This window comes from Prionailurus bengalensis, chromosome X (assembly GCF_016509475.1).
Source record: "Prionailurus bengalensis isolate Pbe53 chromosome X, Fcat_Pben_1.1_paternal_pri, whole genome shotgun sequence".
NCBI classification, from domain to species: Eukaryota; Metazoa; Chordata; class Mammalia; order Carnivora; family Felidae; genus Prionailurus; species Prionailurus bengalensis.
The window spans coordinates 97,556,816-97,672,581 of NC_057361.1; the positions used below are offsets into that span (position 1 = coordinate 97,556,816).

The 115,766-nt window shown below is 40.3% G+C and overlaps 1 protein-coding gene across 2 annotated transcripts; it reads left to right on the forward strand.

The window, feature by feature from the left end:
• Positions 1-17,165: 17,165 nt before the first annotated feature.
• Positions 17,166-97,062, forward strand: WDR44 (WD repeat domain 44). Of its 2 annotated transcripts, none has more exons than XM_043571124.1 (20): positions 17,166-17,679; positions 45,637-45,670; positions 52,286-52,360; positions 57,021-57,657; positions 58,150-58,280; positions 59,614-59,709; positions 61,820-61,956; positions 62,992-63,075; positions 66,224-66,330; positions 67,306-67,457; positions 69,695-69,833; positions 71,176-71,240; positions 81,477-81,590; positions 85,423-85,545; positions 89,824-90,015; positions 90,198-90,299; positions 90,520-90,635; positions 91,492-91,619; positions 92,860-92,994; positions 95,930-97,062. In XM_043571124.1, the coding sequence occupies exons 1-20, from the start codon at positions 17,603-17,605 to the stop codon at positions 96,022-96,024; spliced, it is 2,739 nt and encodes a 912-aa protein (XP_043427059.1). In that variant the 5' UTR covers positions 17,166-17,602; the 3' UTR covers positions 96,025-97,062. The 2 variants fall into 2 exon arrangements, with proteins under 2 accessions (XP_043427059.1, XP_043427060.1); XM_043571125.1 differs by having other exon boundaries at positions 17,190-17,679; positions 92,860-92,958.
• Positions 97,063-115,766: the final 18,704 nt, after the last annotated feature.

Consider the following 115,766-nt stretch of genomic DNA (forward strand, 5'->3'; position numbering starts at 1 on the left):
ATCCCCAGAGCAGCTTCCCTAGATGCCTTCACTACGCCATCACATTCTTATCAACAGCTGCTGAGCTAAAAAGTCCCGAGGACAGCTCAGCCAACCCAGCCCAAAGAACCTGAAGATATTTCTGGGATTAGAAGATAGTTGAGAGACCATGGAAATAGAAGACATCTGTTGATGTCATTCCACAACAAAGAAGATACCAGAAAACTTGGACCTTTACCCCAGGTAGGGGTGCCTACTCATGATTTGGAGGTCTCTGGCCATGGGGAAATGTGAAGGTCTGACCTGAGCTGGGTCTTAATCTGCACCCTGCATTGACAGGGGTGTCCTATTAAAGGGCCCTCTCAACTCCTTTCACCTTACCTGACATACATAGGGTATTTGTGGACCAGGACCATCATCCCTTTCCGAGCCAACAGGGACCTGAATATTTGATAAGGCCATCATATACGCAGAAGCATAATCTAAAGCAACCGACGGCCTGGAGGCTCATTGTTGCTTCAGCTCTAGTCTCAGGAGGACTGCTTGGAGACAAAAATGGCAAACATTCTTCCTCTTCTCAGGACTTAAAGGGTGAGCATCTTTTTCTTCAACCGAAAGGTCTACTGGGGTTGCTGATGGGATGAAATGCACCCGGATGCCCTCTAGCTGGGGTCCTCCTTTCTCTACTGACCAGCTCCCTTGGTCTATTCCAGACACAAGTAAACTTAAAGCACTAAGAGGAAGATCGGGGGAAAGCGATTTACATTTGTAGTGATGGAAAAGTATTGCTCAACTTTGCAACAGCTTGAGCTACTGACTAGGTCCTTCCAGTAGTCATGGTAACATTCCCTAGAGTCCAGAGGATTCACAATAGTCAGTAGACCCTGACCTTGCAGTCTAGTTTTTCTAATTAATTTTCCCTACTTTCACTTCCCAATCTCAGATTACAATATAAGCTCTTTGGTCTTTTGAGAAGCAAAGTCCTTTGTTATCTGGCCTTCAACAGACATGGTTTTGGGCTTTGGGAGTGAAACAGCACTAACTTCCTAACCACCTTTCAACACCCACAGGGCTTAGTTTCCTTCTGGCTGCTCCCAGGATGTCCTGTTTCTATCTCCTCCTCCCTGCTTGTGACAGAGGCCCTGATCCCACATTGTTCCAATCCCTGAGCTCAGGATTATAGCATCCTAAATGGTCTGCAGTTTCTGTCTGTTTTCTCTCTCCAGACTGACTCCCTGGCTGCTGTGCCATCCAGTTTCCATCATATATTCTGTACTCAGCTTTTTTTTTATTTTTTTAAAAGTTTTATTTATATTTGAGAGGCAGAGAGAGAGAGAGAGCATGACAAGGGAAGGGGCGGAGAGAGAAGGAGACACAGAATCCGAAGCAGGCTCCAGGCTCCGAGCTGTCAGCACAGAGCCCGACGCGGGGCTCGAACTCACAGGCCGCAAGATCATGACCTGAGCCTAAGTTGGATGCTCAACCAACTGAGCCACCAAGGGGCCCCTGAAATTTTTATTTTTAAAATCAGTTTCAATCAGATCGAACCTCCATACTTGCTAGGCAGGGAGAATGGATGCTCACTTTCCACCCAAACAGTGATTGATCCCCTTTCTGCAATTCTCCAGTCCAGAAAGCGTCCTCTTCAGGACCTGTCGCTGGTAGTAGTTACAACACACTACCCGATTCAGGACCTCAAACATCCTTATTTTTTTCAAAGACACTCTAAATCTGGGGGGGGGGGGGCCTGGGTAGCTCAGTCAGTGAAGCATCTCACTCTTGATTTTTGCTCAGGTCCTGATCTCACGGTTTGTGGGATCGAGCCTGGCGTCAGGTCCTGCACTGACAGTGCGAAGCCTGGTTGGGATTCTCTCTCTCCCTCTCCCTTTCTGCCCCTCCCCTGCTGACACACTCTCTCTCTTAAAATAAATAAATAAACTTAAAAAAAAATACACTATAAGTCTGGTAACAACACATTCACCGCAACAACTATATAATAGCCTAATCAATATAAACCCAAAGGCAAAGCTCCTGTACAGTTTCACTTTTTGCCTGAAAGACTGCCTCCATGACAATTCTACCAGAACTTAATCCACCTAGCCAAATCCCTATCTTTCTTTTTTTTAATTTTTTTAATTTATTTTTTTAAAGTAATCTCTTCACCCAAGTGGGGCTCGAACTCACAACCCCGAGATCCAGAGTCACGTGCTCCACTGACAAAGCCAGCCGGGCGCCTCATCAAATCGCTGTCTTTCTGTGCAGCAGAATTGAACTGAGGTATCATAGCAGCAGAGATGACCGAAGAAATACTGCCAGTATAGCACATCTTAAAATGATAGATGAGAGAAAGACAGAGAGAAAGAGAGAGGGGACAGATAGACAATTTCCTTTTAAATGCAGGGCTGATGGTTGAGATGGTGGGAAAACAAGAGCCAGTAGGAATATGTCAGTGCTAATCCAGAGGAAAAAAAAGGAAGTTCTAAAGCTGGCATTTACCTTGGGATAGCTACTGGTTCTTAGCAACACTAGGGAATAGTTTTAACGGGCCAATCAAGGGCAAGGGACAAAAGAAACAAATCCAGGGGTCGAGGCTAGGTTATAAGTTGAATCAGGTACACAGCATCTCCCTCCTTCTCTGCTCAAAGTCACATCCCTAAAGATGACACCTTTAATGGATGAACAGGGCCAAAAAAAAACAAAAAACAAACAGAAAAAAACACTACCCAGAGGCAGATGATAGAGATATGTGCTTGTCTTGGTTTGTGCTCTGGGTAGAGAAGAAGAAGGAGAAGGAGAAGGAGGAGGGGGAGGGGGAGAGGGAGGGGGACGGGGAGGAGGAGGTGGAGGAGGTGGAGGAGGAGGAGGAGGAGACGAAGAAGAAAAAGGAGACGAAGAAAAAGAGAGAGAGAGAGAGAAATTCCCTTTAGACATCATAACCTCAAACCTGTACTCAGGCATGCTTGGGTCCAGAATTCACATTACCTATATGGCCAAAACACCTCATACCAGAAATTTAGCTTAAAATAGGTCTGTATTGGCAGTATGGTTGACCCTTGAACAACACAGGTTTTAATTCCATGGGTCCTTGGGGCACCTGGGTGGCTCAGTTAAATGACCGACTTCAGCTCAGGTCATGATCTCATGGTCTGTGAGTTCAAGCCCCGCGTTGGGCTCTGTACTGACAGGTGAGAGTCTGGAGCCTGCTTCAGGTTCTGTGTCTCCTTCTCTCTCTCTGGCCCTCCCCTGCTCATACTCTGTCTCCCTCTCTCCCCAAAATAAATAAACGTTAATTGCATGGGTCCACTTACATGCAGATTTCTTCAATAAATACAGTACAGTACTATAAATGTACTTTTCTTCCTTATGATTTTCTTTTTCTTTTTTTTTTTCCTTTTTGCAAGCTCTATGCCCAATGTGAGACTTGAATTCACAACCCCAAGATCAAGAGTCATATGCTCGACCTACTGAGCCAGGCAGGTGCTTCTCTTCTGATTTCCTTAACATTTTCCTTTCTCTAACTTACTTGACTGTAAAATACAGTATATGAGACATGTAACATACGAGATATGTGTTAATCAGCTGTTTATGGTATCAGTAAGACTTCTGTTTGACAGCAAATTATTAGTTCACTTTTTGGGGAGTCAAAAGCCATACAGAGTTTTGACCGCAGAGGGGGTTGGCATCCCTAACCCCCACGTTGTTCAAGGGCCAAATGGATTTCCAAGTTACTAGTAGGAGTAAGTGCACCTCTTTTCTGGAAGAATTCACTTCAAACCCAGATCTCAAAGAATCTCCAAAGAGAAAGTTACAATAAAGGTGTGCTCACAAATAAATATCACATACACACAAGGACAAAAATGAAGGACACGTTAAAACATATAAAGGATATAATGAGAGGGGCACCTCGGTGACTCAGTCGGTTAAGTGTCCGACTCTTGATTTCAACTCAGGTCATGATCTCACGGTTCCCGAGTTCAAGCCCCATGTCAGGCTCTGCACTAACAGTGTGGAGCCCCCTTAGGATTTTCTCTCTCTCTCTCTCTCTTCCCCTCCCTTCCTTATGCTGTCTCTGTCTCTCTCAAAATAAATAAATAAATGACTTAAAAAAATAAAGGATATAATGAGAAGGGCCAAAATGCATCTAATGGGAGTTCTAGAAGGAAATATTAGAAAATAAGAGAGAGGGGGTGCCTGGATTGCTCAGTGGGTAGAACATGTGACTCTTGACCTTGGGGTTGTGAGTTCAGGCCCCCGTTGGGTATAGAGATTTTTTTTTAGATTATTTTTTAAAGATTAAAAAAAAAGCAGAAGAGGGGCGCCTGGGTGGCGCAGTCGGTTAAGCGTCCGACTTCAGCCAGGTCACGATCTCGCGGTCTGTGAGTTCGCGCCCCGCGTCGGGCTCTGGGCTGATGGCTCAGAGCCTGGAGCCTGTTTCCGATTCTGTGACTCCCTCTCTCTCTGCCCCTCCCCCGTTCATGCTCTGTCTCTCTCTGTCCCAAAAATAAATAAACGTTGAAAAAAAAAATTTTTTTTTTAAATAAAAAAAAAAAAGCAGAAGAGAGACAATATATAATAGATAATGGCTGAGCACATTCCACAATTAGTGAAATAAACAAACCCTCAGATTTAGGCCACATTTACGTAGCATCCTTCCTCTGTCTACTAAACTGAACAGGATAAGGCCAACCCTTCATTTACCTATGTGAGGTACCCAGTCATGTCTCATCCCCAAAAGGAGCAAAGGACAATTAGTGGAGTTGCTTGAATAAGCCTCATGTGTTTTTGTTTGTTTGTTTGTGTTTGTGTTTTTTTCTTTTTTTCAGAATGCTAGAACTGAGATTATGTATAGTCAACGTGACTGTTCCTTCAGAGTCCGAAGTGATATCTGGTAGGTGAGCTCTGTTAATTCTAACTCTGCAATTTCCAAAAGGAAAAGCAGAAATAAAAGTATGTATTTTGGTGAGATATTCTAGCGAAAGCATACATTGAAAAGCCAGGTTCAGGGGCACCTGGGTGGCTCAGTCGGTTAGGTGTTCGACTCTTGATTTAGGCTCAAGTCATGATCTCACAGTTCTTAGGTTCCAGCCCCGCATCGGGACTCCAAAGTGACAGCATGGAGCCTGCTTGGGATTCTCTCTCTCCCTCTCTCTGCTCCTCCTGTGCTCTCTCTCTCTCTCTCTCTCTCTCTCTCTCTCTCTCTCTCTCTCAAAAATAAATAAACTTAAAAAAAAAAAAAAAGCCAGCTTCACCTAAGTTCAAATTCTGACCCTGCTACTGTGCTTCAGGTCTCCACCTATAAAATAAAAATAAAAGCACAGTGGGTGGGGAGGTTGGAAAATTGAATGATTGAGATAAAATGTTAATTGCTAGCCAGAACATTGGTACAGAACAAATGACTATTCTCTTTTCATCCCCCATTTCTCTTCTTAGGTCATGACTTTCAAACTTTTTACCCAAGACCGAGGCCAGATCAAAGATTAGTTTTTGTGGGTCTTTTTTTTTTTTTCCTTTTTACTTTTTTTCTTTCTTTTTTTTTTTTTTAATTTTTTTTTTTCAACGTTTATTTATTTTTGGGACAGAGAGAGACAGAGCATGAACGGGGGAGGGGCAGAGAGAGAGGGAGACACAGAATCGGAAACAGGCTCCAGGCTCTGAGCCATCAGCCCAGAGCCCGACGCGGGGCTTGAACTCACGGACCGCGAGATCGTGACCTGGCTGAAGTCGGACGCTTAACTGACTGCGCCACCCAGGCGCCCCTCTTTTTTTTTTTTTAAATGTAAGCTCTACCCCCAACATAGAGCTTCCACTCACAACCCTGAGATCAAGAGTTGCATGCTCCACAGATAACCTGTTTAAAATTATCTACTCTTGACAAAATGATCATTTGGGGTATAAAACTTTGTTAGAAAATTTGAAAAGCTAAAATTATATCTACTGTTTCTCAACCTAAACATCTATGTGGGCAAACTGGGTCTAAGGATTGAAGAGATAATGACAAACCAGAACAGCCAGCCAATGAGACTCAGGTGGACAGGAGAACTGAAGTAGGCGAAAGGATGTGGCAGGGCAAGCTAGACTTGAAGTGCATAACTTAGCACTAGTCAGGGAACATAGGAAGACTGTGGTCAAGGCTTCTCCAAAACTAGAAAAGACTGATGTCCAGAAGTTTAGGCTTCAAAGATAAGGAACATAAGCAAAAGCCGTAAATGAAAAGCTAGAGATTTAGTTATTCAGAGGCTGAGCAATGACCAGGGGAAGCCCCATTCCCAGATGATCTAGGTCACATATGCCAGATTCCAGGAGCAGGGTACTGAAGCTATAAGTCAGAGCTCAGATCAAGAGCGTAGATGACAGGATGAATAGCCCAAGCCAGAAGGACGAGGCCATACCATTGTTAACCCACTACATGGCACAATGCCTGGTGCACAGTAAGCCCTTAATAAATACTTGTTGAGTGAATGAATGGATGATCAAGCAACCACAGTGAAGTCTGATAACAATACTGGGAGGTCAGTAGTAAGAGTAACATTGAAACTAAGCCCAAATTCTGAATGCAAGCAGGTTCGTGCGATGGTAAAAGACCAGAGAAGCAGGGGATCAGACAGTCCCTAACGCCACATGGGTAGCAGGATTACTAGGCTCTGGATACTTTGCAAATGGAGTTGAATCTGGGGTGTGGTCTGTCTGTGAGTGTATGTGAAGCAAGATATTTCTTTCATATTTTAAATGCATGTTAAGTTACTTTTTCTAAATTCACTGTTTTTCTCTTCTGTTAAATTATATCTTAATGTTCATTCCAGTGTTACATTTATTCCCAAGTACACTCAAGCCTTTCAGAAAGCAAACAAGCATCTGTTGATGAATTACACTTGTTTTACCATGACCTACTTAGATCTGTCCTTTTTTTTTTTTTTTTTTTTAAGATATTATTTTCGGGCGCCTGGGGGGCTCAGTCGGTTGAGCGTCCGGCTTCGGCTCAGGTCATGATCTCACAGTTTGTGAGTTCGAGCCCCGCGTCGGGCTCTGTGCTGACAGCTCAGAGCCTGGAGCCTGCTTCGAATTCTGTGTCTCCCTCTCTCTCTGCTCCTCCCCTGCTCATTCTCTGTCTCTCTCTCCTTCAAAAATAAATAAAAACACTAAAAAAAAAAAAGATATTCCTTTCAAGTGATCTCTACACCCAATCGTGGGGCTCAAACTTACAACCAAAATCGAGTCACATGCCCCACCGACTGAGCCAGCCAGGCGCCCCTTCCCTGTGATAGTTTTTATTACTTCATAACAAATTACCCACAAATTAGTGGCTTTAAAAACTACAAATTCCGGTTGTTGGCAGAGTTCAGTTCCCTGGACCACAAGACCGAGGTCTCTGATTCCTCACGGACTATCAGCAGGGGACCATTCTCAGTTCCTAGAGGCCACATTCCACACCTCATACGCGGTTCACAGCCTGTTTGCCTTCCTCCAGGCCAGCCCGAGTGCCTTTCTCTGACTTCCTCTTCCCCACCAGCCAGAGAAAACTCTGCCTTTACAGGGCTCATGTGATGAGGTCAAATCCACCTGTATAATCTCCCCTATCTTAGGGTCAACTGATTTTGGACTTGAATGACATCTGCCAAATCCCTTCCCAGCGGCACGTAGATTAGTGTTGAATTGAGTAACTGGGAGGGACGGTGAGTACACTAGAAGCTAGGAAATCTTGGGGTCTATCTGAAACTTCTGCCTACTACAACTCCCAATGTTGCGACGTACTCATTTTGATTAAGAATAGCATTACAGGGGCGCCTGGGTGGCGCAGTCGGTTAAGCCTCCGACTTCAGCCAGGTCACGATCTCGCGGTCCGGGAGTTCGAGCCCCGCGTCGGGCTCTGGGCTGATGGCTCAGAGCCTGGAGCCTGTTTCCCATTCTGTGTCTCCCTCTCTCTCTGCTCCTCCCCCGTTCATGCTCTGTCTCTCTCTGTCCCAAAAATAAATAAACGTTGAAAAAAAAAATTAAAAAAAAAAAAAAAAGAATAGCATTACAAAATGAAAAAAAAGAAAAGAAATGTCAACCAATTGCTTTAATTTTTTTGTTGCCATATTATGGTTTCAGACACTTCACTCTTTAACATGGCTCAGTTGCTACAGGGTAGTAAAACTACAGCAAACTCTGGGGAGATAATGAATAAAATAAAAGTGCGACCTTAGACTCAAATCTTGACCACTAAATGTGAGCTGTGAAACGTTGGGCAAGTTGCTCAATTCGTCTAAACCTGTTTCCATGCTTAGAAAATAGTATATTCCTCATATATTATAATGATTAAGTGAAATAATATATTCGAAGCCCTTAAGAAGGTACCTAGCAGTAACTTAATGAGAGCAATTAGTGTTATTTTATTATCATTGAATGATATAAGAGATGTGAAGCTGTCTCAGAAAGTATAAAGAGCTATTCTAATGTAATATGTTATTACTAGGTACACACACAAAGAGCATACCGTTAGACAAGTGTTCCATATATAGGTGGACATGTTTAGTATGTATACCTATTATCCCATATTTAATTAACATACATTTGTGCATTTGAAATTCCCATTTGTTTTTGTCTCTGAACACATGTAAATACATCAGTGTCTATTCTCAAAATAAAAAATATAAAGAGGACTGATAACCATCTGTAAATAGATTAAAAGGTTGTATATGGATTTAGTAGCCAGAATTATAATCAGTGGATGTAAATTACAAACGCAGATTTGGGGTGGGGGTGGGGGGCGCCTGGCTGGCTGAGTCAGAAGAGCATGCGACTCTTGATCTCAGGGTTGTGAGTTCGAGCCCCACGCTGAGTATAAAGATTACTTAAATAAATAAAACTTAAAAAAAAAAAAAAAAAGAAATGCAGATGCAGATTTGGGCTAAATGCAATGAAGAAATTTGTTAACATTCATCAAAAAGCAGATGAGGTAGGGGTGCCTGGCCAGCTCAGTCAGTAGAACATACAACTCTTGATCTTGGGGTCATGAGTTTGAGCCTCATGTTCGGCAGAGATTAGTTAACAAATAAAATAAAGTAAAAACAATAGTTAAAAGAAAAAAAAGCGTATCGGGTAAATAGTAAGCGCCAGGTCCCTGAATGACCATTTATCAGGGAAACTTCTAAAAGGAATTCATATATCAGAAGTGCAGTTTGGACTCATGACCTTTAAAGTCCCTTCTAATTGTAAGAGTCCATGAAATTTTAGTTGTTGCTGTTGAGTGTGTGTGTGTACATGCACACGTGTGTATTAGCCTGATGACTGATATTGTTATACAAATGTTTGCCATTCAATTCAGTGTTAGCAATTAAAAATATGTGTAAAAGGAGCACCTGGGTGGCTCAGTCGGTTAAGCGTCTGACTTCGGCTCAGTTCATGATCTCGTGGTTCATGAGTTCGAGCCCTGAGTCAGGCTCTGTGCTGACAGCTCAGAGCCTGGAGCCTGCTTTGGATTCTGTGTGTGTGTGTCTCTCTCTCTGCCCCTCCCTCCTCATGCTCTGTCTCTCTCAAAAATAAACATTAAAAAATTTTTTTTAAATATATGTAATGTCACAGGAGAAAAACAAAAATATCTGTAGTTTTTGAGCTGAAATAATTTTTTGAAGCATAAAGTTCATATGTCTTTATTTATCCCTGTTTAGATCAGGCCATATATATTGCTTATTGTTTTGCAAAACAAAATCACGGTTAGTTCATAAGTGAACCTCTAATATTATCCTTTACCTCTAGAAGCTTCACATCAGTCCATCATTTCATAGTTACTTTGGAAATTCCCATTACCATTCTCTATGTGTCAGGCCTGCAGTGCAAAAAAATAGTACTTTTTATTGGTAGATTAACTACATTTCAAGATTTCCTTTGTGGGTATTTTGTCCAAGTTCAGCTTCTTAGTGGTACTTACTGAAATGTTCCAGAAGCTAACAATAGGCCCGGGACTCATACTCATGTACCATATAGGGAATGAATCTCAGGTCTTTATTTTGTATTTAAGTCTACCTTGTATATGATTGGTTATATATTTTCTTTTACTATTCTCTCTCATTTAAAAAGTAATATGGGATGCCTGGCTGGCTCAGCTTGTGGAGCATGTGACTCTGGATCTCAGGATTGTGAGTTCAAGCCCCCCTTTGGGTATAGAGATTAGTTAAAAATAAAATCTAGGGGCACCTGGGTGGCTCAGTTGGTTAAGCATCTAACTTCAGTTTAGGTCATGATCTCACTGTCTGTGAGTTCGAGCCCTGAGTCTGGCTCTGTGCTGACAGCTCAGAGCCTGGAGCCTACTTCTGATTCTGTGTCTCCCTCTCTCTCTGCCCCTCTCCTGCTCACACTCTGTCTCTCTCTCAAAAATAAACATTAAATTTTTTTAAATAAAATCTAAAAAAATAAAAAAATTACAGAAAAAGTAGTACATATTCGTTGTAGAAAACTCAATCATCATATGAAGATACAAATAAGGCACACATCTCATTATTTTAATCAGCAGCCAAACACAATCACCATCAATCATTTGTGAACATTCTTCCAGAATTCTCTGTGCTTATATACACATATACACAGATAAATGATTTTACATAAATGGGATTATTCCACATGCAGTATTTCATAACATCTGTTTTCATTTAACACATCGTGAGCTTTTGTCATGTTGAAGAGTACAGAGACTGAACCATTAACAACGGGGGTTAGCACATTGTTCCTGTCTGCTGGTAACTCTCTTTCGGACAAAAACAACCATGGCATATTCTATGCGGTCCTGGAATACTCACAGTAGTCTCTCCCCACTTGGTGTGTAGCAGGGAATTGGCTGACCCAGGCCTCACAAAGAAGAGTTCTCTTTGTCCTTAGCTAGAGGAATCTCCTGAGGCCAATCAACATCATCTCTCAGATTTAATATAGGACCGCAGGGGAAAAGAAAGTCTCGCTTCCTTTGGGATTGACAATTATTAAGACATTATAAACCAAAGCTGCCTGCAGCCCTCTTCACTGACTTCAAGGAGGAAGCTGTCTACGACAGGAAAGTTGAAGCCAGTGCACAAAAAGCAGCAGAGATCAGCAAAGATGAGAGATGGACGTAAGAGAGAAGTGATATATTGGACCCTGGATCCAGCCACGCCGAAAGCTACTTCATCTGGACTACAGTTAGTGCTGCTAGGCGGTGACATATGCTTTCCTCACAATCACTTACTGCCCAAAGTTGTTCAATAAAAACCCCAGGGCTTACGTGGAAAATGAGGCTAGGAGTACAACATTCAAAAACTTTAGATATAGAGATGTTAAATTACTATATCGTACACCTGAAACTAACATAGCACTGTATGTCAACTGTATTCAAATAAAAAAGTTTTTTAAAAACCATACCAAGAAAATACTATGTGTTTATGAAAACAGAATAATACCTAACTGTTCTTTAAACCACCCCCCAAAAGCCAAAAAAATAAAAACAAAAACTGTTGTCAGTGACATGCACGCAAAAAGATACAAGCCTAATAAAAATGGTAGCACAGTTTTACACCTATTAAATGGTTACAAAAGAAATACTGAAATAAATATGGCACTTTATTTTATTTTTTTTTTAAGTTTATTTATTTGAGAGACACAGAGCAGGGTGGGGGTGGGGTAGAGAAAGAAGGAGACAGAGAATCCCAAGCAGGCTCCTCAGTGCCAGCCCAGAGCCTGATGCGGGGCTGGAACCCACGAAACCGCGAGATCACAACCTGAGCCAAACCCAGGAGTCAGATGCTGAACCGACTGAGCCACCCAGGTGCCCCTATGGCACTCTATTTTAAAAAAGGCCTGAGGTTTGCTTCGTGCGGAAATGGGTTGGGGCTTGTGAGTTCTTGTGAAGTGATAGGAGAGCGATCTGAAATCAGACTCTGACAGAAAGTCGTAACACTTCGATATGGATGGGTGGGACTCAAACACATCCGACGAGCTGAAGCAGATGGCAGTTGTCTGAGGTACGTGCGTGTGTATTTTGCGCATTCCTGTGTGACTTGATTCAGCTGGGTGTAGTTTTCTGCTTTCACCTAGTGCTTCTGGCTGGCAGAATCACACGTAAGGAAATGCAAAATGCACCTTATGCTCAAATTGCTCTCTAATATATTAATCACAAAGGAACAGACAAGTGGTAGAGCAGTCTGTATTTGATTGTGCAAATGAATAAATTCCCTTTTTGTGTTTCAGATAATCCCAGTTAGTTTTATTCCAGCGTCCCGAACAGTAATACGTGCATGGCTACTTAGTATTCTATTACATAATAATAACACAATTTAAATCCCGAACGGGCTTTTCTGCATCTCTTAACAAATTTCAGACCAGCTTTCTCTACTTTCAGCTCTTGTGTGCTCAGAGGTCAAAAATTCATTTTAATATTAAGACAAACAAAACATTATTAAGAAGGTGGTATGGACCTAAAAAATATATAAAGACTCCAAAGCCAAATAGAATTTTTTTTTTAATATTTACCATCATAATCTGGAACACAGCTGACCTTTCAAACATAATTGAAGGTTGATGATTACAGAATTTCATCTCGCCCCTGAGAAATTTTGGCCAGTTTCAGAATGATTTTCTTTTATGGATTCTGACACTTCAAAATCCATAAAAACTCTCATGGAGATTATAATATTAAATCAGTTCACATCAATATTGTTTCTCAAATCATCTAACCCTGTATATAAAAGGTTTTTCCCTGGGGCTCCCGGGTGGCTCAGTCGGTTGAGCATCTGACTTCAGCTCAGGTTATGAGCTAACGGGTTGTGGGTTTGAGTCTTGCGTTGGGCTCTGTGGTGACAGCTCAGAGCCTGGAGCCTGCTTCAGAGTCTGTCTCTCTCTCTCTCTCTCTCTCTGCCCCTCCCCCACTCCATCTCCCCCCAACCTCAAAAATAAATAAACATTACAATATTTTTTTAATTAAAAAATAATAAAGAAATGTTAAAAAAAAATTAAAGGAAAAAAGTTTTTCCCTGAGTTATCACTTTAGCTCTTGTTTGTAACAAAAGTCTACGCCCATGACAGTCTGGTCACTGACGTTCCCAGTGATTACCCTTGAGGTTGCAGAAAAATTGGCCCCAAGTACACTGCCAGTTTGTATTATTCTTGCCAAGAGAAGAGAGTAAGCATCCCACAAAGTGTTCCATACACTGGTTTGGGAACTCTCACCTCTGGAACTCCTAAGTAGAGTTTATGCTGTACAGAAAAGGAGGCATGAGGGGCGCCTGGGTGGCGCAGTCGGTTAAGCGTCCGACTTCAGCCAGGTCACGATCTCGCGCTCCGTGAGTTCGAGCCCCGCGTCAGGCTCTGGGCTGATGGCTCAGAGCCTGGAGCCTGTTTCCGATTCTGTGTCTCCCTCTCTCTCTGCCCCTCCCCCGTTCATGCTCTGTCTCTCTCTGTCCCAAAAATAAATAAACGTTGAAAAAAAAAATTTTTAAAGAAAAGGAGGCATAAAAAGTTTCCACTAGGCCTGTGTAGTTTTTAAAGTCACTAGGAACGAGCCAGGTGGGAAAAGGTTTTATCCTCATTCTTATCTGTATATACGATTTTGTGGCATTATACAATTCCGTCGTGAAACGAATTCAAATAACCATTTAATATGCGTGTGTTTTCAGTTCTGAGGTACCTTAGAAAATAGTATCCCATGGACCAAAGGTAGGCACAATTTTCTGCAAAGAGCCTAATCGGAAATATTTTAGGCTTTGTAGGCCACACAGTCTCTGTCCCAACTACTCTACTCCACCCTAAAAGCAGACAGACAGTACAGAGACAAATAAGCCTGGCTGTGTTCCAATAAAACTTTACAGTAGCCCCCCTTTATCCATGGGGGCTATGTTCTAGCCCTGGACCCTGCCATGCCTGAAGCTACACATAGTCCCAAGCCCTATATATACTATGTTTTTCCCTATCCATACATACCTATGAAAAGTACAATTTATAGGGGCACCTGAGTGGCTCAAGCATCTGGCTCTTGATTTCAGCTCAGGTCACAATCTTACGGATCATGAGTTCGAGCCCCATGTCAGGCTCTGTGCTGACAGCATGGAGCCTACTTGGGATTCTCTCTCTCTCTCTCTCTCTCTCTCTCTCTCTCTCTGCTTCCCCTCTGCCTGCTCTCTCTCTCTCTCTCTCAAAATAAGTAAAAATAAACTTTAAAAAAGTATAAATTAGGCACAGTAAAATATTAACAATAACTAATAATAAAATAGGATAATTGTAACAACATACTGTAATAAAACTTATGTGAATACGGTCTATCTCAAAATATGCTGTTGTACTGTACTCACCCCTTTTTGTGGTGACATGAAATGACAAAATGCCTGTGTGATGAAACAGAGTGAGGTAAATGATGTAGGTATTCTGATGTACCGTTAGAAGATACGTCAGGAGGACCATCTGCTTCTGAACCACAGTTGATCTCGGGCAACTGAAGCTGCAGAAAGCGAAATAATGGTAAAGGGGAATTGCTGTGTTTGCAAAAACAGACGGTGGGACAGATTTGTCCAGTGCACCATAATTTGCCAACTCCTGCTTTGGACCAACAGCCTTCAATTTTTTTTTAACGGCTCCTTGGGGCAGTCTCTGGCACCTCAGGGAAGGCCATGCAGGCAGGGACCTGGACTACTCCTGCTTCAACTGGAGCAGTTATTATTTTTATGAGAAGTACACTTTTGCATGGAATTAAGTTTGATGAAAAAGTTTCATTTCTAGGAGTGCCTGGGTGGCCCAGTCAGTTGAGAGCCCAACTCTTGATTTCGACTCAGGTCATAAGCTCATGGTTTGTGACATGGAGTCCCACGTTGGGCTTCGTGCAGACAGCAGAGCCTGCTTGGGATTCTCTCCCTCGCTCTCTCTCTCTCTGCCCCTCCACCCCTATCAAAATGGATAAATAAACTTAAAAAAAAAGTTTCAGTTCTAATAAGGAGAAAAGCCTTAAAACTACTGCCTTGTACTAGACCTAAAATCTGCTGCTTTAAAACTTTACATGATTCAGCCAAAACATCTCTTAAAATTATGACACGCGGGGCTGGGGGGGGGGAGGGGAGGGGCTTGGCTGGCTCAGTTGGTGGAGGGTGTGACTCTTGATCTCAAGGTGGTGAGTTGGAGCCCCCAGCTGGGTGTAGAAATTGCTTCAAATCTTATAAAAATATTGTGACATGCAGTACACATGTGTTTTCGTGTTACCAGAAATTCACTTTCTCACATAACTGATAAAAAGCATTTAAACCGACAACTTTAATACCTCTAAGAATGTTATCACCTGATCATTTTTCCACTCTTGACTTTTTCTAAGTATAATGTTAAGGTACCTTAAAAGGTCCAAGAGAGAGAGAAAGAAAAAGAAGGTCCAAGAGAGGCGATATGGTAATATGGTGTGGTGAAAACAGATACCAAATTAGGAATCCATATTTGGATCCAATGCTAGATTGTGAGCTCCTGGAAGACAGGAACTAAATTGTCTTCATCCTTTTTTCTTTTTTTTAAAGTAATCTCTGCACCCAAGGTGGGGCTGAAAGTCATGACCCTGAGATCAAGAGCCACATGCTCTACCGACAGAGCCAACCAGGCACCCCAACGCCAAACTTAATTTTTAAGGCAAACATAAATTCACTATTAGATGACTAGGAAGAGAATAAATTCAGGTAGTTTATTTACTTTTATCTTTCCAAACTCCATAAGGAAAAAAGCGTATCTTTCCTAGTGAGCAACGAAAGAAAAAGTATTCGGAGATACAGTTTTCTATCCGGGAAATTAACATGTTTAAAACACATAAAAGCTAATAATTACTAGATCGTGACAAAAGTCACATCCTCACAAGGACCCAGAAATCCCTTGTCTGCAATTCTGAAATCCAAAAAGCTCTGGAAACTAAAAATTTTGTTTTGTAGTTTTAGTAACTTATTTGATAGTCTAATTGATCTAACCTAAACTTATTTGGCCGTAGTATCTGACCTGAACTGAATGAGGCTATTTACTGGTATTCCTTTACCCCGTATCAATAATCATGTGGCTTGCGGCAAAAAATATTACTGTATTTGAATATGCAGTGTTTCCCCCGAACTCCCTGGGACGCTACAGAAGTGACAGTGTATGGCATTCGGTTTTACTCAAGTAAGGCAGGCAACGCCAGGTCTTTTCCTGGTTGCATTACAAACAGAAATTTAGAACCCCATTCTAGCCTCTAAGGGCATGCACCCAGACCCAAGCCGGTCTTTCCCGGGTGCCATCTTGAGCAGTGAGCTGAGCCTGTGCTAACAGGTCTGAGAGCCTTCCTGTCGTGACATCAATGGGAAACAAATGTGTTTCAGCGCTCTTAGAGAAGAAAGTCAGTGTTTTCACTTTGGTGGTCAATGACCCGTTAAGAAAGACCACCTTGGTCTGTGAAAAAATACTTTTCTATTTTCATCGCTGGACATTGGGCAATCGAGGGTCAGAATGGAGCTACTAGCTCTTAGCTTTGCAACGGTCTCTGTTCAATATATATTTACCACTTGACTGATGCACACCTTGGCCAGTCTGTAAGGATTTCTCTCACGTTAAGTGTGGGTGGCAAGAAATATTCGGAGAGAAAGAGTAACTGGAGGCCTTACGTCGGCGCAGCTCCAGCAACAAATCCATCATTACTCCACGAAACTGGCACACTCCCCAAGTAGCTCTCATGGACCCCACCGTCTGGCCGGCAGGGTCGTATCTAGGGATCTCAATTAGAAATCTTGTAGTACCTAGGGCAGGTTATTTCCGAAACGCTAGAGGTGATGGACTTGCCTATGTCCTAGAGGTGGTGGGATATCCTGGGCTTGGATACCTTAAGACGACGTAAATGCTGATGACACAATGCCAGCGTCTCCCGACAGCATTTCCTCACAAGGGAAAAAAAGGACTCAACACCACCCCTCTGAAGATGCCCGTCTTTGCATCTGCCGAGTTAGGGGACGAGTCGATCTGTACGACCCCACCCAGGTCGGGCGCTCTCCCTCAGAACTGAGGCACCACGCCGCCCCTGCGCAGGTTCTCGGCTCCTCCCTTCAGGAGGCTCTTCTCCGCCCCCCTCCGCTACTTCCGGCCCTCGCCGAACGCGCTCAACGCGCTTGCGCCGTTTTGATAGGCCTCTCGGGTGGAAGAAATCTGAGCGCCGCCGCTCTAGAACCGCCCCCGCCTTCTCTTCGCCCCGCCCACGCTTTCACCGGCCCCTCCCGAAATCTCGCGAGGTTAGGTGCGCGTCCGTATTTTGCGGGCAACTGGCCCTCCCAGCTGCTGTAATTGCTGCTGCGGGAGAAATTGGAGCTGCTGTCGTCGGCGAGCCCGCCCTCCCCCACAGAGAGCCACCGCCTCTTCTCTCGCTCTCCTTGTACACCTATCGCCGGGAGCGGCGGCAGCAACAGTCCCTGGACCCACCGCCGCCTACTCAGGCTGCCGCTCGGCCGGTCATCCTCGCAGCCCGGCAGCTGACGGCGGCCCCTTGCCCCTCACCGGCTCCTCACTCTAGATAGTCCGCTCCGTCCCTGTCCTCGCCCGGGACCCACCTCCCCACGGTCTCGCCGGGGTGGAGGACGACGAGGAGGAGACGAAAGTCACCCTCCCTCCAGGCGGCGTCGGCCCCCTCACCCGCGGGTGTGTCCTATAAATGGCGTCGGAAAGCGACACCGAGGAATTCTTTGATGCCCCCGAAGATGTGCACCTAGGGGGCGGCGACCCTGTGGGGTAAGTCACTGGAGCTACGGCCCAGAAGCCGGGCGCTACAGTCCCCCGGCTTCCCCCGTGCCTCCCCACCGCACCCCTCCCGGGTCCCGCTGTGTCCGCCACCGCTGCTCCTCGGTGTCTCGCTCGGGCACTTCAGAGGGACTCGGGGGAGGGGGAATCGCCCACCTCGGCCAAACCCCCTCCATTCCCTGGGCGAGCGGTCCCTGGGGCTACGGAGCCCCTTTCTCGTCTCGTCCGGCTTTCTTCGAGGTGGGACAGTTTACGTGCCCGAGAGCCGGCGATCTGTATTGGTGGGGTTCCGCGCTTTACCTTTGAAACATCCGTTTTGGCCTTGGGGACCACAGATTAAAGGAGAAATTGCATTTCTCGTTTGTTTTTTTCTGGTGCCGCTAACTTGCCTGTTCGTTTCAGAGGTGGCCGTAACTGTTCGCCGTCCTCTTTTCGTTGCCCAGAAAGAGAAGGAGCGGGGGGGAAGGTTGGGTATTTACTTCGGGGAGTCCTCTAGCTGATGTACTCTAGATCAACAGTGTTTTATTAAAATAGCACCTTACGGCGAGGCAAAGGAAATCGAAGACGAGGTCCTTCCCATTCGGGAGAACGCTGTCTTAAAAGGGGAGCCGGACGCAATTGTGCACAACCGGCTACAGAGATACAAACAAGTGCTGAGTAATCTGGTGGTTGGAAGGAGAGCCACAGCTTTGTGTTATTTATCTAATTCTGCAAGATGTTTTAGTGATGATTAGTATGGGAGATTCTGAGTAAGGAAGTGCAGGAGTTGGAATGCTCCGCTTGCCTGGGACTTGTTCTTACCCACTCCTCCTCTTCTCAAAGTTGAAACGGGATTTAAAGCTATTTCGCCGAACTCTTCTGCGGGCTTGTGTGGAAGTAGAGGCAGGGAAATATATTTTCGTGCTGTAAGAACTTGAGAATTGGTGAACTTCGTATGTTAGTGTAAGTAGACGCTGTATGGTTACAGGCGTTGATCTGCCTTCAATTCTCAAGCTTACCCCCATGGAAGAAATACCATGTTTGCTGCAAATCAAGTTATTTGTACTTTCTAGAAGACATTCGAAAGCCCAATATATATTATATAGGATATATACCCAAAGAGTTACAGCACGAAACCTTCCTATCACTATTAAAAGATTTTTGGGTGGCAGTGGCCAATCTTGAGATGGCACGGAGTCTCCTTCAAGTTCAGTATCTGAAACAAGCTCATCGCTAGACAGTGGAGGATTGAAAATGCTTTTGGATTTCCAAATACATTGGATACCCTCAAAATTCTGTTTTTGTGCTTTTCCCCTCAAAGTAAGGAACTGTTGATTTAGGTTAAATGACAGACCTTTTGAATGTGTGTGGAGTGGGGGGAGGAAATAACAATCTATGTATATGATTGTAATCAATTTAGAAATATGTGAGTATTGTTTCTTTTCAATGAGCGAAACATTTAATTTTGAAGGACAGTTATATCAGGAGTGTATATTATCTAGCTTAGTACCTGGCACAGAGGAAGAACTCAAATGTCCATTCCCTTCTCCTTCCTTTCTTGGAGTTAACAAATTTAACTTCACACGGTGCTTACTTTGGGAGGAAGTATGCAGAACTTGGAGCTGTTTAACTTATTTGAACCCAGTGAGTCATCTTGATAGAATTAATAGAATCACTTCTTGCCTCTTGGGATAATAGAGCTTCTCAAGCACTTTGATCCTTCTGTAGTAGGTGAAAAGTAAAAACGTCTTTTGGGATCCGCCCTTCTAATTTTGACTCTATAACCTGTCCAAATATTCAACGTGTTGAGCTGTATGGATAAAACTATGGTGTCAGTCTGTGAATTTCACGGTTTCATTCTGTATTCGTGGGGGAAATTTGGAAGAGAATTAGACTCATCTGGAGAATTGAATCTGAAAAGAACTAGCAGTACTGGGAGGACTGAAAAAGGTTGGCATCATTAACATTTCCTCTATCCTTTGTGACAGGTTTTGTCTTTTGCATAACGTACTGTGAAGAGATTTGGCCGGGTAACTAACAACCTAGAAATGCAGTGAGAAATCTTGATTTGTGGAAACAGATGGTGTCACTGGATATCTGGTTATCAGAAATGCCTTCTGTCCCTTGATGGGAATTGGAGTGGCACACCATGCAAACTCTAAGAGGTTAACAGACTGAGTTTGCAAACTAAGAAATGTTCCTTGCTGTTGGGTGTGCCACAGTACACAGACCATTTCGTGAAATTTAGTGAACTGATTAGGCAGTCGAGAGTTATCTCATATGTTTTGTTAATCAGAATCCAAATACACAGTCCGTTTCCTAAAATTGATTTATTTCTTCTGTTCCCCTCCAGTGGTATCTTCAACTTTGTTGGTCTAGTCTTGGAAAGCAAATTTAGTAAGTTAAAAATCAGCCCTGCTTTTTAATAGACAGACTTCATTCTAGTCCAGCCTACTTTTCCACAGTGGCAGATCATCTCCACTTGCCCAGCTTTGCAATATGCACCACATTTGTAAAGCTTTCTTTTGAGTGATATTTTAGCTCAGATTTCCTTGTTCTCTCTGTTTTTATATATGAGGAATCTTAGGCTTCAGAGAGGTTAATGAATTGGCCTATGAGACACACAGCTTTGTAAGTGACAGCTAGGATTTGAAGCCAGTTCTTCAGACTCCTAGTCCAGTTTTTTTTTGTTTTTTGTTTTTTGGTTTTTTTTTGCAGTATATCATAGCTGCCTCACTGTGTGTGTGTGTGTGTGTGTCTGTCTGTCTAGAGGCGGGGGTGGGGCGGGGATATCTTCTTCTAAGAGATTCTGGAGTAAATTGCTTTAGGACCAGCTTGCTGAATTGAACTGATGCATCTGTTTAAAAGCAGCAGCCTGCTTTTTGGTTCTCTTGCCTAGAAATTTCCACTTTCTCTTTCAGGAATGTGTATTTTGTTGTATCAGATAAGAATTTAATAAGATCCTAGCATGTTACAGGTAGAAGGGGCATACACTTAACTTTCTTCATATAAAATATTGTGAAAACCAAAGCCTAAAGAGGGGAAATGACTTGTCCAAGGTGCCACAGCAAATTAATGTCAATGAGGACTGGAATCCAGGTCAGTCTCACAGTCTAGCGTTCTTTTTGCTACTACGCTGTCTTTTGATAAAGCAGGAAAGGGAGGAGGAAGTGAGGTATAGTAGAAAAAAAGCCCTGGACTCTGAGTCATTTCATTTCCTCATCTTTAAATTGAGATTACACTCTGAGAACTCCTCCAACTCTAAAAGTCTGTCATCGTGTTGAGGTTTAATAGTGTGCTTTTGTTGATAAGCTTTTGTTCTTGGGAAATCTTTCCATGATTTTTTAAAAAAGTTTTTAGTTTAGCAGACGTGATGATATTTGGTACATGATTCAAGACCCATTGATTTTAAGTTAAATGTTTACTGGATAAATTATATATAAGATGAATGCTCCTGCTAGTTTGTGTGGATTATACATACATACACATACTAAAAGGCTGGCAGTGAGAACATGTTATGAAAATAAATGTGACATTTTGAGCATTCTTTCTTTATTTTTTTTTAATGGCAACCAAAATATTTTTGAGGCCTTGGAAGGAAGGATAGAATGGTTGACATTTTTAGGATAGGAAAGGATCAGAGATCATTCAGTCCAGCCCTCCCATTTAACTGTGAAAGAGAAAACGAGGCTCAGTGAGGGAAGGCAACACATTGCTAGTTAGTAGCAGACTTGAAACTAGAACCCAAGTCTCCTGATTCCTCATTTATACCATGTTGCCTTGTCTGTGGAAAGAGGGAAAATACTGCTAGCTATCCCTGCTCTAGGTTACTGGCCCTTACCCTGTTAGTGGGATCTTAAGATGGTCTGTCTCCCTTGATTCTGTTTTTTCATGCCCTGCTGTCAGAGGACATTGACTGTTCTGTCTAGGATTCTAACTTTTGCCCACTAATTTTCTCCAAATCAGGATGAAAACAGGTGGCAGAAAGGTTGATCTAAGAACAGTGGTTGTTATTTAGTTCAGTTTCAGGAGTCTAGTTAGGAAGAAAGAAAAAAAAAAGTCTAGTTAGTATTAACCCCAGTCTATCTTCTTCTTCTTTTTTTTTTTTAGAGAGAGAGAGAGTGAAGGGAAGAGGGGTAGAGCGAGAGAGCGAGAGCAAGAGAGAGAGAGAGAGAGAGAGAGAGAGAGAGAGAGAGAGAGAATCTTAAGCAGGCTCCACACTCAGCTCGGAGTCCAATGCGGAGCTCTATCCCAGGACCCTGGGATCATGACCTGTGTCAAAATCAAGAGTTGGGGAGCGCCTGGGTGGCTCAGTCAGTTAAGCGTCCGACTTCGGCTCAGGTCACGATCTCACGGTCCGTGAGTTCGAGCCCCGCGTCGGGCTCTGGGCTGATGGCTCAGAGCCTGGAACCTGCTTCCGATTCTGTGTCTCCCTCTCTCTCTGCCCCTCCCCCGTTCATGCTCTGTCTCTCTCTGTCTCAAAAATAAATAAAAAAACGTTAAAAAAATTCAAAATCAAGAGTTGGACACTCAACCAATTGAGCCACCCAGGTGACCCTCTTTTTTTTTTTTTTTTTTAAAGTAGGCTCCTTGCCCAATGTGGGGCTTGAACTCACGACCCTGGGATCAAGAGTTGCATGCTCTACCAGCTGAACCAGGCAGGAGCCCCACCAGTCTATCATTTTAGATTGAAGTAATGGTGAAATCTTGATTTTTAAATGATGAGAACTGAGATCAAACTGTCCTGAAGAATAGTTCAGTCTAAAAGCAACAAGTTGCATAGCTGCCTTTGTTGAAACGCAGCTTCTCACTTTACTTAAGCATCAGAAACATTTCTTTCTGAGAGAAAATTGATACAAGTTTCAATAAAAAAATTTGTGCAGTATGGGTTACTTTAGGAAAGATTCCTTAAAAATGGCTGTTCATGGGTTGGCATTTAATCAGATTATATTTATAAATCATGTATTATATTTGATTGCTTTTGACGTTGTGGATTGATAGAAATATATTTGCAAATGCTGTTTATCACACCCACGTAACATTATATTGAGGTGGGGAGGGGGACCTACATATAAGGTAAATTCAGGCTCTAAATTTAGTGGCCTCCAACTATCAATTGGTGACTCATGGAGGTAGAACAGTCTGTATTAGTATGGCAATTTGGGGACTCAATTTGAATCTGTACAAACTCCTATTAACTGAAAACTTTACTCCGTTCTTGTGATAACTGCATAAAATAGGGTAGATAAAATTTGATTTTTAAAATCTTGAAAGCCTACATACTTGTAGGATGGTGACAATTCAGTTGTAGCCCTACAGAACAGAAAATGATTTCTAATTACTGGTATTTGAGACCTAAGTGTGTAACCTATACACTCCACAACCATCCATGTGTTCTCTTCATTGTTTTAACTTTAGATAAAGTCGAGTGAATTTGCTAGGAAAGCCCCTTGAAGACACTGTTTGTTTCCTCCTCATACTCTGCCCACAATTCTGGTAATTACTTCCGGGGTAGTGTAGGTGGAGGAAGGGTTTGGTTGATGGGGGTAGTGGTGATTGAGGTAGAGGTGGTGAATAGAGACCCAAGTTAAAAGGCTGCTTCCTGGAGTATAGACAACTGAGATAAGACAAAGCACACCAGTTACTATGGTTTTACATTCACACCTACATAGTGGGAATTAATCCTTTTTGTAAGAGATTAATATCCCATAAGAAATAACCTCAAACAAAATTTAAAGTAACAAAAATTGTAGGTACTTTATGATATCCTCCTGACGTCTAAATTGACTTGATAAATAACCTACATTTCTGTTTTCTACCCAGAGTTAAACTGATTTCTACAAACGTTCACAAAGTCTGTTCCCCTCTAGCTGTCTGTCAAATTATGCAGCTAAACAGCTCAACCTTTAATTGGGTGCTTTCCTTACTCTTCAGAGCAGAACCCTATTCTTCAAACTGAGCGGTCTTTGTGTTAGTTTGTCATCTCGTGATTCAAAATTGAAGAAAAAGCACGTGAGACATAGTGTGGGCCTCATACCTGATGGCAATCCCAATGTTTTCCCCAGTCAGTATACAAATTTATCTTGGTTACCATAGCAACCAGCCTATCAGTTATTCTTCTAGCTCTTTTGCCTTCTCTCAGCTACTAGGATTACCATATAATCAGGTTCTGCTAAAGCTCTTCAGGTCTTAGCATTTTATTACCAGCTGCAGCTGTCTGGCAGTTTACAGTTTGGCATTCCATCAGGGTCAATTAGTTTTAAGTCCACAAAACCTTTTTGTCTCCAAACATTTTAAGCATACAGAATTTAACAAGAATGCATTTAGGGAACGGTTCCTCATACTCCTGTTCTCAGTTCCATTGTTAGTCATTGTCTTGAAGATTGAGTACATTGCACAACTGACATCCGATGGCCATCCTTTTGTGATACAAGCTAGAATAAATTTCAAGATCAAGAGTGACCATTTAAGAAATGTATCTGTAAATGTGATTTTAGACTTGGTATCATCACACACTAAATGAAGTGACCCAAAAGTACCTTGATTTATCAGCAGCTACCAAATAAGTAATCTGGTTTCTAACAAAAATGATTACTGTACGTTGTAGAAAGAATGTTTAGCTCTTAGATTAATTCATTCTAATTTGAGAAAAATTGTTTAGAAATTTAATAGGAAGGGTTATCTTTCCTTTGCAGCCTTGGAATAAACAGGAAAATTCTGAAAGGTAAAGACTGAATTGTTATATGGGTCTTTATAATAGAAGTCTTCATATTTACTTGACAAGTACATTTTTTATCTCTTAAAAACCTCAGAATTCATGAAAATAAAATAGTTTTGAACCATAAGACTTTACTTGTCTTGCTAAAAATAAGGATATTGAAGGGGCGCCTGGTTGGCTCAGTCAATAGAGCATGCAACTCTTAATCTTGGGGTCGTGAGTTGCAGCCCCACATTTGGCATAGAGTTTACTTTGAAAAAGAAGAAGAAGCAGCGGGGAGGGGTGTGCCTGGATGACTCAGTCAGGTGAGCGACCGACTCTTGATCTCAGCTCAGGTTTTGATCTCAGGGTTGTGAGTTCAAGCCCCGGGCTCAATGCTGGGTATGGACCCTACTTAAAACAAAAATAAACAAACAAAAAAATATATTGAAGAAATATTTAGGATATATAAACTGCTGGTATTTGTGTTAGTGTTTGTCTTTGGTACTCATGCTTGTTAATATTGTAGGGTGTAGTAGTGACTTCTAAATATGCACAATTAATCTCTGACATTAAGTGACATAATCACTATGATTTAGTAAATAGTATCCATTTCCATACATAACGATAAATAATCTTTTAAAAATCAAAGTAGAATTTTAGTCTTAAGATTTTTTTTTTTTTTTTTGCGTGGGTGGCTCAGTCAGTTGAGTGTACGACTTTGGCTCAGGTCATGGTCTCACAGATAGTGAGTTCGAGCCCTGCGTCAGGCTCTGTCAGAGCCTGGAGCCTGCTTCGGATTCTTTTTCTCCCTCTCTCTCTGCCCCTTCCCCACTCATGCGTTCTCTCTCTCTCTCTCTCCCTCTGTCTCAAAAATAAACATTAAAAAAAATTTTTTTTAATTTAAAAAAAGATTTTTTTTTTTTTTACTTTTCAAAGTGTGTTTATCTTTTTATTTTTTTTTTTAGAGAGAGTGCGCGTGCGTGTGTGTGTGCACGGAGGAGGAGAGAGAAAATCTTAAGCAGGCAACACTGGGCTCAATCCCATGATCCTGGGATCATGACCTGAGCCAAAATCAAGAGTTGGACGCTCAACCTACTGAGCCACCCAGACGTCCCAAGTGTTTATCTTGTTAAATAAAAGATTATTTTGTAAGACTGTAAGTTTATGAAATGATTAAATCTTCCTGGTTTGAATTTTTATTGAAATTGTGATTAGAATGGTTTCATTTTAAGACTTGTGTATCCTAATCAAAACTGTGGTTAAATTCTGCTAATGCTCCAAGGAGAACTTTATTTTAGTTGCACAAATACATTTAGGGGCAGTGAAAGGTTTACTTTCTCCACGGGGCCCCAATCCTTAACATTTTTAGAAAGAAGGAGGTGGGCAGGGGGGAGAGAAAATGTGTTTTTTTTTGTTTTTTTTTTTTAAAGGCCAAGCGTGAAGCATAAAATTTTTGGAAGCTTCTGACAGAAAATTTTAACAATATTTTCCAGTAGGCAGCCTGTACAGAGCAAGCCATACCTGTATAAAACCTACTTGACCACTACTAATTGTCACAGACTATTCCAGTACAAATTCATTGAACTGTGGGCATTCTTACAGGTCAGACTTTCTAGAGAACCAGTAAATAGAATGTAGAGCTGTATTCAAACCCACTGGTTACTAAATAGGCTCAAAAGAAGAGGTGGGAGTGTTTTTTCTGGCATTGCTCTTGAACTGGAAAAACTAGCCATGGATGAACTTAATATCCATAGTTCTCTTTTAAATTTGTTCCTGAAAGTCTGTTTAAATTGACTGAGGAGAATCCTCAGGGAGACTGAGGGAATCCTCTTTCTGGTTATTAGCAGTACTATTAACAATTTGTGTGTTTTTTAAAAAATCTCCTTTAAAATACACTTATCTACTCATGTCAAACTGAAATGGCAGGTTGTTTGAACATTTCTGCAGGCTCAGTTCTACTCCACTTACTCCCAGCTGTCTCCTTCCTCGATTACCCAATGTCATCAGTACAGAGATTCAATAACTTATTGTCTGTCCCTTAAAACTGAGAAGGGACCATGATGGCTGAAATATAATGGGTGGATCTTTGAGAACAAGCAAGGGAAAGATTGGTTAAATTGGATATTGTAAATACATTGGTAAGTGGGATTGGTTAGCATCGCAGGTGAGGGTAGTTCATTGGGTTAGTGGAAGGTAGGTGAGGAGAATGAATAAATAGGTAGCTTGATAAAACTAGTACCTTTGTGGGGTGCCCGGTTGGCTCAGTCGGAGGAGCATACGACTCTTGATCTTGAGGTTCTGAGTTTGAGCCCCACATTGGGTGTAGAGATTACTAAAAAATAATAATAATAATAAACAAAAACAAAACCCACTAACACCTTTGTGAGTGAAAGTGAGTAGGTTTGTCAATATTTTGCAGTTGGTATTTTGACTTTCTTGGATTGGCTTTAGAGATTATGGCTAATGACTGAGATCAGTTGTTTTTCCTTTAAGTGAACTTTACTATCCCTCTTTTGTTCCACGTCATAGCTCTTAGCTATTGACTTCTAACCTTTGCCTTATTTCCCAGCATAGAGAGATGTCCACAGCTGATGTGTAGTAGTGAAAGAAAGGTCTAGATGGTGATAGGGATGGTGAGTAGGCATGCTCTGTGGTGTTCCACTTCTCTTCACATTTTCTTCTACTTTTGAACTTCCTGGTTCTCTCAAATCTGTACTCCCACCCCCACACCAGTTCCTATTAAGAGCAAAGAGGGAGGAAATGGAGGGGGCTGAGGCAAGGACAGTGGTTTGGATTTATGGAACCCTTGTAACTTGAGGACGCCCTGTACTCAGCAAATATTAAATGTTAACAGTGAAGCCTTAGGAGGTGTTTCCAGTTATCCCATAGCCATATCGATTCCTTGTTACCAACTGTTTCTTCCAGAGATGAATGTGTTCACAGCAAGAAAGAAGTATTATGTTGTTACTTGTAAAGAATGGTAATGCCATACTCTCTACCAATGTCGGGCATTAGTTTTCAAAGTACTTTTGGTTACATTATTTCTTCTGATTATCCTGCAGTTCTGTGAAACAGAAGGACAATTTTTGTGAGACAGGTAGGACAATTACTACCCTAATTTTGCAAATAAAACTCATCTCAGGGTAGATAAGGGCCAGCCAGCAAAAGTGGAGCTTTACCACTTTGTGGTAATTAAGATGATGGTTTTGAATGAAGACATAAAACATTAGGTTTTGCCCTACTTTTCTTTTCTAAACTATAAACATTTGTGATGTTAAGTTGTTTTTTTTTTTAATTTTTTTTTCAACGTTTTTATTTATTTTTGGAACAGAGAGAGACAGAGCATGAACGGGGGAGGGGCAGAGAGAGAGGGAGACACAGAATCGGAAACAGGCTCCAGGCTCCGAGCCATCAGCCCAGAGCCTGATGCGGGGCTCAAACTCACGGACCGTGAGATTGTGACCTGGCTGAAGTCGGACGCTTAACCGACTGTGCCACCCAGGCGCCCCATGATGTTAAGTTTTAAATGTGAATTATTAGAATGATGAGACTAACTCTTCTGCTGTTTGGGTATGTATAATTCATTTAAAACAATGAAAAGTATATATGTAATTTTTTTAAATGTTTATTTACTTTTGAGAGAGATAGAGTGCGAGTGGAGGAGGGGCAGAAAGGGAGGGAGACACAGAATCAGAAGCAGGCTCCAGGCTCCGAGCCCTAGGCATAGAGCCCGATGGGGCCTCGAACTCACAAACCACGACCTGAGCCAAAGTCAGATGCTTAACCGACTGAGCCACCCCGGCGCCACTACAAAGTATATTTTTAATGTTTATTTATTTTGAGAGAGACAGAGCCAGTGTGAGTAGGGGAGGGGCAGAGAGAGAGATTCTGAAGCAGGCTCCATGCTCAGAAGGTAGGCTGCTGCGGAGCTTGATCCCACCACCTGGGAAATCATGACCTGAGCCGAAATCAAGAGTTAGAGGCTTAACTGACTGAGCCACCTAGGCGTCCCCCCAAAAGCAATATATATATTTTAAGTTTATTTGTTTATTTTGAAAGAGAGAAAGAGCCAGTATGGGAGGGGCAGGGAGAGAGAGAATCCCAAACAGGCTCCATGCTCAGCCCAGAGCCTGACTCGGGGCTCAATCTCACGAATTGGGAGATCATGACCTGAACCGAAATCAAGATTCGAACGCTTAAGCAACTGAGCCACCCAGGCGCCCCAAAAAGCAGTATTTTTAATGTTCTTTTTAAGCGCTGATGGAATTGATTATGGTACAGTAGCTAGGTCAGAAAATGACCTTGCTACTGAAAGCGCTGGAATCCCAGATACTGCTACTGCATTTCAAAGGGTATGTTCTTTGTTCCTAAGGGAAAACCCCTCAAGATGTGAGCCAGTGCTGATGGGGCTTCTGTGTTCTGTGCCTCATCAAAACGTCTTGATCCTGGATTTTTTTTTCCTGTATTTGTTTTGTAGATTGTTGTCAGTTGTTTATTTAGGCCACGGTTTTGTGGCTGGCTCTCTTTCTTTCTTTCTTTCTTTCTTTTTCTTCTTCTCCTTTTTTTTTTTTTTTTTTTTTTTTTTAGCATAAGTGATTCATATTTTTGGCTACAAGCCACTAATTGGAAACACCATGTTTTGTTTTGTTTTTCTTCCCCTTCAAAGGTGTGTTTTAGCAGTCACAATGAATGCATGTGGTAGTTATTAATATTTTCCACCTAATCAAACCTCTTCTGGCTGTCAAATTAATGGGAAAAATGCATTCATAGTAGCTAAGTAATTACAAAAACTACATTGTCAGTAATTACTATTTAGGCTATAAATAAGATTGAATAGCCTTTTTTATAATCAATCATAAACTTGCCACTCAGAATGTTTTACGTAGGTAAGCACTCTAGGTAATTTGAGATTTTTCTCGAGTGTTTATCAAGTATCTAATACATATTTCATTAAAGAATGCAGAAGTAGAAATTCAGATACATAAAGCATGGTAATCAAATTTATAAAATAAAATGCTTGGGATGCCTGGCTGGCTCAGTCGGTTAAGGGTCCAACTTCAGCTCAGGTCATGATCTCACGGTTCTTGGGTTTGAGCCCCAAGTCAGTCTCTGTGCTTGCTGACAGCTTCGGATTCTGTGTCTTTCTCTCTGCCCCTCCCCCACTCACACCCTGTCTCTCTGTCTCTCAAAAGTGAATAAATGTTAAAAAAAATTTTTAAATAAAATGCTTAATATTAAATGTACAGAAATATGTTCATTTTTCTATTATTCATGATATGGAGGGAGAACATGAATAATTAAAAGCTACCACTTATACCAAAACCTCAGTTCAGTCATTAGTTTACAACTTCCTTTCCCATCAAACCTTTTATCACAGCAGTAAATTTTTTTTTTAATTTTAAAAATAAATGGTTTGCTTTGATTTTTTTGTTTGTTTGTTTTGTTCCTCTGCCCATCTTTGGTGTTGAGCAGTAAACTCAGAAGGAGAAAAGCAAAGGATCTCAAAGTCTGAGTAATCAGTTCACTGATTATAGAATTTATTTATGTAAAGTTTTTAAAGAGGGGGTTGTGACAGATTCTTCAGAGCTCTAGTTTTTATATAGGGTGACCTTAGAAGTTATTGGCATTTACTTTTTTTTTTTTTAAGTAAGCTCTATGCCCACCATTCAACTTGAACTCATGACCCCAAGATCAAGAGTCACATGCTCTACCAAGTAAGTCAGTCAGGTGGGACTCAATGTGGGACTCAAACTCATGACCCCGAGATCAAGAGTCCCATGCTCCACCTACTGAGCCAGCCAGGCACCCGGGGCATTTACTTTTTAAGATTAGTACACTATAGGGTGTTTTAGATAATTTACAGAATCATATTAGCACATTGACTTGATAACATTTCTGATACAGCCTGTAGTCCAACCTCTTGTTTACTTTTTAAAAAATAAGTTAAAAGTGATTTAGCATGACTGCATTAGTATTGACTTCTCCAGGCAGTCATAAATTTAGTTACCTGTTTCTGTTATGATTTTACTAAAAATTACTTTTTTTTTTTTTTTAAGCAGCCTCCACGCTGGGCATTAGAGCCCATCACAGCGCATGAACTCACGACCCTGAGATCAAGACATGAGCTGAGATCAAGAGTCAGACGCTTAACAGACTAAGCCACCCAGGCGCCCCTAAAAATTACTTTTTTTTCCTAGTTGAATTTAGAGAGAGAGAGCAAGGGAGGGGGGCAGAAGCAGAGAGAGAGAGAATTTCAAGCAGGGTCCACACTCAGTGAGGGAGCCTGACACAGGGCTTGATCTCACAACTGCAAGATCATGATCTGAGCCAAAATCAAGAGTCAGATGCTTAACCGACTGAGCCACCCAGGCACCCTTTACAAATTACTTTAAGTCATTAATAGATATGATTTTTAACTAACCCCCTTTAACAAATTGGGACATTGTGAAATAGATGTCTTCTCCTGGAGTTATTGTTTCAATGTGGGTATTTATTGAATGGCTGTAAATGTGCAAAGTAGAATGTTTTTAGTTTAGAATTTTTGAGCGGGCCCAGGGAATGGATATGCTTTTCTGTTATTTTTGTCAGTAAATAGATTATCAAGATATTCCTTCAGGAATATGGCATAAAACTACATAAATTATGTAAATCAATTTTGAAAAATCAAGTTGTCATTTTAGACAGAATACACACAGTTGCTTAAGAGTCTATTTTTAAAGTTTGTAATTACTTTATATGTGACTAGATTTATATTTCTTCATGAGGTTTTATTTTATTAAAGATCATTTATAAATATTGCCACAAAACCTGCTTTCAAAAAACAGCCATTGTGCCAAATTTTTCACCATCTATTCCCATTAATGTCATTGACAAAATAGTTATAAGGTATTTTAGATACATTGTTCTTGGCTTTCATAGTATTTAAAACATAAAATGGCCTTTCAAAGAATACTACAAGTAGTAATTCACATCTTGAGGGATTCAGTTAATTCCTTATTTGATAATTATAAGTATGTTCTTGGCTTTTTATTAATCTTGTTAATAAGTCAGTATTACCATGTATCTAGGGAAATATGAATGAGTCCTATTTTCAACTGCCTAGTGAAAACATGACATGATAGGTTGTACTAGGAAAATAAGACTTGTTTGTGATTGCCTAGCACTTATGTTTTTCCTGCTATTCCCAGGCTTTTCAGGTTTAGTTGGGATTGTCACTTTTGGTAGTAGCCAACTTAAAATAGAGCTCTGAGAATGGATGTGATACTGTCATAAATGATTTGATTTTGAAAAGCTAGCAAATGATTCTCTCTTAGATCCCATTTCTTTAATTTGAGGACTGTTGTTAGTTGAAGGTGTTACTTGACTTCCACTTTCTATGGGTGACTTTATTACTTCACATATGATTAATAAAATGTCCCATAAGAATGTAATAAGATCCGTAAATACACTTCAATACCAACGAACAGTATTGCATACCAAATTTTAAAAACTATGCACTTAGAGCAAGATTTAAAAAATAAAACAGGGGGCGCCTGGGTGGCTCAGTCGGTTAAGCGACCGACTTCAGCTCAGGTCACGATCTGGTGGTCTGTGAGTTCGAGCCCCGCGTCGGGCTCTGGGCTGACGGCTCAGAGCCTGGAGCCTGCTTCCGAGTCTGTGTCTCCCTCTCTCTCTGCCCCTCCCCATTCATGCTCTGTCTCTCTCTGTCTCAAAAATAAATAAAAACGTTAAAAAAAATTTTTTTTAAATAAAACAGTATCTTATCTAAATTTGAACTGTTTTCCATTTTTGTTCAACCTGGGGTTTGGGTTTTGTTTTAGTTTTTGGCTTTGTGTTTGATGTTGTTTTTCTGCCTGGCCTTAGTGGGTAGAAAATCTTTATGTCAGGGTGTTTTAATCACCAGAACCCTTCTGATTCATAATTTAGATTTAGCACCTTCGTGTTGATCTCAGTTTCCCCTAAGCAAACTATTTCCTATTCAGTTGACTGGGCTTTAGAAAGCAAAACTCTTCTGATTACCTGCTTACTCTAATGACCGGCTAAGGCCTTATCTATGCTCATATCCTGTTCACCTCAAGGGCCTTAGATTCTCCAGCACCTTCTTTGTACAGGAAAGCTGTTCTCTGTTCTGTGGATTCAGTTTCTTGACAAACTGTTGAGGCTCATCTTTTTCGTTTTCCTGATGGCAAAAGCAAAAAAAAAAAAAGAGGAGGATAAAAACAAAATCAAGCTATAGAGTAATTCTCTGTTGGCCCCTGGTAGTCACCTTCCTAGAAGAACAGTGTTTTCCAGGCTACCAGCTTTATTCCAGCTGACTGACTCTACTCCCTCCTTCTATGTCGTTGCCTCTTTTTACCCTTTAGGAGCCTGTCAGGAATTTTGCAACCTGACAAGAGGCTTCTTCAGAGCCAACCACCTTTTTTTTCTCAGGGCCTAAAAAAAGGTGCGTCCTCTTACTGACAGAAAAATACTTCGTTCGTCTGTTTTTCTGTGTGCTGCCAAATTGTTTTGGTATATTCTTTTCACCCAGTACAGTAAGAAGTCTGGAAACACGAATGTGAAGTGTGAGATTGCTGTTAATACTTTGTGTACTTTAGGAGGTGGGTCTTTGAGCTCCTCGTTGTTCAGTTGACCGTGAAGCAGGTGGCAGATGTAGGTTTAGTTTGCACTCTTCTTCCTGCCTGCTCTCAGAAGGCTTACAGATTGTGTTTGTTTGTTTTTCAGATAACCCTCAGGTAAGAGGTAAAGAAACACCTAAGCCCAAAAGGCAGAAGGATCTGTCTGTAGCTAAAGGGTGAGACACTAGAGGTAGGATGGTTTATGGGATCTGGCTCTTTGAAACCGTACAAACGCAGTGTTCTTTTCTAAAGTAGACTTAAGCACTTGCTACGTGATTTTAAGGCCTGATTACCCTAAAGCCATAGCACATGAGTGATGAAGATTTAAGTTGAAAATTGGAAAAGGTGATCCAGTGATTGGAGAGAAACCACTTGCTGCAGCTCTGATAAACCCAGACTCCTATACAGTCAGACATTTCAATACCTGGTTCCAAAAGATGCGCTTTGTGGTTAGTAAGCCAGGCAAAAGAGTGCACGTTACTAGCTTCTGTTTGGGGAATCTAATCTATGTAGGTTCTTAATACACACCTGTATTGATTGCATCTGAAATATTTCTGGTATCCCTTTTTGTAAAGTGAAGCGTGTCCTAAAGTGGTTTTGAGTATATGGTAACTGAATCCCTTTATTTATTTAAAAGAAAGTTTTTGAATGTTTATTTTGGAGAGGGAGAGAGCGAGAATGAGGATCTGAAGCAGGCTCTGTGCTGACAGCAGGGAGCCCGATGCGGGGCTGAACTCACAAACCGTTAGATCATGACCTGAACCAAACTGGGACGCTTAACCGACTGAACTACCCAAATGCCCCTCTTTATGTATTTTGAAAGGTTTTATTTTTTAAAGTAATCTCTGCACCCAACATGGGGCTCAAACTCATGACCCCTAGATCAAGAATCACATGCTCCACCCACCGAGCTACCCAGGTGCCCCTTGAATCCCTTTTTAATGACAACATCATTTTAATTGATATTTATCTAGAAAGTTGGCTTGATGTTTATTTAACCTATATAGGTTAACCTCATTTTGAACATACTGAGGACAGCTTACAAATGATATGAATATGTTTACATAATGGTTGTAAGTCAATTTACATATCTAGAGAATTTGGTTTTTTGGAGAGGGGACAATCCAAGCCAACATAATTAAGCTATTAATATACCTTCCTATTCTTCACCGAGTGTTTTTGAAAAATGTACTTAACTGCATATATGCAGTGGTATTTGCATTTGGGCATACACACTGAACACACCGTCTGGGAAAGCTTTGAATTCACACATGTGCAAATTATTTTTTTTCTGGTCAGTGAACACTGTTGAATACTTAGATGAATGTTTATACAATGACATTGGCCATGCAGTTCTTCCGGCTTTGTCCCTTTATCACATAGCAACAGATCATAGGATTAATTGTCCACTTAATTAACTTGGGTGTGGGGTAGGGTTGCCTGATAAAATACAGGACTCCCAGTGAAATTCCAATTTTAGATAAGCATTTAATATCGAAAGTGTATTTGTTGTTTATCTGAAATTGGAATTTAACTGGGCAGCCTGTACTTCTCGTTGCTAAATCTGGCATCCCTTGGTGGGGGAGAAGCAGAAGACTGGTGGGTATGGGCACACTTAGGAGACTTAAATACAACTGGAGTGTGCAGTGATAAAAGGTAGCCTTTACTCTGACAGGAATACTAAGATTTTTGAGTGCAATGTTTATTTTAGGGTCCAACACTCTTTTCTTTGGAAGTGCATCAGTGAAAACAAAGCTCAGAAATAACAAAACTTAACAATACATTGTTCAGGGATACCTTATCTTTTTAAAATGATAAAGTAAGGGAAGAATAAATCAAATCTGGGCTACCGGTTCCCTTTAAGAGAAAGGCAGCAGATGGAATAGGGCAACACAGTAGCTGTCCTAGTCTTCATGCTATTCTCATTGTCAGGTAAGATGGTGAATCACAGTTCATTTTGTTTGTTATGCTTCATAGTTACATGTATGTGCTGCATATCAAATATAAAATATCAGTTTAAGAGTTAAAATATAGGTTGCAATGAAAACATCTGACTACCTGCAAAGTTTCACTGCCTGTACTTAACCAAAATAAATCCCAGATCCCCCAAATAAAGAGGTATTTATTTCTTCCTTGTCTTCATCAGGTTAGCATCCTTAGTTCTGTATATCATTCTACTTGGTTTCTAGAACATTCACCAAATTGGTTTTTCTCTTGCAGATATGTTCTCTTTCATCAGTGTTCCTCTTCAAATGTGTTCTTATCGGTGAGAAGTAGAGCAGAATCGAACCACTCCCCTTGCCCTGGCCATAATAGTTCCTCAGATTACACCAGCTATTTCAGCAGCCATATCACAGCCTTTGCTGTGTCTGAGCAATCAACAGAAATACCTAAATGTTTTTACGTTGTTTGCTGTTAGGTTGTATATCCCCAATCATTCATTTTATATTTATCCCCACTCCATTGCATTCTGTTAAGACTGGCTTATTGTTGTAAACTCTTAAAATATTTGTGGGTGCTGTCAGCTAGTATATTCTCTATGCTTCCCAACTTTGTGTTATCTGCCAATTAGGTAGATATGCCAGCAGTGTCCACATTCAAGACATTAATAAGAATAAGTAGGATAAGGGCACCTGACTGGCTCAGTCATAGAGGGTGTGACTCTTGATCTTGGAGTTATAAGTTCGAGCCTCACATTGGGTGTAGAGATTACTTAAAAATAAAAAATAAAAAAAATCTTAAAAAAATAAAATAAGTAGGATAGAGTACAGTAGAAATTATTTGATAGTTCCTTATGGTTTTTTATTGATGCATTAATCAGCATACTTTGAGTAATGTTCAATCAGTTACAAACCCATCTAAGTGTATTCTAGCTTAACATCTCCTTGTTAATATCCTTGTCTAAAAGGATATTATTGTGAGGGACCTGGCTGGCTCAGTCAGTGGAGCATGTGACTCTTGATCTCAAAGTTGTGAGTTCGAGGCTCACTTGGGTGTAGAGATGACTTAAAAATAAAATCTTTGGGGTGCCTGGGTGGCTCAATTGGTTAAATGTTTGACTTCGGCTCAGGTCATGATCTCGCAGTTTGTGGGTTCGAGCGCCGCGTTGGGCGCCATACCAACAGCTCAGAGCCTGGAGCCTACTTCAGATTCTGTGTCTCCCTCTCTCTCTGCCCCTCCCCTGCTCACGCTCTGCCTCTCTCTCACAAATAAAAATAAATAAATAAAAATGAAATCTTTTTTTTTTAAAGAGGATATCGGTGAGAATATTATAAAATTGAGTGCTTAAATCCAATTTTTTTTTCACGTGTGCGCAGTATTCCCTTTATATTCTAAGCCAGTTACCCTATCAAAAAAGGCAATTAGGTTAATCTTGTATGACAGGCTTTCTGTGAATGCTTACTGACTCTTTTTTTAAAACTAGGTTTTTGTTTTTGTTTCTTTTTTAGGTTTGTTTATTATTTATTTTGAGGGAGAGAGCACATGTGCAAGCAGGAGAGAGGGAGACAGAGCTTGATCTCAGAAACTGTGAGATCATGACCTGAGCTGAAATCCAGAGTCTGGACACTTAACCCACTGAGCCACCTAAGGTGTCCTGAATGCTTACTGACTCTTAATGATTATCTTACCCATGCCTAGGGCCCTTAAGCCATTTAACAGTGTGCTTAAGAATTTTGCTTGGAAATGGGGTGCCTGGTCTGTTAAGTGTGCAACTTCGGCTCAGGTCATGATCTCGCAGTTTGTGAGTTCGAGCCACACGTCGGGCTCTGTGCTGACCGCACACAACCTGGAGCCTGCTTCCAATTCTGTGTCTCCATCTCCCTCTCTCTCTCAGCCCCTACCCTGCTCACGTTCTGTCTCTCTCTCAAAAATAAACAAACATTAAAAAAAAATTTTTTTTTTTTTTGCTTGGGATTGACATCAAGCAAATCTGCTTATAGTTTTTAGCATTTACCTGCTTTCCATTATTGACTATTGAGTGTTTTTCTCATTTTCCTCTTCTATCCTACCTGATTCTTTAAAGGCTTTAGATAGGGAGGAAGCTGTGTACATTCTTAGGGTATGCTGGGATATAATTTGTCTGGGACGGGAGAACTGAACTCATTTAGATTATCTAGGTACTTTTATCTCCTTGAATGCTTTGGGATTCAGTTTCCTCATTACAATTTGTTTTTCCTTTTCTGGTTTGACTATCGGTAATCTTCACTAGAAAAAACAGAATTGGAGCAGCCTTTTATATTATACTATTTGTCTACATGTAAACAGACCCGCACCTTTTGTTGTTCTTGTTCTGAATATAAATTAAAATAAAGGAAAGCTGTGTCTGGAATTTTTTTTAATCCGAGCACATTCTAAGCACCAGTCTTTCTGATATTGTTCTTATAGGTGTTTGCGGTTTTCTTTGGGTATGTGCGCATTCCATCCCTCCAGCCTCTTGTGAAGGTTTTCCTTTAAAATACTTTTTGTGATGTGACATGGTGGAGATGCAACCAACAAAATTCAGACCATGAGAATTTCTACAGGATGGACGACCTCATTTCTTTGTTTGCTGTTGTTTGTTTGGGTGTTTTTTTAAAGACTATATTTTTAAAGCAGTTACAGGTTCGCAGCCAAATTGAAAGGAAGGTACAGAGATTCCCCATTTACCTCCTCCCATGCACACATGCAGAGCCTCCCACATTACCAGCATCCTCTGCCAGAGTGGTACACTTGTTACCCATTGAGGAGTCTACATTGACGCCCCATAATCACCCATACATAGTCCGTAGTTTGCCATAGGGTTCACACTTGGTGTTGTACATTCTGGTTTGGACAAATGTAGGACAGGTATCCCCCATTACAGTATCATACTGAATAGTTTCACTGCCCTAAAAATCCTCTTCAGGATGAATAAACTAGTTCTTCAACACATGAATAGCAAGAAATAAAAGAGATTGAAGGGGAACCTACTGATTGAGAGAGACGTAGCAACTGATTGTAACACGTGAACCTTATTTGGATATTAATTGAAATGAACCAACTGTAAAAAATACTTGAGACAATCTGGGCAGTATGAATTGTGTATCAAAGTATGAATCATGACTGTGTATAATAAGGTATTGTTAAATTGGTAATAGTGTTGTGGTTATGTCTTAAAAAATATCTTTTTTAGATACGTATGACATTTTTATGGGTAAAAATAAAACAATTTCTGGGATTTGCTTCAAAATAATATGGCAGGGGTGTGGAGGGAAGAGTATTGATATTGATCATTATTGAACATGGTTGATATGTTGTACATGTGGGTTCATAATATTATTCTCCCAATTTTGTGTATGTTTGAAATGGCCACAATTAAAAGTTGGAAAAACTCCCCCAGAATATATTTTTATGGCCACAGTCCTTGTTACTAGCAGATTCAGGACTAAAACACAGATCTCCTGATTCCAGCTCTCAGTTTTTGTTTTTGTTTTTTTTTACTATGTAGCTAAGCTTAATAGTCCTACTTCCAAATTGATGTCATGTTGCCCTTTCAGTCTCTGGGATCCCCAAATCTTCCCTGGGAAATTTGTGGTGGTATTTTAGGTACTCAAGGCTTTAATAAATGGCCAGTTTTACTTGATTGGCTACCTACCCATGTGAAACCGTGAAGGGTTTTTAGAATTATTAGGGTGAGTTCACAGGCTGCATGAGTTGTTAAAATCCGCAAAGAGACTTGAGTCCAAGTCCCAACTAAGTAGGCCTTTGATCTTAGCTTAAGCTCTAGGAGGGTGGGGATCCTGTCGGCCTTGTTCACTGTTTTACACGTAGTGCCTAGCACAATGCTGGTCCATGGTAAACAGTAGGTAAAGGTTAAATGAATGGATTCATTTAACCATTCATTTAACCTTATTTAGCTTCTTTTCCTCACATGTGAAATGAGATTGTTGGTCTAAATGGTTTGTTTTTTGTTTTTAAGATTTTATTTTTAAGTAATCTCTACACCCAATGTGGGACTTGAACTTACACAACCCCGAGATCAAGAGTCTCATGCTCTACCCACTGAGCCAGCCAGGTGCCCCGGTCTAAATGGTTCTTAAGCTTCCTTCAAACACTTTAAAAAATTATTCTTCCTTTCTGACTGATTTTTTTAAAGTCCTTTTAGAATTTTGAGAGGGATTACTGTAAATTTTTTTGATGCTAGGTAACATCAATAGATAGGATACTCACTTCCAACACCTGTGACAGAAAACCCCACAGTTATGGTGCGTCCAGATCTCTTGAAAATAGCCTAATGCTATGCATTTTCTCTGAGATTGAGTTTGTTTTTTTAAAGTAAATGAGTACTGTTCTCGACATTACCAGAGAGTCAGGTTTAGCAAGTTCCAAAGTCAAGCTAAGAGGGTTAATAAAACGTGTTGCTTGCATATTTGTTAGCGTTCACTGAAATTGTATTGAATGCAGTATTATTTTGTCAGAGTTTTGTGCTTCCTGTGGAAACTTGGTGGGCAACCTTTTAGGTAAGTTGCGGTTATTGTCATCAGATCCAAATCCAGGACCTACCTTTGGATTAGTGAACTTATTATTCTAATGAAATTTTGCTTGAGGTATGTGAAGGCTATTGCTGGATCAGGTCAGAGTGTATAAAAGAAAAACAATTCCTATACTGTCTTGCAAAATCCACAAAGCAATGTTTTGAAGCCACATAAATTTTAAAAATAATGAATGTTGTGCAGACATTAAAATGAATTGGTTCTAAACACAAATACCCTAGCTGCAAAAGGAAAACTGTAATTAAAATGCTAAATGGATAGGGACTCTGAGAAAGCATCTGTCACACATTATTTTATATTCAAACATGAGCTTTGCTAGTATAAACTCAACATAACGAGTACATGAAAATAACTGTCTTTTAGAAACTAAGGTATAATGAATTAAGATATTCTATCTGTATTGTAAGTTACTGAAGTACAAATTTGAAAATTGCTTTCATATTCAAAACCTGAGTGGAAACCACACTAAAAATAATTTTAATATTTGATCTGTAAGCCGTATAGGGTGTTTGTTTTTTTTTTTAGCAGAATACCGATACTTTTTTAAAGCAGATTGTATTTTGAAGCTGTTTTAGAAATTGCTTGTTTTTCATGTTTAAATTTAATAGTACAGTTGGCAGATATGTTTTCAGTTTCAGAAATTGCTGCAAAAATCAAAGATTTTCTGTGTTTGTAACTAGTATTCGTATGTTGGAAGTTTTTCTTACACTATTAGGTAATCAAGGAAGTATAGCCCTTTATATTTTTGCTCAACTTCATAAGAAGCACGTTTATTATTTGAATTAAGCTTTGTCAGATATTTAAATGTGTTGAAAATATTTCATTTAAAAATACCCTACAATAAAAACTTTTCAAATGAAAAAATGAACTTTTGAAGCTCTCATTTTGGTTTCTTAAGTTTTATTTAAGTGGGGTATACCACCAATACTTAAATATGTCTACCTGTTACTTCAGAGTTTCTTTTCTTTTCTTCCTCTTTTTTTTTTTTTTTTTTTAAAGTAGGCTCTATACCTTAACATGGAGCTTGAACTCATGACCCTGAGATTGAGAGTTGCATGTTTTACCGACTGAGCCAGCCAGGTGCCCCATTTCAGAGTTTCTTCAAAATTTCTCTTGTGTGGGGTGCAATAAAAGTTATTTTATGTAGGCATTTGGACTTTTTCTGGGAAAAATTACTGACCTTAACCTGTAAACAGGAGGAATCTAATTTGCTATAATTAGTATCTACAGAAATCTTGAAGGACTATTTTTCTACTTAACTAGATGTATCAAAGTATTACTGGGCATTTCAGGATGTATGTGTGTTGGATTATGTCAGTGTTTCCTACAATTTTTCTCAATTTTAAGGGATATCAGAGGATATAAAATTTAGATCATTAATCATGGTATAAATTAACACCTTCACTCTCAAACTAATGAAGGGTCTTAAAATTTTCTAAAATTATGGGAAGTCTAAAAACTCATGCTTAAAGGTCATGTAGCTAGTTGGTTGGGAAAACCTAGAATAGAACTTAATTTTCTTGACCTCTAGATGCCCATTTCTCCTGTCTCCAAACTTGAACATGAATAGTTGTTTTCTTTAGGCACATAATCACCTTGAAATAGTATAATGTTCTTATCTCTACTTTGAAGTCAGAGACTGGGAAACAGAGAAGACTTGAGTGGTTGTCCAGGGATACCAAAGATTAGTGACACCTTGCTTACCTGACAGCCACTTCTTTGGTAATAGATTCTCCAGTACAGCTGAAAATAAGAAATAATCACTTAAACAGCCCCTGACCAATCAAACAATGTGCCATGAAGTCCACAGTAAAGTCGTGTAAAAATTTTTTCACGGGAGACTTTTACTGAGAATCTCTGGATTCTTCCTTTACCGTACAATTCCATTTTTAAAAACCTGGTTTCCCAGCTCAACGCAGATTAGAAGCAAAAATTAGAAAGGGAGGGAAGCTTTTAAAGACAGGCACATGGCCAACTGGAAGAAGTGACCAATTAAAGTGACCACTTAAATTGAGGAAAGTGATGCAAAACTGTAAAACACAGACATTCCAGGCATAATAGCCTGGGGTCCTGTAGTGTGAAGGCAAATAAATTCCCTGCAAATAAATGTCTCTGGAGGGCATTACTATATTAAAACATAGTGTGGTATTTGAGCATAATTACTCCAGGTCAGTAAGAAAGGGAAAATTGTATATCCTTTGTTTAAGAAGGTATTTGCAAGGGAAAGATTACTGGAAGGGCAAGGCTTAGCCTATAATGTACTTATTTACAAGCTGCTTTTGAAATGGAAATTCAAAAATAATTAAAATACTTTCAGAAGTTTGGCACTAAAAGAGAAGCTTCATCACTCTTGAACTTTTATATATGGAGCATTTCATTATTTTATTCCCTAGCAGTGCCAAATCAATTAGGTGTTAATTGTAGTTGTTAAAGGCAGATCAGGATTCAGAGCCTTTGACTTAGTCTAGTCCAACCCAAGAAGCAGCACTAATTGCCTTTACTTTGGTGTTCATAGCGCCAATTATAGTATTTTCATAATCATCATCTTTTAAGACCTTGCCCGGAAACGAGGCAATATTGCAAAGTATTTGAGAGAGTGGGCTCTTAGAGTCAGACTGCCTGGGGTCAGATTCTGGCCCTACAATTTACTAGCAGTGCAATTTAGGTGACCTAATCTGACCCAAGCCTCAAATGTTTTGTTGTGTATAATAGGGAACGTAATAACACTACCTCATAGGAAAGTTGTGAGGACAAAAGAAGTTAAAACTAAGTCAAGTCTTAGCAAGGTTTTGGGCACATGCTTAATAAAAGATGGCCATTGTTTCGTTATTATTATAGTGCCCCATTAGGAATACTTCCTGTGGGAATACTAAATTATGATTTACTGTTTCTTAGGGTGAAACGCATTGTTCCTTTCTCATCTTGGTACATGATACAAATCATACACGTTGTTTTAGCCAACTTTACAAATTATAAATACGCTTTCACTTTTTACTAGATGCCAGTGTTCTATAAATGGATCAAAAAAATGTATCACAAAAGAATCCTGGTCATATAGGCTACCCCTATTAAAGACAATTTCAGGCTTGATTAGCCTAGAAGAAGCTGTTTTACTGCCTATCAAGATCATAACAACTCTGTAACATTTAAAATATGTCTCAAACATGACTGACTTTTGTTATTAGTTTTTTGTTTAATGCCATCACAAAATGTAAGCCGGATCCCATTTTAATCACCAGCTCAATATAATCTGGTTTTTCTCATATTCCCTGTTGGTAGGTGGACTGGAATTTGACAGCCTGTAGGGTATCTTTTCTGTGTTTAAGAAGTTGGTCTCAGTCTCCCCACTACCAAAAGACTGCCAAAGTACCTTAGAGAAACTTGCTGAAGGTCCTCATTTGTGAATTTCGATGAAGCAATTCGAAGCTGCTGAAGAAACTACCACTTACTGTGTGTGCCCCATGTGCTCTCATTTAATGCTTACAGAAAGGTCTATGAAGTAGAGTGCTTTTACCCTGTTTTACAGAGGAGATTGAGGCTTGGACAAATGAAGTGATTTCATCAAGATCACACATAGAGTAAATGGTAGGAAGAATATTTAATTTAAGCAGGGGCCATATGCTTGAAAGCTCTTGCTCTTTTCACTATGTCCCCTTAGCTCCCAAAAATAATAAATTTTATAGTTTGTACACGCATAGGTAAAGCCCTGTTAGCACCAATCTGGAATATTTCCATGTGTGTCAACAATTAGTCCATAATTTAGACCCTGTGAATCAATAGCCAAAAAGTGCCCTTTATTAAATGTCACATACAAGAGATAAATGTAGTTCCCCATTCTGTGTGTGTTTTTCTTTTTTTTGACAGCTAAAAAAAAAACTGGTCAGGGGCGCCTGAGTGGGTCAGTTGATTAAGCGTCTTTTTTCTTTTTTTTTAATTTTTAAATGTTTCTTTATTTTGACAGAGAGCGAGCAGGGGAGGGACAGAGAGAGAGGGAGACACAAAATCATGACCTGAGCCAAAATCAAGAGTCAAACACTTTTTCTTTTCTTTTCTTTTTTTAAATCAGAGTAGTTTTGGTCCTAATCACTCCTGGTTAAAGAGGATTTTGTTACATAGCAGTACTGTATAGGTATGCCAGGGAAGCCAAATAATTGGGAATATATTTTTCATTTCTGCAAATTGTCCTTTGTCAACATGAAATTATATTGTCTGGGCACTACGGTTAAATGGTCAGCACTATTTTATATAGCTACCTTTTGTTTTGTTTTGTTTTGTTTTGTTTTGTTTTGTTTTGTTTTGTTTTGTTTTAGAGAGAGAGAACATGAGCCAGGGAGAGGGGCAGAGGGTGAAAGAGTCTTAAGCAGGCTCTATGCTCTCGATGTGGGGTTCGATCCCATGACTCTGGGATTATAACTTGAGCCGAAATCAAGAGTCAGATGCTCAACGGACTGTGCAGCCCAGGTGCCCCTACTACCTTTTTGTTTTTTAAACGAGCTTTAAAAACCTCCTAAACTAGAATTATGTTTTATTCATTTTCATATCTGTAGTCCCTGGTACATAGTAGATATTCCATAAGTGTTTGTTGAATAAAGGGGTTGATGTTCTGTTAAGTGACCAAAATAATTTTTTTTATCACACTAAGTTTTGATTAGAAGTTCAAGATTGCTACAGCAAATATGGATTACTCAGTTTGCCATTTGAAGAGCACGGTAGTTGAACTTGATGCTTCTCTTGGTTTATCCCCTAAATATGTGACTTTGGGGAAACTCATTTAACCTCTGGGCACCTCTGTTTCTTTATCTGTAAAAAGAGGCGATCTGATTTGATAATGTTGAAGATGCCTTTCAAAATAAAGTATCATCTGTAATCATTACATTTTACAAAAAAGTTTTAGAAATGACGTATTAATATTCATTTAAAAGTGTTTCTTACCGGGGCACCTGGGTGGCTCAGTTGGTTAAGAGTCTGACTTTGGCCTAGGTCATGATCTTGCCCTTCCCAAGTTCACCCCGCGTCCGGCTCTGTGCTGACAGCTCAGAGCCTGGAGCCTGCTTCAGATTCTGTGTCTCCTTCTCTCTCTGCCCCTCCCCCACTCACACTCTGTCTTTCTCTCAAAAATAAACACTAAAAAATTTTTTTGAAAAAAAGGAATAGTTTTGCTCTAGTAGATAAATGAGCTACAAACAAAAATGGGTACCTCTCTTCAAAAGCAGAGTAACTGTCTAATGCGTATCAAACTTTCCATCTACACTACAAATCAAAGAACTGCAATTAAGATGATAATGAGATACTTTCCTTGTCAAGTTTGTAAAGATTTTCAAAATAACACTCATTTTTGGCGGGGGTATTAAGAAACAGGCACTCAGAGCAGTGAGAGTATAAACTGGTGCAACTGTTCTGAAGGGCGCTTTGAAAGTTTCTCAAAATGCTGAAAAATATGTATACTTTTGACCTGCAATTCCACTTTTAGAAAATTTATTTTAAGGAAATTTATCATGGGGGCACCTGGGTGGCTCAGTCGGTTAAGCATCCAGCTCTTGATTTTGACTCCAGTCATGATCTCACAGTTCTGTGGGATCGTCAGGCTCCGTGCTGATGGCATAGAGCCTGCTTGGGATTCTCTCTCTCTCAAAATAAATACACTTAAAAAAAATTATCATGGAAGAGCACACAATTTTATTTATGAAGGATGCTTATTTTAAAGTTTATTTATTTATTTTGAAAGAGAAGGAGGGAGGGAGAGAATCCCAAAAGTGGGCTCTGTGCAGAGCTGGATGTAGGGCTCGAACTCACGAACCACGAGATCATTACCTGAGCCAAAACCAAGAGACGCTTAACCGACTGAGCCACCCAGGTGCCCCAATTTTATTTACAAGGATGTTTATTATAGTATTATACATCATATGTATATGGGAAGACAAAAGGTACATACTCAAATCCCTAGATCGTAGGATTATAGGTCACTTTAATTTTCTTCTCTTTTTTATGTTTTCTACATTTTCTATGTGCACAGAAGACTTTTTTCAATCACAAAGTATATAAGTGTTTTAAAATGTGGGCTTGTCTTTAATAAGTGTGTAGATGTATTTCCCTTCTTGCCTCCACTATTCAATACCTCCTTCCTTTTATTTCTATACAGGTCTCCAGGAAAGGTTGGGATTTCAACATTAAAGGTAAGCTGTGTTTTCTGAGAATTCTATTTCTACAAATTGTGTATACTTTTCACTCATTTTTCTATTTTATGTAAATTTTCTTGCTTTTCTGTTGCTTATTATTTTTGTTAAATAGTATTGTCACTGTATCTTACAGGTGTGGTTGGGTGCTCTAGAAATAACAAATATTGTGCTATGAGGAAAAGGATTGTACGTTTTTTAGATTTCCACTAACTTCCATTTGTTTTATAATGTTTAGAATAAAAGAATACTATAAAATATGTGTGTGTTAATTGAAAAAGTAATACTTGCATGACAAAAATGTGGAATAACCAAAATACTTTTATACTTCTTATGGGCATATGCATTGGCATCATCATTATATATAAAAAGCAATCCCAGCCTTATATCCAAGCAAAGTTTGGTGTTGAGACATTATGAGATACTGTGCCAATGAGAGCCATTTTAAGGCCAAGAACATCACCCAACAGAACAATTTATGTCAAATAGAGTATATACTGTTTGTGTATGTTTGTGTATGTCTGTATATAATGTATATATAATCTCAAATGTGCCGAATTTTTTTTTTTTACTACCAGTATTCTTACCTTCTATTTATACACATTGGATACCGATCTTTTTGATAAATTGTGGCATGTTCATGTGGCATCCTCTACAGCAGTAGATATGAATGAATTCATTACGTACAATGCCATGGATGAATTCAGCACCATAGCGTTGAGTGGGGGAAAAGAACAAGTCACAAAGTCACAGTAAGATACATACAGTAATACTCCATTTATATTAAGTTCAAAACCATGTAAAATTAAAGAATATATTCTTTAAAGATACAAACATAGTAAAACTATAAAGAACAGCAAGGGAATAATAACCACAAAGTTTGAAGGTATCAGTCATCTCTCAGGGAGAAAGAATGTAATGAAGATGGAGAAGGGTATTTAAGAGATTAGAAGCTAATGGTAATGTTCTTTTTCTTAAACTGAATGCTTAAGGAGAGTTCTTCTATTTTATAAAAATTTACTTGTATTTGATAAAAACAATTTTTAAAAATAATGCGTGGACATGGTGAAAATTTGTCTAGTACAAAAAGTAGATGGTTGAAAATGTAGCTTCCCTCCCATTCCTCATCCGCCACCTCCCAATCCCCATATCCAGAGACAATTGCTGTTTATGCTTGTAGGTTTTAAGAGCCACTTAGCTCTAAGATGTTTTTAGGTTGTAACAAACAGGTTTGGGAAATTTACTTTATCTCAGTAATTATAGATTGTGTTTAACTTGAATAAAGTTAGAAAATATACATATTTAGTAAATAAACATGCAGTTGCATAGTGTTCGTTTTTACTTTTCATTTTGAAATATAGATACAAGAAGCTGCAAACATAGTACAGAGAACTCCTGTGTATCTTTCACCCATTTCACCCAGTGGTTATATCTTAATTATAGTACAATATCTCAATTATAGTACAATATCAAAACCAGAAATTTGACATTGGTACAATATGAGTATATAGTTCTGCTTCAGTTTATTACATATGTATATTTGTGTAACTACCACCACAGAATGGAGGTCTATTTCATCACCGCAAAGCTCTCCCTTGAGCTATGTACCCTTTTATAAAAGTCACACCCGCCATCTACCTCAAATCATCCCTAACCTCAGGCAGCCCGTAAGCTCTTTTCCATTTCTGTAATGTTGTCATTTGAGAATGTCCTATAACTTCAGTCATATAGTGTGTGACTTTTTGAGATTGGCTCAAAGGATTGAGATCCAAGTCGTTGCGTGTTATCAACGGTTTATTCCTTTGTATTGTTAAATGGTAGTCTGTGGTGTGAAGGTACTCCGACTATTGAATGCATATCATGTATAGCAGCATACCTATTGATATTTTAAGCAATCCAAAGAAAATTTTGATGATTTGTAGAATCAAAATAGATGATTTTTGATGATTTGTAGAATAGAATAGACTTGAAGTGCCACAACGAGTTTGGAAGTGGAAGGGAAGATAGAACAATCACGAGAGCACAGGTACCTGGTGTATCAGGGAAAAGTTTCAGGGAAGAGGTAGAACTTGTGCCTGGCTTTGAAAATTGGGAGAAATCTACATAGGCAGAGAAAAACTGGGAAAGCATTGTATGTTAGGCAGTAGCATGAGCTCATTACGATGCAAAGGTATAGAATTTGCTGGGAGCATTGAAAGACTGGCGTGACCCGTGTAAACGTTTCAGTGGTAAAATGATGGAGAAGTAAAGTGGGGCCAGATTTCGATCAACCTTGAATGTCAGGTTAAGAACTCTGGGCTTTAAAATTTTGAAGCAAGACATTTTAAAAGTCAGGTTTTATACGTCTTACAGTTGTGCTCTTCAGAGTTTTGTTTTGTTTTGTTTTGTTTTGTTTATGCAGGAATTAATGGAAAGATAAGTGGTGGAAGGGTGGGAGACAGTTTGGAGGGAAGAGACTAAGTGCAGAGAGCTGTTAAGAGGCAGTTAGAATGTCAAGACTGGAGCCTTGGACAAAGGGATCACATTGATAAGAATCGGTGGATGGACATGACCACTATTTAAGAGTTGTTTCTTGTTTTTTTTGTTTGTTTTTGTTTTTTAACTTTTCTCAGCAAAAAACAGTAGAGATCACATCTCTAAAACGTTTTTTTAAAATTTCATTTTTGGGGGGTGCCTGGGTGGCGCAGTCGGTTAAGCGTCCGACCTCAGCCAGGTCACGATCTCGCTCTCCGTGAGTTCGAGCCCCGCGTCAGGCTCTGGGCTGATGGCTCAGAGCCTGGAGCCTGTTTCCGATTCTGTGTCTCCCTCTCTCTCTTCCCCTCCCCTGTTCATGCTCTGTCTCTCTCTGTCCCAAAAATAAATAAACGTTGAAAAAAAAATTAAAATTTCATTTTTAGGGCACCTGGCTGGCTCAGTTGGAAGAGCATGGGACTCTTGATCTCAGGGTCTTGAGTTTGAGCCCCACGTTGAAGGTAGAAATTACTAAAAAAAAAAAAAAAAAGGCTATAAATAAATTTTAAAAAATACATAAAATTTCACTTTAGTCACTGTTAATACCTTCCCATTCCTCACTACTAAAAACTAGAAGTGACCTGAATTTTTTAATAACTAGCATTTTTATTTTATTTTATTTTTTAAAGAGTTTTTGTAAGTTTGTTTAAACATTCTCTACACCCAACACGGGGCTTGAACTCACAGCCCTGAGATCAAGAGCTGCATGTTCCACCAACTAAGCCAGCCAGATGCCTCAATAACTAACATTTTTAGCTTACTCTTCTTTAGTAAATAATAATGAAGATTTCCTTGAGCGTAGATTACTTTTGTACAAATGATTTGTGAAAATGATCAGTCTTTTGTTGGATGTGCTTCTTAAAATTAAAAGCTCTAGTCATAGAACTGAATACTGTGAGGAGGGTCCACGCAGCTCTCTAATATCCAACAGACGTGGAGGGAAACCGTGGTGTGAATGACTAGAAATTGAATGATCTACCATACCTTTTAAGGACGTGTGTTTCTGAGGTTGTGATCGGCAGGGGTTCAAGAAACGGCCTAATGGTGGGAAGCTGGGATTTAGTAGGCCCTGTGCTTTAGTAATGGGGCAGGCCCATCTCCAGAAGGAGGTGATAAGTGAGGAGTGTGTGAAGTCTAAGCTGGTGTTGGTTGTCTGCAGGCACATTTTTGGCTTCCACTGTTTCATCTCCCAAGCCTGATCAAGATGCTAGGGGAAGGACCTGGACCTTACACACCACTGAGAGTCATAGATGACTATATAAACCCCAAATTAGGTTTTACTGAGAAATCTTCTGATTAACTTCTCTGGAGATTAGATCCTCTGGTAGGTGCCATATCACTCCATTAAACTTGTGACTTAATCACAGTTTACCTTATAGAGGTTGATACCTTTCAAAGGTTCAAAGTCCAGGAGAGTTTTGTTAAAGCCAAGTAAGATAGAAGTGCAATCGCTGCTTAGCTTGGCAGGTTTTTTTTTTTATGTTTATTTTTGAGAGTGGGGTGGAGCAGAGAGAGAGAGGGGGACAGAGGATCCAAAGCGGGCTCTGTATTGACAGGAGAGAGCCCAATGCAGGACTCGAACTCATGACCTGAGATCATGACCTGAGCCAAAGTCGGACACGTAACCAACTGAGCCACCCAGGTGCCCCACTGCTTGGCAGTTTTGATCAGTGTGAGAATGTTAATCTGTGACCCTTGTAAATACTTAAAACAAATTAAATCGAGGTACAGGAATTATGAGTGTGTATTTTTGCTTTGGTTAACTTAGGAAACATACCCATGGGATTATGTTGTGCAGTGCTTCTGATTTTCCTATTAATGAACAATTATTGGAGGATAATTGGATAAATATACTTAATTCATACGACAGCTGAAGGTGTTTCTCTAATATTCATTAACTGTTCTTAATGACCATCAGCTTTCAAGTATTCTCTCTCCCTGGTCTTGTCAAGATTATCTTACTAATTGGTTTTGATTAGAGATCTTTTTTTTTTTTAATTTTTTTTTCAACGTTTATTTATTTTTGGGACAGAGAGAGACAGAGCATGAACGGGGGAGGGTCAGAGAGAGAGAGGGAGACACAGAATCGGAAACAGGCTCCAGGCTCCGAGCCATCAGCCCAGAGCCCGACGCGGGGCTCGAACTCACGGAGCGCGAGATCGTGACCTGGCTGAAGTCGGACGCTTAACCGACTGCGCCACCCAGGCGCCCCTAGGGTTGTTCCTTTTTAGTTTAAAACCAGGATTTGATTAAAGGATATGTAAACTTAAGATATATGTATTTACTGAAGAAAAGCCAGAGGCATGTGTTATTCAGCATTCATTTAGCAAATGGTTACTTTTGCCCAGCACTCTTTTAGGTACTGGCTGTGCAGTGGTAGACAGAAAAAGTCTCTGTTCTCATAGAGCTTACGTTTTAGTGGGGCAGGGAAGAGACAAAAAAAATAAATAAACAAACAAGTAAACAAGGTTGTTTCAGATGGTGATAACTGCAATGAAGAAACAGAAAATATGATAATGTGATAGAAAGTTAAGCAGGTAAGGCTATTTTAAGGTGGTTAGGGAAAGCGTTTTTTGTTTGTTTGTTTGTTTGTTTGTTTGTTTGTTTGTTTTAATGTAGGCTTCAGACCCAGCGCAGAGAGTCCTCTGTAAGGATTGAACTCATGACCCTGAGATCAAGACCTGAGCTGAGATCAAGAGTCAGACAGATGCTTAACCAACTGAGCCACCCAGGCACCCTTTTCTAAAAACACTTGAGCTATTGCTCTAAGGATGGTAAAGAACCATCCAGTTGGCCAAAATGTAATTGTGGGGTTGTGGTGGACAAGGGAGGTGAGAAATAAAGATGTCAAAGATATAGGCCCTCATGGGTTGTGATAGTTTGGGTTTTACCTGACACTTAAAATTCCATGAAACAGCTTTTAAGCTTGAAGATATCAGAAGTTCTACATAAATTTCTCTAGCACATTAAATCTTCAGCATTATATTAATCTGGAGTAATTTTATCACGGCACCGATCATGATCATATCCTAATACTTGTATAAGTGCTACCTTGATACTTACATACATCCTTATGTGCCTTAGGTTGCTTATCTGTCAAAAATGGTTATAGTGACCTTTTTTAACTCTATGTTGTGTATAAAAATTATGAAAAGTTTTTTTTCTTAGTGTTGTTAGTAGCACTCAAATTGCTATACTTTAGTAAATGTAGTGACAATTTAGGATGGAGATAAATACTATGCTACATTTGCAAATGTACGATTGTCTTGTTTTACCAGAATTTTTTTCCAGCAGAAAAACTGTATCCATTTCTACCGTCTCTGACCTCCCAAATATATATATATATGTACGTATGTGTATATGAATGTATACGTAGATATATATGTATTTTTGGTGGGTTTAATTTTTTTCATCTCTTACTGTTTGGGGGGACTTGATTTAACTTCTTGTCTTGATTGCTTTCATCTAAAACATGTAGAGCTTTTAAGAAAACTATTCTCTGAATGTGGTTTTCTGCATTATGTACTTTTATATTTATGCATATTTATGGAGCAATACTCTGGGAAAAAGAACAATTCTGACTCAACCCTTTGTTTAAATCCTGAATCTTTTTAAGCTACAGAGGTGCTTGGTAGTTCTTATCTTCCGGTATGGTTTTTAATGTTAAAAAGAGGGGCACTTTTAAAGGAAAATATCTGATTGCTGTACAAAAATAGAAAATTGCTGATTGGTAACCTTACACAAATCAGATTGTCCCTGTTGACATAAAATCTCTGGGCCGTCTTCAGTATACAAACATCTAAGCTCTATGGGCCTTTGCTTTATCAATGCTGTATTTTCTAATTTGTACCCATCTTAAAAAGAATTTTAATGTTTTTAAATTTATTTTTGAGGGAGAGAGAGAGAGAGGGAGACAGACGATCCGAAGTGGGCTCCACGCTAAAGAACAGAGAGCCCGATGTGGGGCTTGAACCCACGCACAGTGAGATTATGACCTGAGCTGAAGTTGGCCGCTTAACTGACTGAGCCACTCAGGCGCCCCTTAAACAGAATTTTAAAGAAAGGAAGTCATCATTTGGTCTCTGCTTTTTCTTTTTAATATAGGAAACTGAGAACACTGCATACAAAATTGGAAATGAGTCTCCTGTACAAGAATTGAAACAAGATGTGTCTAAAAAGGTTAGTAAGATATAATGTCAGTATTAGTTTAACAGATATTCTATTTATATGATATATTTAAAGTGGAAAAGTTTTCTATATTCTTTTAGTATAGTGCTGTGTACTTGCTGGATGTTCAGTAAATGTTCTTTGAATCTTGAGTTTCTGATTGAAGACACATCAGGCTTTTTAGAGGTCATTTGATAATCGAACCAATCAATAATTTTTCCTTGAAACAGTATTTAGAAACATGTAATGTGTTTTTATTTTTTATGCTTGTATTTGTATTAGAATAAGCTATTCTTAGAGGCCATTATCAGAACAACTATTTTTTTTTTAAGTTTATTTATTTTGAGAGAGAGAGAGATCGGGGGAGGGGCAAAGGGTGAGGTAGAGAGAGAACCTGTGCTGTTAGCACAGCGCCCAACGCAGGGCTCCATCTCACAAAGCATGAGATCGTGACCTGAGCTGAGATCAAGAGTTGGACGCTTAACTGACTGAGCCCCCCAGGCGCCCCAGAACAGCTCTTCTTGAGGTTACTACCAAGAGTTAAAGGTATTGAAACGCTCAGTGCAACAAATCCTGATGTCTTTATGAGTTGGAGGTTATAAGAAATCATTACTCTGATAGTGCCTTCAATACCTTTTATAGAATTGATGCTTTAAAACTTCAGAGTTTGGGGGCGCCTGGGTGGCTCAGTCGGTTGAGCATCTTACTTCAGCTCAGGTCATTATCTCACAGTCTGTGAGTTCAAGCCCCACATCAGGCTTTGTGCTGACAGCTCAGGCTGGAGCCTGCTTCCAATTCTGTGTCTCCCTCTCTCTCTACCCTTCCCTGCTTGTGCTCTGTCTCTCTCCCATAAATAAATAAACAGTAAAAAAAAAAAAAAAAGAAAAGAAAAGCTTCAGAGTTTGGTTTACTAGAAGGGACAGAACACAAGATAAAAATTTTGACCACGGGTAGTTCACAGTATCAGGATAAAACCCAAGGAGAAAGGATGCTGTGTGTTTGTTCAGTTATGTTACTTTGAGTATTTTCTGTGCCCCTGGCCCCGTTCTAGCCAGTGGGTTTCTGGAGACCAGCAAAATGACACATTCTCTATCCCAGAGTTTCTCAACAGTGACACTTTGGGCTGAATAATTTTTTTTTTTTTTTTTTTTTTTTTTTTTTTTTAGTAGGCTTCACGCCCAGCGTGGAGCCCAACACAGGGCTTGAACTCACAACCTTGAGATCAAGACCTGAGCTGAGATCAAGATGCTTAACTGCCTAAGCCACCCAGGCACCTTTAGGCTGAATAATTCTTTGTTGCAGAGGGAAGGGGAGACTATTCTATGCGTTGTAGGATATTTAGCAGCATTCCTGGCTTCTACCCACTAGATATCAATAGATTCCTCCCTACCCCCACTCCATCACAACAATTAAAAATGTCTTACAGACATCACCAAATGTCTGGGGAAGAGTGTGGGGGCAAAATCACCCCCCAATGAAGATCCATTGTTCTACCCTTATGGAATTTATAAATTTAATGGACTCCATATTTCAATAGTGATCATACTTCCCCCCTTAAAAGGAATTTTTTTGGGAGAAACGTATTGTGTATCAGCATAAGTAAGATATGAGCAATACCCTTTTTTTTCCTGTTTAAATCAGAAATTGTCCACAGTTCTACATTGTAACAAACAGCCATCTTAATTTTTCAGCATTCCTTTCTGGTTCTCACCCATTTGCATGCCTTTTTTTTTTTTACCTAATTGTAGTGTAGATAGAATTTTATATTTTACCTTTTCCTCTTGCCATTATTACTTTTCATCATATTTCATCACACAGTCTCAATACTCAGTTTTTATTTCATGTGTCAGTTTCTATCAAGCAAATATATTACAATGTATCTAGCCCATTTTTATTGTTGAAAACTTGGAACGTTTCTGTGTTTTCCAGTAGAGTTTTTCTTTTCCTTTTTAAGAATTTTTTCTTAGGATGCAAATGGGTAACTAATAGTGGCCAAAAAATGATTTTTAAGTAGTTTAGAAACTGAAAAACATAGTAAACACTGGAGAGGTTGAGTGAGGCTCAAGACTAGGTCTCACTTTTTAAGCTCTAGTTTTTTCGATCAATTTAGGTATCACATATGAATGATAAAGGCTGTGGGATATACACTGCACCAGGCACGACACAATCCCTGTCCCCAGTAGTTTACATTTTAGTAGAGGAAATTAGATAAACACAAAACTGAATGTAAAAAGTGTTCAAGTAGACTTACAAACTATTATAAGAACAGAAAGGGAGACTTTACTTCCTGCTTGAGGATAGGAATGAGGAAGACTTCATGGAGGAAGTAACATCTGAGCTGGTTCTCGATGAATGGATAAGATTTGGGCAGGCAAAGATGGGAGTTGAAAGGCATAACCAAAGGCATGGAGAAACGTGCAGCATGTTTGCAGATGAGAATAGAGACCAAAGTCCCGGCCAAATTATGGGAATGCCTCTTATGTCATACTAACACATCTGGTTTCTATTGTACAGTCACTGGAAAAGCAGTGAGTTTTTTGAAGCAGGGAGGTGATAGGAAGCCAACAGTTGCCTTAGCACGATCATCTCCATTGTTGGTCTTAATCCTCACTGTTCTCTGGGTCTTTCCTCTATTTGCTACCTCCTGAAGCAGAGCTCGGGACTGTTAGTAGGTGCTATGGGGGCATATCAGGAGGAAGACAACACGGGCTTTATTTTTCAAGAGCTATTTATCTGCCATGGAGAAAGTATTTATGTAGAGCTAACCCACATACCACCTTGTGTTTATATTATAGTTCACACTGTAGTGAACGGTAAGAAGGGTAGAGTTCAGTCAAGGGAGAAATTGTTCTCATATAAGGGATTAGAGAAGACCTGTGATTTTTAACCTTGTTTTAACCCCTCTTCTGGTGTCAGTCTTTCCATTATGCATAGTGATTATTTCAGACCTTTACAGTCATCTCACATTCACTGTGCCCACTTATATCCTTCTCACTTTCAGCAGATAAGCTGCTTCATGTACACATTAGAGACTAAGAAGCCTGGGGGCGCCTGGGTGGCTCAGTAGGTTAAGTGTCCGACTTCGGCTCAGGTCATGATCTCACAGCTCATGAGTTGGAGCCTGCTTCACATTCTGTGTCTCTCCCTCTCTCTCTGCCCCTCCCATACTTGCTCTTTTTCTCTCTCTCTCTCTCAAAAATAAACATTAAAAAAAAAAACCCACTAGATTTTTGAGAAAAACCTGGATTTCAGTTTTGACTTTGTAGTTTACTAGCTGTGGACGTTGGACAAAATTCTTAATGGCTTTACCTCAGATTCTTGTTTCCGTAGAAGGGAGATAATCCAGCTACGTCAAGGCCTATGTGATGATAAAATGGGAAATACGTGTACTGGTCTAATACACAAGAGACCCTCTTTCCCTTCTTCTCCAGAACTTTCTTATCTTACTTTCCATTGGCTCCTTCCCCTCAGCTTATAAAAGTGCTGCGTCACTTTCTTGCAGCTTCTTCCACTTACAGCCAAGCTTTGGGAAAACCTACATCGTGCTGGCTATCTCTGTGTTGTTTACCTCTTACTCTTTCTTCAACCCCGGCTTCTGTTATCACTAGGGTACTCAGCGCTTGGTAACCCCCTAATTGACAAAGTAGGTGGACTCTAGTTAATATCCCTCTGGTAAAAGTGTGGTAGGATGAGGATAAAAATGTGAAGGTTGAGACCAATTAATGTGTGGACCGTGCTGGGAAATCAGGGAGGAATATTGTTGAGCAGCAGTCCTGTCCAGTTGAAGTCAGCGTGAATTTGTGGTACGCGACATCAGGATGGTTCTGTGACACGTTCTGTTAACTTTCTGGAGCCAAGGAATTGAGAAAGCGGACGTCATCCATGGTTGGGCCCGGTGGAAAGATAAGTGGACTGGGAGTTTTTAAGTGGTAATAATGACAGCGCTGGATAGAGAACATCTTTGTTTCCAAATGTTAGAAGATATAGAAACCCTGTCTGTATTTTTCAGCTACAGGCAAGAAATAAAAGGGAAAAAAGCAAAGTGAGCTGAGTGTTTGAACCCTTTTTGTAGTCCTACTGTTTCTCTGAATATTGGAGTATTAGGTGTAGTTTGTTTAAGAATGTTAATCTCTCTGCACCTGCTGGCTTTTTCTGTCATAGGCTTAAGTTCAGAACTAAACAGTTTGAACTCTTGCACTAGGTGGTTTTGATTCTCATGGTTTTGTTAACTAGGCTCAAAGCAACAGGTTGTTACTAAAACTAACTTGGCATAAATATGTACGTGCACTAGGACGTCAGGAGTGTGAATGTAAATTTAGGTTTGAACTTTACAGGGTTGGTTGAACTGTTGTGATTATACCTACTAACGGATTCCCTTTTGTAATGGTTTAAGAGTACAGATTCCAGAACCAAACTCCCTGGAGTTTTGCCAGCTTCATCACTTACTAGCTCTGTGACCCCAGACAAGTCACTTGATCCCTCTATGCTCTGTTCCTTCATTTGTATAATGACATTAAGAGTGCTATCTCATATGGTTATTGTGAAGATTAAAATATGTAAAGTGTTAAGAACATGCCCTGGCACATACTAAGTACTATGTAAATGATTAGCTGTTATTATGTTCTTATAAATAGCTTCATTTTTTAAGAGCTGCTTTTGAACCTTTCACCAGATTATTGAAAGTATTATTGAGGAGAGTCAGAAAGTACTACAGCTTGAAGATGACTCTTCGGATTCCAAAGGAAAAGGACACTCTGATCAGGCTACTGCCAGTCCTGTTGGAGCTGGATCAGATCTTAGCAACATACCTGGACTGTTAGCCATAGATCAAGTCCTGCAGGAAGATTCCAAAAAGGCAGAGAATCAAAATGCAATAGAAGAAACTGAATTAGAATCAAATAGATGTTTTTCTTCTGATGACACCTGTGAGAAGTCAATAGCTGAAATCACGAAGTTAACTGAAATAAGTTCAGCTGAGCAGCATAACGTGCCTGAAAGCGAAGCAGAAGTATTGAACAAGGAAGCCGTGGAAGTCAAAGGAAGTGATGTTCTAGAACCTGTGTCCTCAAACTCTTTATCTACTAAAGATTTTGCTGCCATGGAAGAAGTGGCTCCTGCCAAACCCCCAAGACAACTTACTCCGGAACCTGATATAGTGGCTAGTACAAAGAAGCCTGTTCCGGCACGCCCTCCCCCTCCAACTAATTTCCCACCTCCTAGACCCCCACCTCCATCTCGACCTGCTCCGCCACCAAGAAAAAAGAAAAGCGAATTGGAGTTTGAGGCCCTTAAAACACCTGATCTAGATGGCAAGTATTAACTGAGAAATAACTTTTGGTGGGGAGATTTTGGAGTTGAAACTATTTAACTTTCCAATTTTATTTCAGTTTATACTATATACAGCCATGTTGATGACCATGACCAAGTTCTAAAAGTTATTTTAGTAATTAAAAGTGACAGTGTTTTACATTGGTAGTAAGTTACATTACTGTACTCGAACAGAACATTTCAGCAGACTTCAAACTTTGAAATCCGTTTCCATTGGGGACTTAAGATTTGCATTCAAGACTTAGATCTCTTCATGTGTAAGTTGTATAGCTTGGAAGAATTTAAATAACTTGTTTGAACCCTGGTGTCCCCATATATAAGATGAGAATTATAAAACCACTTTCCTCGTGGGATTGTCGTAAGAATCAGACAAAGGTTAAAGCACTTTTCAAGCTATATATAAGGTCCTGTATAAATACTAGTTGTTGCCATTGTCATCATCATCATTATTATTATCATCATCATCATTGCAGTTCCCAAAGAGAATATTACATCTGATACTCTCCTAAGTACGAACATGGCTTCAGAGAATACAGTCAAGGATTCTCAGCCTTCTCTTGATTTGGCGAGTGCTACCAGTGGAGATAAAATAGTTACTGCTCAGGTTGGTGAATTCATGTTGTATTTGATACAAGCGTAAACAACTTTCTGCAGCTGGCTGGTTTGTTGCTTTTTGAGCCTTCTTTCTTCAGGCAAAATTATTTCCTTGTCCCTAAACCTGGCTTTCTTCTGTCCCTTTGCCAGCTCTGCTACTGCATAGCTCAGTGATTCTAGCAAAGCTATATTAATATCTGAGTTTCAGACGGCCCATGGATAAGATGAGGGGAAAACCTTCCCTGAAGGTGTCTTAAAGGATGAAATGAGCTAATGTGTGCCAAGCACCTGGCATTCAGTAGACAATTAAAATAACGAAAGAATGCTGCATTTTGTGATACTATTGTAATACTAATAAACATCAACTACAGTCTTCATTTACCTGACCTATAGTGGTCAAAGTTATTTATAATTGTGGTCAAATTACAATTTCCTTTATATAATTATGAACAAAAACTTCATGTACTAGGCTATATATCCATATATGAGGCAATAGAAAGGACCTGATGGCATGTATATTTACCATGGCCGGTTTCTGGGACTCAAGGCTTACTTATGTGGTAGCTGTGGTTGGGGCAGGTTAGCAGACTCGAAGATACAGCACTTTGGTGCCTTAGAGCAAAGACTGGCAATCGCCTGTTTTTATAGGATCCCCAAACTGAGAATGGTCTTTACATTTTTTTTTAAGTTTATTTACTTTGAGAGAGACAGAGTGAGCAGAGGAGGGGCAGAGAGAGAGAGAGAGAGGGAGAGAGAGAATTCTAAGTAGGCTCCATACTGACAGCATGGAGCCCGACGAGGGGCTCGAACCCACAAACCATGATATCATGACGAGCCGAAACCAAGAGTCAGACGCTCAACTGACTCCAGTCTTTACATTTTTAAAGAGCTGTTTAAAAAAAAAAAAAAAAAAAAAAAAAGAATACATGACAGAAACTACATATGAAGCAAAAAGCCTAAAATATTTACTATCTGGCTCTTTACAGAAAAAGTTTGCCAGCCCCTGCCTTTGAGATATGCGCACGTATAGCCCTGATTAATGGCATTGTTAGTGCTGGCATTCTCCTAGTAGAGAACTGCTTTTGGGTCAGGTTCAAATAGAACATCTATTTGCTTTCAAGACTACTAAGACATTATTTCATAGGCAGCAATGGTTTTGATACCTAATGTTTTTCAGCATGCTGGGAATAATAAAGGACTGAAATGGAGTGTTTCATTTAAATTTTCAGTAGCCTCCATTATCTGAATTATGGAATTCTTTAGAACTGTGTGTGGTAATGAATAATTGAGTATTTATAGAAATTGACTCCATCTACTTTCTATTTATGAAATTATAATTTTAGGAAAATGGAAAAGCACCTGATGGGCAGACCATAGCAGGTGAAGTGATGGGCCCTCAGAGACCTAGATCCAACTCTGGGAGAGAGCTTACTGATGAGGTATAATTAGATTTTTTTGTTGTTCTTAAAAACATAAAATACAAAAATCATAATGAGAAGTTGAAGAAGTTCTTGAGATGAATGGTGGTGATGGTTGCACAGCATTGTGAATGTGCTTAATGCTACTGAACTATACAACGAACTATATGACTATACAACGATGGTTAAAATGGTAAATTTTATATTGTGTGTATTTTACCAGGATTAAAATTTTTTTAAGTTTATTGCCGTTAAGCAAAAACATATGTAGAAGAAAAAATGAAAATTGATGATTTTCTTAGGTTAATGTTTATTTCTTTTTGAGACAGAGAGACAGAGCATGAGGGGAGGAGGGGTAGAGGGAGAGCGAGAGACCCAGAATCGAAAGCAGGCTCCAGGCTCTGAGCTGTCATCACAGAGCCTGACGCGGGGCTCAAACTCACAAACCGTGAGATCATGACCTGAGCTGAACTCGGACGCTTAACCGACCGAGCCACCCAGGCGCCCCATGATGATATTCTTAGTTTAAAAGATTATTTATTTATGTGTTTATTTTTAAGGGAACTCTACACCCAACATAGGTCTCAAAGTCACAACCCCAAGATCAAGAGTCGCATCCTCTACTGACTGGTGCCCCATTTTTATTTCTTTAATATGCTAGAGTTTGCAACTGTAACTTAAACTTGCCTTTTTATATAATTATGATAGAATAAATGTGTTGAAAACAAGGCTCAAGTTTTATAGCAAGTGGGCTTAAAAAGAACTTGATGTTAATTATAGTTATATGTTTTTATACTTGTTAGGTAATATACAGTACAGACTCAGTGCTCCTTACCATTAAAATTTAGTATACATCTTTTGGCCAATTTATTCCGAATGAAGTTTGGAAGCAAAATCTGAGTGTCCATGTGTCTTTTCTTTTCAAGTTTATTTATGTTGAGAAAGAGAGAGAGTGCGGGGGAGGGGGCAGACAGCGAGGAAGAGAATCCCAAGCAGGCTCCTTGCTGTCAGTGCAGCGCCTGATGCGGGGCTCGAACTCACAAACCGCAAGATCATGACCTGAGCTGAAATCAGGAGTCAGATGCTTAACCAACTGAGCTACCCAGGCGCCCCTCTTTTCTTCTTTTTGAAGATTTTTTTTTTTTTTTAATTTTTAAGTTTAAGTAGTCTCTACACCCAGCGTGGGGCTCAGACTCACAAGCCTGAGATCAAGAGCCACATGCTCCACTGACTGAGCCGGCCAGGCGCTCCAGTTTTCATTTCATTTAAACACATTTTAAAAACCTATTGTACTTTGGAAAGCAGTTTGGCAGTTCGTCAAAATATTAGACATTGAGTTAACCGTGACCTAGCAATTCCACTCCTCTGTATACACCAAAGAGAAATGAAAACCTATGTCCACACACAAAATTCATAATAGCCAAAGTGTGGAAGCAACACAAACGTTCATCGCTCATGAATGGATAAATAAAATGTGGTATATCCTATCCATGTGGACTATTTTCTTTTAATTTTTTAAAAATTAACATCCAAGTCAGTTAGCATCTAGTGCGATAATGATTTCAGGAGAATCCAGTCGTTGATTCATCCCCTACATATAGCACCCAGTGCTCATCCCAACAAGGGCACATGGCACTTCTTTTTGGCAATTAAAAAGAGTGAAGTTCTGAAACATGCTGCAGTGTGGATGAACCTTAAAAATATGGTCCTAAGTGAAAGAAGCCCGTCACAGAAGACCACGTACTGTATGTTTTGATTTATATGAAGTGTCCGGAATAGGCAAACCACGGAGACAAAATCAGATTGGTGGTTTCCAGGGGCTGGGAGGAGAGGGGAATGAGGTATGCTGTCTAATGGGCGTGGGGTTTCTTTTTGAGGTAGTGGAAATGCTCTAAACTTAAATAATGGTGATCGTTGCTCAACTCCGATTTTACTCAAAATCATTTAACTGTATATACTTTAAATGAGTACGTTTTACAGTGTGTGAATTGTATCTCACTGAAAAAGTTGAAAAGTATTGTACACGGTACTGAAGGTATCCAGAAAGTCCTTAGCTTAAATGTTTGAGGATTTCGTAGACTCAAAAAGATAATTAAATTATAGGTCCTCTTGGTGTTCTTTGTTACCTCAGGAAATTTTAGCCAGTGTCATGATTAAAAACCTGGATACTGGCGAAGAAATCCCTTTGAGTCTTGCGGAAGAGAAACTGCCAACAGGTATTAATCCCCTCACTCTGCACATCATGAGAAGAACTAAGGAATATGTAAGGTATGGGCTATTGTTATTATTTATTCATAGTATTTCGGAGTGGTGAAGATTTCTCTGTTTATGAACTCTAACAGACCCTAATGTGGTTGCATTCAATCTTCTTTTTTTAAATTTGGAATTAAAATAGAGTTAGTTGATGTATGTATTCTTCAACATTGTTCTCTCTTAAGACCATACAGTTATTTAGAGACAATAGTATATATCTTACATCTCATAGTATTTGGTTTCTCTTATGTATTTTTTTTAAATGTTGATTTATTTATTTTTGAGAGAGACAGAGCGCATGCGCCAGCAGGAGAGAGGCAGAGAGAGAAGGAGACGCAGAATCCCAAGCAGGCTTTGTGCTGTCAGTGCAGAGCCAGACACGGGGCTCGAACTCACTAACTGTGAGATCGTGACCTGAGCCAAAATCAAGTTGGATGCTTAACTGACTGAGCCACTCAGGCGCTCCTTGGTTTCTCTTTTGAAATGATGTATATAATACTAGAGACATTATTGAAACATGTTAAAGGTAAAAAGCCATGCAGAATGAACACCTGGTGTTCTGAAACCTTGCTTCAAGGGCCACAGATTTTAAAAGTAATTGTATTATCTTTGTAGGTCAGAAAATGGCTTCAGAGTAAGGGGATTGACTTTACTGTGCGATATATGTAGATCGAAGGAATAATTATTTTGAAAGCAAATCTTAATAAAGTGTAATACATGATGTGCCTGAAGAGTTAGGAGAAAGTTAATTTGTCATTTCTGTGCAGCAGGTTTTGTCCAGCAAAAAGGCTCATTGGTAGTAGGTTTTCCATAAGTTCCTAAATTGCTTTCACTTGCATTTTGTACATTATACCATGCTTAAAGATTCTATTTGATCTCTCAAGTCTAACTTCTCAGGATCATCATTTAAATGAAACTTACAAAAAGTATGTTAACATAGTCTTTTTTTTTTCTTATTCCGAGTATCTGAGTATATAGTAAGTATCCATAAGACGTTTGAGGTGATGGGGAAATGTCTTCTCTTACAATGATTTCTTCCCCTTCTTGTAGTAATGACGCAGCACAGTCAGATGACGAAGAGAAGTTGCAGTCTCAAACAACAGATACTGATGGTGGAAGGTTAAAACAGAAAACGTGAGTTACAGTGCATCCTTTTTCTTTATTCCAAGCTTTTATTTAAAATTTATGAGAATCGCCATGCTTATTTATTGAGTGAGTGAGTGAGTACACGTGAGCAGGGGGAGGGACAGAGAAAGAGGGAGAGAAAGAATCCCAAGCAGACTCCTCCCTGTCAGACAGAGCAAAGCCTGACCAGGCTCGATCCCACAAACTGTGAGATCGTGACCTGAGCCGAAATCAAGGGTCGGACACTTAACCGATGGAGCCACCCGGGAGCCCCTGCCCTACTGCTTTCAGTCTATGTCCCATCTAGTGTATATGTCTGTCTACCACCACCACTTCCTACCCCCAGCGAATGGATGACGAATTACTTGGGGCTGTATTATTGGTCATTTCTATACTATCTGAGAAATACTAAATGATCAATAAATTTTGCATCATGCCTGGATTATTTTTCTGACAGTAGATATGAGAAGTGTTCGTAGAGGGACATGATTGTCCTTGAAGTTGCTCTCAAATCCTATTTGTTTTTCTAAACCCAACTAACACAATTTTTCCTAACTTCTCCAGTTCATAGTAAATTTGCTTGTCTCAATTTCAGTGGCACCTACGGTCTACATAACTTACATTTCCCCTTTATTTTATTTTAAATTGTTTTCTAATTTTAAAAAACGAGATAAATGGGGGCTAAATAACTAAATCATATGTTGCAAAAGGATTGTGATCATGCCATCCCTCTGTTTCCCTCGCAAACGTCAAGACAATGGTGGACATGTAGATTTTGCTTCATTATACACCAATCACTTATTTGACAATAATTTAGTCTATGGTCCAAAGCAAATTCTCCACTCTAGTCTGATCTTTTCCTAGTGTGGAAAGAAAGCATTGAGAATTCTTCGAAAAGATTTACCCACAGTGCAGGGATAGGATGAAAGCTCAGGTGTCTGGAACTTGGTTGTCAGCAATGGCAACTAACAGGAATAGGAAAATGAGGAATTATGAAGGAGATAGGTAAACATCCAGGAGAGCTGTCACTCCATTCATTTAAACTCATTATTTTTCTTTTTTCTTTTTTTTTTAATTTTTAAAAAATGTTTATTTATTTGAGAGAGAAGTGCCCCAGAGCTCATTAGTTTTCCAAAAGAAAAGCTCCTTAGGTTTATTCAAAGCCACTATACTTACTTTTTACATAATTTTTTAATATCTGGTCATCTGGTTCATCTGAGCTCCCAGCAAAATAGAAGTAGCAAACTGTGACAGCAGGTAAGTCGACACATAAGAATGTCAGGTCATGGGGTGCCTGGGTGGCTCAGTCGGTTAAGCGTCCAACTTCAGCTCAGGTCATGATCTCACGGTTCGTGGGTTCGAGCCCGACACAGGACTCTGCGCTGACAGCTTGGAGCCTGAAGCCTGCTTCGGATTCTGTGTCTCCCTCTCTCTCTGTTCCTCCCCTGCTCGTGCTCTGCCTCTCTCTCTCTCTCTCTCTCTCTCTCAAAAATAAACATTAATAATAAAAAAAAAAAAAGAATGTCAGGTCATATTTTGATTGCAAGGAGTACCTGGGTGGCTCAGTCTGTTAAATGCCTGATTTTGACTCAGGTCACGATCTCATAGTTAGTGAGATTGAGCCCCGCATCAGGCTCTGTGCTGGCAGTGTGGAGCCTGCTTAGGATTCTCTCTCTTCCTCTCTTTCTCTCTGCCCCTTCCCTGCTTATGCTCTCTCTCTCAAAATAAATAAACATTTCAAAAAATAAATAGAGGAAAATGGAAAATGAAAGCCTTTCATACTTTTACCCCCAGAAATAATCTGTGTTAATAATTAGGTGTATTCTCCATAGAACGTTTTCCCTCACAAAAGTGGAAATAATACTGTGCGTATGGTTTGTCGGCTTGCTTCTTTTGCCCCCCCCCCCCCGCCTTTTTTAAGTAGGCTTCATGCCCAATGTGGGGCTTAAACTCACGGCCCTGAGATGCGCTACTGACTGAGCCAGCCAAGCACCCTGTTGGCTTGCTTTTTTAAAATCTCTAATATGCAATGGACATATCTTCATATCAGTACCAATAGTAAATTTATTGTATTCTTTTTATCAGCCAGATATGGGGGTTCAGTGCTGCAGACACCATCATTAAGAAGACAATCTTAGTCTCTGCCCTCATAGAGCTTGCAGTTAAATAAGAGAAATAGATACTAAATATGATTACACAGATAAATCTAACTACATTTGTAGTAATTGCAGTAAAAGAAATGTATGCGGTACTCTGGGACTATAAAACAGGAAAACCTGCTCTAAAGAGTCAAGGAGGGCTTTTGTGAGAAATCTCTACTTTCTACACTTTGTTAATAATGCTCTAGTGAACATCTTTGTATATGTAGCTTAGCAAGTCTTTCAGATACTGTCCTTAATATCATGAGCTCCCATGAATTGGTAAAAATTTACTCCTGTAAATTTTGCTTTGGTTTTAGATATCATTTATGTACTGTGCTTTGTTTTTTATAATCTTAATGTATGAAATTTGAGACCAAGATTATTTAAAAAGCAATAAATAAGTCCTATTTATGGAAGTGTGAGATGCATACTTGCATTACATTGTGTTTGGGAATACCTCCTGGGAAAGCTCAGCCTGACTGTATTGCTTTCAAACACCCAAACTGAAAGAGAAGAGATAAAGGGCCATCAGAGGGTACCAAACATCCTATTCTGTAAATAAATACCTCTTTATAGCTTATTTTTATTGATAAAATGTGTTTTTAAGGATTACGCTTTAAAGCTGTCTTCTCAAAGCAATTCTCATTGCAGATTCATGGCCTCACCCCAGACTCTCTATATCAGATGATCTACAGATGGATCTCAAGTTCATGCGCTTTAAACACTCTCCTCCCACTCCATCCCCACCAATCCATTATTCACCATTGAAAAGCCAGTGCTCTTAGAGTATGATATTGTACGTTGGGAAGAAGTGTCTGTATTTTCTTTGTAGTCATATTGGCTTCTATATATTTATTCCATAGACAAGGGATAGAGGAACTCAAAGACCTACTATTTACGTTAAAAAGAAGTTATTTCAAAATATATACTTGTCACAGCTAATGAGATTATCTGTGAATTGTTGAATTTTTACAGTTAATAAGAAATAATTTTGTTGTTTTTGTAATTTTGGTAAGGACTCAACTAAAGAAGTTCTTAGGAAAATCAGTAAAGAGAGCAAAGCACCTTGCAGAGGAATATGGTGAACGTGCTGTAAATAAAGTTAAAAGCGTTAGAGACGAAGGTAAGTGAAATAGAACATTGCAACTGAATATTTAAATGATTTGTAATTGTCCAAATTTAGCCTGTAGTTTATAAGAAACATTCTATTTTGTTGAAAGTAATAAGCCTTTATAGCTAACACCTTAGCATTTCAGTAAGTCATGTTACTCTAGATATCTATCACTTAATTTTATGAACAGGAAGAAAAAGAAATTTGTGCATCTTAAACATGAATTTGTACATACTTTGTGGCAACCTGGAAGAGTTGTAATAATCAGTTGTAAACTAGTTATGTGAGGCTATTTAATTTTTTTTTTTAATGTTTATTTACTTTTGAGACAGAGTGAAAGAGAGACAGAGGCATGAGCGGGGGTGGGGCAGAGAGAGGGAGACACAGAATCCAAAGCAGGCTCCAGGCTCTGAGCTATCATCACAGAGCCCGATGCGGGGCTCGAACTCATGAACCGCGAGATAATTACCTGAGCTGAAGTCAGATGCTCAACTGACTGAGCTACCCAGGTGCCCCAAGGCTATTTAGTTTTTGTAAACATTTTCAAAATTAGGTAAATTTTCTGAATTGCACAGATCTTAACTTCCTGTGCCTTTGTTGTACTCATTTGCTTTATTTAATAAGCACTAACATAGTAGTTATTTTGTGCCAGTGTTCTAAGCATTTTCACCTCTATTAACTCATTTAATCTTCATAAAAGCCCTAAGAGGTAAGTACTGTTATTACCCCCTTTTATAGATGAGAAAACCGAGGCACAAAAAGGTCCAGTGCTATAGCTGTGGTCATACAGATGATAAATGACAAAGCTGGATTTGGACCTAGACAATCTGGCAACAGATTCCATGCTCTTAACTAATATGCTATTTAGTAATAGATTTTGCTTTCCCATTTAATGAATTTTCTTAGTAAACAATGGATATGAAAATATGATAGTAGCTATATATCTATGTTAGCTAGTGATGATTTCTATATTGCTTTTCTATTCAGTGTTTCATACTGATCAAGATGATCCTTCATCGAGTGATGATGAAGGAATGCCATACACGAGACCAGTCAAATTCAAAGCAGCGCATGGTTTCAAAGGACCTTATGATTTTGATCAGATCAAAGTGGTGCAAGATCTCAGTGGTGAGCATATGGTAAGAAACGTTTATATTTTTCAGGATTCTGTTTTCATTGAGAGGAGTACTTTGGCTTCTATAAAGGCAATCTCTTGTTATATATGTAACTTTTCTAAACTGATTCAAGAAGAATAAATTGATATTAATATGATTTGATGACTTCAGAGTCTCTCTCCGAATTACTGTTCAAGAAGTGAACGTTATTGAATAAGTCAACTCTAAGCTCGTATCTTTAAGAAAGCTATGTAAAGGTACCAAATTTGAAAGAGTTAAATTTACAAGGTGGTCTATCACACTTTGGAAGACATTTAAAATGTTCCCTGGGTATATTTTAAATAATTAACAAATATTTCAGTAGTTCAATGTATTTTGTAAGATGGCAGCTAAAACCAGGAGAGAGAGGTACAAGTTTTCTATCAGAGTTAAAATGTACCAATGATATTGCAGTTACCCCTTAAAAATGCTAGGAACACAGGGAAGGTGGTACTGAACTCAGAATTGGACAGATGATGCTATGGCTCCTTGATCAGGGAATCTATGTATCTATTTAGATTTTAAATCTAAAATTTGGCTTAATTGGAAGGAAGCCACCATAAACCATCAGATGGCAGCCAGATTGGAATTTAAACTTTATATAATCTACATATAATCTACATATGAAATGTTTGACTTGATTATAGTCATGTCCTTAAGGAACTGATGAATTTTTTTGTACTGTTTTAATTCACTTTCATTACTTCCAGTTTTAAGTAAAATCTCATTGTAGTAGGTTCCAAGTAACAAATTTTTTTTGTTTTACAAATTTTTTAATATACTTGAATTTTGTGGAAATCAGTGTTATTCCAGTAAATGAGCTGTTGCCTCTAACTTGGAAAATCTTTTTTTTTTTTTTAAGGGAGGAGTATCTTTTTTTTTTTTTTAAGTTTATTATTAAGTGATCTTTATACCCAACACAGGGCTCTAACTCACGATCCTGAGACCAAGAGTCGCATGCTCTCCCAACTGAGTCAGCCAGGCACCCCATAACTTAGATAATCTTTTTGCTCTGCGTAGGTATGTGTTGTAATAGTAGACATAACAGTATTTCTTGTAATAGCGTTTGGCTTTTCCAATTTAAGGGTTTGTATTCGTTAACCACCCCCCAACACACAAACACATACACACACACCCACACTCCCCTATTGTTAGCAGTATCAGGGAATTCTAGCCTTATACTCTGGAACCTTGTTTCTGGGGGGAAAAAACAGGAATGAGACCACAGCATTCCAATACTTATAAATCCCCAGTGCCATGAGAGTCCCTGCTAAGGTGGTCCTTACATTTCCCTCAGCCTTGAGCAGGAGTGCTAGTGCTAGCCTGAGGGCTCTGCCTCGTCCGATCCCACTTCCCCCTTATGTTCAGCTAGGAGACTGAGATCCCAAACTAAGACCTGTGGGTTTTTCTTAATGTTTATTTATTTATTTCGAGAGAGAAAGAATATCCCACATGGGGTCCACGCTGAGAGCCCAGAGCCCAACATGGGGCTCGATCTTATGAACCATGAGATCATGACCTGAGCCAAAATCAAGAGTCAGACGCTTAACCAACTGAGCTACCCAGGCGTCCCAGGATTTGTTTTTACAGTGATTCGTGGCCACCTCACAACTCCATTTCCATTAATATGTGGATATGGCTTGGGGCTTTGAAGTTGTTAGTTTAGGTTATGGTAAATTACTATTTTATCCCGCCTTTCTCCTAAAAGTTCCTCTTTGTGCTGTTGTAGCATCATTGGACTATTGGCCTTAAGTGGTGTTAGTAGTGTGAGCCTTACCTTAGTATGTGTAATTTAGCATAATTCCTTACTTTGGCTTAAAAATAATGTTTCAGCTCTTAGGGGCATGTGGATGGCTCAGTCAGTAGAGCATGCAACTTGATCTCAGGTTTGTAAGTTCAAGCCCTATGTTGGGTGTAGAGATTACTTAAAAATAAAACCTGAGGGGTGCCTGGGTGTCTCAGTCGGTTAAGTGTCCAACTCTTCGTTTTGGCTCAGGTCGTGATCTCACTCCATGAATGAGTGAGACCCATGATCAGGTCGTGGGATTGAGCCCCACATCTGGCTGTGTGCTGACTATGTGGAGCCTGCTTGGGATTCTCTGTCTCCCTCTTCTCTCTGCCCCCCCCAAAGTAAATAAACTTAAAAAAAATAATAAAATCTGAAAGAAAATAACGTTTCAACTTTTAAAGTAATAACTTTGAGCCTTCCTTTCTTTTCATAGGGAGCCGTTTGGACCATGAAATTTTCTCACTGTGGCCGATTACTTGCCTCAGCTGGACAAGACAATGTAGTGAGAATATGGGCCTTAAAAAATGCTTTTGACTATTTCAACAATATGCGAATGAAATACAATACTGAAGGTATTTTTCACTTATTTGTGGGCTTTAAAACTCTAGAGGCATCTGGTATTTTTACATTTTAGGTATAATGCTCTTCTATCTGGCAACCATTTGCAGCAATCACTACTTTTCATAATAGCCACAAACCCAAAAGTAGACAGAAGTCAACACCGAAAAATCATCTAAATCCCCTGAAAAACGCTACCACAAAGTTTTTGACTTGATCCCTTTTGAGGTGTAGCGCAGGGTTTATTTCATCAACCATTGGGAACAAGGTTACTTGGTGTCCCCTGGCAACCTTTAGTTCTATCCTGGATTAAAATGAAAGACCTGATAACTCTAGAAAAAGAATGAGAATAATAATATCCATCCAATAATAAAGATAAAGGAGACATAGCCATGAAAAGCAAATGTGATTTGTCGTACATCGAAGGGTATATGAAAAAAGGTTAAATGGAAAAGAAACCTCAGAGAGTGATGTATGTACACAATGATTACAACTGTGAAATCTTTCTGTATATTGGTAACTTATCAGGAACGTATGTAGAATCGATGTAAATAGAAGCTTTATGTTTATGGGATTCTTTTCTCATAATTACATAACTCCAATACATTTTCTCCACAAACCTGTCCCTTCCCCAGTCAACTAAGGCTGAAACAAGAAATTAAGGGATGGGAGAAAGGAGAATCAGTGGCCATGGGCTGGAGTATAGAGTATATTTGAAGCACCATTTGAGGAACATAGAAACCCAGGGAGATCCACTAAACTGGCAAACGAGGCCCTGTACACTTTCGTAGCCCTGTGGGTATTGCTTGCATTATGTTATGATACATAATTGAAGATGATAACGGGTTGGCAAAAAGTTGAACTATGTTTACGATACATTTCTTTTATTGCCCTGCCTGGAACAGAAAGACTAAGTGGCCCTCGAGACGTCTACTAACCTAGACCCTTTGTGCCCCTTTATTGTTCATCTTTGTATTCACTATGAATAATGAGGATTTAACAGTATTTTATTAAATTGGGACTATGGCTTATAAAGATTTTTTGATTAAAAGTGATAAAAACAATATTTTGGTGTCTAACGAGTCAATGCTTCATTTATTTTGAAAATGTATTTTCTCAGAGCACCTGGCTGGCTCAGTCAGTAGAGCCTGCAACTCTTGATCTCAGGGTCGAGAGTTCGAGCCCCACATTAGGCATGGAGCCTATTTTTAAAAAATGTGTTTTTTCAGAATGTTACATTCTACAACTATTAATTAGGTGTTACTATGTCATTATTTCTGATTGATGTTTTGTGTGTGTGTGTGTGTGTGTGTGTGTGTGTATACATATGCCTTTTTATAATTATGTTGTTTTTAGGACGTGTGTCTCCATCACCTTCTCAGGAAAGTCTGAATTCATCAAAGTCTGATACAGATACAGGGGTATGTTCTTTATTTAATAGTTACTAATATAATTTGATTTGTTTCCCATGAAGTACCTTATCATCTATTAGAAATTGTAGTTTATGAAAGCACTTAATTTAAAATTAAGATATGTTAGAAACAAAAGTTTTTTCTGTTAGAATTAGTAAATGAAAATTTGTGATATTTAAAAGTTGTCATACAGTGAATGATACTACTCAAGCTACCAAACTACCAATGTTAACTTAAATAAAACGAAATCCCCTCCCCTCAAATCCATGTTAGAATTTAAAAAAATAATGGATACTGAGTAAGGGGTGATTAAGGAAAGAAAAAAAAAAGATACTAAACTATTTAGATTTTTCTACCTTTTTGGTTTAATAAATGCTTTATCACACTTTCAGGTACTTTAAAATATCTTGATTTTCATTTGGTCTCAGAGCTGGAAGGTCAAATATAACCAATTTTAAACCTAAAAAGCAGAATGGAAGGATTATTATTCTGAGCTCTTCCCTGTGCTTCGTGTGTATTGATCTACACAGGAATGATACAAACAAAGAACCTAAAATGTCCATCTGCTCAGCAGTATTTTCCTGGGGTCTCATTGGCTCTGTAGTGTTTGACACTATTCCCCACTGTAAACTTACTCTTCTCAGCTTTCTATGGTTCTGTTTTCCCTCGTTCTCTTCCTATATGCATGCTGTCTCTTCCTCTTCCTCCCACTTAAATGTTGCTGGTTCTCAGGGTTGTGTCCTTGGCCATCCTCATTTGACATATTCATTCATTGCCTCCAGTCCTGAACTGGCTTTACCTTCATAATTCCTGTTTCCTTTTCATAGCTGTATGGTTTTTAAACAAGGATGAGATCTTATTGGGCATGCTGCCCTTTTCACATAACAATATATAGAGAATCTTGGGGCGCCTGGGTAGCTCAGTCGGTTAAGCGTCCGACTTCGGCTCAGGTCATGATCTCACGTTGTGAGTTCAAGCCCTGCATCAGGCTCTGTGCTGACAGCTCAGAGCCCGGAGCCTGTTTCAGATTCTGTATCTCCCTCTCTCTCTGTTCCTCCCCTGCTCGCACTCTGTCTCTCTCTCTCAAAAATAAAGATTAAAAAAAAACACAATATATAGAGAATCTCTCCATCAGCATATTCACCACGCACATCAATGAATAGGTCTCAAACTGAAGTCCCTCAACAAATGTTCTCTGACTGCTTGTTACGTGTGCCAGATACTGCTAGATTCTGCAAATCCAGTGAGACCTAGTCTTTGGCCTCAAGGGCTATGCCGACTAGTGAAATAGTATATACCCACAGTTCTAGTATTGGATGGGAATACTCTTCAGAGGGTACTACACAAGTATAGGAGGTATCCTTATGAATCAGCGCATGAGGAAAAGCTTTCTGGAGGCTTTGTGAGTGAGCCAGGAGTTAACTGTGTGAGAGAAGGAAGGAAGGGGTTCATCAGAGCAAATAGCGAGTGCCAAGGCCTGGAGGCCACAACAGCATGGCACGTGAACGGTGCTACCACAATTCCAAGCGGCTACAGCAGAGTGGGCCTGTGTGAGAGTTGGAGGAGAGGCGGGCAGGGTTAGGATTTTACGTGACCTTTTGTGTGTTAAGACATTTGGACTTTGTCCTGCAGGCTGCTGGGGGAACAGGGGTTTGAAGGATTTCGATCAGGAGCTTAATTAAAATGTTCAGATTTTTGCGGCACCTGGGTGGCTCGGTCAGTTAAGCATCTGACTTCGGCTCAGGTCAAGATCTCACAACTCATGAGTTCAAGCCCCACATCGGGCTCTGTGCTGACAGCTCAGAACCTGGAGCCTGCTTCACATTCCGTGTCTCCCCTCTCTCTGCCCCTCCCCCGTGCTCGCTCGCTCGCTCTCTGTCTCTCAAAAATAAACACTGAAAAAATTTTTTTTAATGTTCAGATTTTTGTTTCAGAAAGAGCATTCTGGTAGCGCTGGAAAGGATTGATTAGATCGGGGCTCCAGGCTAGAGACAGGGAGACCACATAAGAGGTTACCAACCCAGGAGAGAAACAGTACTTCGATTATGAAGCAGTGGGTCTAGAAACCATAAAGATGAGCTGAATTTGAGAGATGTGAAAGAAGTTGGACCTCTGGCACTAGGTGACCGACTAGGTGGGGAGGCAGATGGTAGCCGAGGATGAGTGTCAGCTGTCTGGATTGGATAACTGGCTAGGTGTTGAATGGTCACTTATGGAAATATTTGTATTACCTACCCACAACCTTGCCTCTCTCTTTTGAGCCGCCTTTTTTTTTTCAGTTTTTCATCTTTTTTTTTTCTTTTTAAGTTTATTTATTTATTTTTGAGAGAGAGAGAGCAAGCAGGGGAGGGACAGAGAGAAAGAATCCCAAGCAGGCTCTGCACTGTCAGCACCGAGCCCAACATGGGGCTCGAACCCACGAACTGTGAGATCATGACCTGAGTCAAAATCAGACAGTTAACCAACTGAGCCACGCAGGTGCCCTTTGTGAGCCTTCTTTAATGGCATTACCATCCATAAGTTCCTTTTCTAACTCAGTCAGAAAATACTCCATTACTTATTTTTTTCCTTACCCACATATGAAATTAGTTATAAATTTCTATCCACTCTTCCTCCACCTACAAATGCCCATGGAATCCGTCCCCTCGTTCCCCGTTGTCACTCACGTTATCTAGGTCCTGAATACCCATTTAAATGTTTGCTGTAGCCTCCTAATTGCTTTTCTGGTCTGTACCCAGTTCATTTTCTCTGCTGTCCCCAGCTTTTTGTCAACATAATAGATCTGATGCCATTTTGTGGTTTAAAATCTTCCAGTGGCTCCTTGTCACCTGCAGGATAAGGTCCTTCCTGATCTTGCCTCATCTTACCTTTTTAACTCTGCTCTAATTCCCTGGTGCCTATGTATCCTACTTGCCATACCGAACGTAGGTCTGTCCTTACCCTACGGTATCTGTCACTCCCGTGCCTTCGTCTTTGGGGTCTGCTTTGCCGGCAGCGCCCTCCCTGCCCCCTTTCCTCACGGGGCTGAGCCCGGCTCATCCTTCGGGATTCAGTTCAAACACACACACACACACACACACACACACACACACACAAAGGATTCAGTTCAAATCTCTTATCTTCTTCTTTTATTATCTTCCTTGAATCAAGCAGGCAAAATTGTCCCTGATTTGTATTCTGACAGAACATTACAGGTCCTTTGACACTGTTATTACTTACCAGTTTGTCTCACTGGTCAGACTCTAGGCTGATTTAAGGCAAAAAAGTGTACTTCCCAGATTTTAGTGTCCTTGGAACCTGACCTGGTGCCTTACTGTGGTGGGCCCGAATCGGTGTTGGATTCCTGCTTCTGTGCTTCGTTCCTGTCCTCCTTTATCTGGATGCCTGCGGTGCTCCTTTCTTTCTATTCAAAGCTTGCCCAGTCTTCAAGGCCTACTTCCTTCATGAAGCTTTCCCTGACTAATGTAGCGGTACAAATTTTAACCACTTTGCTTTAGGGAAAAGGGTTTGCTTTTATTAGTTTAATTCCCCATAAGGTTTCCAGACATCGACGACCACTAAAACCGGGAACTATTTGCACCATCTTGTGTTATGCTTATTTCAACAACCCTACTGACAGACTTCCTTAACTATGTCCATCCACTGCACCCCATCCCCCAAAAGACCTAAGTAACTCCCAATCTTGTTTGAAAACAGTCCTTTTAAATAAGGAGTGTAGTATTTCTTTGACACCAAAGTAGTGACCCCTGGAGTACCGTGCTTTTTTCCTGTGGTAGTGGAGTAGCATTTGTATCTGTTGTCTTCAGGAAAAGATTGGTGCTCCTTCACTTTGGTCATTCTATTTGGAGACCCTTAGAAGGATCCTCTACTTCATATGCCTTTGGAGTGTGGTATCTGCTATTATCTTCGAACCTAGCGTTAGCTGCAGTGAGGGGCAGTATACACGGTGTAGCTTATTCATTTATTTATTTTCCTGATGTGTGTGTTCTTTCCTCTTTTCTCATGATAGTGATATATTTATTTTTCCACCTGCATCCTCATTTTCATTAGCATTCATGTAAAATAGAATACCTAAAAGTACCTATTGTACAGTTGGGCATACAGACCAGCACACCCAAGATCACGGACCTGCTCATTGGTCATGCCATGCCTAGAATTCTGCCTCTTATGCTCTCCATTCCTGTTGGTTTTCAAAAGTAGCTCAGTTGAAGTAAGGAAGAAAGGAAGAAGGCATGCCTCGTTTGCTCCATTATGCTAGAGATTTTGTACAATTTCTCCTTGACACTAGGTGTTGTAACTATGCAGTTTACCTAGAGATTGGTGCTTTTCTTGGGTTAAATCTGTGTTTGGTGTGCTTGATTAGTGGAACATTAGTATGGGTGTTCTACCATTTAACTGCTGCTTTGAATTTTTCAGAGATTGTAGGGGAGGAAAAAATTCATTCTACTCTCTGAGGTTCTGCAGCCAGGATTTTGCAGCTAGGATCCGTCAATAACCTGACAAAAGACAGATTCGTAGGAGAAACAGTTTATTATACATGCATATGGAGGCCCTCATAGAAGAATGGTGAATACCTAAAGAAGCAATTAGACCCAGGGGCTCATACATCATTTTGACAAAAGCAGTAAGTTTGTGGAGAAGTGACAACACAAAGGAGGTGAGGGGTTGGGCTTTAGGTATAGTAAATTGTGACCAGGTAAAAATCTTGGGGGAAACTAATGGAAGATGAAGATTATTTAGTACTGTCTCCAGAGGTAAGCTTTATTCTCCCCTTCCTGGCAAAGAAGAGGTGAAGGGGAGATACCTTCACAAAGAGAATTTCATGCTCTGCTTTCAGGTAGAAGCGGGGAGAGCAGATACCTTTTCTTGTGTCTGTTTCTTTTCAGTTGCCTTCAGCTCAAAATAATCTTTATGCAAAGGGAATATTTGAGGTCACACAATCTGATCTCCTTCAAGATTATTTGGACATAAAACTTGGATTAAGGGGGGGTGAGAGGTAATTTTTGTGAAATTGTACATGTATAGCATTTTATTAAAAATATGCATTGGTTTAGCTTTGGTTCAGTCAACAACAATTATTACATTTCTACAGTGTGTTAGGCACTGAAAATATAAAGGAGCCATGGACAGTTCCTGTCAAGGAGCTCTGTGTGGCAAAAAACGGGTATCAATGGTGATAATATATGTCCAAAGCAGAATTAAGTATCATTTTCCCTAGATAGCCCCTCCTTTGATAGTGTACTTGATGTCAGTTAATTAACACCCGTATCTTCCCTGAATTAGAAACTGTGTTCACTGTTTAGTCTTCTCTCCCTTCAACGTTTGCTCATTCATCAAATCCCGCCCACTTGATCTCAGAAATGTCTTTGGAATCTGGCCATTCCTTTCATTTCCACTGTTATAATCTGGGCCTTTATCTCTTACTTGGACCATGATAGTTATTCTCCCAGATTCCAGTCTTTCATCCTCATTGCTAACAGAATTACTTTCCTATAAAACACATCTGATCATGTTCCTTTCCTGTTTAAGTACTGCCTTTAGTTCTCTCTTTTTTTCCTACAGATTTAAGTCCAAATTCCTTAGCTTGGCTCAGTCTTGCAGAGATCAGCCTGACCTCAGCTGTCATTGTTATTTTTCACCCTTCCCTCTCGCAAGCCTTATGTTCTGAACTCACTCGGTTGTTCATTGTTGCCCCAACAAAAATGTCAAACCCTTTGTTGATCGCGTATATTTACTATTCGCCTTTGCCTGGCCAATTTGTTTAAGAGTCAAGTCTCCTCGCTTGAGCATTTCTTGCTTTGCCCAGTGCATAATTATTCATATACTCCCTCACTGTCCTCATGATACTTTGCTCATATTTCTTTTAAAGGCACTCACTATATAGTACATCAATTTATGTAACAACAGCTAACATTTTATGAGCCCTTATTCTGTGCCATGTACTTTGCTAAGTGCAGTTGATATCTTATCTCGTTTAACCTCACAATAGCCCTGGTACTGTTGTGAGGTACTGTTAAGAGTCCTGTTTTACAGATGAGGAAGGCTGAGAGATGTTAAGCAACTCACCGGTTTCACACAGTTGGTATATCGCATCAGAATTAGAACCCATCTCTGACCTGTCTTGGGAAAAACTTATGCTGTTAACCATTATGCTCCACTAATTGTCATTGTAAGGTCTAGCACTGTGTCTTCATTTAGTCCATAAATATTTATTGAGGGCTTACTATGTATTAATCAGTGTTGTAGGAAATCGAGGATATATAGTAGTGAGCAAAAGAGACAAAAATATCTTTTGTGAAGCTTAAATTTTAGTGGTGGGAGACAGAGAAACAAAATACATAGTTTTGTGATTATTAGAAAGTGGTAAGTTTCATAGATGAAAATAAAGCAGATAAAGTGAGGTAACGGGATAAATAAGGTGGGTGAGCAAAGCTTCACCCAGAGGTGGTCATTTGAGCAGAATCTGAAAGAAGTGAGGGGGTGATCATATGGCTGTCTTGCATTCCAGGTAGAGGGAATGGCAAATGAGTTCTGGTGTGTTCCAGAAACAGCATTGTTGGGGGGATGGGGGATGGGTGAAATAGGTGATGGGGATAAAGGAGTGCACTTGTGATGAGCACCGAGTGATGTCTGGAACTGTTGAATTATTGTACACCTGAAACTAATACAACATGGTATGTTAACTAACTGGAATTAAAATAAAAACTTAAAAAGCCAAAAAAAACCATCAAGAGCATTGAGGCCTGAGTAGCCAGAGCTAGTGAGCGAGGGGGGAAGGTAGTAGAAAATGAAGTCACAGGGATGCCTGGGTGGCTCAGTTGGTTGAGCGGCTGACTTCAGCTCAGGTCATGATCTCGAGCTTGGTGAGTTCGAGCCCCGCATTGCACTCTGTGCTGACAGCTCAGAGCCTGGAGTCTGCTTGGGATTCTGTGTCTCCCTCTCTCTCTGCCCCTCCCCAGCTCACACTCTGTCTCTCTATCTCTCTCAAAAATAGACATTAAAAAATATATTTTTTAATTAAAAGAAAAGAAAAAATGAAGTCACAAGAGGTGTGGAGGGGCAGTCCATTTGCAAGCCAATGCAAAGACTGTGCCTTTTACTCTGAGAAAGATGGAAGCCAGTGAAGGGTCTTTGAACAGAGAATATGACATAATCTGATATATTGTAAAAGGTTCCTTCTGGCTTTTAAATACTGAGACTAGATTATAAGAAGGTAAGAAGTGTCTTATTTTGTTATCTCAGATAATTAACACAGTTATCTGGTATATAGTCAATGTAATAAATATCAAAAGGCTTACAAGTTTTCACAGCAGTTCAGCTTTAAAATGACATTTTTAGATAACCAGGATATTTGAATATGGATTAGACATTAGATGATACGAATGATATTTTTTAGGTGTGATAATGGCATGGTAGTTATATTTAAAAGAGCGCTTATTAGTTGGAAATACATAAAGCCCATGAGCATTTACTGGTAACAACAGTGTTTAGGTCTTGCTTTAAGTGTTCCAGCAAAAATAAACAAAACTTAAAAGTGGGAGAGTGCTAAAACAACATGAGTAAGATACCGATAATCATTAAAGCAGGTGATGTATGTATGGGTTTGTTATACCATTTATTACATTATTCTGTTTCAGTGTATGTTTGAAATGGCCATAATAAAGTTTTATAAATGTTTATATGGAGATATAAATATATGGTGATTTAGAGGGTCTAAATCTCTCTCTAGGTGTAGATATCTATAGAGATATATACATATAGATAAAATACATTTTATTTGGTGATTCTACCATTAATAATTCTACCTTTAAAAACCTATCAGAAAGAAATCACCAGATAGGGGTACGTGGCTGACTTGGTCGGTAGAACATATGATTCTTGATCTGGGGGTTGTGAGTTCAAGCCCCACATTAGGTGTAGAGATTCCTTAAAAATAAAATCTTTGGGAAAAAATGCTAAATTATTACTAGTAGTCATCTCTAGGTGGTAGGATTTTAGGTCATTTTTATTTGATTCCTTATACTTCTCTGTATTTCTAAAATTTTCTTTAGTAAATAGGCCTGCTTTTATTAAAACAAATAACAGAAGATGCTGTTAAAGTCTCAGGTTTAAACCTTTTGACCATAATACCTTTTGTATTAAGATAAATAATAAAATCGGGGTAAAGGTTTATGTTCCAGGATGTTCACTGAATTGCCGTTAATGCTAGCAAAAAGTCGGAGATGTCTAAATGACCAACAAGTCGGAGCGTGATCAAATTATGGCACATGCATATGCAGCTAGTAAATGTTTTCAGAGAGTGAAATACCTAGGATGCTCGTGGTATAATAAAAATATAGACAGTGAATCTTGTGCACAGTGATTTCAGTGAATGTTTTTTTACAGCGGAAAGATGAAGGCAATCAAAATGTTAGCAGATTGTCGTTTTAATTTTAGTTTCTCTACTTCCCGTGCTTTCTCAGCAGTCTCTATTGGGCATGTATTTACAGTCAAAGAATTTATTTAAGTCATTTGGAAAGACATAAAGAATATAAGGAGAAGAAACGGGACATTTGAGGAGAAAAATAAGATCTGGAATCACTGCTAGAGGAATTCTGCCGAGAAGTTCCTGAAATGGAAGTGATTCTTAAGCAGAATGCTGAATTTTATGCAAGAGGGCAGGCCCGTTGGGTGTTCTGTATTCGAGGCGCGCTCGCTAGGCTGGCAGCACAGTTCGAGGGCGCGGCTGGAGTCCTGCAGGAGTGGGAGTGCCTGGCGGAAGGTCAGGGCATGGGTTGCGGCTGCTCTGCCTGCACCGAGGATAGGAGGAGGTTTTTATTATACACCGTAAAGTTCTAGACACACAGTAGCGGTAGTTTTTATCTGTTCTCATGGCCACCGTCCTAGTTTAAGCCCTCATTGTGTTAGGTACACTTTACCGACGGCCCTTCCTGCCTCCGCTCTTTCTCCGTGCTGTCTGTTACCTTCTTGCCCAGCTTCCTCTTTCTGAAGCGCCAGTCACCTCGTGTGATTTTTTTTTTCTTTTCAGAAACCTGTGCTGGCTCTCCCTATCGCCTTAGAATGTTTGCACTTTTAAGCCGCAAATCCGAGGCTCTTTACAGTCTGTTCCCAGAGTACCCGTCCGCTCTAATCCCACGCCGTGTCTGCACACACTCTTCCTCCGTCCCCGTCATCCCGCCCCCTTCCGTAAATACGCACAGCTTATCGCTAAGAGCCCCATGTTTTGGCTCAGGCTACATCCTCGACAACATTTGAGGGGCGATCTCTGAACTTATAGTTGTATTTCTGCTTTGGTTCTGCTGTTTACAGGTGGCTGTGTGTCCTCTAATATGTTATCCTGACCTCTCTGAGCCTCAGGTTTTTTTCTTAATTTCTTCATCTTCATAATGTTAATATACCTCCTTGACAGAGTCATTAGGATTCATTCAGGTAATGAATACAAAAGCATGTTGTAAACTAAATGCGTGGCACACATGTATGGGATTATTTTCTACCTACCTCTGTCAGGATGCTTTTGACTTCAAATAACAGAAATCCAACTGAAAATGGCTTAAACAATGAGGAAGCAAGTCTGGAGGTAAGGCGGTTCCAGGGTTGGTTAATTGCACAGCTCAGTAATGTCGTCAGGGCTCTACCATCCTCCTGCTTTGCTCTTGGTCTGCCTTTCTTGGGTCTGTTCCCCTCATGGTGGTAAGATGGCAACTACAGTCTCAGGTGTCACACGGACAGCAGTGTTCAGAGGCAGGAGCGTCCCTTTAGTGTGGCCCTTTTTAAGAGTGAGGACATCTTTGTAGAAACGTCCCCCTATCTTCCCCCTCACTCCCCTCAGTAAACTTGCCCTCCTGCCTAATTGACAAAAATGGTAGCACATGCCCATGCCCAAACCAGTCTTCACTGGGAAAGGGAATGAGCTCATCGTGATTAGCTCAGACCAAGCATGATTCACACCCTGGGGCTGGCTCCCACCTCTCCTGAGGGAACAGATGCTCAGAAAAGGACAAGGCAGGGGCTCTGTTAGGGAGGGAAAGATGGTGACAGCACAGTGTCTTCAGGGACGATCCTGTTTCATTAGGACAGGGAGGCGAATAAGCGATCAGTAGGAGGTTCATCGTAAAGGGAAGTTTGTTTTCGGTAGATCGAGATTTCAGTCAGGCAGCATACAGAATGCCGAGAGAACGGATGGGGTGGGACGAGTACGAAGCCTTTGTTTCTCCACTTTTAACATTTGTCTTTGTGTCTAAATAGGTGTGCGGTGGAGCCGACGAAGACCCTGATGATAAAAATGCACCATTTCGGCAGCGGCCGTTTTGCAAATACAAAGGACACACTGCTGATCTCCTTGATCTTTCATGGTCCAAAGTAAGAAATTCTTAGTCGAAGTGTGTATGAATTCTATGTAACTATGACTTTGGGATAAAAACAAATGTTTTATCTGTACGATTGTCACACTGTCGAGTGATTGTATTTACTTCCTGGAAGTTATCAATTAAAAGAGGAGAAACATCAAAAAAAGAAAGAAAGAAAGAAAGATCACATTAGGCAAATAAAATGTTTATATTACTTAACAGTTTCTGTCTGGATCTGTCTACATACTTGTACTTTTTGTTTCTTTTACATAGTAATTTTGCAAAGTATTCTCTGCAAAATGGATACGACTTTCGACTTTCGCTGCAAAGGTGAAGTCCGATTTATCTGATCAGGACTGCTTTGGCTAATCTGCTATATTTGTTAAATCATTAAGTTTGCAAATATATGAATCTTTGATAAGGCATCGTTTTATGTTTTCTTTTTTCCTTAGAGCAAAATTATTTCAGAAGTAGAGGGCCTATTTTGCCACGGAACAAATATCTGAGCAGTTTTACAAAAATTTAAAGATACTTCAAATTTTATTGAACATGTTTAAAGCATGAAACAGTGTTTTGAATTTTTGCGTAATACCTTACCCTTCCTTCGTATTAAAATTTGTCAGTAATCAGCATCTAAAATATATTTAGAATGGGGAGGGAGTAATATTGAAAAGCCTTAAACTGAGAAAAGTCAACGGAGTAAACGGAATACTATTAGAGATACCAGTGTTGCCCATATATTTTCACTGTGTCAGGAGAACCTCACGTACCACAAAGTTACTGCTGGTTTCCTTAGGCGAGTCAGGCTTTCTCAGAGCTCCAGCTTTGAATCACTCCATTTCTGAATTGCTACTCCTGCCATACTTGTTTACATGTTCTGGATGCTTTTCAAAAACCATCTGTCATAATGTCTTTCTCTAACTCGGAAGAAGCTTAGACCTCACCTGGTAGTCTGGTTTTAAACTGAGCCCTGATTGTGTCTTTATACTCCTCCCCAACCCTGTGTGAAATCTGAGTTGCCAGAGATGGAAATCTAAAGTGTCCTTAATCTGATAATCATATTCATCTGGGATAAGAAGTACAAAGCACATAATTGGGAACCTTGCACTCCTTTTATTTTCTTAAAGCAACCCAATATTTTGTATGGGGTGTAATGCTGACTGGAAGAAATTAGATCTCCATTGACCGCTTATCCGTCAGGGTTCTCCAGAGTCACACACCCAAGAGAACATATATGCATAAGGAGATTTATTTTAGGGAATTGGATCGCTCAGTTGTGGGTGTAGCCAAGTTGAAATCTGTAGGGCAGTCTGGCAGGCTAGAAATTCAGCAGGAGTCACTCTGGGATCATAAGGCAGAATTTCTTCTCCAGGAAACTTTTTTGTTCTTAAGGCCTTCATCTGTCTGTCTGGATGTTCTTCTCTTTAACTTTCTTTTTTACCTGTTTACTCATGCACATTTCTAGGTATTATTTACAACAGGATTGTAAGACATTCCAGAGTAGGGACCAGATTTTATTTTACTGTTGTTTCTCTTCAGGATCTAGCATAATCAGTATTTATACTGGGTTTTCTACGTGTTGAAGACTTACTTTGTGCCAGGTAATGAGAATTACCTTGTTAATTCTTACAGTAACCTGTGAGGTAGATGGTATTTCATTTTGCTTAAAAAAATTTTTTTTCACGTTTATTTTTGAGAGAGAGAGAGAGAGAGAGAGAGAGAGACAGAGTGTGAGTGAGGGAGGGGCAGAAAGAGGGAGACACAGAATCCAAAGCAGGCTCCAAGCTCTGAGCTATCAGCACAGAGCCCGACGCAGGGCTCGAACTCACGGACTGTGAGATCATGACCTGAGCTGAAGTCAGACGCTTAACTGACTGAGCCACCCAGGTGCCCCTATGGTACTTCATTTTGTAGTTGAGGAGGCTGGGTCTCTGACCCATCTGACACCACAAAACTAGTTATAGGTAGAACTTAGGTTTGAATCTAATTTCTTTGACTTCTGAAGATCATGAAATTCAAGAAAATTATTTAATTTCACTTAGTATTTACTGAACAGAACTTGGCATAGTGAAACACGTCTTAGCATGTCTCTAGTGTCTTCACTTTTAGGGATGTTTTCATATTTCTTTCATATGCTTAAAGCAATGGACTATTGGAAGAATCGAATAAAATCAACTTAATGAGCAAACCATAGATTTAGGGAATTTTTTTTTTTAATATTTCATTTATTCTTGAGAGAGAGAGACAGAGCACAAGCAGGGGAGGGGCACAATCTGAAGCAGGCTCCAGGCTCTGAGCTGTCAGCACAGAGCCCGACGCAGGGCTCAAACCCAAGAACCATGAGATCATGACCGAGCCGAAGTCGGACACTTTACCGACTGAGCCACCCAGGTGCCCCAGGGCTTTTTTTTAAGTTTATTTATTTATTTTGAGAGAGAGAGAGAACATGCACGAACAGCAGAGGGGCAGAGAGAGAGGGAGAGAGAGAATCCTAAGCAGGCTCTGCACTGTCAGCATGGAGCTTGATGCGGGACTCGAACTTTTAAGAACCACGAGATCATGACCTGAACCAAAATAGTCAGACGCTTACCCAACTGGCACCCCTCAAAGTTCAATTTTTTAATTGTACGTTTCATGATCTATTTAAAAACAGGCATACCACACAAAGTGTACACTTTTAAAACTAGCCCCAAATAGCATTTATTTATCATTGCAGTACCTATCTAAATCAGTATTTGCACTTAGTCTTCTTACATTCAGAGATTAAAGATTGCTTATTACTTTTAGTAGATGACAAAGCATCTTGTGGCTTTTTGTTTAAACATGTGTTCTACTTAAGCCCTCTGCAGAAGAGTGTAGTGGTTAGAGTCTGGACCTAAGGGCAGACTACGTAGGTTTAAATCTCAGTTTTGCCACCAATGAGCTATGTAGTCTTCGACAAATTATTTAGCATCTGTGCCTCAGTGTTCTCATTTGTAAAAGGGGATAATCATATACCTACCTCATAATATAGTGTTAAGAACAGTCTTTAGCACATTGCAAGTATTCAATAAATGTCATCATTACTTTGGTTTGTTTAGCACCTTTAGGCATACCAAAGAACAGTGTCTCATTTGGGCTTCCTCGTTCAGTATAACTCATAGTTCTCTCCTTAAATAGATTATGTTGAAAAGTTAAAGAATTTCTGCCAGCTGAAGCATTTGATAGATAAATGTTTGGTTCCTGGGTGATGGGGCCATCACAATGCCTAAAGCAGTTACACTACCCTCTTTTACCTTTGAAACTTCTATGATCTATTCTGAGACGTTTGACGATTTCTCTTCTCTCGTTTTCTTGCCTGTGGTGTGACAGGTGCACAGTAATTTTTCATTTGCATGCTGCATTGTAGGGTAATCTTTTTGAAGGCATTTTAAGTGACAATTAGGGAATTCTGGGGAGTTAAAATTCGCCAGCGTTGCCAATGTCAGGGTAACTGAACTGAAGTGACAGTCAAATGAATAGATGCCTTGTATTCATAGCTAAGTTTCCGTATATGCGGACTATAATAAGTAAGATACACCTTAGTTCTCTCTTAGTGCCTAGCAGGTTTTTTTTGACCTAGATCATCAGATTCTAATTTCAGAACAGGTAATACAGAAAAGTCTTAGAATCGAAAGAATACGGTATTTAACTGGGAAAAAATGGGATCTTCCAAATGAAATGGGTAATCTTTTTGTTCTTTCTGATGCTAGATATAGCAATAACAAAACTATTGAGATACATAAAACCAAAAGCTTGCTTTTATTATTGTGTACGTAGTATTTTTTCATAGGGTGATAAAATGATCAATGTCAATTTCTCAATAGAACTACTTCCTGCTTTCTTCTTCGATGGATAAAACAGTCAGGTTATGGCACATTTCCAGAAGAGAATGCCTTTGCTGTTTTCAACATATAGATTTTGTCACTGCCATAGCTTTCCATCCAAGAGTAAGTAATTGTTTATGTATTTTTTTTTTGTTGTACTATAAGGAAGATGAGGGAACCTGGCTTCTCTGGAGGACAGTTGGACTACAGGAAAAAAAAAAAATTATTAACAGCCTCATAGTTAAGGACAACTTAATTTAGTGTTTCATTTTGTTTAGAAAGGAAATATTTTGTTAATCTGTATTAGAAGAACTGGAAGTGTTATGGTCCAACTATAAGAATGAAAAGTCATCCCAAATCTTTAATAAGACATGCAGGGCATAAATAAAGAACTAAAGTATCCTATTAAAGGTGAGAGAGATTAGAGACGGAGGAAGAAGAGGAGACAGCAGGTGAATAAATAAGAGGGAAGCATATAGGCAAGAATAGTGGGAGGGGTAGGGTGGGAAGAGACAAAGAGGAAAAGGTTGAAAGAGGCAAAGACCAAAATTCATTATAAGATATACTGAATTCCTGTGTAATGTCTGGAAATACAGTGTGTGTGTGTTTGCAGGAGGGGTTTGTGTGTTTTTTTGTTTTGTTTTTTATTTTTTTAGTAAGCTCTACGCCCAGTGTGGGGCTTGAACTCACCACCCTGAGATCAAGAGTCACATTACTCTACCGACTGAGCCAGCCAGGCTCCCTAGAAATATTGTTAATCTTTTTTTTAATTAATTTATTTTTAAATTTCTTTTTTTGACATTTATTTATTTTTGAGAGACAGAGCAGGAGCAGGGGAGGGGCAGAGAGAGAGGGAGACACAGACACTGAAGCAGGCTCCAGGCTCTGAGCCATCAGCACAGAGCCCCGTGTGGGGCTTGGACTCACAAACCATGAGACCGTGACCTGAGCCGAAGTCGGACGCTCAACCGACTGAGCGACCCAGGCGCCCCTGGAAATACTATTAATCTTGAGATCCATCCTTATTCATTTTCAGTGTAGAAAATCCCTATCCTTCCTCTGAAAAGGAAGTATTTCATACGATTTCAACCAAAGGAGGAAAATTCATCATGGAATTGCTGACCTATCTTATGTTTTTGTAGGATAGAGCCACCAAATGAGTAAGGCTTTAATTACGTTTTGCTCTTTGCAACTAGAGGCACAAGAGGAGTCCTGTGTGGTGTCAGTCCACTAGCTAGATGGAACTAAATGGAGGCCTTGAGCTGACCTGACTTGCCCTCCCCTACGTGGATGTGTGAATCAACAGTTCTATTCGCGTCCTCATCTCTGTATGTTTAACACCCGTTGTCATTTTAATGCAACGTTTCGGTTATATTCACATTTCTTCCCCTTTTTTCCCAGATTAGGAGAGGACTTTTTTTCTTCCTCAGTATAATTTCCCTCCCTGGGCAGGTTTATGATATGGAGACAGTAATAATTTTGAACCCTTAGAAGACTTTGGTTAGGACCTTTGGCAAATTAAAAATATTTCATCTGTGTTGATACCTTATCCATTTTGACCATCAAGCTTTTTGAGGCTTCTTTCAGAATAACACCCCCATCCTGTCACCCAAGGGTGCAACAAAAGAATGGCTTTATTCCTGTCCACAACTGTGAGCAAAATCCTTCCCTCACCTCTATTCTAACTATAATGTGTCAGGATGGAAAGAGAGAGGTATTGGGTGGTGATGGTTATCTATGTAGTACTTTTTATTAAGGTTCCTCTCTAGCCAGTAGTTTTTCTATTCTTTTATTTGGTTTCTATTTTTGGAAACTAAAAAGCCCTAATTCTAAAAATCTACAGATCTGAAGGATTTTTAAGAGGGGCTAGGGAAGGATGGTGTGGTGTTGACATTTTCTTAGGAAATGTGACTCTCTTATGTAATGTTACCTGGAAGGAGGGTAGCAGAATTACAAAAGAAATAGTAAAATGAAGATAACACATGCACACACATGTACACACACACATGGACACACACACACACACACACACACACATATATGCATGTATGTAAATAAAATTCTGAATTATAAGACCAAGATGAAGTATTTTTACTTGTTCTGCTCTTCTACTGGTAGACATTGAGCAGAGCCTACTCTACCATAGCCATAAAGGTGTCCAATCTGCGTAGATTGTTCTTGACAGGCCCTGGGGTGGGTAAGAATAATAGCCTTGAGCAGAGAAGGGAATGTTTCTTGTTTTGGCATCCCAATTATTTTACTCTTAATTCTTATGTTACCAAAAATTAGACCAGTTTAGTTTAGTGGTAGGCCTGGTTTAGTTTAGAGCAGGGTTTCTCACCCTCGGCACTGTTGACATTTTGAGCTGGATAATTCTTTGTTGTAGAGGGAAGAAAGTCCTGTGCATCGCAGAATGCTTAACCTCTACCCAGTAGATGCCAGTAGCCCCCCACCCCCAAGTTGTGACAGTCAGAAATGTCTCCAGACATTGCTTGTTGTCCCCTGTGGAGCCAAAGTGCCCCCTGTTGAGAACCCCTGCTTTGAGACTGAGAATTTGAATACTGAAGTGATTTCCTACTGACACCCTATCAAAGTTCCCACATAAATAACTGGTTCTGTGGGCTAACCGGCATTACTCTTCTATCCAAGTATTTACATGTATCCCAGAGGGAGGAGGAGGATGTGAACAAACGTATCATTACAGGATAGTTTTTACCCAGGCCTGCTCCTTGAAGTTCCTACCTGACTCCCTCCCAACCACCACCCCCCACCAGGAAAGTCCCTGGTTAAATAAATTGGAGAACACTACATACTTTATCCCTCCTTTGGAGACTGAGAACGCATGTTAACTGAGAATCCTCTTTAACTTTCTGGAACCCAGAATGTCTCAAACTTACTTGAACCATTCTCCTACACAATATACACTCTAAACACATTATCCATTAACATCCATACCTTGGGAAAAGCAGTTTGAGGATATGATAAAGCAATTAGAAAGTCCTATTTCCAAAGCCAATACTGAAGTTTCTAATTGGTTTTTTTTGCAATTTTTTAATGTCTATTCATTTTGACAGAGAGAGTGAGACAGAGTGTGAGCAGGGGAAGGGCAGAGAGAGAGGGAGACACAGAATCCGAAGCAGGCTCCAGGCTCTGAGCTGGCAGCACAGAGCCCGATGTGGGGCTCCAACTCACGAACCGCGAGATCATGACCCAAGCTGAAATTGGACGCTTAACCGACTCAGCCACCCAGGCGCCCCTCTAATTGTTATTCTTAGTGAATAAAATAATGTTTGCTTGAGGGCGCCTGGCTGTCTCAGTCGGTGGACTGTATGACTTTTTTTTTTTTTTTTTTTTTTAATTTTAGAGAAAAAGCAGGGGGGAGAGAGAGAGAGAGAAGCAGGTTCCATGCTGAGCCCAATCCCACAATCCTAGGATTGTGACCTGAGCTGATATCAAGAGGTGGATGCTCAACCAACTGAGCCCTTTTTTTTTTTTTTTAAGTTTATTTATTTTGAGAGAGAGAGAGCATGCCTGAGCAGGGGAGAGGCAGAGAGACAGAGAGGGAGAGAATCCCAAGCAGGCTCCACACCATCAGCGCAGAACCCGTTGCAGGGCCCGAACCCACAAACTGTGAGATCATGACCTGAGCCGAAATCAAGAGTCAGACGCTCAACCAAATGAGCCACCTGGGTGCCCCTCAACCAACCGAGCCTCTTGATCTCCTCAGGGTTTGAATTCAGGCTCTACGTTGAGTGAGATTACTTAAAAATCTTTAAAATCTTGGGGCGCCTGGGTGGCGCAGTCGGTTAAGCGTCCGACTTCAGCCAGGTCACGATCTCACGGGTCCGTGAGTTCGAGCCCCGCGTCGGGCTCTGGGCTGATGGCTCAGAGCCTGGAGCCTGTTTCCGATTCTGTGTCTCCCCCTCTGTCCGCCCCTCCCCCGTTCATGCTTTGTCTCTCTCTGTCCCAAAAATAAATAAAAAAAACAAAAAAAACGTTGAAAAAAAAATCTTTAAAATCTTAAAAAAATAATAATAATAATGCTTGAAGAATAATATTTTTTCAATGGGATCTACATTTTTTTTAATAATTTTTTTAATGTTTATTTATTTTTGAGAGAGAGAGAGACAGCACAAGCAGGGGAGGGGCAGAGAGAGGGGGGACAGAAGGTCCAAAGCAGGCTCTGTGCAGGCAATGGAGAGCCCAACGCGAGGCTTGAACTTAGGAGCCATGAGATCATGACCTGAGACGAAGTCAGACACTCAACCGACTGAGTCACCCAGGCGCCTCAGGATCTACATATTTTCAACATTATTTCCTAATAGGCTTTATGTTTTGATTCACTAATGAATTTTTCTTGATCTGGTAAAACGAAAGCTTTTTCTTTTGCCACATTTTTAGGATGACAGGTATTTTCTGAGTGGGTCATTGGATGGAAAGCTCCGCCTTTGGAACATACCTGACAAAAAAGTGGCTTTGTGGAATGAAGTAGACGGTCAAACAAAATTGATCACAGCTGCGAATTTCTGTCAGAATGGCAAATACGCAGTAATTGGGACATATGATGGCAGATGTATTTTCTATGATACTGAGGTAAATGATTATCTTGTATAAATTACATAATGGAATACTTAGTGGTTTTATATAAACTTGGTGTATCCTCTCTGGGCTTTATAAATTGGGGCAAATAATACCGTGTCTGTCTACAAGTTGGATCAGATGATCTTTGAGGTTCCTTCTTATTCTCATGTTTTAAATTTGTGATTTCTTTTTAGCATTTGAAATACCACACACAAATACATGTCCGATCTACCAGAGGACGCAACAAAGTTGGAAGAAAAATTACTGGCATTGAACCTTTACCCGGAGAAAATAAGGTAATAAGTATTCAAAACCATCTCTCTTCACACTATATATAGACTCCTGAAAACTCTTACTACCTTGGCTTAAGAATATATTTTCTCTCATGTGAAATACAGCATTTTGTAGTTGTGAGGTATATTCTCGCTATATATGTGTACGTAATACCGTTTTTGGTTATACCTTAACGTAGATTAAAAGATGATATTTTTAACTTTTTCTTTAATTTATTTTTAGATACTGGTAACCTCAAATGACTCCAGAATCAGACTATATGATCTTAGAGATTTGTCACTGTCCATGAAGTATAAGGGTTATGTCAACAGTAGCAGCCAGATCAAAGCAAGTTTCAGGTAAATCGGCAAAGAAAAATTCCCAAAAGAGATAGACTATTTCTCCCCTGCTCCCATATTTTCTTTGATCTGTGCCTTATGTTTAGTTTCTTCGCACTTTTACAACTGCTGTCTCTTGTTATTATCATTCAGTACTTACCTTTTCCACCTGTTTAGTAGATACAGTTAGAATTGCCCGTATTCTGCTGTCAGAGAAACCCAGACTCAGAAAATTAAGTAACTGGTCTAAAGTCACTGGTTAGTGGCAGCGCTAGGATTAGAAGACTCCCAGCTCTGGAATTTGTGCATCTGTACTTTATTATGTAAGCTTTCTAAGAGGAAGTTTATCTGCCACCCACCCATGGTCTTTATCCTTTTAGGTACTGAAGCTAATAAAGCATTTTTAACACCCTAAAGTACGGTATCCTGTATTTACGCCTTTGCATGACAGTATTATTTGAACTCTTAATTTGGGGTCTAGAGACTCTCCTGGAAGAACTGCCTCTTCTTCCTTACAGCCCTCTTTCTTTCAGCCCTTTTCTTCACGGTTCTCCTTTCTTCTTGAATTACCCAGTAATTACCGGGAAATGTAACTGGTAAAGCATTCTCCTCTCTTTCCTGTCTCACGTGGGCGTTTCTCCCAGTGTGGGTTAGCTAGCAGCACAGTTACCTAGAGCTTTAACGAAAATCCTCACGCCTCTGACCTCCGTGTCAAACCTGCACGTTCGGATCCTCTGGAGTGAGACTAGGAGTCTATATTTCAGCAAGCTCTCTCGGGTGTTTGCTTAGGTGTTTTCAAGGAAGAAGCACTCATAGAGGGAAACTTAAAAAAAAAAAAATCCAAACTGAGGTTTTTTTCTTTCTTTCCCAAATCTAGCCATGATTTTAGTTACCTTGTCAGTGGCTCAGAAGATAAGTATGTTTATATCTGGAGTACTTACCATGACCTCAGCAAGTTTACTTCAGTCAGGAGAGACCGTAATGACTTTTGGGAAGGTATTAAAGGTAAGTAAATGCCTACTTTTGTGTGACTTCTTAAGCGAATAAAGTTAAAGTGGAGGTGTACTATGAGTAAATTTGTGTAGGCCTTGTTTCAGAGACAGTTTGGCAGTTATAACCGCTTTTGCTTTGTATTCGGCTTTGTTTGATTTCTCCATACCAAGGAAGAACCTATACTTGTCTAAAATTTGGGAGGTCATGGAATCTCAGAATTTGTACAGGCATACCTCATTTTTCTGTGCTTCGCCAATATTGCGTTTTTTACAAATTGGGAGGTTTTTTTCAACAGCATTTGCTCACTTTGTGTCTCTCTGTCACATTGTGGTCATTCTTGTAATATTTCAAACTTTTGTTACATTTGCTATGGTGAACTGATCAGTGATTATGACTCACTGAAAGCTCAGATAATGGTTACTAGGGGCGCCTGGGTGGCGCAGTCAGTTAAGCGTCCGACTTCAGCCAGGTCACGATCTCGTGGTCCGTGAGTTCGAGCCCCGCGTCGGGCTCTGGGCTGATGGCTCGGAGCCTGGAGCCTGTTTCCGATTCTGTGTCTCCCTCTCTCTCTGCCCCTCCCCCGTTCATGCTCTGTCTCTCTCTGTCCCAAAAATAAATAAACGTTGAAAAAAAAAAATTTTTTTTTTTAAATAATGGTTACTACTTTTTAGCATTAAGTATTTTTTAATTAAGGTATGTACAGTGTTTTGGTAAACCTAATTCTGTTGTATGTTAATAGACTAAGTACATGTAGACATATTTTTTTATATGCACTGGGAAGCCAAAAAAAATCATTTGACTTCCTTTATTGTGATATTTGCTTTATTACAATCGTCTGGAACAAAACCTGCAATATCTCTGAGGTACACTTGTATGAGGTATTTTTTTTTTTTAGAATATCCTTTTGTTTTGTTTTTTCAGTGTTTATTTTGAGAGAGAGAGAGCACGCACGCACAAGCGGGGAGAGGCGGGGGCGGGGGGGAGAGAATGAATCCCAAGTAGGCTCCACACTGTCTGTGCAGAGTCTGACGCAAGGCTTGATCCCTTGAACTGTGGGATCATGACCTGATCCGAAATCAAGAGTCAGCTGCTTAGCCGACTGAGCCACCCAGGTACTCCTACTTTTGGGATATTTTATTTTAAAGGATATTAACATAAACATACACTATTATATTTTTTGCATATGACACTTTTTGTCTTGATGTTTAGAATCAAATTTATGAGTTAATCTGAAGTAAATTTTTTTCCCCAGCACATAATGCAGTTGTTACGTCGGCCATCTTTGCTCCAAACCCAAGTTTGATGTTGTCTTTGGATGTGCAATCTGAAAAGTCAGAAGGGAACGAAAAAGGTGAAGACGCCGAAGTTTTGGATACCATGCCCTCTGGTAGGTACTCCTATTTTGTTTGTCCTACATTTTCTCTAGCCAGCACTCAGTAGTCTCATTGACCTACATCGGGTATTATGAGGTTTTCATGAGTACAAAGAATACTCCTTATTTACAACGTGATGGTTGTATCCCTTTGTGACTATTTCAGTAACCTATTGCTTGCAAGTTTTACTTCATTTAAATTTATCTGGGAATTAAAAATGAAAATTTTGAAAGTTCGTAATTTTTTTACGGGCAGTTGTTTCCCTTGGAGAAATGCTAACCAGGCATACAAATACAAAATTTCTTTATCATCTGCCTCTTCTAGTAGACTGTCCTCTCTGAGAACAGAGACTTGTTATGTCCTGTGTATTGTTGGACTGCCGGGGCCTAGCACAGCGCTTGCCTGCTTCTGCGTGGTCCTAATAAGCACGTGTTGAACAAATGAATTAAACCAAAATGAAAGCAGTGCTTTTTCTACTTGCCACAAATTTATAGCTTTGTAACTTCTCAGATACGTAGCTATTTACAAGCCTTTGCTTTCCTGCGATTTGCAGCATACGCCTAGAGAAATGAGGAGTAATTCCAGTTATATAAAGTGGTCAGATTAGGAAGTGAAAAGAAACCACCAACAAGTAGTATTCGGTGCCAATTATATAAAAATGTCCTGCTAGTCCTTAAGTGTATGGTGAGACCGTTTAAATTTGGACTAGTTGTTAACAAATCTGTATTATTAAGACGAGTTCCAGAATAGTTTATTAAATCCCTTTGTTGTTCTACGGCCTACAACTAGGCCTTTTAGAGACTTTTGCAGACACAACAGAAGATACAGTGCACAAACGGGGCTTCTTAAAGTATTTGAATACTTCAGCGTTCTCAAGTATTTTTACTTCATTCAATCTCAGGTCGTTTCCCTTGTGGTGTCACTGCACGGTGCACTGCACAGAATACAGTATTTCTTCTGTCTGTAAGAGCAGGGATCAACTTCAGCCTAGTACTCCCTTCAGTCACAAGATTTAAAAAGACACCAAGTCAGGATTACCTTTACTAAACCGCCTGTTTGAAAATATTTTTTTTCTTTTTCTTTTGTCTTTTTTTTTTTTCTCTGAATCAGATCTGGCATTCTCTTTTTAAGGCATTTGGGGTTTTTTCTTCTTCTTTTTTTTTCTCTCCCAGTAATACCTTTTTATAGAAACTCTATACAACGCCTGTATACATTTCACTGAAATTTCTGGCTTTTTTTTTTTTTTTAATGTTTATTTGTTGAGAGAGGGCAGGATAGGAGCAGAGAGAGAGAATCCCAAGCAGGCTCTGCACTGTCAGCACAGAGCCTGATACGGGGCTCAAACTCCTGAACCGTGAGATCATGACCTGAGCCCACATCAAGAGTCCCGACACTTAACTGACTGAGCAACTACCCAGGCACCCCGAAAAAGTTTTTAAAAAAACTTTTCAAAACTGCACCATATTGGGGCACCCGGGTGGCCCAGTTGGTTTAAGTGTCCTACTCTTGATCTCAGCTCAGGTCTTCACCTCAGGTTCATGAGTTCAAGCCGTGCATTGGGCTCTGTGGGAGCATGAAGCCAACTTTAAAAAAAAAAAAAAAAAAAAAAAAAAACTGCACCATATTAACAAGGTTCAGTTAACTCACTGGGTCCTTTGTAAAAAGGCACAACTTTTAATGTGTCATACTCAGATTTTGTTTGCCATTCTGTACCTATTGAGGTAAAATCTAAGAATAAACTCTGAAACTCGTGGTATAAAATCATAAAATATATCTGATTGCCCTCTCTATTTCTGACATAGTTGGCAATTTACACTTCATTTTTCCTCATGTAGAAAATAGTGACAATACCTAGTTTATAAGGTTGTAATAAAAACTAAAAAGAATGTATAATATATAAAGTGTCTAGCAAAATGCCTGGTGCGTAGACCAGTCATCTTCATTATTGTCATATCTTATAAAGCATTTATCTGTACATGACGAATTATTTTTTCTCTAGCCTTTCTCATGTCTCATATCTCAAGTCCTTTGCTGCTGCTACTGCCGCATGGGACAACTTTGAGATACGCCAAAGGGTGGTAAGGAATGTTCACAGGCTTAGGATGTGTTTTTAGCAAATCTAAATGAAGCCATTTGGTCTTAACTCGTTCTGTGCACAACTTTCCAATTAAAGTTTAGATTATTTTCTTCCTTATTAATCAGTACTTCATAAATCTGCGGTTTTTGCCTATGCATAGTAGGGTCGAGAATTTTGTTTGTTAAATGCTTTTTACGGCAAATAAGAGGTAAGCGTTTTGCCATTCAGCATAGCTACCTAGCTCTCCAGTACAAACCATAGAGGCAAAAAGTCTCTGTCAGCATTCCCAGAGCGATCGTACGTACTTCATTTCATGGCGATTTCAGTATGTCTGCCCGACAGTGAACCTCACTGTCAACCTCATTAGAGACCCCTGTTAGCAACACACTTGCCCAGCTGATCCCATGCTGCCAGCGTTCCATTTCTGGGGCTGAATCACACACTAGCCTCTTGCCCTGAAGTGAAGCATGGAGCAGTTTCGAAGCCTCTGCTGCCTGGCAGTAAATCCAGGCATCCAGCCCCTAGCGACTGTAATCCCCCAGCCAGGGAAAGCCCAGCTAAGGTATGGTAAGGGGAAGTGAGCCTCACAGAGGAGGAGAGGTACAGGAGAGTGAAAGGACTACAGGAGCGAGCTAGAAAAGAAAGACCATGGGGCTCCTGGCTGGCCTAGTCAATAGAGCGTGTGACTCTTGATCCTTGGGGTTGTGAGTTCGAGCCCCATGTTGGGTGAAGAGATTACTTAAAATCTTGAAGAAAAAAAAAAAAAGACAAAACGTGGGGAAAAGGTGTGGGGTCATGAGCGTGTGACACTTATAATGGCAGGCTCTGCATTCCTTTAAAATCAACTAAAAACTTTTTTTTATGCTTTTAAGGTATTCTGAAGACAGATAATACAGAAGTTCTTCTTTCTGCTGACTTCACTGGAGCTATCAAAGTGTTTATTAACAAAAGGAAAAATGTATCTTAATTTGAAATGACATTTAAAATAAACATATCAGTAAGTTTCTATATGTATCAGAACTGAAAAAAAATATACTGTTTCAGGCTAACATTTTTTTTTAATTTTTATTGGAAGTTGTTCAAATATAATATATTTTTTGAGAGGCAGTGTTAATGAGCTCTAAACCTTGGACTGATAGATTAGAAAGAAATGTGGCTAGAATAACATTGCCAAACATTAGGCTTTATGTTTTGTTATATTTGTGTTTTTGTTATATAATTGTGAACATGCACAGGTTTCTGCATGAAAATATATTAATATATTAATCACATGTGTGTGCCTTTTGGTTACATGCACTAAATCTAACAGAGTTAAATTATTTCAGTGGCCCTTTTGGCCCCTTACAGGGAGGGGGGGAGTCTTGTTTCTAGCTTAAACAATTTCTTTTGCACAGAATTTCATTTTTCAGAGAAGTGGTATTGACTGAGTTACTGTTTTGAAAATGTTATACAGGTTTTCAGTAGGTCAACAACCATGTGTAAATGGTTTTTATAAATTTCTCAATTTGGAGACAAGATTTTTTTTTGTGGTCTAAATTGTGGACTTAGGGTTCTTTTCTTTGTATGTATATATACATAATTTTTCTTTCTCTTTTTTTCTCTTTTTTTTTCTTTTTGCCTTTTTCTTTCTTTTTCTTTGTTCTTTTTTTTCCTTTTTTTTTTTTTTTTTGCCACACTGGAGCACAATGTTTCTATGTAAAGGATTCTTTTCATTCTTTATCCATGAGCACCAGGCTTTGCTCACTTAAAAAAATTAAGCCGCATTAAGGAGTGAGTCTTCTTTTTTACAATAATGTAAAAATGAACTGTTTACATTTTTTTAAAGCATTGTAGTTTTAAAAATTAAGCTGTTCTGTTTTGTGTTGTTGAATTTGAAAGCCTTTGTAAATATTGATATAATGTACCAATGAAATAACATCTGGGGCAATGGAACCCTGATCATGTTGTTGATGGTTAGCATATGTTTCTGAAAATTAAATATGTATATTAAAAGTTGGTCGCCAAACACTTGTTAAATATGTGACTTTATTTTCTGATGACTTTGGTAAACTGAGCAATGTAAGAAAAACAAGGTCTTGTTTTATGCTTTGATTTTTAGCAAGCAGAAGGTCAGATTTTAGACCCCGTTATAATGCATTGGCTACATACCTTTAAGAAACATAATGGTTTTTTTGTATTTCTGAATAAGAGTTCATCTGAACGTCTATGTGTTCTTTATTGCATTTGTTTGCGGTATCTGCGTGAGAAGCCAGGGAGCCATGATCCTATCCTTATCAAGAGCATGGTCTTGGAGTGTTCTGGATATTCTAGTTTGCCTTGGTTTCCACTCCCCCCGCCCCCCGTGCTGCTTTCCTCCTCTTTCCGGAGTTATTCTCTCCTCCCTCCCGGCCCTCTCTGCTCACTCTTCTGTACTCTGCCTGAAACATGGAGCTGTTATCCCACTGGCTTGCTAACCAGTCAGTGTCTTTAGTCTCCAGATCGAGGTGGCAGTAGGACGGTCTAGTGTTTCAAAGAGCTTGATGTGTTCAACTCTTCAAGGCAGCTTGGCTTTCACTGAAATCTGCCTGAGGACTTGTAGTCCACTGTGGTGCTAATCGTTAAAACTGCAGATAATTGGGATGTTGCCGTATGAATACTTCCCGGTAGGTTTTATGTGGTTTCTGAAGCAAAAAGGCAAAAACTACTTGGGATGCAAGTTTGAGAGAGTAACACTGACATAGTTTAGTTTTTAGAATGTTTGCTATCACTACATAAATACACTGCAGGTTTACAAATCACAAAGTGAATTTGAAAACAGAATCAAGACGTATACAAAGAGGGGTGCCTGGGAGGCTCAGGTGGCTAAGCATCCGACTCTTGGTTTTGGCTAAGGTCATAATCTCACTGTTTTTGAGTTCGAGCCCTGCATCGGGCTTTGGTTTGGCAGCACAAATCCTTTGTCTTCCTCTCTCTCTGCCCCTCCCCACTTGCTCTCTCTGTCTCTGTCTGAAAAATAAATAAAAATTAAAAAATTTTTTTGTTTAGGGCGCCTGGGTGGCTCAGTCTGTTGAGCATCTGACTTAAGTTCAGGTCACCATCTCGCAGTTCGTGAGTTCGAGCCCCGTGTTGGGCTCTGGGCTGACAGCTCAGAACGTGGAGGCTGCTTTGAATTCTGTCTCCCTCTCTCTGCCCCACCCCAGCTCGTGCGTGCTCACGCGCGCGCTCTCTCTCAAATAGATAGATAAATAAATAGATAGATAAATAAACATTAAAAAATTTTTTGTTTAAAGAAAAAGATGTATACAAAGAAAAACTGAATGATATTTTTCCCTAAAATGAGGATTAGAAACTCACTGTAATAAGTGGTGTGGTATAAGAAAGAGCACAGATTCTTTTAAAAAAAATTTTTTTTTAAGGTTTATTTTTGAGAGAGAGAGACAGACAGGGCACAAGCGGGGAAAGGACAGAGAGAGAGAGGGAGACACAGAATCCGAAGCAGGCTCCAGGCTCTGAGCGGTCAGCACTGAATGCGACATGCGGCTCAAACTCATGAACTGCCAGATCATGACCTGAGCCAAAGTCAGATGGGAAAGAGCACAGATTCTAGACTCAGATAAACTTAGATTTGGTTTCCTCTATTAGTACATTCCTTGAGTAAGTTATTTATCCTGTATTAATTTCTACTTATCTGTACTATGAGAACACTTAACTGAAATTGTAAGATTTGCTGAGAAATCATGTATGTGTCAAGCTTGGTGTCTAGCCAGTAGATGTAGTCAACAAATGTATATTTCTCACTGTCTTTCCCAAATCCCTGGGTGCCCTCTGGACCCTCCTTGGCCCAAAAACAGCATATAGAAACGCTTTCTAAACATTGAGAGTTCACAGATGCATAGCATTTGAGAGATTGACATAAGGTACCGACATTCTTTGTTTTGCCAACTTGACATTTTTTAAAGCCATCTACCATCACCTCTTCAGAAAAGAGAACATTTTAATACTAAGAAAAAAGTTAAGTACAGTCTTCTTGGAGCAATGAACAATCTTTTAAAGTGAATAGGGGCGCCTGGGTGGCGCAGTCAGTTAAGCGTCCGACTTCAGCCAGGTCACGATCTCTCAGTCCGTGAGTTCGAGCCCCACGTCGGGCTCTGGGCTGATGGCTCGGAGCCTGGAGCCTGTTTCCGATTCTGTGTCTCCCTCTCTCTCTGCCCCTCCCCCATTCATGCTCTGTCTCTCTCTGTCCCAAAAATAAATTTAAAAAAAACGTTGAAAAAAAAAATTAAAAAAATAAATAAATAAATAAAGTGAATAAACCTAGCTTCTGAAGAAAGCAACCATATTCCCTTATTTTCCCATTTCTCCTGTGAAAATTTCATCATGGCCTTGATGTGGCAGAATGAGAACATCTGTGCTAGACAAACAAGTTTAAAAGCACATTTTATCAAAAGCTCTTTGAAAGTCATATTGAGCTTTTTTCTCTCTCTCTTGTTTACCTTAATTGGGATTCCAGTATGAATGACAACATAATTTAGCATACCACTTTCTCCGATCTTCAAGTTATACAGCTGGGCAGTGACTTTTTATTCTTTGAAATGCATGTTTAACATTAATATATTATCCCTCAAATTCCAATTTCAGTTGTATGATTTTGAGAATCAGAGACCAGATATCCCCACTTGTGAAAAAGAATCAAATCATCAGAATGTTATTAGTTTTTATTTATTTATTTATTTTGAGAGAGAGGGAGAGAGTGCGAGCAGGCAAGCAGGCAAGAGGGAAAGGGAGACGGAATCCCAAGCAGGCTCTGCACTGTCAGCGCCGAGCCCCACACGGGTCTCAAACCCATGAACCCGTGAGATCATAACCTGAGCCGAAATCAAGTGTCAGACGCTTAACCAACTGAGCCACCCAGGTGCCCCAATCGGAATATTTTTAAATAATTACTATGGGGATTCAAGCTAAAGACATGTTTGGGATTTAATGTTTCCATAACTTGTCAAAAGAAAAACATGCCCAGTTTCGCCGGTTTCTAGCTCTCTGACTTACTAATTCATTAAGCAGATGTTTACTGAGCACCTACTGTATGCAGCGCACTGCTGGGACTAGAGAAGAATAAGGCAGCATTCCTGTGCCAGAAGAGCTCACGATCTGGTGGAGAAGATGCCCACAGAAACAAGTAAGAGGCTTGGAAGTGTCTTGTGCCTGTGGCCCTAGAAATGCCCCTTCTCATCCTAACCCCTGTCTGTTCTCCCCCTCCTAGTAACTCGTGGCAGCCAGTTGATGTCAGGCCAATCTGTGTTCACCTAATATTACGAGCAGCGAGGAGAATATGGGTAACAGAGTTTAAAAGTAAGCCATAGGTGAGGCAGAGCAGTGGAGTACCTCCATGGCATCATTTTTCCTGGCCTCTAGTCCTCTTCCTCCCAGCCTAAAATCTTTGTCTGTTATTTCCCAAGACATCTTCACTGTCTTCTGCTTTGAGCTAACTCCTGCTTAATAGCTCCCCTCTCCTCAACTGCTGTCCTGTTCCCTTCAGTTCTGAAGCCTTGCCTGTTTTGCTTTGTTTTGTTCCGTTTTGTTGTCCAGATTTGAGTCATCTATGCTCCTGGGGAACCCAGGCTCCCCTTGTTAACCACAGCCACTTTTCTGCTATAGATTCATGCATATGAAATACATTCAGATTGACACAGCAGGGCCCGTGGGAAGGGGGGTCAAGAGGCGTAGGAGTGTGGACATGAAGGGAGAGATATATTGCAGAGTCCCAAACAAATCAAATGCCATCATGTGGTGGGTGGTCCAAGCAGGTAGAGTTTGCTCATACCTCCAGCTACCCTGCGTTATATTTTTTTAAGTTCGTTTATTTATTTTGAGAGAGAGCATGAACAGGGAAAGGGCAGAGGGAGAGAGGGAGAGAAAGAGACTCCCAAGCAGGCTCTACTCTGTCGGTGCAGAACCCAATGTGGGGCTTGAACTCACGAACCGTGAGATCATGACCCGAGCTGAAGTCAGACGCTTAACTGACTGAGCCACCCAGGTGCCTTTACACTATTTTAAATAAAATTTTTATTGTGGAATAACTTTAAAGTATAGTCTGCTCATCTTGGACAAGTGAACAATCTATTAAAGTGAATAAACCTAGCTTCTGAAAAAAAAATAACCATATTCCCTTCTTTTCCAATTTCTCCTGTGAAAATTTCATCATGGCCTTGATGTGGCAGGACGAGAACATCTGTGCTAGACAAACAATTAGATTTACAAAAAACTTGCAAGGAAAATAGAGAATCCCCATGTACTCCTTTCTCAGCTTCCCCTAACGTTAACGTCTTCCATTAATTACCATGGCGCGTTAGTCAAAGCTAAGAAACCGATCCTAGTACATTACTGTGAAGTCCAGACTATTCAGCCTGTACAGTTTTTCCACTAGTGTCCTTTTCAGTTCTAAGATCCAAGCTAGAATATCATAGTGCATTTAGGCACATTATGCTTTCTTCATTTAAATAAACGTTTAACTTTAGAACAGTTTTAGATTTTGAGAAAAAGTTTGCAAAGAGTTCTCAAGTATTACCTGCACCACTTTGTCAATTGCCAACGTCTTACATTACTGTGGTGCATTTTTTGCGCTAAAAAACCAACATTGGTACAATACTGTTAACTCTATGCTTTATTCAGATTTCACTAGTTTTTAACCTCATGTTCTTTTTCTGTTCTGGGATCTCATCCAGGATATGATATTACATGTCTTTGTCAGGTCTTCTTAGGCTCCTCTTGGCTATTACGGTTTTTCAGATTCTTCATGCCTTTGATTACCTCAACAGTTCTGAGAAGTACTGGTCAAGTATTTTGTTGAATGTCCGTGGGTTTGGGTTTGTCCGATGTTTTTCTCCTGATTCGACTCGGTGTATGGACTTCCGGGGAGGAAGATCACAGAGGTAAATTGCTATTTTCATTACATCACTTTAAGGATACATACTATCAGCCTGACTTACCAGCTGGCTGAGGTAGTGTTTGGCAGGTTTCTCCACTATCAACTTAATTTTTTTTCTTTCTATAAATCTACTCTTTGGAAACGAATCACTAAGCACAGGCCAAACTCTAAGCGTGGGGAGGAGTTAAAGCCCACCTCCTTGAGGGGCAAGTAGCTATACCACTTACAGGGCACTGCTGTGTATGAGAGGTAGGTCTCTTCTCCCTCAATTTATTTAGTACCCAACCCTTTATTTATGTTAGCGTGAGCTTGTGGGTATTTAAGCTTTGAGTTGCAAACCAGTACTGTATATTATTTTGCTGTTCCATTTCTTCCAGCCTTAGCAATTAAGAATTCTTTCAAGGTGGCTTCTGTGTCCCATTGATATCTCATCCTTTTTTTTTTTTTCTTTTTTTTTTTGAGCACTTTCTGTTACTCCAAGATGCTCTGGGCTCATCTTGTATATTTCTCAAGGAGCACTCGTTCCTTTTATTGGAGAGGGATATTAGAAACCAAGATCTGGGTGGTAGGTTTGCTCAGTGCCACGAGGTGTCATTTGTCTTAGGCTTTCTCAGCTGGCAGAGCAAAGAAATAAATGTATGTGTACTAATACCTGTATATACAACTACCTAGAAATATTTCTGTGTAACCGTCAATATTTGATTAAATACGAATTCTTATTGATGTCTCTGACTTATCCATGAATACATGCATCATTGTAGTTTTCTCTTCTTGCTTACCAATAATCTTCTCCAACCGTGAGGAACCTGGTTCCCACCATTTACTCTCCATTTACTTATTCAATCCCAGCATAACACATTCCACAGTTTGAGAATTGCTAGCCCATAGCCCCATGAGAAACAACTTTACCAACTGGAAGTACAGTTTTTACATATAGTTCTTTATCTTTGGTGTCGTAATTACTGGTCACAACACTGTTTTCCAAAGTTACTTAGGTCAGTGCCTTTTTTCCCCCACCGCCAGTATCTTTTTTTTTTTTTTTTAAGTTTATTTATTTTTGAGAAAGAGAGAGGGCGGAGACACAGAATCGGAAGGAGGCCCCAGGCCCCGAGCTGTCAGCACGGAGCCCAACACAGGGCTGGGACTCGGGAACGGCGAGATCATGACCTGAGCCAAAGTCGGACGCTTCAACAACAGCCCCCCAGGCGCCCCCAGTATCTTTGAAATATTAGAGTAAATTATCTGTCCCTCTAATAAAATCTATCGGGGTTTGTTGATGTACATAGCCATCCTTATTTAGTAAGTGAGCAGTGGCATTTTCCTGTGGACCACTTCCTGGCTTGCTTTCAGATGCTTAGCATTTTCTAAAGCAGTTTTACAGTTCCATCCTGTTACTGCACTGGGGTTTCTCACTCATTCGGCAAACATCAAGTGCAGTCTAATAGGAGAAACAGACAAGAAGGATAATTCCGGTAAGGCTATCTTTACATGATTAAAGGGGTCATCTTCAGATTTTCTTACCTCAATCCCAAACCATTTATGGAGAGAGAGGGGATATATATATGTATATTTGTATATATGTAATTTTTGTGTAAAGAATACATTTCTATAAAGAACGTCAGGTTAAAGTAGAAACCCACTTCTCTAATTCAACATGCAAGCAGGTATTGATTATACCTTGTATATATGTAAGCAGTATTCTGAGTTATCAAAAAGCAAACATTTGGCAGTATACAATTTAGTGTCATCTTGAAGAATTAGTAATTCGTTAGAAGATAGGAAAGCCTTTCTTTCAAAGAAAGTCCTTTCTAAGTTATGAATGCCTTCATTCTCTCTTGATGAAAAGACATGGAAGTGTAGCCATTGTAGTGGACACTTTAAAAATTGAGTATATTGTTTGTTGGGATTCTTGCTGTGCATCTTCATAGAGGCCAGCCTGACAGCCCATAATTCAGTTGCAAAGGACTCTGCCTGCATTCATTTGCTAGGTCTGTCCTAACACACATTTGTTAAACAACACAGATTTGTTTTCTCACAGTTTTAGAGGCTAGAAGTCCAAAGTCAAGATGTTGGCAGGTTTGTTTTCTTCTGAGGCCTCTCTCCTTGGTTTGCAGATGGCCGCCCTCATGCTGCCTCTTCACACGGTCATCTCTCTGCGCACATGTGTCCCTGTCGTCTCTCTTTATGTCCTAATCTCCACTTCTTAAAAGGACCCGAGTAAAATTGGATTAAGCCTCACCTTAAGGCCTCACTTCAACGTAATCACCTCTTTATTTATTTATTTTTGAGAGAGAGAGACAATCCCAAGCAGGCTCCACGCTCAGCCTCAGCACAGAGCATGGGGCTCGATCTTAACAACCATGAGATCGTGACGTGAGCTGAAATCAAGAGTTGACTCTTAACTGAGTCACCTGAGTGCCCCCTCATCACTGCTTTAAAGGCCCTATCTCCAGATAGAGTCACATTCTAAGGTATTGGGGATTAGGGCTTCAACATACAGATTTGGGGGCCACATAATTCAGTCCATAACACTGCCCTAACAACAGCCATTTTATTTAAAATGAATCTAGGGGTGCCTGGGTGGCTCAGTCGGTTAGGTGTCCAACTTCAGCCTAGGTCATGATCTTGCGGTTCGTGAGTTCGAGCCTTGCATCAGACTCTGTGCTGACAGCTCGGAGCCTGGAGCCTGCTTCAGATTCTGTGTCTCCCTCTCTCTCTGCCCCACCCCTGCTCATGCTCTGTCTCTCTCTGTCTCTAAAAAATAAATGTAAAAAAAATTTTTTTAATGGTTTTTTTTTTTTTTTTTTTTTTTTCAGAGAGAGAGAAAGAGCCAGAGTGTGATCAGGGAAGGGGCAGAGAGAGAGGGAGATGCAGAATCGGAAGCAGGCTCCAGGCTCTGAGCTGTCAGCACAGAGCCCGACGTGGGGCTCGAACTCGCGGACAATAAGATCATGACCTGAGCTGAAGTCGAATGCTTAACTGACTGAGCCACCCAGGTGCCCCCAGGCCCTGTGTTTAGAGTTATACATGAAATCCATCTAAAACAGTCTCAAATATGAAGCAAATTGACAGTGTCGAATAGAATATCAGGGCTTATGTGTTTATATGCATACATATATATACATATATATGTATATATATATACATGCACACACAGTTGGCCCTTGAATAACATGGGAACACAAGTTTGAACTGAGCATGTCCACTTATAAGTAGATTTTTCTTCTTTAAAGGTTTTTTTTCTTTTTTTTTCTTTTAAGTAATCTGTACAGGGGTGCCTGGGTGGCTCAGTCAGTTGAGCGTCCGACTTTGGCTCGGGTCATGATCTAGTAGTTTGTGGGTTCGAGTCCCATGTCAGGCTCTGTGCTGACAGCTCAGAGCCTGGAGCCTGCTTCGGATTCTGTGTCTCCTCCTCTCTCTGACCCTCCCATGCTCATGCTTTGTCTCTGTCTCTCAATAATAAACGTTAAGAAAAAAAATTTTTTAAGTAATCTCTACACACAAAGTGGGGCTCGAACTCACAACCCTGAGATCAAGAGTCACATGTTCTACCAAGCAAGCCAGCCAGGCACCCATATAAGCAAACTTTTTTGTTTTGTTTTGTTTTGGTAAATATAGTATGATAAATGTATGTTCCTTATGACTTTCTTAACATTTTCTTTTTTGTAGCTTACTTCATTGAGAGAATACAGTATATACTACGTGTAACATAGAAAATATGTGTTATGAATGCCTTTTTGTTTGTTGTTTTAGAGAGAGTGTGCATGTGTGAGCTGGGGGGAGGGACAGAGAGAGAGAGAGAGAGAGAGAGAGAGAGAATCTCAAGCAGGTTAGGTTCCATGCCCAGCGTGGAGCCCAGTGTGGAGCTGGATCTCACAACCCTGGGATCATGACCTGAGCTGAAATCAAGAATTGGATGCTCAACCGACTAGGCCACCCAGGTGCCCCTAGAAAATATGTGTTAATTAACTATTTATGATATTAGTAAGGCTTCCAGCCAATAGTAACCTATTAGTAGTTAATTGTTAGGGAGTCAAAAGTTGTAAGTGGATCTTTGACCACATGGGGGTTTGGCACCCCTAACCCCTACATTGTTCAAGTGTCAATTGTGTGTGTGTATGGTGTTTACGCATATACAGATACTAAAATAAATGTCTAAAATCTAAAGTCATTCCTTCTCATGCACTTGTAAACATTTTTATTGGCATATAATTCACATACCACAAAACCCACTTAGTGTACAATTCAATAGTCTTGGGTGTGTAATCATCACCACCAAGTTTAGAATATTTTCATCACGCCCAGAAGAAATCCTGTACCCATACCAATTGCTCCCCACTTCCCAGTTCCATTCACCCAGCCCCAACCCCACTAATCTAGTTCTGTCTCCATGGATTTGCTTATTCTAGACACATCATAGAAGTGGAATCCTAAAATGTGTGTTCTTTTGTCTCTGGCTCTTTTCACTTAATATTTTCATCCATATTATATTTCAGTACTCCGTTCCATTTCTAAACAATATTCCATTTACATTTAGTTTACGCATCAGTTGATGGACATTCCCATCTTTGGCTACTATGAGTAGTAATGTGTTGAACGTTTGTGTACAGCTTTTTGTGTGGACATGTGTTTTCAGTTCTCTTGGGTATATACCTAGGAATAGAACTGCTAGGTCATATGGTACTCTTTTTAATTTTTGAGGAACTGCCATTCTTCAATGGCTGCATCGGTTTGCATTTCTACTAGCAGTGTGTATGGGTTCCAATTTTTCCACATCCTCAACACTGGTTATTGTCCATTTTTTTAATTATAGCTATCCTAGTGGGTATGAAGTCCATTGTCATTTGATCTGCATTTCTCTAGTGACTAATCATGTTGAGCATCTTTTCATGTGCTTGCTCAGCATTTGTAGATTTTTGGGAAAATGTCTATTCAAATCATTTGCCCATTTTTATTACTTTTTTTTAATGTATATTTATTTACTTAGAGAGAAACCACAAGCGGGGGAGGGGCAGAGAGAGGGAGAGAGAATCCCAAGCAGGCTCCCTGCTCAGTGTGCAGCCGGACACGGGGCTCAATCCCACAACCAAGTTATCATGACCTGAGCTAAAATCAAGAGTCGATTTCTTAACCAACTGAGCCACCCAGACGGCTCTGTCCATTTTTTTTTTTTAATTTTTTTTTTCCAACGTTTATTTTTTTGGGGGACAGAGAGAGATAGAGCATGAACGGGGGAGGGGCAGAGAGAGAGGGAGACACAGAATCGGAAACAGGCTCCAGGCTCTGAGCCATCAGCCCAGAGCCTGACGCGGGGCTCGAACTCCCGGACCGCGAGATCGTGACCTGGCTGAAGTCGGACGCTTAACCGACTGCGCCACCCAGGCGCCCCTCTGTCCATTTTTAAATTGAATTATTTTTCTTTTTGTTATTGACTCATAAGAGTACTTTATATATTCTGGATACAAATCCCTTATCAGATATATGATTTGTAAATATTTTCTCCAATTCTAGCAAACTACTATCTAATTCAATTGGAGATTTATTCCTACGTTTTCTTATAAAAGTCTTACGGTTTTTTACCTGTTACATTTAGGTCTCTGATCCACTTTCACTTAACTTTTATGTATGTTAGAAGGAAAGAGTCCAATTTGATTCTTGAGTATGTGGATATCCACTTGTGGCATCATTTCCCGAAAAGATTCTTTCCCCATTGAATTGCTTTGACATCCTTTGCGAAAGTCACTTGACTTCCCAGTACCGAACTGCCATAATTACTGCACCTGTGTAATAACTTTTGAAATTGGGAACCATGAGACCTCCATCTTTGTTTCTCCCTTTCAAAGTTCTTTTAGCTGTTCTGGGTCACTTGCATTTCCATATAAATTTGAGGATCAGCTTGGTGATTTCTGCAGAAACTTTTGGTATCTCATGGGAAAAGTAATCCTAATTTCTCTGACGAAACATATTTTTGATGTATTTCTGAAGGGCTCATCAGAACTTCAAAAGTCTGTGTGAACCCAGTTTGAAGCAGCTGGTTGAGGCTAAAACAACACAGGAAAATTTCAAAGCAAATAATTTTCAGATAATCACCTGGGTTGCCTTGAACCATTTATAATATATACACTTTGGAACTTGGAAACTCATGAAAGAGTTACAATTATGACTTCAATCATTTTGCTGCATAGTTTCTGAGTTCCTACTATACTAGGTAATGTAAAGGATAGAAAGATAATAAGGCATCAAAAGTCCCAGCCAGAACACCCTTCATTAATACAAAGCTTTCCCACTATTAGAATTGTTAATAAAGCTTCTTCAGATTAACGCAAGGGCATAAACAGCGTGAAGATCTGGTACACATTTACTCAACTTTCAGTTTTGTGGGAAACCTAAATCTTAGGAGGATTTGGTAAAAATCTATAGAGAAGCCATGACTTAAGGATTATTTACATGCATGGGCGCCTGGGTGGCTCAGTCAGTTAAGTGTCTGACTTTGGCTCAGGTCATGATCTCATGGTTCGTGAGTTCAAGCCCCAGCCTGCTTCTGATCCTGTCCCCCTCTCTCTCTGCCCCTCCCCCACTCATTCTCTCTCACTCACTGGCTCTCTCTCTCTCTTGCGCTCTTTCTCTCTCTCTCAAAATAAATAAACTTTTTTTAAAAAGTTTAAAAATAAATTCAAAAAAAAAAAAGGTTTATTTACATGCAAACAATTACCCTCAGGGCAGCAGCATCCGTGGGAGCAGAGTTGGGGTCTATATGCTGATTGCTGGCTGGAACTAGCAGCCAGGCTTAGACGTTAGAGAGGATTCAGCTGCTGGCATACCAGATCTGTAAGCTGACACAAATTTATAAGAAATCCCTTTTAACTTAAAATTTTATTTATTTTACTGTAATACTTGCTCAACACAGAAAACCTGACCTATTCCAAAGAGTATAAATAATCCCCCATAATCCCGTAATTCAGAGATAACCAGTACTAACATTTTGGTGTATTTAACTTGATGCATATATATCTTTAAGAGCTTATACAGTTACACACCGTAATTTGAATAATATTCATGCTACATATAGGCAGTTTCCATTTTTTCTGGTGTATAAATGTTCCATCATACGAACACAGGTTAAGCAATCTATCCAACATCCAGGATTTACCTGTATTTTATCACTATGGGTAACAATGGGAGATACGGAGGTAAATATCTTTGTCAGAATTTCTAATTATTGACTTAAGATGGTAGATTTTTTAAATGAACACATAAAACATGAACTCTTAAGGATAAGCAGTATCATAGATGACAACGATCTTCTGCACAGAAATTGGGAGCCCCAGTTTATAGTCCTGGTTCTGGTAGCTTTGTAACTTCAGGACAGTTAGATAATTCTCTGAGAGCAAGGGAAGCAAACCATGAGACTCTCTCTCTCTCTCTCTCTCTCTCTCTCTTTTTAACGTTTATCTGTTTTTGAGAGAGAGCGTGAGTGAGGGAGGGGCAGAGAGCAAGGGGGACAGAGGATCTGAAGTGGACTCTGCCCTGATGGCAGGGAGCCTGATGCGGGGCTCAAACTCACAACGGCGAGATCATGACCTGAGCCAAAGTCGGACACTCAACCGACTGAGCCACCCAGGGGCCCCAAACCATGAGACTCTTAAGGATAGAGAACAAACTGAGGGTTGATGGAGACAGGTAGGCAGGGGGATGGGCTAGATGGGTGATAGAGGAGGGCACTTATGGTGAGCACTGGGTGTTGTATCTGAGTCTCCTGAAACCACTTTACACCATATCTTCACTAAACTAGAAGTTGAATAAAAATTTGGGAAACAAATAAAAATGCAGTAATTCTATGAGAGCCTAATAAAATGAGGTATTTAAATTTTTTTCAGCTTTATTCATTTATTGTGAGAGATACAGAGCACAAGTGGGGGAGGGGCAGAGAGGGGAGGGCAGAGAGAATCCCAAGCAGGCTCCGTGCTGCCAGCACAGAGCCCGACTCGGGCCTTGAACTCACATAGCAGCCAGACCGTGACCTGAGCCAAAACCAAGAGTCAGACGCTTAACCGACCGAGCCACCCAGGTGCCCCTAAAATGAGGTATTTAGATTATTAAGATTCCTTCCAACTCTAATGGTCCATGTACTTGTCCACATTCCATCCATCAGAGGCATTGTAGCTAAGGATTTACCCACCTTCATTTATTTACTCCTCAGATACTATGGAGGACTTGTGCCATGCAAGGCACTCACAGTTTATGTCCCCTGTAAAGTCACAGCCATGTGAACAGTCTGTTGAAGTCACCCCTGGGAGCTCGTTTCCCAAGATGGGACTCCTGGCAACAGAACTGACTGATGGGAGAAGTTGGGTGGGTAACAGAATCGGCTCACCTCCCCCACATGTCTAGGAGGTCAGCCGCCTCATCCAGGGATATCACTCCCCCACCTTCGTTATACTTCCATAGCCTCGTCTGTCTGGGTCTTAAGGTGTTTCACCCTGGGAAGGACTAACTAGTTTAGTTGAGCAAAAAGAAAAATAGGGCACTGGGAAAATGTTGGAAGATACCAAGAAGGAAGAAAGGGAAGCAGATGCGGGAGCTGGGAATGGCAACTAGGAATCCCAGCGGGGCCAAAGCCCATCACCTGTCTCACCCAGCTGCCAGGACAGGTCCGGCTTTGTGCTGTTAATGCCTTTTTTTTTTTTTTTGAGTATAGTTGACACAGTATTACATTAGTTTCAGGTGTACAACACAGTGATTTGACAAGTTTGTACCGTATGCTCTGTTCACGAGTGTAGCTACCATCTGTCCCGTTACATCGCTATTACAGTATCACTGACTGTCTTCCCTGTGCTGTGCCTTTTATTCCCGTGATTTATTCATTCCATAACTGGAAACGTGTATCTCCTGCTCGCTTTCACCCTTTTGCCCCCTCCCCCCTCCCGTCTGGCAACCATCAGTTTGCTCTCTGTATGTATAGGGCTGGCTCTGCTTTTGGTTTGTGTATCCACTGGCTTTTGTTCTTAGTGTCTTGATGTTCATGCTGACGTTATAACTTCTGACCGGGGGCACCAAAATGGCACAATCGGTGACCGAGTTCTACCCCTAGGATTTCTAATTAGAACTGACGATGCTCCAAATCAGAAGCATTTTCCCTAATGTTTTTTCCCCAAACACAAAGGCTTAGATTTTCACCATCCCTAGTTGGGGGCGGGGGGTGGGGAGGAATACCGCAGCAGATGGCAGATGGCAGTGCTTTGCTTCTCCTGGGACCAGACCAAACGGAGGGAACCGAAACACAGAGATGAACAGCATTAGTCTGCTGGACGCCAAAACAAACTTCATGTATATTTTAGGGAACCATGAAACTAACCTAAGTTATTTACAAAACCGAGGGTTTAGTAGAAGCAATGGAAACCAGGGGCGCCTGGGTGGCTCAGTCGGTTGAGCATCCAACTTCAGCTCAGGTCATGATTTCATAGTTCATGAGTTCGAGCCCTGTGTCAGGCTCTGTGCTGACAGCTCAGAGCCTGGAACCTGCTTTGGATTCTTTGTCTCTCTCTCTCTCTCTCTCTCTCTCTGCTCCTCCCCTGCTGGCTCTCTGTTTCTCTCTCTCTCTCAAAAATAAATAAAAACATTAAAAAAAAAAAAAAAAGGCAGTGCCAACCAGAACTAAACCCATTTTCTTAAAACGTTGACGTTGAGTAAAACTTAACTATTAAAATAATGGCCAAAGAGAACTTCAGTTGAATCTCGCTTGGGAAAGTCAGAGTCCAGAATCAGGAGAGTCTTCTAAGAGGTGAGTTTTGGATGAGGCAAAAAAGAAAGGCACACCACTTGGTCTGCGTGGAGCCCGACGCAGGGCTCGATCCCATGAACTGTGAGATCATGACCTGAGCTGAAACCAAGAGTTAGACACCGAATCGACTAAGCTACCCAGGTGCCCCAGAAAGGTACGCTTGGTGCAGACTGCACAGGCAGCAATGGGTCTGGAAGGTGCTGGAAGGTCTTAAAACCCCCTGGGAGTCAAGCTGAACTACATACAGAAGCCAGAAGAGAATCATTCCACTTCCTTGTTGGTCATTATGGATTGACCCATAGAATGCATATGGAAGTTGACCGCAGGGCCTTCTAACCATGAGGTGCTCAACAAATGTCCCATCTGAATTGTGTCTGCTGCGTTGCACAGTACAACGTGGAAAGGGTTAGAGTAACGGGAGAGAGATTGGAAATTATGTGTCACTTCCCTGGTTCGATTTTTCCTTGACAGGAGCATTCACTAAATCAAAGCAATAAACCATTAGAGGCTGGGTCCCGTCAGCCAAGCTCTCATGCATCTCCATTAGGGAAAGGGTTTATTTTAAGCTTATAAATATAAACAATGACATGAAAGCATTTCACTCTCATGCATTCATGTCAAGAACAGGACATTTTGTTTCTCCTTTTTCGAGCTCCTCTCCCTTCAGTCTGATGGGGCAGCCCTTCTCAAATTGTGGTCTGTCTGGTTGGCCCAACGTCCTCAGAAGCACCTGGGAGCCCGTGAAACATGCAGACTCTTGGGTCACACTGATTCAGAATTAGGGGGGAGGGTCAGGAATCGATTCTGAAAACCTTTCTAGAAGACCATTTGGACCCTGAGTTTAAGAATCCCTGAGGCGCGCCTGGGTGGCTCAGTCGGTTAAATGTCCAGCTTCCACTCAGGTCACAATCTCGAAGTTCATGAGTTCATGCCCCGCATCGGGCTCTGTGCTGACAGCTCAGAGCCCGGAGCCTGCTTCGCGTTCTGTCTCCCTCTCTCTCTGCCCCGCCCCCACTCATGCTCCGTCTCGCTCAAAAATAAATAAACATTAAAATTTTTAAAAATGATAAATCTCTAAGAAAAAAAAAATCCCTGAGCTAGGAGGGGTGCCCAGGTGCCTCAATCTGTTAAGCATCTGACTCTTGATTTCAGATCGGGTCGCGATCTCACGGTTCGTGGGATCAAGCCCTGCATCGGGCTCTGTGCTGACAACGCACAGCCTGCTGGGGATTGTCTTCCTCTCTCTCTGCCCCTCCCCTGCTCATGCTCTCTCTCTCTCGCGCGCGCTCTCTCGCTCTCTCGCTCTCTCTCTCTCTCTCAAAATAAATAAATAAAAAGGATGGGTTTTGCCAGTGACCAACATCCACCCATTGCCATGGGTTTGTTCACTCCTCAGGGGTCACACAGAACCCACGAGGCAGCTATTTTAGCCTCAGTCAGAGTCCTGCTCTAGACCTTAAGCTAAGAAAGAAGGCCACAGGTGGTTGGGTATGTGTGTATGCCTGCAGCCCACAGGCAGGCTGTCCTCTGCATCTCAAACTCTAGCCCGGGAGACCCTGAGTGCCAAGCACAGAAAACCTGCGTCATGTGGGGAAGGAGGTGGGGAGGGCAGCTTAGAATGCAGAGTCCTGGGCCGTGCCCCAAACCTCCTGAATCAGAATCACGGGGAGCCAGGCCCCGGAACGTGCATATTGACAAACTCACCAAGCAATTCTGATAAGCACCAAAATCTGAGAACCCCTGGGTTGCCACCACTGTAAAGATAAGTACACATACCTGCGAGGGTGCGCGAAGACCTTCCAAGGCAAGTATGGGCACAAATAGTGTCAGAGGAATCAATTTCCAGACCCTGCACTTCCAGATGTTTTCAGGCTTCCTAAAATCCATCCGCCTGAGGAAGAGGCAGCATGCAGAACCTCCTTTCCTGTGTCCCCTTTCTTGAGTGCCTGTGGCTCCCTTGAGAGACAAAAGAAAATCCTCCTTCTCATCCAGCCCAAAACTTACTGCACGGACTGCCCCCAGGGTATAAAAACCTCCTAGACAGAAACAGAAAGACAATTCAAACGACTGGGCCTGGGGCTCAGAAAATGAGTGACTACAACAACAGGGAAGCCGGAACTCTGGTAGGGACACCTGGCTGGCTCATGCCACTCTTGATCTCAGCATTGTGAGTTCGAGCCCCACGTTGGGTGTAGAGCCTACTTTAAAAAAAAAGGTGGGGGGGGGCGCCTGGGTGGCTCGGTCGGTTGAGCCTCCAACTTCGGCTCAGGTCATGATCTCGGGGTCTGTGAGTTGGAGCCCCACATCGGGCTCTGTGCTGACAGCTCAGAGCTTAGAGCCTGTTTCAGATTCTGTGTCTCCCTCTCTCTCTGCCCCTCCCCTGCTCATGCTCTGTCTCTCTCTCTCTCTGTCAAAAATAAACATTAAAAAAAAATTAAATGTAGGCACATTTGCCCATTTATTTAAAAAAAAAAATACTTTGAGAAGCACCTGGGTGGCGCTCGGTTGAGCGCCCGACTTCAGCTCAGGTCAGGATCTCACAGTTCGTGAGTTCGAGCCCCGCGTCGGGCTTGCTCCTGTCAGCGCAGAGCCTGCTTTGGATCCTCTGTCCCCGCCCCCTCCCTGCCCCTCCCCTGCTTGCGCTCTCTCTCTCTCTCTCTCTCTCTCTCAAAAATTAATAAACATTAAAAAACTTAACTTTGATAATCGATCACTGCTATTCTTTGTATATACTTGGAAAGGAGTCAAAGAATTGAGTGGCATTGCTATAGCAAAATTGTCATCTACTTAAAATTGTGAATAAGGTTCTTCAGTGTTTACATCTGTAAAAGGAAAGAAAAGTAGGAATAAAATGGAGGCAGAACCCTGTCTCCTTTTAGCAGTAAGAAATAGTCATCCACAGAAATATGAACTAATTACATATGGTCCCATACACCTCATTTAAACTTTTCTTTTTTAATGTTTATTTATGTTTGAGAGAGGGAGCGTGAGTTGGGGAGGGGCAGAGAGAGAGTGAGAGAGCGAGGAACTGAAGATCTGAAGGGCTCAAACTCACAAACCATGAGATCCCGACCTGAGCCAAAGTCAGACGTTTAACTAACTGAGCTACCTACCCAGGCACCCCCATACTTCCAACAAAAATTTGCTTCTCGTGTTTAATAATTATTGGATAAATTATTTATTTTTCATTTTTTAGAAAGAGCACGAGCAGGGGAGAGGGTCAGAGGGAGAGAGAGAGAAAATCTTAAGCAGTCTCCGTGCTCATCACACAGCCCAACGCGGGGCTCGATCCCACGAACCCTGAGATCATGACCTGAGCTGAAATCAAGAGTTGGACGCTCAACCGACCGAGCCTGAGCCACGCAGGTGCCCCTTGGTTAAAACCGTTGCGTTTATATCGGTCACGTGTGTAGTAACAAAACTGCAAGGCTAACTTGATTCAGAAGAGAAGTGTTAAACATTCAGAGCTTTGTGGTCACAGGAAATGAAAAATACAAGTTTAATGTGCGTATCTAGACTGGCTGCAGAGAAGTATGACAGGATGAGCAATAGAGACACTTTCAAGAATAAAAATATATTACATTAGGATACAAATCTGAGGTAAGAGGAATGGAAGTACAGTAGTTCCCCCTTATCCATGGGGCATATGTCCCAAGACCCCCAGTCGATGCCTGAAAACGCAGATACTGTACTGAACCCCTTACATACTATTTTTTCCTATACACATATGCCTATGATAAAGTTTAATTTATTAATTAGGCACAGTAAGAGATGAACAGCAATAATAAACTAGAACAGTTATGATAATATACTCCAATAAAAGTTATGTGGATGTGGTCTTTCAAATTATCTCACGGCCCTGCCCTCACCCCTCTCCCTGCGACAACGTGAGATCGTAGAGCGTCTACGTGACAAGACAAAGGGAGGGGAATGATGTCGGCACTGTGGCGTAGCCTTAGGCTGCTATCAACCATCTGAAGACATGCCAGAAGAAGGATCACCTGTTTCCGGACTGTGCCTGGCC

Bases quoted from the DNA above. Each gene is read 5' to 3' on its own strand.
- WDR44 (XM_043571124.1), top strand. From the start codon at position 17,603: ATGGCGTCGGAAAGCGACACCGAGGAATTCTTTGATGCCCCCGAAGAT. The intron at 45,671-52,285 runs GTAAGCTGTGTT...TTTTTAATATAG, and splicing joins TTGGGATTTCAACATTAAAG to GAAACTGAGAACACTGCATA. The intron at 66,331-67,305 runs GTAAGTGAAATA...TTTTCTATTCAG, and splicing joins TAAAAGCGTTAGAGACGAAG to TGTTTCATACTGATCAAGAT.